The 144,179-nt window shown below is 36.2% G+C and overlaps 3 protein-coding genes across 3 annotated transcripts; 1 reads left to right on the forward strand and 2 right to left on the reverse strand.

The window, feature by feature from the left end:
* Positions 1–75,537: 75,537 nt before the first annotated feature.
* Positions 75,538–82,673, forward strand: LOC127073368 (nucleoside hydrolase 3). The gene is made up of 12 exons (XM_051014521.1): positions 75,538–75,880; positions 78,526–78,705; positions 78,904–79,014; positions 79,139–79,474; positions 79,625–79,801; positions 79,915–80,199; positions 80,332–80,454; positions 80,582–80,779; positions 80,961–81,214; positions 81,470–81,671; positions 81,795–82,100; positions 82,226–82,673. Exons 1-12 carry the CDS (start codon positions 75,707–75,709, stop codon positions 82,541–82,543), a joined length of 2,664 nt encoding a protein of 887 aa, XP_050870478.1. The 5' UTR covers positions 75,538–75,706; the 3' UTR covers positions 82,544–82,673.
* On the reverse strand, positions 82,510–86,773 carry LOC127073369 (probable prolyl 4-hydroxylase 4). Its single transcript, XM_051014522.1, has 7 exons — positions 86,494–86,773; positions 86,345–86,402; positions 86,161–86,265; positions 86,021–86,078; positions 83,583–83,758; positions 83,159–83,228; positions 82,510–83,026 (listed from the first exon to the last, which is right to left on the reverse strand). Exons 1-7 carry the CDS (start codon positions 86,625–86,627, stop codon positions 82,731–82,733), a joined length of 897 nt encoding a protein of 298 aa, XP_050870479.1. The 5' UTR covers positions 86,628–86,773; the 3' UTR covers positions 82,510–82,730.
* Positions 86,774–95,880: 9,107 nt separating this feature from the next.
* On the reverse strand, positions 95,881–99,516 carry LOC127073370 (uncharacterized protein At4g15545). The gene is made up of 9 exons (XM_051014523.1): positions 99,043–99,516; positions 98,874–98,942; positions 98,737–98,793; positions 98,549–98,618; positions 97,227–97,319; positions 96,899–97,150; positions 96,645–96,687; positions 96,323–96,401; positions 95,881–96,219 (listed from the first exon to the last, which is right to left on the reverse strand). The coding sequence occupies exons 1-9, from the start codon at positions 99,316–99,318 to the stop codon at positions 96,127–96,129; spliced, it is 1,032 nt and encodes a 343-aa protein (XP_050870480.1). The 5' UTR covers positions 99,319–99,516; the 3' UTR covers positions 95,881–96,126.
* Positions 99,517–144,179: the final 44,663 nt, after the last annotated feature.

Consider the following 144,179-nt stretch of genomic DNA (forward strand, 5'->3'; position numbering starts at 1 on the left):
GTAGGACTGCTTCCATACCATACACAAGGGAGTAGGGGGTTGCCCCGGTCGATGTACGTACTGAAGTACGGTACCCATGCAAGGCGAAAGGTAGCATCTCATGCCAATCTCTGTACGTGACGACCATCTTCTGCACAATCTTCTTTATGTTCTTATTTGCCGCCTCAACAGCGCCGTTCATCTTAGGGCGGTAAGGGGAAGAATTGTGATGCTGAATGTTGAAGTTCTGACACAACTCCTTCATCATTTTGTTGTTGAGATTAGAACCATTATCAGTAATGATTCTTTCGGGAATCCCATAGCGACAAATGATTTCTTTCTTGATGAAACGGGCAACCACATGTCTGGTGACATTCGCGAACGACGCTGCCTCGACCCACTTGGTGAAATAGTCGATGGCAACAAGGATGAAGCGATGCCCATTGGAAGCAGTCGGCCCAATCTTTCCAATCATGTCAATGCCCCACATGGCAAACGGCCACGGCGAAGACATCACATTCAGAGGATTCGGCGGTACATGCACCTTATCAGCATAAATCTGGCACTTATGACACTTCCGAGCATACTTGAAACAATCTGATTCCATGGTCATCCAATAATAACCCGCTCTCAACAATTTCTTAGCCATTGCATGTCCGCCGACATGAGTACCGAAGGAACCTTCATGAACTTCCTGCATTAACATGTCCGCCTCGTGTCTGTCCACGCATCTGAGCAAAACCATGTCGAAGTTCCTCTTATACAGCACATCGTCTTTGTTCAAGAAGAAACTGCCTGCCAATCTTCTCAAAGTCTTTCTGTCATTGTTGGATGCCCCTGCAGGGTACTCTTGATTCTTCAAAAAGCACTTGATATCGTGATACCAGGGCTTGTCATCGACTACCAGTTCAGCAGCAAACACATACGCGGCCCTGTCAAGGCGCATCACATCGATCCTGGGAGCATGGTTCCAACGAATTACCTTGATCATGGAGGATAGAGTAGCAAGTGCGTCTGCCATCTGGTTCTCATCACGAGGTATATGATACAATTTTACCGTTGTGAAGAAAGTCAAAAGTCTTCTCGTGTAATCTCTGTAGGGGACCAGAGTGGGCTGGAGAGTATTCCAATCACCATTCACTTGATTGATCACCAGAGCTGAATCTCCGAAGATGTCCAGAGTCTTGATTCTCAGATCAATGGCTTGCTCAATACCCAAGATACAGGCCTCGTACTCAGCTTCATTATTTGTGCACTCAAAAGTCAAACGAGCGGTGAAAGGCATGTGGGCACCCTTCGGAGTAGTAATGACAACGCCAATTCCACTACCTCTAGCATTGACAGCCCCATCAAACAACAAAGTCCACTTTTCGTTTGGATCAGGTCCCTCCTCAACAACTGGCTCTTCACAGTCTTTCATCTTGAGGAACATGATGTCTTCATCAGGGAATTCAAACTTCATTGGCTCATAATCATCAATCGGTTGCTCGGCAAGGTAGTCTGACAGAATACTCCCTTTGATGGCCTTCTGTGACGTGTACTGAATATCATACTCTGTTAAAATCATTTGCCAACGAGCGACCCTTCCGGTGAGAGCTGGCTTCTCGAATATGTATTTCACTGGATCCATCTTAGAAATCAACAAGGTAGTATGGTTCAACATATACTGTCTCAGTCGGCGAGCAGCCCAGGCCAAAGCACAGCAAGTTTTCTCAGGCTGCGAATATTTGATTTCACAGTCGGTAAACTTTTTGCTAAGGTAGTATATGGCATGCTCTTTTCGACCAGACTCGTCATGCTGTCCCAATACACACCCCATCGAGTTCTCGGTCACTGATAGGTACATTATCAGAGGTCTCCCAGGAACTGGAGGTATAAGGATCGGAGGTTTCTGTAGATACTCTTTTATCTTCTCGAAAGCCCTTTGACAATCTTCATTCCACCTGATAGCCTGATCCTTCCTCAGCAATTTGAAAATTGGCTCACACGTGGTTGTTAGGTGAGAGATGAACCTTGCAATGTAGTTCAACCTCCCTAAGAAACTACAGACTTGCTTCTCTGTTCTTGGCTCAGACATTTCCTGTATTGCTTTTACTTTGTCAGGATCCACCTCAATCCCTTTTCCGCTAACAATAAAACCCAGCAATTTTCCCGATCTCACCCCGAAAGTGCACTTATTCGGATTAAGTCTCAGTTTGAATTTCCTCAAACGCTCAAACAGTTTCTGCAAATTCAACAAATGTTCTTCTTCTGTCTGAGATTTGGCAATCATATCGTCCACATAAACCTCGATTTCATGATGAATCATATCATGGAACAAAGTCACCATCGCTCGCTGATATGTTGCTCCGGCATTTTTCAGACCAAACGGCATCACCTTGTAGCAGAAGGTGCCCCATGGGGTTATGAAAGTTGTCTTTTCCATGTCTTCTGGTGCCATCTTGATTTGGTTATAGCCAGAAAAGCCATCCATGAAGGAGAATACCGAGAACTGAGCTGTATTATCCACCAAAACGTCGATGTGAGGTAATGGGAAATCATCTTTAGGGCTAGCTCTGTTCAGATCCCGGTAGTCGACACACATCCGTACCTTTCCGTCCTTCTTAGGTACTGGGACGATGTTTGCAACCCATGGCGGATAATTGGTGACTGCTAGAAACCCTGCATCCAACTGCTTTTGCACTTCTTCCTTTATCTTGACAGCCATCTCTGGTCTTGTTCTTCTGAGCTTCTGCTTGACCGGAGGACAACCTTTTTTGAGAGGCAAGCGGTGCACCACGATGTCTGTGTCCAGCCCAGGCATGTCCTGATAAGACCAGGCGAAGATGTCAACGTATTCTTGCAGCAATTCAATCAGCCCTTTCTTCACATTGTCTTCTAAAGCAGCCCCTATCTTGATTTCTCTCTTGGTGTCCTCGGTGCCGAGATTAATCACTTCAACAGACTCTTGATGCGGTTGAATAACCCTTTCCTCTTGTTTTAATAACCTGGTAAGTTCTTCAGGGAGTTCACAGTCTTCATCACCCTCTTCTTCAGCTTGAAAGATTGGATTTTCAAAGTCGAAACGAGCCATAGCAGAACCGTTATCAATAGGATCCGGTGTTGTGCATCTGCATGAGTGATGGTATGTGCTTATGAGTGTGAACAAGAAGTGAAAACTAAACAAAACATTGCCATTTTTTTGTTTTGAAAAACTGCAAAAATAGAAAGACAGGGAACGAAATATTTGAATGCAAAAATACGTCCTTTATTTATGATAAAAAATGCAAGTGTCACATAGACGGGCCCTACAATGAGTCATTACGCCCTGGGCGGAACGTAAGACTTGGATATGCATGAATAAACAAAGAAAATTACTCTTCAAGAAGAGTGACTTGGATAATCTCCTCAGAAGACCAATTGTTGAGAACTTCACCCGGGATCCTCGAACGCACCCAGTTGTCAATGTCACAATCACTATCCCCATCTTCTTCGTTGACTGCAGAGACTTGACCATACTGAATGATGCCAGCACTGGAGAAAGTGATCGGCCCCTGATGAGTCTGAAGTGTTGAAGTTGTAGAAGTCAAAGCTGGCTGATATCTAATCCCGAACTTATCTTCTTTCACTGGTAATTCCAACAGACGCCCCCAACCGGGAGCAACACCTGAATCCACCACGGCTCGTGCCTGCTTAAAGAATGAGATAGAGGCACCCGCTTTAGCCTCTTTCACAGACTCTTGGACAGACAAATCTTCAACCTGGAGGATACCTTTGTCGAGCAAGGCCTGGATACCCTACTGTAGCTTCAAACAACCTCCGCCTTGAGTAGCACAATCCAAACAACCCTTCCCACAGCCGGGGAAGACATCGGCCTTCAGCAAGCATCCTTTGATATCCAACAATGGAGTCTTCAACTTCAACACATCCTTAATGGGCTTGGCTTTTCCCTCTATCATATTAACGTTCGCACCACCATGCTGGGGCATGGGATTGTTGACGACATTCGGAGCTGGTGCAAGGTCGATGGCCTTTGAATCTATGAGATCTTGAACTACGTGCTTAAAAGCTTTGCAGTTCTCAATATTGTGGCCAGGTGCCCCAGAGTGGAAGCTACACCTAGCGTTGGCGTCGTAACCCACCGGAAGTCTACCAACAGGAGGAGCCAGAGTGCGCAGCTGCACAAGTTGTAGTTGTTGAAGACTAGAAAGCAACTGGGCGTACGACATTGGAAGGGTGTCGAAACGCCGATCCATCATCCTTTGCCTCTGTTGATAAGCGGGTCTGTTACCCGGTTGTTGCTGCTGTTGATACTGAGCTGGTTGACGTTGTGATTGTTGTTGTTGTAGTGGCGCTGCAGCTGGAATGGTCACCAATGCGGCAGTACCTGTTATGCAAGACATGCTAATGAATATGCAAATGCAATGACATGTTTATCAATTCCAAAAGTATTCTACCCCCTTGATTCCAGTCTCACATTTGATAAGCAGTGTAAAAGAAAACCTCGACTAGAATCAAGAAGAAGATTTAAACCTCCTTGAAAAGGATAAGCATGTGTTAAATGATATGAATGCAAATGATGTGATGATGTGAATGCAATGCAGTGGCATGTCAATCAGGATTGCTGTATCTGCTTGAACATCTGTCAAGTTGCACTGTCTGGAGAGAAATTAAGAGCACACCAAACAAAGGTCATGGGATGGATCATGTTATCCTTAATATCAACCACCCATTTTGGCGGATTATGGTTTACACCTTGTCAACACCCGAGTTTCATTGATATTAAGGATACCTGATCGGATCAACCATGAATCAAGGGTTTGTCGCAAGTCACGAGCATGGAGTTTAGGTTAAGAACCACCCAAAAGGAGTGTACTAAGGTTTAAACCTGCCAAACATGTTCTACAAAAATGCTCCCATAGTCATAATCCCATCTTTCGGATATTATTAGAGGAACGACTACTCGTATTCCAACAATATTCTCAAGAGAGACTCTTATGAGTGTAGTAAAGTGTAACAATCGTATCAAATCTTACATTTGAATGACTTTCGCACTACGTCCTACGAATAGGCCAAGATGGGTTAGGTAAACTAAGGTCCTTGGCTTCTTAGGTCTATATTGGAACAAGTAATGTCTAACCACAACTTACTTATGTGACATTATTGATCTCAACATGACCTCCACCAAGTGAATGGGCTTGCAAGTCAACTCGCTAAGGAATACTCCACACAAGTTGACAGGACTATGCCATTCTCCTATCTTAAGTGCACTCGAGTTCGGGTATAGAACTCATCTCACAAAGACCACCAAGCAGCCATAGCCAGCCAACAGATACAACAATGATATGTACACAATGCAATAAGGTAAAGCAGGTAAATAAATAACTGTACAAAAGCATGAACACCCAATAAACAAACAAACTACAAAAGCTAGGAGGGACTCGCTTAGGGAAGATGGACCAGCAAGAGGTCAACTTCTTAAAATCCCCAGCAGAGTCGCCAGCTGTCGCAACCTGAAAAATACAGTGTGCGAAAAAAACAACCGGCGAAAGAGAATGACAGAAGAGTCGCCACCGTGCGTTATTCATCCCAAAGGAGGGAAAGGAAACGCTCGAAGTAAACCTGAAAAAGGAAAGGACAAGACGGGGTCTCGCAACCAAATCTTGGGTTCGGGAGTCGGTTATGCGAAGGGAAGGTATTAGCACCCCTACGCATCCATAGTACTCTACGGGATCCACTTTGGTAGTTTTCGTCTAAAGGGTGTGGGTTTACCTAACGTGTTTATTTACTAAAAAGGTTAAGAGAAATGACTCGCGCGGATGTCGCATCCACTGCATACGTATCTCATCTGAATATGAGAATCAGAGTCTTCGTAGCTCGGCTGACCTATGAGTTGGGGGGATGTGTGCTCGCTAAGACATCGCGTCTTATGCCTACGTATCTCATCTGGAATGAGAATCAGAGCAAGCCGTAGTTCGGCTAACTACAGGGTTATGGATTGGGTTTTGGACGAACAACGTTACTACGCAATCTACCGGATGCTCGACCTTTGGAGACTTACTCGCCTGTAGTAGAAGGAGTAAACGTGTTGCTTTGGGTTTTAGGGTTTGGGATGCTCGAGGGCAAAAAGGCAGTCCTTGACGAAGGAACCGCGCTACCTGCAGGGATATGAATACAAAACACAAAACATGTATCTCAAAGTAAAATGCCACCAAGGGGCTCAAACATTGCCTCCTATCGAGGTCTTCCAGCTAAGAAAGCGATAAAGTATGAGAAAGGGAAAAAATTACCACACGGATAAAGATCCGAAGCTATAGCAGTTAAAGGGGCAAGAAACCCTGAAATGTCTCCAGCTGGATCGTCAAAGGAAATCAGTCAACACGAATAATCAGAATAAAACTCCAAGGGGTATCCCACAAATAAAGTGGGAAACCACGCGAGTGTCTCTGCGAAAGCCATGTGAGCCCTCACAAAACTCGACAAAGGGTTAGAGCAGCAGGATGAAATCAAGAGAAAACAATGCCATGGAAACACAAGACAGGTTAGAGAAACAAAATAGGGTAACCCAGAGTTGCCCCTAAATCAAAATGTAACCACATGAATAATTCCATCAAAATTCACAAAAGGCTCACAAAAAAGGTATCAAATTCACCCATAATACCTCATACATTTAGAGCATTCAAATTAAAGGCATAAAGATGATGGATATAGGGCAAACCTGATTGGAGAGCTTGATTGAGTTGCGCCCGTGAGGTTTACAAGTTGAGTTCCTTTCAGGGTTTGGAGGCTGCTCTGAGTTCTCTGTCAGGTCTTCTCTCACTATCTTTTTCCTCAGGGTTTTGTTCCTCCTCAAAATCCCCCTTTGTTCTGTCTTCTTTCTCTCACTATCTTTTTCCAGTGAATCTCCTAGTGTAACTCCAAGTGTGTTTTCCTGTACTGAAACTTCAGTATTTATAGACTGATTTTCGTGGGTAATGGGCTCAAATGAGGGAGACCCAAGTCCAAAATAATTTGTTATATTTTATTTATTTAATTAATTAATTAATTAATTAATTAATTAATTTTTTTTTGTTTTTTTTTTCGTTTTTTTCGTTTTTTTTTTTTTTTCGTTTTTTTTTTTCGTTTTTTTTTTTTCAGGAAAAATGAAGGGTAAATTTTGGGGTATTACACCATCCCAAACATTTATTGCAAGTACAACATATGCAAATATTATCAGATATAGCCTAACGTACGGCTCATTCTGATTCAGCCTAATGCATGGCTCCTTCAATTGTTCCAATACGGTCTAGCGTACGACCCATTTGGATATTCATCCTCTCAGATACTGCCTAGCGTACGGCACATTCTGAAATGTAGTCTAGCGTATGACTACCCCTTTTTATCTCAGATACAACCTAATGGACGACTCATTCTGCTATTCAGATACGATCTAGCGCACGATCCATTCTGATCCTTACCTCTCCAGATACAGCCTAACAGACGGCTCATTCTGCTACTCAGATACGATCTAGCGTATGATCTATTCTGACCTTTATTTCTCCAGATGCAGCCTAACGGACGACTCATTCTGCGACTTTGATACGATCTAACGTATGATCCACTCTGATCTTTCATCCCCAGTGAAGATACAGCCTAACGGACGGCTCATTCTGCTACTCAGATGCTACCTAACATACGGTACATTCTGAAACGTAGTCTAGCGTACGACTACTTTTTATCGTCAGATACAGCCTAATGGACGACTCATTCTGCTATTCAGATACGATCTAGCGTACGATCTATTCTGATCTTTCTTTCTCCAGATACAGCCTAACAAGACAGCTCACTTTGCTACTCAGATACGGTCTAGCGTATGACCCATTCTGATCCTTATCTCATCAGGTTCAGCTCACCCTAATATCACTTAATGGATGACTCATTATACGGTCTAGCGTACGACTCAGTGTGACACCCATGTCTCCAGATATGGTCTAATATACGACGCACTCTGAAGCTCTCATCATTAAACTTTTTGGATGGCATCTTTAAGTCCACCTCCATCAAGACTATCTTTTAATCAACAAGTGCAAATTTTCGGGGCATTCTAAGTGTTCAATAATCTTCCACCTCCCGATCACGAATGGCGTACATACCATTCTAATTCTCTCGGTTTAAGAATATTGAATAGGGGCAACTGTCATACCCCAAAATTCGCCTGTTAATTTTTATACTTTCAACAGAGGTCTATTCATTTTTAAAAGGAACAAAGATCCGGCGCACAGGCTACCAAATCCAGAAGATGACCTGAACTGTCATACTCGCTAGGCGAGCAAAACCTTCGGTAGGCGAAGCCCACGCTTTCTCCTTCGCTCCAGCGAACCTTGTTGATTTTGCTACTGGAATGCTCGCTACCTGCTCGCCTAACGAGTAAGTACTAGCTATGCTTTTATCCAAGTCTGGGAGCATTCGCTGGAACACTCGCTGAGTGTTCGCCTAGCGAACCCTTCGCTAGCTCACTCGCCTAGCGAAGCTTGCGGATATACAAAAATTCTGGGCCTGAATTGCCTTTAGTCTGAGCCCACCAAGACACAAAAAATCAGCTATAAATTCCAGAACTTCATTTGAAAAAGGGGAGACAAGGGGGAGATCAGAAAAACAAGGGAGAAAACCCTATAAGCTAATTCAGAGAACTCATCTGCACAAAGGTTACCTCCACCAACCCTATCAGGCCTAAACCCTAAGATTGCCCTGCAAACCCAACGGTGGAAATTCAATTTCATCTGGTCCCTCCAATCAGGTTTGCCCTATTCCCACTACTCTATGCTCCCAATTTGAAATTTCTAAATGTATGAGGCATTATGGTTGAATTTGGAAAGGCGAATATCATTAGGTTTTGCATGTGGGTTTATATGTGCATAAATGTGTGAAACAATACTTTGAATATTCGATCACGTAATTTCTGTAATGAATGCCATAGGGTTTGGGGTTTCCGAAATCGTACCAGCATCAAAGAAGAACCCAGAACCCGCAGTCGTCCGCTAGCACCTCGCTAAGCGAACATGTAGCGGGGGTTCGCCAGGCCTTCGCTAGGCGAGGCAGTAGCGAACATGACAGTAGTTAATTTTTTTTTCTATTTGCATTCTGACCTGTTCTGTATTGGTTTGACATGTTTTCTATTGCATTTGCACGCTGTTTGCCTGACACTATTATTGCTATGATTCTTTTGTTCGGTGCAACTCTTGATTGCACCCCATCCCGTTATTCTAACATGTTTGCTGAGTTTTTGTAAGGGCTCCCATGATTCTGGAAGAGATAGCTCGGCATTCCACTTTATTTGTGGGATATCATCGTGGAGATTTATTCTGATTACTTGGTTAATTACATTGCCTTCGAATATGTGATCTTATCCCTCTCTTTGTTGCCTTACGATATTACGGTCATGTCCCGCGAATGTGGGGATACCCTTAGCAAAGACCCTTTCGATTAAATCATCATCGTCCCTAAACAGATAAGTCATAGTTCCTTTGATCAAAAGGTCCATGTCCCTACGAGATAAACCTTGTCCCTCGAACGTTGCCTTCGAATATATGACTTTGTCCCTCGATGACCCTTCGTTGTAGCCTACGATTAAATGATGATCGTCCCTTCGAATGCTAAGGTATCCTTACAAATGTTGCCTTCAATGGCCAATCGACGATCCCACGATGTCCCTTTACATCCAAAGGATAAGACTACTTACTTCTCAATAGTAAGGACAATTTTACCCTCCTAAGGATAGGAAATACCTATAAAGACCTTGGTTAGGTATAACTCTTAAATGCTTGCTCACAGCTTAAAATACTTTTCACACCTCACACTTTTCAAAACATCTTTTAATCACCACTTGGTATACATTCGCACCAGAATCATCGCCGAGTTATATTTTTCTAAACATCTTTCAAAATCAAACGAGATAAAAACTTTGTATACATTCGTACAAGAATCATTACAAAGTTAAACTCTCCTTTCAAAATATTTTCTAAACACACCACATTTCTCAAACACTTTCTCAAACAAGGAAAACATAAGTGAGTTAAGCAATTAAGAGCCCATGGATAACCATGGATACAAAGGGTGCTAACACCTTCCCTTTGTATAATGTACCTCCCGAACTCAAAATCTAATCAAGGTCTTTCCTGTTCTTTTCCGCCTTTCCTTATTGGATAAAAGAAAAGTCGGTGGCGACTCTTGCTATCCGCAACATTGCTTTTCAAAGCAAAAAACACAAAGTCAGTTCACCGTATCACATAGTGCCTTTAGTTGGCACATATATGTTGGAGAATGGCTTTTCCTGTGAAACAAGAAATCAATATTGTTTTGAGATATGGATTGAAGAAAGAATTGAATAACCCAATGCCATATATACTTGAAAGTTAGGGGTCGTGTCCTTCCTTTTTGTCTTTGGTATGGAAGGGATATGACTCAATTTCTTTGTTTTCTTCTTCTTTTTCTCGACTTCCTAAGAATCAGGGGAATCAACAGACAATTTATGTTTCTTGCCACGACTCGAGCATGTATTTGTTATTTTAGCAAAGGAACGAATACGAAACAACATGCCATCAACATTGTCATCAAAAGACTCGACCTCTTGAGGTAAGTCCTTCTTAGCCTTCTTGGCAGGGGCAGTACTGGAGGTAGCATTTCGAGAATTTGACCTGCATGCCACTTTCATGAAAGTTAATTCCCTAAATGCCACCTGCTCAAAAAAATTCCAACAATGCCACTTTTTTTTGTCTTTTAGTAACGATTTTTTATTAATTTATAGGACCCTCTATCATACATGGTGGACACCCCAAAAGTGCAGTTGGGTGCGCCATCTAAGATGGAGTACTTTTTTTTTTTTTCTTTTAATTTCTGAATTAATTTTAAATTATTAAAATAATTAGTTAATATTAATATTAATTAAAATATTATACTTAATATAATAAATTTTTAAAAAATATTAATAAATTAAATAATGATTTAATATTAATAAATTATATACCTTTTTATTTGTAAATTAAATAATGATTTAATATTAAAAAATTAAATAATGATTTAATAATGATTTAATATTAATAAATTATATACCTTTTTATTTAATATTTGTAATAAATATTTAATATTAACTAAAAATTAATATTAAAAATAAAATTTAATAATAAATTGTTATTTCATATAATTAATAAATTGTATTAAAAATAAATTATTATTTCATATAATTAGTAAATTGTATTAAAAATAAATTTATTAATAAATGGTTACATAATATTAAAAATATATTTATTAATAATTATTTAATATTAACAAATTATAAACCTTTTTATATAATATTTTTAATAAATATGTAAGATTAATTAAAAATTATATTAAAAATTAATATTAAAAATAAAATTTAATAATAAATTGGTATATCATTTAATTAATAAATTGTATTAAAAATAAATTGTTATTTCATATAATTAATAAATTGTATTAAAAATAAATTTAATAATAAATGGTTACATAATATTAAAAATATATTTATTAACAATTATTTAATATTAATAAATTATATACCTTTTTGATATATTATTTGTAATAAATATGTAATATTAATTAAAAATTAGTATTAAAAATAAAATTTAATATTTTTTTAACAAATTAAATAAATTGTTACATAATATTTTTAATAAATATGAAAAATTAAATAAATAAATTAATAGTATATTTCGTACATAAACGTAGAATATAATTTTTCCCGCCCAAATAATTTTTCGGTATAGATTTTTCCCGCCTAAACAATATTATAATATTATTTTTTATTTCCATTAGGTTTTCTATAAATAGAGGAAGCATATGACAGATGAATATATTAGTTGTATCAAATAATTATTCTACATACTTGTTGTTGAAAAAGAAAATACACGAAATATAACGACGATTGAATAAACTAAAATTTCAGACATAACTAAGTAGAAGGGCGTGGCCTGTTTGGACATTTTCTGCGCATATGTCCGATTTCTCGACAAATACCACACCTCCTTTTTTCTTTTTCAACGTTGTTCATTTCAGTTCTAATCCGACAACTGTTTGGACAACCTGTCTTTTTTCTCCGCATGCTGTCGTTGTGGCAAAGCGTGTCACCTTCATATTGTGGCCAACTTGTTTCTGTTGGGATCCCGAGGAAAATCTCCTCGTAGACCTTAAATACATTTACAACTTTGAACACATCGGCTATATGCACAAAATAGTCTTGTCTTATGCTTGAACACGCTGCAATAACATGTGAGCAAGGGACATGAAACGTTTGGAATCTTCCACACTCACACGTCAGATTCCGAAGGTCGACGTTGTAGTGGGTAGTCGGTCTGCCGTCATTAGATGCATAGTTTCCTGGACCAAGAAGCAGAACCTCTCACAATCAAATTGCATAACCGTGTGGCTATTTGATTTGATTACCTCCTCCTCAATTCCCTTCATGCAGTTTTCAGTGAACAGTCGGCCAGAACCCAACATTTTAGTCCAGTCATGTCCTCTTTTCCCAAACAGTGTGCCCAATCGATAATATGTTGATTTTACCAAAGCATTAATAGGTAGGTTGCAGGTGGCTTTTAAAACTGAGTTCATTGATTCAACATGGTTGGTAGTCACATGACCCCAACGTTTCCCTCCATCGAATGATCTCGTCCATTTTTCTCTTGGAATATTGTCTACCCATTGTAACGCTGCTATGTTAACTTTACGTATCTCTCCCATGTAGTATTCATATGTTGCCTCGTTTAATGCATACCCTGTGTATGAAAATGAAAAATAAATTAGTATAGAGAAGTTATTGTTAGATATGTTAACAAAGATATATTCAGAAAAATACCCATGTTAACAACTTTTTTTCGAAGTTCCTTGTCTTTGAATTCCCTCATAAAATTTTGCGCTATATGTCTGATGCAATAGACGTGTGATAAGGGAGGGTGTTTCCAGCCATTATCCGGGTTATTATAGGCACTCTTTATTGACTCATGTCGATCTGATATCAAACATAGGTTGGGTTGTGGTGTAACATGCATTCTAAGATTTCTCAAGAAAAAACTCCATGCTTCTCTAGTTTCACCCTTTACCAATGCAAAAGCTATTGGAAATATGTTCCTATTTCCGTCTTGTGCCACATCCATTAACAAAGTTCCCCTGTATTTTCCATATAACCATGTGCCATCTACTTGAATCACCGGTTTGCAGAATGCAAAACCCTTGATGCATGGTTGGAAAGCCCAAAAAAGATGGTGAAAAACTCTAGCACCACTAATTTGAGTCCCTTCGTTTGAAAATACATGAAGGGTATCTGTAGGTGCTTAATTGGCTGCATTATATGGTAAAACACTAGCTGGTTACTAATGTCTTGACTGATGTCATGACATGGTATGTATGTGTGACTACATTGTAGGTTAGAATATCTAACTGTACTCTGATGTCTTGACTGAAGTCATGACACACTTAAGTAGTTACTGTAGGATTAACTAACACAGGATTTATTGAATGTCAAACTGGATGTTGTGACATTCATACCTGTCAGCAGATACTAAGGAATAGAACAGCTGGTGTTCTGTTAGAACTTAGTATTCATTTCCAGTCTGGTTATCAAGGAAAGACCAGTCCTGGCATAAGGCCTACTGACTGAATGTCAAACTGGATGTTATAACATTCATCATTGACAGCAGCTACTGAACATTAGACAGAGTGGTGTTCTGCTATACTTCAGCATGTTACTTAGTCTGTTCTTCAAGAGAATAACAGAACTAACTTAAGGCCAAATGTGTAAATGTTAAATTGGACACTTTGACATTTATTAATGTAAGCTGTTACTGTAGTATGGTCATTTTGATCATGTACAGGTCAGCAAAATTGTACAGTCTGTTTTCTGGAAAAACAGACTCAGCATATGGACCTTGATGTCAAGCTGAATGTCGTGACATTCATTCCTGACAGCATATGCTATATTGTAGGTTGTTCAGTTTTCTGTTTCAGCTTTTTCTCAGGCTATTCTTCAGGGATTCAACAGCTGAGAGAAAATCCAGGAAATCAACAACCAAGCTACATTTAATGAACCTAACAAATAGCCTATTTGTTAGTAACATAAATGTTGAATTTATGGGAACTCGCGTGACCTTAAATTCAGGAGAATACAGGTGCAAAAGCCCAAGTACTGCAATATAAAAGGAAGGCGTTCCTTCATTCAGTTTCGGGGATTTTGAGGCGTGAAGATTTTGTGTGTCCATCATACTTCACTGCTGTATTGTTGTGAGTCTTGTATTAGACGTATCTTGTAAGCCAAGCCATTATCAAGTAGATGATTGCTGTGGCATAGGGTGTTCATTGAGTTGTAAGTGTTGTGTCGCTCAAAGCTTTTAAGCGTGAGTGCTGTGTATCTTGATTAAAGCTGTGAAGCACAATCAAGAGTTGTTTGAAGTGTGACTTCAAATTGTCTTTAATATTGATTAAAGGTAGTAATCACTGAGGTGATTGAGGGGGAGTGAGTAGGAACTCTGATCTTAGTGTAAGATTGAAATTGCATTGGGTAGGGATTAAGTGATAAGTTGTAAACGGGTGAGTTTAGCTTTGAATTGATACTACTAATAGTGGATTTCCTCCCTGGCTTGGTAGCCCCCAGATGTAGGTCATGTTGGACTGAACTGGGTAAACAATTACTTGTGTTATTTACTGCACTTACGTTTAAGTTCTGCATAATTCCTGTCTGGGCAGAATTGGATGTCATAACAACCCGTGTGACATCTAAAGTCTGATAACTAGAATTTCAATTGGCATCAGAGCAGGCACCCTGCCTGTGAAGTTCTGGGTGAGATCTAGGGAAGTTACTTTCTAGTACCATGGACAAGGACATAGGACACTCAAATAGACCACCCATGTTGGATGGCTCTAATTATGATGACTGGAAGCCTCGTATGATAGCCTTCTTAAGGCCTCTAGATAGCAAAGTCTGGAGAGCTGTCAACAAAGGATGGGAACATCCAACGAAGACAGATGAGGATGGAGGCAGTGTGCAGATTCCTGAAGAAGAGTGGGACAAGGAGCAAGAGGCACTAGCTCTTGGAAATTCCAAGGCCTTGAATGCATTGTTCAATGGAATCAGTAAGAACATCTTCAAGCTGGTGCACCACTGTGAACTAGCTAAGGAAGTTTGGGATACCCTCAAGGTAACTCATGAAGGTACTTCCAAGGTGAAGATGTCCAAACTTCAGATGTTGACCACCAAGTTTGAAAACCTGAGGATGAAAGAGGATGAGACTATTCATGACTTTCACATGAATATTCTTGAAATTGAAAACACCTCTGGTGGACTAGGTGAGAAAATGGCTGAAGAGAAACTTGTAAGAAAGATTCTCAGGTCCTTGCCTAAAAGGTTTGCTATGAAGGTCACAGCCATAGAGGAGGCACAAGACATCTGCAATATGAAGGTAGATGAGCTCATTGGTTCTCTCCAAACCTTTGAAATGGGCTTGTGTGACAATACTGAAAAGAAGAACAAAAGCGTAGCTTTTGTATCTAATGCTGAAGAAGAATCAGAAGCAGGATATACTGAAGGTGATGACAGTATATCAGAAGCCTTAGCCATGCTTGGGAGGCAGTTCAACAAGTTCGTGAAGAAGATTGATCAAAGAGGGAGACCTAATGTCAAGAACATCCCGTCTGACATCAGGAAAAGATCAACTTCTGATGAAAAGTTCAACCAAGGCAAGGGAATCCAGTGTCATGGTTGTGAAGGGTATGGACACGTCAGAGCTGAATGTCCTACTTATCTCAAGATGCAAAAGAAGGGGCTAACTATCACATGAATCTGAAGGAGAATCTGCCAAACATGTCACTGCACTAACCAGTGTTTGTGCCTCTGATGATGACTCAAGTGCAGATGAACTGACCTTTGATGAACTTGATGCAGCCTATAAGAAGCTGTGTACCACCAGTGCAGAAGTGCGTGCACAAGGAGAAAAGCAGAAGAAACTCATCAAGGAACTGGAAGATGAGAGACAGAAGCAACTGTCTGTCATAGAGGGTCTAAATGGTGAGATAGCCCTGCTGACCTCCAAGCTGAATCAGATGACTAAATCCATCAGAATGATGAATAAGGGAACTGACACCTTGGAAGAGATTCTAAAGGTGGGACAGCAGTCTGGAACCAAATCTGGCCTAGGATTTGGGAAAAGATCCTCAGCTGAACACAAACGCCCAAAGGCTAAAGTTCAGAAGTTCAAGCGGAAGTCAAAGCCAATGTCTCAACATCGAGGAACTAGGATGAATGTTCATCAGAAGAGGAAATACCAGGAGTGGAGGTGTCACCACTGTGGTAGACTTGGTCATATAAAAGCCTTCTGCTACTGGATTCATGGTTTCCCTAACCAAGCCTCTCATGTCAGGCCGAAGCATAAACCATATAAGTTCTATGTTCCCATCAAGAAGCAACAATGGTATGCTAGGATAACACACACTGCTCTAAGGGCTTCTACCAGAGAAGACTAGTACTTTGACAGTGGATGCTCAAGACATATGACTGGTATGGAAAATCTACTGGTAGATATTCAACCTCACACTACCAGCTATGTGACCTTTGGTAATGGTGCCAAAGGAAAAATAAAAGGTGTGGGTAAGCTGGACTGCTCTGGAGTTCCAAAACTGAATAATGTGCTGTTAGTAAGAGGACTAACTGCAAACCTCATCAGCATAAGTCAGCTGTGTGATCAAGGGTTTCATGTTCAGTTTACTAAGGAGCAATGCATTGTGACTAATGGTGACAATCAGGAAGTCATGAGAGGAACCAGGTCCAAAGATAACTGTTATCTGTGGGAACCTAAAGTCTCTAACTTTTTAACAATATGCTCCTCAACCAAGGGAGAACAGGAGGTGAAGCTGTGGCATAGACGTCTTGGACATCTCCACTTACGGGGAATGAAGAAGATTATATCCAAGGAAGCAGTCAGAGGAATCCCAAAGCTTCTTATTGATGAAGGAAGAGTCTGTGGAGAATGCCAGGTGGGCAAGCAAACCAAGATGTCACATCCGAAGCTGGGACATCCCACAACCTCCAGAGTTCTGGAACTGCTGCACATGGATTTAATGGGACCCATGCAGGTTGAAAGCCTTGGTGGGAAGAAATATGCTTACGTGGTGGTTGATGACCATTCCAGATACACGTGGATAAGCTTCATCAGAGAGAAGTCAGATACATTTGATGTCTTCAAAGACCTGTGCATAAGACTTCAAAGGGAAAAGGACAGTTGTGTGGTCAGGATTAGAAGTGATCATGGTACGGAGTTCAAGAATTCCAAGTTTGATGAGTTTTTCTCTTCTGAAGGAATAAGTCATGAGTTCTCCTCCCCTATAACCCCTCAGCAGAATGGAATAGTTGAAAGAAAAAATAGAACTATTCAAGAATCTGCCAGGGCAATGATTCATGCAAAGAAGCTCCCCATGCACTTTTGGGCTGAAGCAATGAATACCGCGTGCTATGTTCACAACAGAGTCACCTTGAGAAAAGGAACCTCCTCCACTCTGTATGAAATATGGAAAGGCAGAAAACCCACTGTGAAGTACTTTCATATCTTTGGAAGTAAATGCTACATTCTCACAGATCGTGAACAGAGAAGGAAGCTAGATCCCAAAAGTGATGAGGGTATATTTCTGGGATACTCCACTAACAGCAGAGCCTACAGAGTGTTCAACTACAGGACCAATGTCCTGATGGAATCCATAAATGTTATTGTGGATGATAAAGAGGAAGGAACCGATGTCATGGAGGATGTTGAAACATTCCTTGACAGTTCAACTGACATTCCAGTCAAGTCTGAAGAAGTAGAGGAACCTCCTCCTGAATGTGAAGCAGATGCTACCACCAAAGTGCCATCTATCAGAATTCAGAAAGACCACCCTAAGGATCTTATCATAGGGGATCCCAATAGTGGTGTGACTACCAGGTCACGGGGAATAAGCTCAAATTCCTGCTTCGTATCCAAGGTTGAACCAAAGAATGTGAAAGAAGCCCTGACTGACGAATACTGGATCAGTGCCATGCAAGAGGAACTTGAGCAATTCAAAAGGAATGAAGTATGGGAGCTAGTTCCAAGACCTGAAGGGACCAACATCATTGGTACCAAGTGGATCTACAAAAACAAATCTGATGAGAAAGGAGTAATTACTAGGAATAAAGCAAGACTAATAGCTCAAGGATACACTCAAGTTGAAGGGGTAGATTTTGATGAGACATTTGCTCCTGTGGGCAGGCTTGAGTCCATCAGATTGCTGTTAGGGGTAGCATGCATCCTGAAGTTTAAACTATTCCAAATGGATGTGAAGAGTGCATTCTTGAATGGCTACTTGAATGAAGAAGTCTTTGTGGAACAACCTAAAGGGTTCTGTGATCCTAACCAACCTAAGCATGTATACAAGTTGAGGAAAGCCTTGTATGGGTTGAAACAAGCACCTAGAGCATGGTATGAAAGGTTGACCGAATTTCTGACCTCAAATGGATACAGAAAAGGTGGAATAGATAAAACCTTATTTGTGAAGGATGAAGACGGCAAAATCATGATTGCTCAAATCTATGTGGATGATATAGTCTTTGGTGGAATGTCAGAACAAATGGTTCAACAATTTGTTCACCAGATGCAATCCGAGTTTGAAATGAGTCTAGTTGGAGAACTGACCTATTTTCTTGGAATGCAAGTAAACCAAATGGAGGACTCTATGTTTCTCTCCCAAAGCAAGTATGCCAAGAACATAGTTAAGAAGTTTGGTATGGATAATGCTAGGCACAAGAGGACTCTTGCGCCTACTCATCTGAAGTTAACCAAAGATGAAGGAGGGCCTGGTGTTGATCAATGCTTGTATAGAAGCATGATAGGAAGCCTACTTTACCTAACTGCAAGTAGACCTGACATTTCTTATGCAGTTGGAGTATGTGCTAGATATCAAGCAGAGCCTAAGGTGAGCCACTTGAATCAAGTCAAAAGGATTCTCAAGTACATCAATGGGACTTGTGACTATGGGATGATGTATTCACATGGGTCTGAGCCTGTCCTATCTGGGTACTGTGATGCTGACTGGGCTGGGAGTGCTGATGACAGAAAAAGTACATCAGGTGGATGTTTCTTCTTAGGAGACAATCTCATATCTTGGTTCAGCAAGAAGCAGAATTGTGTTTCTCTGTCCACTGCAGAGGCTGAATACATAGCTGCTGGAAGCAGTTGTTCCCAACTAGTTTGGATGAAACAGATGCTTACTGAGTACAATGTCACTCAAAATGTCATGACATTGTTTTGTGATAATCTCAGTGCCATCAATATCTCCAAAAATCCCATCCAACACAGCAGGACCAAACATATTGACATTAGGCACCACTTCATCAGAGATCTGGTGGAAGACAAGGTGATCACTTTGGAACATGTAGCCACGGACCTTCAACTGGCTGACATATTTACAAAGGCTCTGGATGCTACTCAGTTTGAAAACTTAAGGAGCAAACTGGGAATATGTCTCTCTGAGACCTTATAGCAACCACTGATGTTTGGGATGTATTGTTTAATATCTCTGCCTATTAAACAATTGGTACTATGATCTGATTGGTCAACAGATCATAGCTATGCTAATTGCAACGAGTGTGGCTACAAGAGGGAAAGGAGACACCCTACCGTGAGAAGGCCAATGTACCTGCAGGATTTCAAGGATGCTGTTCATGCAGGAGTGGTTCTGGATGTCAGAAACAAAATCATGGCATCTGATATGGTGGTACCTACTGTAAAGCAAAAGTGGGTGGTTACTTGATCAAAGCTGTGAAGCAAGATCAAGTGGATGCTAACTTGGTTGAAACTGTGGCGTAAAACCAAGTCTGTAACTCTGTCATTGTTCTCTGGTTTTGTTGTTGGCTTTGGCAACATTTTTGACAAAAAGGGGGAGTAATAACCACCACCCCAACAAACAGAGTGGGTCTCTACAACAGACTCTCGTGACAGATTCCCTCCCCTGCAGCTGTTGTGTGTTGAAGTTTAGATTTTAGATTTAACTTCTGTATGTGTGCTGCTCTGTGAAGTTTTTCCTTAACTTCCATGTGTGTGAGTGTGCTGCCACTCTGAGTGTATTAGCTAGGCTTAATTCCTGCTAGGTGTGTGATTCCGCTGCTATGAACTCTGTTATGGGGATCAAAGTGTTTTAGCCAAAAATTTGCCAAAGGGGGAGTTTGTAGGTGCTTAATTGGCTGCATTATATGGTAAAACACTAGCTGGTTACTAATGTCTTGACTGATGTCATGACATGGTATGTATGTGTGACTACATTGTAGGTTAGAATATCTAACTGTACTCTGATGTCTTGGCTGAAGTCATGACACACTTAAGTAGTTACTGCAGGATTAGCTAACACAGGATTTATTGAATGTCAAACTGGATGCTGTGACATTCATACCTGTCAGCAGATACTAAGGAATAGAACAGCTGGTGTTCTGTTAGAACTTAGTATTCATTTCCAGTCTGGTTATCAAGGAAAGACCAGTCCTGGCATAAGGCCTACTGACTGAATGTCAAACTGGATGTTATGACATTCATCATTGACAGCAGCTACTGAACATTAGACAGAGTGGTGTTCTGCTATACTTCAGCATGTTACTTAGTCTGTTCTTCAAGAGAATAACAGAACTAACTTAAGGCCAAATGTGTAAATGTTAAATTGGACACTTTGACATTTATTAATGTAAGTTGTTACTGTAGTATGGTCATTTTGATCATGTACAGGTCAGCAAAATTGTACAGTCTGTTTTCTGGAAAAACAGACTCAGCATATGGACCTTGATGTCAAGCTGAATGTCGTGACATTCATTCCTGACAGCATATGCTATATTGTAGGTTGTTCAGTTTTCTGTTTCAGCTTTTTCTCAGGCTATTCTTCAGGGATTCAACAGCTGAGAGAAAATCCAGGAAATCAACAACCAAGCTACATTTAATGAACCTAACAAATAGCCTATTTGTTAGTAACCTAAATGTTGAATTTATGGGAACTCGCGTGACCTTAAATTCAGGAGAATACAGGTGCAAAAGCCCAGGTACTGCAATATAAAAGGAAGGCGTTCCTTCATTCAGTTTCGGGGATTTTGAGGCGTGAAGATTTTGTGTGTCCATCATACTTCACTGCTGTATTGTTGTGAGTCTTGTATTAGACGTATCTTGTAAGCCAAGCCATTATCAAGTAGATGATTGCTGTGGCATAGGGTGTTCATTGAGTTGTAAGTGTTGTGTCGCTCAAAGCTTTTAAGCGTGAGTGCTATGTATCTTGATTAAAGCTGTGAAGCACAATCAAGAGTTGTTTGAAGTGTGACTTCAAATTGTCTTTAATATTGATTAAAGGTAGTAATCACTGAGGTGATTGAGGGGGAGTGAGTAGGAACTCTGATCTTAGTGTAAGATTGAAATTGCATTGGGTAGGGATTAAGTGATAAGTTGTAAACGGGTGAGTTTAGCTTTGAATTGATACTACTAATAGTGGATTTCCTCCCTGGCTTGGTAGCCCCCAGATGTAGGTCATGTTGGACTGAACTGGGTAAACAATTACTTGTGTTATTTACTGCACTTACGTTTAAGTTCTGCATAATTCCTGTCTGGGCAGAATTGGATGTCATAACAACCCGTGTGACATCTAAAGTCTGATAACTAGAATTTCAGTATCGAGTTCTATTATAGTACCTGGTAGAAATGTTTTCATGACCAACAACCATTGCGGCAGGTCATTGTATGAAGTCTCCCAATTTCCATAAATAGCAGCCATAACCTTATTCTTTGAAATCCATGCCTTTTTGTAAGAGATTGTGTAGTTAAATGTCTCCCGAATATGAGCGACGATGTGTTTCACTTTTAGTGAGGCATCACTGTTGATTAGAGACATTGTGGAAGACATGCATGTGTACGGACCATTAACCTTAGTGATCACCCACGTACCACTCCCTTTCCCCACATATGCTCTGCATTTGAAGGTGCATTCCTCGTTAACACACTTGATTATGAGTCATTTAGAATCAGACTTATAAATAGAATAATCAAGACAATTTCTGTTGTGAAATTGGCGAATGGCTAATACACATCCCTCTTTGCTATTAAATTCCATGCCAAGCAACCCCCCTCTATCCGAAGTGGCTTTGTGGTTTCAAATATTGATGCATCTTCGTCATGTGAGTATGTGGAATTTCTCATATGTAGTGGTGGATTGTACAGATCCTGTACTTCATCTTGATGCACCACGGGGATATCGTTGTCAGAGTTGTCACTTTCTCCACTGAAAATATTTTGCATATTTATCTACCACGCTTCTTCATAGTCAATATCATCCCCGACATCCTCATCTGGAACTGGTGTCAACGATAATATAATCTCTTGACTCATTTATTGATGATATTGAGAAGTTTGCGTCAGATATGTTACTTGAGGACCCTCATTGTGGTCTACAAAACATACGTATAATTCAATCGCACTTGACAAATTATACGTCGAGTGGTACTGGAGCATTAATCCTACGTTATTGTCGTCTTCTATTTTTGTTGTGGTATAAGTCACACTGTTATCACCGTTATTAAAACATGGATATCGATAATAAATATAAGATATTTGTTGTTGGAGCTTGTTTTCGAGTCTTTCTTTTAGACGCGTGTAATTGGATCTGGGATGTATTTTGAGTTGATGTATGTTTGTGTTTTGAAATATGACCCCGACATTGACATCTGGAAAAATACTTCCATTATAATGGACTTGAACTATGATATTGTTTTGAGCCATTGTGTGTATGATTAAATTTTAAAATTAAGGGTTCAATTATATACAAGGAATGACCAAAAGTTAATGTGGAAGCCATGCAGAAGACGTCCGCCGTTTGAGATGGAGGACCTCAAATAGCTTATGAAAAGTGAGAAGAGGTCCGCCGTTTGAGAAGGAGGGGCCATGCATGTGAAAGAAGTTGTGTTATGGTCCTCCATTTGGGACGACGTGCTCCTGCACCAATAGCCATGTAGGTGCGCCATCTTGGTTGAAGGACTAATGCACGTGAAAAGAGACCATGTTGGGATGCGCCATCCTGCATGGAGGATACTACCAAAATTCTGAAAATCTACTTTTTTAGTCCACCATCTCGGAAGTTGTATATATACTGCATGTCTGGTCTTATCAAACACAGTATAAAAGCCAGGCTTGAGCAATTCTAAACGCATAAGCTACCTACATGGCTCTCCTAATTGGTCTAGTATACATTATTAAGCCAATATCATCTGAAAAATTTATTCTTGCAATAGTATTTCTGATCCAATATCAATCAGAATAATGGAAAACTTCGGTTTTGACGACATCCAAACTCAGATACGTCATGTTACCGAATTTGACAGAGAAATCGTTGCTCTGCGCTATCGAAAACCATACATCAATTCAAATGACATGCTGCTGTATGAAGAAATTCGAATTTGTAATGACGAAGATGTACGTGAAATGTTTGACAATTATTTAAATTCATTAACTTAGGCCCATTAGAGTTGTATGTTAGTTTTCGTAGAACAGTAGATGAAATTGTATCATTATGTAAAAATCCTAACTAGAACACCTCACGAAAATATATCTATAAATAATCCACCATCAATTCATTTTTACCACAACTCACAGTTCTATCTTTTGGAACTTATCATCAATTCATTTTTACCACAACTCAAATTTCTATCATTTTTACCAAATCTCAGAATGTCTCAAACTCCTTTTTTTTATGGGTGATAAACATAGGGGAACTAATGATAACATTCAAGCATTAGTAAGTGATACTTATTGTTTTGTTTATTGTTTAACATATTCTTTGTTTTTTTTATAAATAAATATATATTATGTATTTGTTATTTTGTTTATTGTTTTCACTACATGTATCAGGTGGAACCCGAAAGAGCTTTTAGAACCCGAAACGATAAGTTAATTGATGCCCCACATATTATACGTCCTTTTTTTGGATACCTCCGGTTTTGCAAACGTCACAAAACTGAAGGATATAGTAATTGATACAAGTTTTATATATGCTCTACTTGAACGATGGAGACCCGAAACACATACTTTTCACTTTCCAACCGGTGAGTGCACTATAACTTTAGAAGACATAAGTATGCCTTTGGGTCTACGCGTCAATGGTAGATCCGTCGTAGGACCATCCGAGATTAATGCAAGTGCTTAGACCAAGTTTTTGGGCCGTCAACCACCAGAAAATCACATTAAAGGTAGACGTGTCTGTATCTCTTGGTTAAAACAAATACTAGAAGAAACTGAAATATCTGAAAATACCTCCCATGACGAACTCATTATATACACAAGAATTTATAATATATTGTGCATCTCCCTAACCTTATTCCCTGATAAATCGGCAAAAGATATACATAGGATGTGGATACCATTTGTTCAGGATTTGCGTCAATGTGGTGAATATAGTTAGGGATCAGCTGTGTTAGCATTTCTATATAGGGAGATGTGTAAAGTAGTTAACATTGATGTTGATGGTAGGGGGTGTTATTCTGCTACAAACATGGGGATTTACACGATTCCCATTTATAGCACCAATTAGTTCAGCCGTTCCAAGTCACCCATATGCATCAATGTAAGTCTTAATTTTTTCACGTAAATCTATTATTTTACATTTGTATGGTATACAATATGTTAATTTTTCAAAGTAATCTCAATTTTTTTAGATGGGCTTCGACCAACAAGAAAAAAAATTGCTCTAAAAATCCTCGTCATTACCTTGACGGTTACCATGTCATGTTCGATCACATGCCGTCAACCAACGTAATATTGGTTTCTCTAATTTTTTTATTACATGTCACTCAAACAATAAATGGTAAAGTAACGTATTTTTTTTATACAATAACAGTTTATATGGAGGCCATATCTTGGATACCCCCCCTTGGAGAATGATGATCATTTGATTTGGAGTGCAACGACACCTATCTTGTGTTTTTGGATCGTTGAAATGCATCAACCAGATATGGTAAAATTGCAATTTGGGTATTATCAAGACATACCAATCCTCCTAAATGCCTCCAAGAACAACATACCATGACTATGCAAGAGTCATGGAATTATAGCTACACAACATTGAATAGAAATGAACAATAACTTTGGGAAAACAGACACCAACTGTGTTTGACTGGGGTAACGTTTCAGGGAGAAATGAAGCCAACCGAAGAACATATTAATTGGCTTCGACATCTTCCATTACAATACGCGTCAATTGAGCAACTACTTATTGACCCCCGTCAGCACAGTTACACATCACAAATGTCGACTACACCACAACCACAATTAACAAACCCCCAAACAAGAATCCTTCCCAACCAACATTATACACAAACTTCGACTTCCACCCAATATGAACCACAAACTCAATATACACAACCCTACCAATAACATACACAATACACCCAATACCATCAACCAAACTACCAAACCCAAACACAACACACCTCATACCAACAACCAAACTACCATACACTAACACAACAAACACCAACTAATTACCCATACCAAACACCACAAAACCCTATAAACTACACTTCTCAAACCCAACAACAACCATACCTACGCCCCCACATAACTACACACCCATCGCACCACCTAACTTTGATTGTTCAACTACACATCAACAATCAACAACCACCGATGTGAGCGACTATTACATCGTAACCATAGAATCTTCAAACCCAAATTCCGTCTCATTTACACAAATATTAAATAACTTTTCTCCTAATATGGATTTCGAGAATTTTGAGGCATTCGAAATTTTTCGTGAACAACCACCTATTTTTCAAACCACTGCTTATCCGTCCACAACAACAACCCCTCCTATACCTACCTCAACACAACCATTAAGTCGTGGTCACCGGGTGCGAGTTCGTGCAAGATATATAACTGGTAGTCATTTCGTCGATGAAGATCCCAATCAACGTCGAAACTAATTTCTTTTTAATCTCTTGTAATTTGTAATTATAGTTAAATAATATTAAGAATGTAAACAATGTAAGTATCGTTTTTAATTAATATTATATGAAATAATAATTTTTTTATTTAATTTTTAAATTTTACTAAAACTAATATGTAACCATTTATTATTAAATTTATTTTTGATACAATTTATTAATTATATGAAATAACAATTTATTTTTAATACAATTCATTAATTAAATGAAATAACAATTTATTATTAAATTTTATTTTTAGGGTAATGTTAACTTGTGCCCTAGGGGCACAAGATAAGAACTAAAGAAATAATTTTGTGTTGGAAATTGTGTATTGATTTTAATAAAGATATAAAATTAATTTTATAATAAGTTTTTTCAATATAAATTTTCTACAAGTGGATGTCTTATCTTGTGCCCCTAGGACACAAGTTAACATTACCCTTATTTCTAATATTAATTTTTAATATTAATTTTTAATTAATCTTACATATTTATTACAAATATTATATAAAAAGGTATATAATTTATTAATATTAAATCATTATTAATAAATATATTTTTAATATTATGTAACCATTTATTAATAAATTTATTTTTAATACAATTTATTAATTATATGAAATAACAATTTATTTTTAATATAATTTATTAATTATATGAAATATTATTATTAAATTTTATTTTTAATATTAATTTTTAATTAATATTACATATTTATTACAAATATTAAATAAAAAGGTATATAATTTATTAATATTAAATAATTATTAAAAATATTATATAAAAAATATTTAATTTATTAATATATTTTTTAAAAAATTTATTTATATTAAATATAATATTTTAATTAATATTTAATATTAATTAATTATTTTAATCATTTAGAATTAATTCAGAAATTAAAAAAAAAGTTGTACTCCATCCTAGATGGTGCACCCCAACTGCACTTCTGGGGTGTCCGCCATCTAGGATAGAGGGTCCTATAAATTAATAAAAAATCATTACTAAAAGACAAAAAAAGGGGCATTGTTGGATTTTTTTTTGAGCATGTGGCATTTAGGGAAATTACTTTCATAGAAGTGGCATGCAGGTCAAATTCTCTAGCATTTCCCTTTTTCGACTCTGAGAAAGGACAAAAATAAATGAGAAAACCAGTTTTTGATGAAACTAAGACCATATCCGTTCGACATACCTGCTCGGGCTCTTGTATAGGATCATATTTGGAAACCTCGTTGGATGCTTCTATTTTTTTTATATTCTCGAGCAGCAAATGGGAAACTATAAGCATGTGACATGAGTAAGCAAAAGATATAAGGAAATACAAAGAGTTGCCTAAGAATCTTGTACGTCACCTGGTAAGATGGATGATAAGACTCTGACGTTTTCAACGTCTATATGAAGATGGCCCTCATAGTTATCCATGTGATATTTAATCGAGACTATTCTATGATTAGGTTTTTCCAGTGTGTTATTTAAAACCGACATGGACCACAAGGCAACCAACCTAGAAATGGGGGACGAAAGGCCAAGCCATGTTCACAGGTAGACAATAGGGGAAACTTAGAAAAATAAAAGTTTAGAGAAAAGTTATACATATCGGTTACATAAGGTGGAATTTTCAAAGTGGGAAGTTTTTTTAGTAATTTTTATGTTTTAAAGTAAAAGTTGCGTCATAGATAGTTCAACGAATAACACAAGGATTATAGACAACCTCAAAGTAATGTTGGAAAGCCTAAATTTCTTGGATATATGTACTTGTGTTCTTCTTGAATCGTTTTTGCACAATTGAAAAATCATTCGTTAAAAGTTGGATAACAATTCCAGACACCACAAAATGAGCATGGTGATATTTCGACCACCATTTTTTGAATTTTGGTGTACAGAGATAATTGACTTGAAACTTAAAGGGAGTCAAAGTAGTGGTATCTATTGTCAGAAACTTCAATTGTGCTTGGTATTCTTCATCCTTGTAAAGGGTGACGACTGAGATGTCCCTTTTGGAAGAGCAGTGAGACTGTAATTTGTTCATATGTGATGAAGACATGGGAGAAAATCTAAAAATGAAGATGGGTGCATTATGAACTCAGAGTTAGAAGTTATAGGTTATCTAAAGGTTAGTATGAAGATGCAAAAAATAAGAACAAGATTGTGAAGAATAAACTGAAATAAGAGAAATTTTATGGAACATTGAAAATGTTATGTTTTGTAATCTCATTAATATTTAATGTTTATTTTGTTTTGGAATGTAACTGTCGATGTTATATTGAAATTGTTGATGTTGTGAAACCTGTGTATTGATATTTGTTTGTTAATCAAATGTTTGGTTATGGTTAAAATGTTGTTCTGGTAAGCTGTTATGATGTATTTAATTTGTTCTCATGATAATTTGAGAATTTTTTTTTGCATAGTAACACTTAAACATTTGCATACTTACACTTAAAAATTGGCTTAACAGTTGATACCATTTTGAAGATAACATTGTAAGAATTACATAACACTTTGAAGATAACATAAAAGATAACATTGTTGACATTACAATAATTCAAGTAGTTTCATGGTCAATAGAGACACAAAAGATGACATAATACATCACAATACATAAGATAAGTATTGATGATACATAATCATCATTGTACAAACAAAAGTGCAAACTGAAATAAAATGCATAATTCATGATAGGGAATCATTGAGACATGACCTTCTGAATGTCATCCCAAGTTTTGCTTCTCTTAGAAGTGCCTACAATGTTGTTTTCTCCCTCTAGAGTCACAAGCGGATCATCTGCATGCTTCCCAGGTCCCACAATGTCACATGTTTTTAGCATCATAAGTCTATCACTCTTTCTCTTTGGAATTGAAACTTGTTTGACTTTTGTCCTTGTTGGTATATACTCTTGACATGATCACTCATACTTGGATTGTAAGAAGATGGTTTGACAAATCCTGGTTTCTTGAATTAAGTACACTTAGAAGGCTTATGAATTTTTGGTCTTGAACCAATGAAGGTTCTGACACCAGTTGACATTGGTTTGACAGAAGTGGGTTATTTGGCAGGAGGAGTGTTTTTAGCAAGACTTATATCAGTGCAAATGGGTTAAATGTCTAGTATTACATTCTCTCCAATCTCTTCATCATTCAATAATGCTGCAAATGCTTTAGGGTTTATCCCACAAAACCTTAGAATTGCATCACCAGAATCTTGAGTTACAGGTACATGTGGTTAAGTTGCAGGATGTACAAAATCTTATGTTGCAGGTTCATCAGGTGCATTTGCTTGAGTTGCAGGTGCAGTAGTTGTAGCTATTGTATGACTCTTTTTCTTTTTACTTGGACCTCCTTTTTTTACATCCACATTTGCTTTAGGCCTACCCTATAAGGAATATAAGAAAAATGTCGCAAATAATTGTCAAGAATAAGTGATAGTATATACATGAAAGTTAAGTGTCAATTACTAACCCTTTTCTTTGGTACTCCTTAACTTGCATCATATTATCTTCATGTGCCTCATAGTAGGTTACTTTGCTGCAGACATCATGAGGTCTCTAAATAATGTACCACCTTCAAACTTCTTCTTGAAGTTTTCATGTAAATTCCTTATACAAAACCTATGTTCATATCCAGGGTATTCCTCCTAAAAAACTTGCATGAGTCTCTAAACATAATAACACAATATTTCAATAAACATAAATGACACAGAACTACAATAACACAAGGATCATTGTACATACCTTTTGTTGGTCAGAAATGAAGCACCACCTACCATCACCTATATCTTAAAGAAGTAACTTAATAAACCATCTCCAGGAGTCTTTAGTTTCATTCTCTACTACACCAAAAGCAATAAGAAGATATTGATCATTGGCATCCTTCCCAACAACAATCAACAAAATTCCACCATACTTGTTCTTAAGATGACAACCATATAACCATATGAATGGTCTACATTCTAGTGTCAATGCTTTTTCGGTCCCATCAAAACACATGTAGCATCTTTCAAAGTGTGGTTCCAATCCAGGGCATGTTCTGCCAATGTTTAGCTTGAATGTGTTTCCTGGAGAAGCTTTCCTCAACTCAGTACCATATGACCATAACAAAGTGCATTGCTTGCTTAAGTCCCCTTCAACAACTTGTCTGGCAAGCTGCCTAGCCTTGAATGCCATACAACCAGTTATCTCAATAGCAAACCTCAACCTTACATCTGCTACAACTTCATTTAACCTCATCTTACTATTATTCTTTAACTTGTCAAAACAAAGTCTTAATCTTATATGTTGTAGACCTCAGCCTTGGAATTCTTGTTGAAGATCCGTATTCCACATTTGTGTTTGTGAAACAAAGTCTTAATCTTATATGTTGTAGATCTCAAAACTCTGTTGCACAACACAATGTAGTTACACAACTTTTTGTTCTTACATGAAACCCTACATCTAGTGGCATAATTTTTTGGCAAATGTTACCTCCCTACCACTCAAGACATTGTGTTCAATTATAGCCTTCTGAAATTGCTTCAGAGATGAAAATTCCATTCCAACCTTGAATGTGAAATCCTTTGAAAGTGTCTCCTCTTAAATATACCTAATGATTACATGCCTTTCATCACAACTATCTTCATCTACCCCACTACCAAGTTCATCACTCATGTAATTTTCTTTTATGATACGTTTTTTGGTGTAAGACCTAGAGGCCAATACTTTTGGTACTTGTATCGAATTATTTATTAATAATAAAAGGCTTTTTCTTTATTATGTTTGTTTAATAAAGTCCCTAGAATATCTAGTCCGTTTAATGTATCAAGTGTGACTTAATCATGAGATCCCATTTAACATAAGGACAATATTCTTAAAGTATCCGTAGTCGAGCTTTGTTGTGAAGTGGGATAACATTAAAGCGTTAAGACTATTATGTATATAGACTGATGATCACATCTCATGGATCATGGATAAGGAGTTATCAACTCTTAAACATAGGTATGAATATTAAGAGTAATATTTATACTGGATTGACCCGCTATGAGAATACTATATAGAATGTTATGTAAAGTGTCATAAGTTATTCTCATGGTGATAATGATGTATACCACCCTTCGACCTGAAACCACTATAGACCATAGATGTAGAGTCGAGTGCTTTACTGTTGATTAAACATTGTCCGTAACGGGATGACCATAAAGACGGTTGATGGGTACTCCACGAAGCATGCTGAGGGACATGAGTGACCTAGATGGAATTTGCCCATCATGCGTAACAGGATAAATGTCTACAGGCCTAATATTGAACTGGACAAGGATGACACGGTCTATGCCTTGCGTTCAATATAGACACTACGCCAAAAACTGGAATAGACAGCGCACCTTAGAGGGCGCTTTATTACAAAAGCGCCCTCTAAAGTAAACACCTACATTGTAGTTACTGCAGGACTAGCTAACACAGGATTTATTGAATGTCAAACTGGACGTTGTGACATTCATACCTGTCAACAGATACTAAGGAATAGAACATCAGGAGTTCTGTTAGAACTTAGTATTCACTTGCAGTCTGGTTATCAAGGAAGAACCAGACCTGGCATAAGGCCTACTGATTGAATGTCAAACTGGATGTTGTGACATTCATCATTGACAGCAGCTACTGAAGATTGGGCAGAGTGGTGTTCTGCTATACTTCAGCATTTTACTTAGTTGGTTCTTCAAGAGAATAAAAGAACTAACTTAAGGCCAACTGTGTAAATGTTAAGTTGGACACTTTGACATTTACTAATGTAAGCTGGTACTGTAGTATGGTCATTTTGATCATGTACAGGTCAGCAGATTTGTACAGTCTGTTTTCTGGAAAAACAGACTCAGCATATGGACCTTGATGTCAAGCTGAATGTCGTGACATTCATTCCTGACAGCATATGCTAAATTGTAGGTTGTTCAGTTTTCTGTTACAGCTTTCTCAGGCTATTCTTTAGGAAGTCAACAGCTTAGAGAAAATTCAGGAAATCAACAACCAAGCTACATTCAATGAACCTAACAAATAGCCTATTTGTTAGCAACCTAAATATTGAATTTGTGGGAACTTATGTGACCTAAAATTCAGGAAAATACAGGTGCAAAAGCCCAGGTGCTGCAATATAAAAAGGAAGGCATTCCTCCATTCAGTTTCAGGGATTTTGAGGCGTGAAGATTTAGTGTGTCCATCTTACTTCACTGCTGTATTTTTGTGAGTCTAGAATTAGACGTATCTTGTAAGCCAAGTCATTATCAAGTAGATGATTGCTTTGGCATAGGGTGTTCATTGAGTTGTAAGTGTTGTGTCACTCGAAGCTTTTAAGCGTGAGTGCTGTGTATCTTGGTTTAAGCTGTGAAGCATAACCAAGAGTTGTTTTTGAAGTGTGACTTCAAAGTGTTTTTAATATCACTGAGGTGATTGAGGGGGAGTGAGTAGGAACTCTGATCTTAGATTAAGATTGAAATTGCATTGGGTAGGGATTAAGTGATAAGTTGTAAACGGGTGAGTTTAGCTTTGAATTGATACTACTAATAGTGGATTTCCTCCCTGGCTTGGTAGCCCCCAGATGTAGGTCATGTTGGACTGAACTGGGTGAACAATTACTTGTGTTATTTACTGCACTTACTGTTAAGTTCTGCATAATCCCTGTCTGTGCAGAATTGGATGTCATAACAACCAGTGTGACATCCAAAGTCTGATAACTAGAATTTCAATTGGCATCAGAGCAGGCACCCTGCCTGTGAAGTTCTGGGTGAGATCTAGGGAAGTTACTTTCTAGTACCATGGACAAGGATTTAGGACACTCAAATAGACCACCCATGTTGGATGGCTCTAATTATGATGACTGGAAGCCTCGTATGATAGCCTTCTTAAGGTCTCTAGACAGCAAAGTCTGGAGAGCTGTCAACAAAGGATGGGAACATCCAATGAGGACAGGTGAAGATGGAGTCAGTGTGCAGATTCCTGAAGAAGAGTGGGACAAGGAGCAAGAGGCACTAGCTCTTGGAAATTCCAAGGCCTTGAATGCATTGTTCAATGGAATCAGCAAGAACATCTTCAGACTAGTGCACCATTGTGAACTAGCTAAGGAAGTTTGGGATACCCTCAAGGTAACTCATGAAGGTACTTCCAAGGTGAAGATGTCCAAACTTCAGATGTTGACAACCAAGTTTGAAAATCTGAGGATGAAAGAGGAAGAGACTATTCATGAATTTCACATGAATATTCTTGAAATTGCAAACACCTCTGGTGGACTAGGTGAGAAAATGACTGAAGAGAAACTTGTAAGAAAGATTCTCAGGTCCTTGCCTAAGAGGTTTGCTATGAAGGTCACTGCCATAGAGGAGGCTCAGGACATCAGCAATATGAAGGTAGATGAGCTCATTGGTTCTCTCCAAACCTTTGAAATGGGCTTAGGTGAGTATGCTGAGAAGAAGAAAAGCATAGCCTTTATAACAAATGCTGAAGAGGAGTCAGAAAGGATATACAGGAGGTGATGAAAGTATATCAGAAGCCTTAGCCATGCTTGGGAGGCAATTCAACAAGGTCATGAAGAAGATTGATCAAAGAGGTAGACCTAATGTCAAGAACATCCCGTCTGACATTAAGAAAAGATCAACTTATGATGAGAAGTTCAACCATGGGAAGGGAATCCAGTGTCATGGCTGTGAAGGGTATGGACACGTCAGAGCTGAATGCCCTACTTACCTCAAATTGCAAAGTAAGGGGCTAGCTATCACATGGTCTGAAGGAGATTCTGAAAGTGAATCTGAAGGAGAATCTGCCAAACATGTCACTGCACTAACCAGTGTGTGTGTCACTGAAGATGACACAAGTGCAGATGAGCTGACATTTGATGAACTTTCTGCAGCATACAAGAAGCTGTGTACCACCTGTGCAGATGTGCGTGCACAAGGAGAAAAACAGAAGAAACTCATCAAGGAACTGGAAGATGAGAGACAGAAACAAATGTCTGCCATAGAGGGGCTAAATGAGGAGATAGCCCTGCTGACCTCCAAGCTGAACCAGATGACCAAATCCATCAGAATGATGAATAAGGGAACTGACACCTTGGAAGAAATACTAAAGGTGGGACAGCAGTCTGGAACCAAATCTGGGCTAGGATTTGGAAAAAGTGCTGAACACAAACGCCCAAAGGCTAGAGTTCAGAAGTTCAAGCAGATGTCAAAGTCAATGTCTCAACATCGAGGAGCTAGGATGAATGATCTTCAGAAGAGAATATACCAGAATTGGAGGTGTCACCACTGTGGCAGGCTTGGGCATATAAAAGCCTTCTGCTACTGGATTCATGGCTTCCCTAACAGAGCCTCACATGTCAGACCTAAGCATAACACACGTAAGCGATGTGTTCCCATTAAGAAGCAACAATGGTATGCTAGGATAGCACACACTGCCCTAAGGGCCTCTTCCAGAGAAGACTGGTACTTTGACAGTGGATGCTCAAGACATATGACTGGTATGGAAAATCTACTGGTAGACATTCAACCTCACACCACCAGCTATGTGACTTTTGGTGATGGAGCCAAAGGAAAAATAAGAGGTGTGGGCAAACTGGACTGTTCTGGAGTGCCAAAACTGAACAATGTGCTGTTAGTAAGAGGACTAACTGCAAACCTTATAAGCATAAGTCAACTGTGTGATCAAGGTTTTGATGTTCAGTTTACTAAGGAGCTGTGCATTGTGACAAATGGTGACAATCAGGAAGTTATGAGAGGAACCAGGTCCAAAGACAACTGCTACCTGTGGGAACCTGATCTCTCTAACTTTTCCACAACATGCTCCTCAGCCAAGGAAGAACAGGAGGTGAAGCTGTGGCATAGAAGACTCGGACATCTCCACTTACGGGGAATGAAGAAGATTATATCCAAGGAAGCAGTCAGAGGAATGCCAAAGCTTCTGATTGATGAAGGAAGAGTCTGTGGAGAATGCCAAGTGGGCAAGCAAACCAAGATGTCACACCCAAAGCTGGGACATTCCACAACCTCCAGAGTTCTGGAACTGCTGCACATGGACCTAATGGGACCTATGCAGGTTGAAAGTCTTGGTGGGAAGAAGTATGCCTACGTGGTGGTTGATGACCATTCCAGATACACGTGGATAAGCTTCATCAGAGAGAAGTCAGATGCATTTGATGTCTTCAAAGATCTGTGCCTAAGACTTCAAAGGGAAAAGGACAGTAGTGTGGTCCGGATTAGAAGTGATCATGGTACTGAGTTCAAGAATTCCAAGTTTGATGAGTTCTGCTCGTCTGAAGGAATAAGCCATGAGTTCTCCTCACCTATAACTCCTCAGCAGAATGGAATAGTTGAAAGAAAAAATAGAACTATTCAAGAATCTGCCAGAGCAATGATTCATGCAAAGAAGCTCCCTATGCACTTTTGGGCTGAAGCAATGAATACCGCGTGCTATGTTCACAACAGAGTCACCTTGAGAAAAGGAACCTCCTCCACTCTGTATGAAATATGGAAGGGTAGAAAACCCACTGTGAAGTACTTTCATATTTTTGGAAGTAAATGCTACATCCTCACAGATCGTGAACAGAGAAGGAAGCTAGATCCCAAAAGTGATGAAGGCGTATTTCTGGGATACTCCACAAACAGCAGAGCCTATAGAGTGCTCAACTACAGGACCAATGTCCTGATGGAGTCCATAAATGTCATTGTGGATGATAAAGAGGAAGGAACCGATGTCATGGAGGATGTTGAAACATTCCTCGACAGTCAAACTGACAGTCCAGTCAAGTCTGAAGAAGTACAGGAACCTCCTCCTGAATGTGAAGTAGAGGCAACCACCAAAGTGCCATCTATCAGAATTCAGAAAGACCACCCTAAGGATCTCATCATAGGGGATCCCACCAGTGGTGTAACCACCAGGTCAAGAGGAATAAACTCAAATTCCTGCTTTGTTTCCAAGGTTGAACCAAAGAATGTGAAAGAAGCCCTGACAGATGAATACTGGATCAGTGCCATGCAAGAGGAACTCGAGCAGTTCACAAGGCATGAAGTATGGGAGCTGGTTCCAAGACCTGAAGGGTCCAACATCATTGGTACCAAGTGGATCTACAAAAACAAATCTGATGAGAAAGGAGTAATTACTAGAAATAAAGCAAGACTAGTAGCTCAAGGATACACTCAAGTTGAAGGAGTAGACTTTGATGAGACATTTGCTCCTGTGGCTAGACTTGAGTCCATCAGATTGCTGTTGGGGGTAGCTTGCATCCTAAAGTTTAAGCTATTCCAAATGGATGTGAAGAGTGCATTCTTGAATGGCTACCTGAATGAAGAAGTCTATGTGGAACAACCCAAAGGGTTCTGTGATCCTAACCAACCTGAGCATGTATACAAGTTGAAGAAAGCCTTGTATGGGTTGAAGCAAGCACCCAGAGCTTGGTATGAAAGGTTAACCGAATTTCTGACCTCAAATGGATACAGAAAGGGTGGCATAGATAAAACCTTGTTTGTGAAGGATGAAGAAGGCAAAATCATGATAGCTCAAATCTATGTTGATGATATAGTCTTTGGTGGAATGTCAGAACAAATGGTTAAAAAATTTGTTCACCAGATGCAGTCTGAGTTTGAAATGAGTCTAGTGGGAGAACTGACCTATTTCCTTGGAATGCAAGTAAACCAAATGGAGGACTCTATGTTTCTCTCCCAAAGCAAGTATGCCAAGAACATAGTCAAGAAGTTTGGTATGGATCATGCCAGGCACAAGAGGACTCCAACTCCTACTCATCTGAAGTTAACCAAAGATGATGGAGGGCCTAGTGTTGATCAATGCCTGTACAGGAGCATGATAGGTAGTCTGCTGTATCTAACTGCAAGTAGACCTGACATTTCTTATGCAGTTGGAGTATGTGCCAGATACCAAGCAGAGCCCAAGGTGAGTCACTTGAATCAAGTCAAAAGGATTCTCAAGTACATCAATGGGACATGTGACTATGGGATGCTGTACTCACATGGGTCTGAGCCTGTCCTATCTGGGTACTGTGATGCTGATTGGGCTGGAAGTGCTGACGACAGAAAAAGCACATCAGGTGGATGTTTCTTCTTAGGAGAAAACCTCATATCGTGGTTCAGCAAGAAGCAGAACTGTGTCTCTCTGTCCACTGCAGAGGCTGAATACATAGCTGCTGGAAGCAGTTGCTCCCAACTGGTTTGGATGAAACAAATGCTCACTGAGTACAATGTCACTCAAAATGTCATGACATTGTTCTGTGATAATCTCAGTGCCATCAACATCTCCAAGAATCCCATCCAACACAGCAGGACCAAACATATTGACATTAGGCACCACTTCATCAGAGATCTGGTGGAAGACAAGGTGATCACTTTGGAACATGTAGCCACGGATCTTCAACTGGCTGACATATTTACAAAGGCTCTGGATGCTACTCAGTTTGAAAACTTAAGGAGCAAACTGGGAATATGTCTCTCTGAGACCTTATAGCAACCACTGATGTTTGGGATAAATTGTTTAATATCTCTGCCTATTAAACAATTTGTACTAGGCTATGATTGGTCAACAGATCATAGCTATGCTGCTTGCAACAAGGGTGTATACAAGAGGGTAAGGAGACACCCTACAGTGAGAAGGCCACTGTACCTGCAGGAGTTCAAGGATGCTGTTCATGCAGGAGTGGTTCTGGATGTCAGAAACAAAATCATGGCATCTGATATGGTGGTACCTACTGTTAAGCAAAAGTGGGTGATCACTTGATCGAAGTTGTGAAGCAAGATCAAGTGGATGTTAACTTGGTTGAAACTGTGAAGTAAAACCAAGTCTGGGGCTCTGTCATTGTGCTCTGATAATGTTGTTGGCTTTGGCAACATTTGTGACAAAAAGGGGGAGTAATAACCATCAATCCCCTGACAAACAGAGTAAGTCTCTACAACAGACTCTCATGACAGATCTGAAGACCCCCCCCTGCAGCAGATATTGAAGTTTAGGTGCAACTTCTAATATGTGGGTGCTGCTATGTGAAGTTTTTATTTAACTTCCATGTGTGTGAGTGTGCTGCCACTCTGAGTGTTTTTAGCTAGTATTATTTCCTGCTAGGTGAGTGTTTCCGCTGCTATGAACTCTGTTATGGGGATCAAAGTGTTTTAGCCAAAAATTTGCCAAAGGGGGAGTTTGTAGGTGTTTAATTGGCTGCATTATATGGTAAAACACAAATGTCTTGACTGATGTCATGACATGCATATGTGACTACATTGTAGTTACTGCAGGACTAGCTAACACAGGATTTATTGAATGTCAAACTGGACGTTGTGACATTCATACCTGTCAACAGATACTAAGGAATAGAACATCAGGAGTTCTGTTAGAACTTAGTATTCACTTGCAGTCTGGTTATCAAGGAAGAACCAGACCTGGCATAAGGCCTACTGATTGAATGTCAAACTGGATGTTGTGACATTCATCATTGACAGCAGCTACTGAAGATTGGGCAGAGTGGTGTTCTGCTATACTTCAGCATTTTACTTAGTTGGTTCTTCAAGAGAATAAAAGAACTAACTTAAGGCCAACTGTGTAAATGTTAAGTTGGACACTTTGACATTTACTAATGTAAGCTGGTACTGTAGTATGGTCATTTTGATCATGTACAGGTCAGCAGATTTGTACAGTCTGTTTTCTGGAAAAACAGACTCAGCATATGGACCTTGATGTCAAGCTGAATGTCGTGACATTCATTCCTGACAGCATATGCTAAATTGTAGGTTGTTCAGTTTTCTGTTACAGCTTTCTCAGGCTATTCTTTAGGAAGTCAACAGCTTAGAGAAAATTCAGGAAATCAACAACCAAGCTACATTCAATGAACCTAACAAATAGCCTATTTGTTAGCAACCTAAATATTGAATTTGTGGGAACTTATGTGACCTAAAATTCAGGAAAATACAGGTGCAAAAGCCCAGGTGCTGCAATATAAAAAGGAAGGCATTCCTCCATTCAGTTTCAGGGATTTTGAGGCGTGAAGATTTAGTGTGTCCATCTTACTTCACTGCTGTATTTTTGTGAGTCTAGAATTAGACGTATCTTGTAAGCCAAGTCATTATCAAGTAGATGATTGCTTTGGCATAGGGTGTTCATTGAGTTGTAAGTGTTGTGTCACTCGAAGCTTTTAAGCGTGAGTGCTGTGTATCTTGGTTTAAGCTGTGAAGCATAACCAAGAGTTGTTTTTGAAGTGTGACTTCAAAGTGTTTTTAATATCACTGAGGTGATTGAGGGGGAGTGAGTAGGAACTCTGATCTTAGATTAAGATTGAAATTGCATTGGGTAGGGATTAAGTGATAAGTTGTAAACGGGTGAGTTTAGCTTTGAATTGATACTACTAATAGTGGATTTCCTCCCTGGCTTGGTAGCCCCCAGATGTAGGTCATGTTGGACTGAACTGGGTGAACAATTACTTGTGTTATTTACTGCACTTACTGTTAAGTTCTGCATAATCCCTGTCTGTGCAGAATTGGATGTCATAACAACCAGTGTGACATCCAAAGTCTGATAACTAGAATTTCAATTGGCATCAGAGCAGGCACCCTGCCTGTGAAGTTCTGGGTGAGATCTAGGGAAGTTACTTTCTAGTACCATGGACAAGGATTTAGGACACTCAAATAGACCACCCATGTTGGATGGCTCTAATTATGATGACTGGAAGCCTCGTATGATAGCCTTCTTAAGGTCTCTAGACAGCAAAGTCTGGAGAGCTGTCAACAAAGGATGGGAACATCCAATGAGGACAGGTGAAGATGGAGTCAGTGTGCAGATTCCTGAAGAAGAGTGGGACAAGGAGCAAGAGGCACTAGCTCTTGGAAATTCCAAGGCCTTGAATGCATTGTTCAATGGAATCAGCAAGAACATCTTCAGACTAGTGCACCATTGTGAACTAGCTAAGGAAGTTTGGGATACCCTCAAGGTAACTCATGAAGGTACTTCCAAGGTGAAGATGTCCAAACTTCAGATGTTGACAACCAAGTTTGAAAATCTGAGGATGAAAGAGGAAGAGACTATTCATGAATTTCACATGAATATTCTTGAAATTGCAAACACCTCTGGTGGACTAGGTGAGAAAATGACTGAAGAGAAACTTGTAAGAAAGATTCTCAGGTCCTTGCCTAAGAGGTTTGCTATGAAGGTCACTGCCATAGAGGAGGCTCAGGACATCAGCAATATGAAGGTAGATGAGCTCATTGGTTCTCTCCAAACCTTTGAAATGGGCTTAGGTGAGTATGCTGAGAAGAAGAAAAGCATAGCCTTTATAACAAATGCTGAAGAGGAGTCAGAAGAAGGATATACAGGAGGTGATGAAAGTATATCAGAAGCCTTAGCCATGCTTGGGAGGCAATTCAACAAGGTCATGAAGAAGATTGATCAAAGAGGTAGACCTAATGTCAAGAACATCCCGTCTGACATTAAGAAAAGATCAACTTATGATGAGAAGTTCAACCATGGGAAGGGAATCCAGTGTCATGGCTGTGAAGGGTATGGACACGTCAGAGCTGAATGCCCTACTTACCTCAAATTGCAAAGTAAGGGGCTAGCTATCACATGGTCTGAAGGAGATTCTGAAAGTGAATCTGAAGGAGAATCTGCCAAACATGTCACTGCACTAACCAGTGTGTGTGTCACTGAAGATGACACAAGTGCAGATGAGCTGACATTTGATGAACTTTCTGCAGCATACAAGAAGCTGTGTACCACCTGTGCAGATGTGCGTGCACAAGGAGAAAAACAGAAGAAACTCATCAAGGAACTGGAAGATGAGAGACAGAAACAAATGTCTGCCATAGAGGGGCTAAATGAGGAGATAGCCCTGCTGACCTCCAAGCTGAACCAGATGACCAAATCCATCAGAATGATGAATAAGGGAACTGACACCTTGGAAGAAATACTAAAGGTGGGACAGCAGTCTGGAACCAAATCTGGGCTAGGATTTGGAAAAAGAGCTGAACACAAACGCCCAAAGGCTAGAGTTCAGAAGTTCAAGCAGATGTCAAAGTCAATGTCTCAACATCGAGGAGCTAGGATGAATGATCTTCAGAAGAGAATATACCAGAATTGGAGGTGTCACCACTGTGGCAGGCTTGGGCATATAAAAGCCTTCTGCTACTGGATTCATGGCTTCCCTAACAGAGCCTCACATGTCAGACCTAAGCATAACACACGTAAGCGATGTGTTCCCATTAAGAAGCAACAATGGTATGCTAGGATAGCACACACTGCCCTAAGGGCCTCTTCCAGAGAAGACTGGTACTTTGACAGTGGATGCTCAAGACATATGACTGGTATGGAAAATCTACTGGTAGACATTCAACCTCACACCACCAGCTATGTGACTTTTGGTGATGGAGCCAAAGGAAAAATAAGAGGTGTGGGCAAACTGGACTGTTCTGGAGTGCCAAAACTGAACAATGTGCTGTTAGTAAGAGGACTAACTGCAAACCTTATAAGCATAAGTCAGCTGTGTGATCAAGGTTTTGATGTTCAGTTTACTAAGGAGCTGTGCATTGTGACAAATGGTGACAATCAGGAAGTTATGAGAGGAACCAGGTCCAAAGACAACTGCTACCTGTGGGAACCTGATCTCTCTAACTTTTCCACAACATGCTCCTCAGCCAAGGAAGAACAGGAGGTGAAGCTGTGGCATAGAAGACTCGGACATCTCCACTTACGGGGAATGAAGAAGATTATATCCAAGGAAGCAGTCAGAGGAATGCCAAAGCTTCTGATTGATGAAGGAAGAGTCTGTGGAGAATGCCAAGTGGGCAAGCAAACCAAGATGTCACACCCAAAGCTGGGACATTCCACAACCTCCAGAGTTCTGGAACTGCTGCACATGGACCTAATGGGACCTATGCAGGTTGAAAGTCTTGGTGGGAAGAAGTATGCCTACGTGGTGGTTGATGACCATTCCAGATACACGTGGATAAGCTTCATCAGAGAGAAGTCAGATGCATTTGATGTCTTCAAAGATCTGTGCCTAAGACTTCAAAGGGAAAAGGACAGTAGTGTGGTCCGGATTAGAAGTGATCATGGTACTGAGTTCAAGAATTCCAAGTTTGATGAGTTCTGCTCGTCTGAAGGAATAAGCCATGAGTTCTCCTCACCTATAACTCCTCAGCAGAATGGAATAGTTGAAAGAAAAAATAGAACTATTCAAGAATCTGCCAGAGCAATGATTCATGCAAAGAAGCTCCCTATGCACTTTTGGGCTGAAGCAATGAATACCGCGTGCTATGTTCACAACAGAGTCACCTTGAGAAAAGGAACCTCCTCCACTCTGTATGAAATATGGAAGGGTAGAAAACCCACTGTGAAGTACTTTCATATTTTTGGAAGTAAATGCTACATCCTCACAGATCGTGAACAGAGAAGGAAGCTAGATCCCAAAAGTGATGAAGGCGTATTTCTGGGATACTCCACAAACAGCAGAGCCTATAGAGTGCTCAACTACAGGACCAATGTCCTGATGGAGTCCATAAATGTCATTGTGGATGATAAAGAGGAAGGAACCGATGTCATGGAGGATGTTGAAACATTCCTCGACAGTCAAACTGACAGTCCAGTCAAGTCTGAAGAAGTACAGGAACCTCCTCCTGAATGTGAAGTAGAGGCAACCACCAAAGTGCCATCTATCAGAATTCAGAAAGACCACCCTAAGGATCTCATCATAGGGGATCCCACCAGTGGTGTAACCACCAGGTCAAGAGGAATAAACTCAAATTCCTGCTTTGTTTCCAAGGTTGAACCAAAGAATGTGAAAGAAGCCCTGACAGATGAATACTGGATCAGTGCCATGCAAGAGGAACTCGAGCAGTTCACAAGGCATGAAGTATGGGAGCTGGTTCCAAGACCTGAAGGGTCCAACATCATTGGTACCAAGTGGATCTACAAAAACAAATCTGATGAGAAAGGAGTAATTACTAGAAATAAAGCAAGACTAGTAGCTCAAGGATACACTCAAGTTGAAGGAGTAGACTTTGATGAGACATTTGCTCCTGTGGCTAGACTTGAGTCCATCAGATTGCTGTTGGGGGTAGCTTGCATCCTAAAGTTTAAGCTATTCCAAATGGATGTGAAGAGTGCATTCTTGAATGGCTACCTGAATGAAGAAGTCTATGTGGAACAACCCAAAGGGTTCTGTGATCCTAACCAACCTGAGCATGTATACAAGTTGAAGAAAGCCTTGTATGGGTTGAAGCAAGCACCCAGAGCTTGGTATGAAAGGTTAACCGAATTTCTGACCTCAAATGGATACAGAAAGGGTGGCATAGATAAAACCTTGTTTGTGAAGGATGAAGAAGGCAAAATCATGATAGCTCAAATCTATGTTGATGATATAGTCTTTGGTGGAATGTCAGAACAAATGGTTAAAAAATTTGTTCACCAGATGCAGTCTGAGTTTGAAATGAGTCTAGTGGGAGAACTGACCTATTTCCTTGGAATGCAAGTAAACCAAATGGAGGACTCTATGTTTCTCTCCCAAAGCAAGTATGCCAAGAACATAGTCAAGAAGTTTGGTATGGATCATGCCAGGCACAAGAGGACTCCAACTCCTACTCATCTGAAGTTAACCAAAGATGATGGAGGGCCTAGTGTTGATCAATGCCTGTACAGGAGCATGATAGGTAGTCTGCTGTATCTAACTGCAAGTAGACCTGACATTTCTTATGCAGTTGGAGTATGTGCCAGATACCAAGCAGAGCCCAAGGTGAGTCACTTGAATCAAGTCAAAAGGATTCTCAAGTACATCAATGGGACATGTGACTATGGGATGCTGTACTCACATGGGTCTGAGCCTGTCCTATCTGGGTACTGTGATGCTGATTGGGCTGGAAGTGCTGACGACAGAAAAAGCACATCAGGTGGATGTTTCTTCTTAGGAGAAAACCTCATATCGTGGTTCAGCAAGAAGCAGAACTGTGTCTCTCTGTCCACTGCAGAGGCTGAATACATAGCTGCTGGAAGCAGTTGCTCCCAACTGGTTTGGATGAAACAAATGCTCACTGAGTACAATGTCACTCAAAATGTCATGACATTGTTCTGTGATAATCTCAGTGCCATCAACATCTCCAAGAATCCCATCCAACACAGCAGGACCAAACATATTGACATTAGGCACCACTTCATCAGAGATCTGGTGGAAGACAAGGTGATCACTTTGGAACATGTAGCCACGGATCTTCAACTGGCTGACATATTTACAAAGGCTCTGGATGCTACTCAGTTTGAAAACTTAAGGAGCAAACTGGGAATATGTCTCTCTGAGACCTTATAGCAACCACTGATGTTTGGGATAAATTGTTTAATATCTCTGCCTATTAAACAATTTGTACTAGGCTATGATTGGTCAACAGATCATAGCTATGCTGCTTGCAACAAGGGTGTATACAAGAGGGTAAGGAGACACCCTACAGTGAGAAGGCCACTGTACCTGCAGGAGTTCAAGGATGCTGTTCATGCAGGAGTGGTTCTGGATGTCAGAAACAAAATCATGGCATCTGATATGGTGGTACCTACTGTTAAGCAAAAGTGGGTGATCACTTGATCGAAGTTGTGAAGCAAGATCAAGTGGATGTTAACTTGGTTGAAACTGTGAAGTAAAACCAAGTCTGGGGCTCTGTCATTGTGCTCTGATAATGTTGTTGGCTTTGGCAACATTTGTGACAAAAAGGGGGAGTAATAACCATCAATCCCCTGACAAACAGAGTAAGTCTCTACAACAGACTCTCATGACAGATCTGAAGACCCCCCCCCCTGCAGCAGATATTGAAGTTTAGGTGCAACTTCTAATATGTGGGTGCTGCTATGTGAAGTTTTTATTTAACTTCCATGTGTGTGAGTGTGCTGCCACTCTGAGTGTTTTTAGCTAGTATTATTTCCTGCTAGGTGAGTGTTTCCGCTGCTATGAACTCTGTTATGGGGATCAAAGTGTTTTAGCCAAAAATTTGCCAAAGGGGGAGTTTGTAGGTGTTTAATTGGCTGCATTATATGGTAAAACACAAATGTCTTGACTGATGTCATGACATGCATATGTGACTACATTGTAGTTACTGCAGGACTAGCTAACACAGGATTTATTGAATGTCAAACTGGACGTTGTGACATTCATACCTGTCAACAGATACTAAGGAATAGAACATCAGGAGTTCTGTTAGAACTTAGTATTCACTTGCAGTCTGGTTATCAAGGAAGAACCAGACCTGGCATAAGGCCTACTGATTGAATGTCAAACTGGATGTTGTGACATTCATCATTGACAGCAGCTACTGAAGATTGGGCAGAGTGGTGTTCTGCTATACTTCAGCATTTTACTTAGTTGGTTCTTCAAGAGAATAAAAGAACTAACTTAAGGCCAACTGTGTAAATGTTAAGTTGGACACTTTGACATTTACTAATGTAAGCTGGTACTGTAGTATGGTCATTTTGATCATGTACAGGTCAGCAGATTTGTACAGTCTGTTTTCTGGAAAAACAGACTCAGCATATGGACCTTGATGTCAAGCTGAATGTCGTGACATTCATTCCTGACAGCATATGCTAAATTGTAGGTTGTTCAGTTTTCTGTTACAGCTTTCTCAGGCTATTCTTTAGGAAGTCAACAGCTTAGAGAAAATTCAGGAAATCAACAACCAAGCTACATTCAATGAACCTAACAAATAGCCTATTTGTTAGCAACCTAAATATTGAATTTGTGGGAACTTATGTGACCTAAAATTCAGGAAAATACAGGTGCAAAAGCCCAGGTGCTGCAATATAAAAAGGAAGGCATTCCTCCATTCAGTTTCAGGGATTTTGAGGCGTGAAGATTTAGTGTGTCCATCTTACTTCACTGCTGTATTTTTGTGAGTCTAGAATTAGACGTATCTTGTAAGCCAAGTCATTATCAAGTAGATGATTGCTTTGGCATAGGGTGTTCATTGAGTTGTAAGTGTTGTGTCACTCGAAGCTTTTAAGCGTGAGTGCTGTGTATCTTGGTTTAAGCTGTGAAGCATAACCAAGAGTTGTTTTTGAAGTGTGACTTCAAAGTGTTTTTAATATCACTGAGGTGATTGAGGGGGAGTGAGTAGGAACTCTGATCTTAGATTAAGATTGAAATTGCATTGGGTAGGGATTAAGTGATAAGTTGTAAACGGGTGAGTTTAGCTTTGAATTGATACTACTAATAGTGGATTTCCTCCCTGGCTTGGTAGCCCCCAGATGTAGGTCATGTTGGACTGAACTGGGTGAACAATTACTTGTGTTATTTACTGCACTTACTGTTAAGTTCTGCATAATCCCTGTCTGTGCAGAATTGGATGTCATAACAACCAGTGTGACATCCAAAGTCTGATAACTAGAATTTCAATTGGCATCAGAGCAGGCACCCTGCCTGTGAAGTTCTGGGTGAGATCTAGGGAAGTTACTTTCTAGTACCATGGACAAGGATTTAGGACACTCAAATAGACCACCCATGTTGGATGGCTCTAATTATGATGACTGGAAGCCTCGTATGATAGCCTTCTTAAGGTCTCTAGACAGCAAAGTCTGGAGAGCTGTCAACAAAGGATGGGAACATCCAATGAGGACAGGTGAAGATGGAGTCAGTGTGCAGATTCCTGAAGAAGAGTGGGACAAGGAGCAAGAGGCACTAGCTCTTGGAAATTCCAAGGCCTTGAATGCATTGTTCAATGGAATCAGCAAGAACATCTTCAGACTAGTGCACCATTGTGAACTAGCTAAGGAAGTTTGGGATACCCTCAAGGTAACTCATGAAGGTACTTCCAAGGTGAAGATGTCCAAACTTCAGATGTTGACAACCAAGTTTGAAAATCTGAGGATGAAAGAGGAAGAGACTATTCATGAATTTCACATGAATATTCTTGAAATTGCAAACACCTCTGGTGGACTAGGTGAGAAAATGACTGAAGAGAAACTTGTAAGAAAGATTCTCAGGTCCTTGCCTAAGAGGTTTGCTATGAAGGTCACTGCCATAGAGGAGGCTCAGGACATCAGCAATATGAAGGTAGATGAGCTCATTGGTTCTCTCCAAACCTTTGAAATGGGCTTAGGTGAGTATGCTGAGAAGAAGAAAAGCATAGCCTTTATAACAAATGCTGAAGAGGAGTCAGAAGAAGGATATACAGGAGGTGATGAAAGTATATCAGAAGCCTTAGCCATGCTTGGGAGGCAATTCAACAAGGTCATGAAGAAGATTGATCAAAGAGGTAGACCTAATGTCAAGAACATCCCGTCTGACATTAAGAAAAGATCAACTTATGATGAGAAGTTCAACCATGGGAAGGGAATCCAGTGTCATGGCTGTGAAGGGTATGGACACGTCAGAGCTGAATGCCCTACTTACCTCAAATTGCAAAGTAAGGGGCTAGCTATCACATGGTCTGAAGGAGATTCTGAAAGTGAATCTGAAGGAGAATCTGCCAAACATGTCACTGCACTAACCAGTGTGTGTGTCACTGAAGATGACACAAGTGCAGATGAGCTGACATTTGATGAACTTTCTGCAGCATACAAGAAGCTGTGTACCACCTGTGCAGATGTGCGTGCACAAGGAGAAAAACAGAAGAAACTCATCAAGGAACTGGAAGATGAGAGACAGAAACAAATGTCTGCCATAGAGGGGCTAAATGAGGAGATAGCCCTGCTGACCTCCAAGCTGAACCAGATGACCAAATCCATCAGAATGATGAATAAGGGAACTGACACCTTGGAAGAAATACTAAAGGTGGGACAGCAGTCTGGAACCAAATCTGGGCTAGGATTTGGAAAAAGAGCTGAACACAAACGCCCAAAGGCTAGAGTTCAGAAGTTCAAGCAGATGTCAAAGTCAATGTCTCAACATCGAGGAGCTAGGATGAATGATCTTCAGAAGAGAATATACCAGAATTGGAGGTGTCACCACTGTGGCAGGCTTGGGCATATAAAAGCCTTCTGCTACTGGATTCATGGCTTCCCTAACAGAGCCTCACATGTCAGACCTAAGCATAACACACGTAAGCGATGTGTTCCCATTAAGAAGCAACAATGGTATGCTAGGATAGCACACACTGCCCTAAGGGCCTCTTCCAGAGAAGACTGGTACTTTGACAGTGGATGCTCAAGACATATGACTGGTATGGAAAATCTACTGGTAGACATTCAACCTCACACCACCAGCTATGTGACTTTTGGTGATGGAGCCAAAGGAAAAATAAGAGGTGTGGGCAAACTGGACTGTTCTGGAGTGCCAAAACTGAACAATGTGCTGTTAGTAAGAGGACTAACTGCAAACCTTATAAGCATAAGTCAGCTGTGTGATCAAGGTTTTGATGTTCAGTTTACTAAGGAGCTGTGCATTGTGACAAATGGTGACAATCAGGAAGTTATGAGAGGAACCAGGTCCAAAGACAACTGCTACCTGTGGGAACCTGATCTCTCTAACTTTTCCACAACATGCTCCTCAGCCAAGGAAGAACAGGAGGTGAAGCTGTGGCATAGAAGACTCGGACATCTCCACTTACGGGGAATGAAGAAGATTATATCCAAGGAAGCAGTCAGAGGAATGCCAAAGCTTCTGATTGATGAAGGAAGAGTCTGTGGAGAATGCCAAGTGGGCAAGCAAACCAAGATGTCACACCCAAAGCTGGGACATTCCACAACCTCCAGAGTTCTGGAACTGCTGCACATGGACCTAATGGGACCTATGCAGGTTGAAAGTCTTGGTGGTAAGAAGTATGCCTACGTGGTGGTTGATGACCATTCCAGATACACGTGGATAAGCTTCATCAGAGAGAAGTCAGATGCATTTGATGTCTTCAAAGATCTGTGCCTAAGACTTCAAAGGGAAAAGGACAGTAGTGTGGTCCGGATTAGAAGTGATCATGGTACTGAGTTCAAGAATTCCAAGTTTGATGAGTTCTGCTCGTCTGAAGGAATAAGCCATGAGTTCTCCTCACCTATAACTCCTCAGCAGAATGGAATAGTTGAAAGAAAAAATAGAACTATTCAAGAATCTGCCAGAGCAATGATTCATGCAAAGAAGCTCCCTATGCACTTTTGGGCTGAAGCAATGAATACCGCGTGCTATGTTCACAACAGAGTCACCTTGAGAAAAGGAACCTCCTCCACTCTGTATGAAATATGGAAGGGTAGAAAACCCACTGTGAAGTACTTTCATATTTTTGGAAGTAAATGCTACATCCTCACAGATCGTGAACAGAGAAGGAAGCTAGATCCCAAAAGTGATGAAGGCGTATTTCTGGGATACTCCACAAACAGCAGAGCCTATAGAGTGCTCAACTACAGGACCAATGTCCTGATGGAGTCCATAAATGTCATTGTGGATGATAAAGAGGAAGGAACCGATGTCATGGAGGATGTTGAAACATTCCTCGACAGTCAAACTGACAGTCCAGTCAAGTCTGAAGAAGTACAGGAACCTCCTCCTGAATGTGAAGTAGAGGCAACCACCAAAGTGCCATCTATCAGAATTCAGAAAGACCACCCTAAGGATCTCATCATAGGGGATCCCACCAGTGGTGTAACCACCAGGTCAAGAGGAATAAACTCAAATTCCTGCTTTGTTTCCAAGGTTGAACCAAAGAATGTGAAAGAAGCCCTGACAGATGAATACTGGATCAGTGCCATGCAAGAGGAACTCGAGCAGTTCACAAGGCATGAAGTATGGGAGCTGGTTCCAAGACCTGAAGGGTCCAACATCATTGGTACCAAGTGGATCTACAAAAACAAATCTGATGAGAAAGGAGTAATTACTAGAAATAAAGCAAGACTAGTAGCTCAAGGATACACTCAAGTTGAAGGAGTAGACTTTGATGAGACATTTGCTCCTGTGGCTAGACTTGAGTCCATCAGATTGCTGTTGGGGGTAGCTTGCATCCTAAAGTTTAAGCTATTCCAAATGGATGTGAAGAGTGCATTCTTGAATGGCTACCTGAATGAAGAAGTCTATGTGGAACAACCCAAAGGGTTCTGTGATCCTAACCAACCTGAGCATGTATACAAGTTGAAGAAAGCCTTGTATGGGTTGAAGCAAGCACCCAGAGCTTGGTATGAAAGGTTAACCGAATTTCTGACCTCAAATGGATACAGAAAGGGTGGCATAGATAAAACCTTGTTTGTGAAGGATGAAGAAGGCAAAATCATGATAGCTCAAATCTATGTTGATGATATAGTCTTTGGTGGAATGTCAGAACAAATGGTTAAAAAATTTGTTCACCAGATGCAGTCTGAGTTTGAAATGAGTCTAGTGGGAGAACTGACCTATTTCCTTGGAATGCAAGTAAACCAAATGGAGGACTCTATGTTTCTCTCCCAAAGCAAGTATGCCAAGAACATAGTCAAGAAGTTTGGTATGGATCATGCCAGGCACAAGAGGACTCCAACTCCTACTCATCTGAAGTTAACCAAAGATGATGGAGGGCCTAGTGTTGATCAATGCCTGTACAGGAGCATGATAGGTAGTCTGCTGTATCTAACTGCAAGTAGACCTGACATTTCTTATGCAGTTGGAGTATGTGCCAGATACCAAGCAGAGCCCAAGGTGAGTCACTTGAATCAAGTCAAAAGGATTCTCAAGTACATCAATGGGACATGTGACTATGGGATGCTGTACTCACATGGGTCTGAGCCTGTCCTATCTGGGTACTGTGATGCTGATTGGGCTGGAAGTGCTGACGACAGAAAAAGCACATCAGGTGGATGTTTCTTCTTAGGAGAAAACCTCATATCGTGGTTCAGCAAGAAGCAGAACTGTGTCTCTCTGTCCACTGCAGAGGCTGAATACATAGCTGCTGGAAGCAGTTGCTCCCAACTGGTTTGGATGAAACAAATGCTCACTGAGTACAATGTCACTCAAAATGTCATGACATTGTTCTGTGATAATCTCAGTGCCATCAACATCTCCAAGAATCCCATCCAACACAGCAGGACCAAACATATTGACATTAGGCACCACTTCATCAGAGATCTGGTGGAAGACAAGGTGATCACTTTGGAACATGTAGCCACGGATCTTCAACTGGCTGACATATTTACAAAGGCTCTGGATGCTACTCAGTTTGAAAACTTAAGGAGCAAACTGGGAATATGTCTCTCTGAGACCTTATAGCAACCACTGATGTTTGGGATAAATTGTTTAATATCTCTGCCTATTAAACAATTTGTACTAGGCTATGATTGGTCAACAGATCATAGCTATGCTGCTTGCAACAAGGGTGTATACAAGAGGGTAAGGAGACACCCTACAGTGAGAAGGCCACTGTACCTGCAGGAGTTCAAGGATGCTGTTCATGCAGGAGTGGTTCTGGATGTCAGAAACAAAATCATGGCATCTGATATGGTGGTACCTACTGTTAAGCAAAAGTGGGTGATCACTTGATCGAAGTTGTGAAGCAAGATCAAGTGGATGTTAACTTGGTTGAAACTGTGAAGTAAAACCAAGTCTGGGGCTCTGTCATTGTGCTCTGATAATGTTGTTGGCTTTGGCAACATTTGTGACAAAAAGGGGGAGTAATAACCATCAATCCCCTGACAAACAGAGTAAGTCTCTACAACAGACTCTCATGACAGATCTGAAGACCCCCCCCCCTGCAGCAGATATTGAAGTTTAGGTGCAACTTCTAATATGTGGGTGCTGCTATGTGAAGTTTTTATTTAACTTCCATGTGTGTGAGTGTGCTGCCACTCTGAGTGTTTTTAGCTAGTATTATTTCCTGCTAGGTGAGTGTTTCCGCTGCTATGAACTCTGTTATGGGGATCAAAGTGTTTTAGCCAAAAATTTGCCAAAGGGGGAGTTTGTAGGTGTTTAATTGGCTGCATTATATGGTAAAACACAAATGTCTTGACTGATGTCATGACATGCATATGTGACTACATTGTAGTTACTGCAGGACTAGCTAACACAGGATTTATTGAATGTCAAACTGGACGTTGTGACATTCATACCTGTCAACAGATACTAAGGAATAGAACATCAGGAGTTCTGTTAGAACTTAGTATTCACTTGCAGTCTGGTTATCAAGGAAGAACCAGACCTGGCATAAGGCCTACTGATTGAATGTCAAACTGGATGTTGTGACATTCATCATTGACAGCAGCTACTGAAGATTGGGCAGAGTGGTGTTCTGCTATACTTCAGCATTTTACTTAGTTGGTTCTTCAAGAGAATAAAAGAACTAACTTAAGGCCAACTGTGTAAATGTTAAGTTGGACACTTTGACATTTACTAATGTAAGCTGGTACTGTAGTATGGTCATTTTGATCATGTACAGGTCAGCAGATTTGTACAGTCTGTTTTCTGGAAAAACAGACTCAGCATATGGACCTTGATGTCAAGCTGAATGTCGTGACATTCATTCCTGACAGCATATGCTAAATTGTAGGTTGTTCAGTTTTCTGTTACAGCTTTCTCAGGCTATTCTTTAGGAAGTCAACAGCTTAGAGAAAATTCAGGAAATCAACAACCAAGCTACATTCAATGAACCTAACAAATAGCCTATTTGTTAGCAACCTAAATATTGAATTTGTGGGAACTTATGTGACCTAAAATTCAGGAAAATACAGGTGCAAAAGCCCAGGTGCTGCAATATAAAAAGGAAGGCATTCCTCCATTCAGTTTCAGGGATTTTGAGGCGTGAAGATTTAGTGTGTCCATCTTACTTCACTGCTGTATTTTTGTGAGTCTAGAATTAGACGTATCTTGTAAGCCAAGTCATTATCAAGTAGATGATTGCTTTGGCATAGGGTGTTCATTGAGTTGTAAGTGTTGTGTCACTCGAAGCTTTTAAGCGTGAGTGCTGTGTATCTTGGTTTAAGCTGTGAAGCATAACCAAGAGTTGTTTTTGAAGTGTGACTTCAAAGTGTTTTTAATATCACTGAGGTGATTGAGGGGGAGTGAGTAGGAACTCTGATCTTAGATTAAGATTGAAATTGCATTGGGTAGGGATTAAGTGATAAGTTGTAAACGGGTGAGTTTAGCTTTGAATTGATACTACTAATAGTGGATTTCCTCCCTGGCTTGGTAGCCCCCAGATGTAGGTCATGTTGGACTGAACTGGGTGAACAATTACTTGTGTTATTTACTGCACTTACTGTTAAGTTCTGCATAATCCCTGTCTGTGCAGAATTGGATGTCATAACAACCAGTGTGACATCCAAAGTCTGATAACTAGAATTTCAAACAATACATAGCGCTTTTTAGAAAGCGCCCTCTAAGGTTACCCTTAGAGGGCGCTTTTAATAAAGCGCTGTTATAAGTCCATGTGCATTTCCAGCTTATAAAGCGCTTCTGGAAAGTCTTAGAGAGCGCTTTCATAAGCGCCCTCTAAGGATCATATTTATTCAAAGTATTATTCAGATCCCGCTTCAATAACAGAAAGGTTGAGATGCTTAGCATATGGTCCAAATTTCCATGTTTTTTCTTATAGAGCATACGCGATTAATGGATACACATTTTATACCAAAGAACAAGATACTATGCAGAATAGTGGTGTCACCGTGGTAGCTGAAGCAATGCACATATCAAGTGTGAAGGACTTAAACCCCAAATTTGCAAATCTGTCGTATTTTGGTGTTATCGAGCGTATTTGGGTGTTTGATTATGAGAAGTTTCAGATTCCTATATTTGGTTGCAAGTGGGTTGAAAATAATAACGGGATTCGAATGGATAAGTCAGGATTTTTGCAAGTGGATCTTAATAGGGTGGGATACAAAGATGAGTCTTTTATTCTAGCCTCTCAAGCTAGACAAGTGTTCTATGTCAATGATCCGAAAAGTACGAAATGGTCTATAGTTCTTTTTTCCAACAAAGTAATTGATGAAAACACTGGAGATCAAGGTGATATTGATGTTGAGATTGAATCGTTTACCAGAAATGATCAAGATGAGAATATTATATCAAATGATTCATATATTAGAAATGATCATAATGAGGGTATTTGGATCAATCCAACCGTCCGTGTTGTTAAGAGACATGTAGAACATATTCCAACCAAGAAAAGAAAGAGAACTTAGTGAAAAAGGTACAGGTCAAATGATTTTAATTGTTTTCTTTATTACAGGTAAAATGACTTTTATGATTTTAATTGTTTTTACATTTGTCATCTGATTTTAATTGTTTTCTTTATTACAGGTAAAATGGCTATTATGAAGTCAATCATTCGTGCAAGAGACAAGGGTGTAAAATTTGAAGTACATTGGAGTGCTGAAGACCAACTAATTTTTTTCATCAGGCTTGTGTCTCAATAGAGGATGGGTATCTACCTAAAGTTACTTTTGTAGTGGGACATCACACCCGTCTCTTTCCTGTCAACCCCAAAGAGACCGATAGAAGTGGAAATATTATGCCAGGTTTTTTCAATATATTTCTCAACGCAGCTGGTATATATTATCATTTGAATTTATCACTTTTTGCTGATTTTGTTGTTCTAAATTGTCAAAGGAACCGTGGTAGACACCAGCATTTGTCACCCTAGGGAATTTGATTTTTACCTTAACAGCCATGCAGGAATTCAGGTAATATTAGCTATGTCATTTAACTTTATGCCATTGTTTACTATTTGTTGCTCAATCGCCTTTTGACAGTTCTGTGTTATTTGCATTTGGACGTGTTCTTTTTGCAGGGGACTAGTCGACCAACGCATTATCATGTGCTGTATGATGAAAATAAATTCACTGCAGACAGCTACAGAGTTTGACCAATAACTTGTGCTACACGTAATGATATGATTTGCTTTTTTAATCTTAATTAATGTTTTCTAAACTTGTACTGTTTTCATTTAATTTTAGAAGCCTTCTGATACTATTTTTTTCCATTCAGTTATGCGAGGTGTACTCGATCTGTCTCAATAGGTTTGTTACTCGATTCCCTTTGCTTGTCTTTGTTTTAGGCTATACAAAACTTTAGTTTAACAAAAATGTTATCTTGTATGCAGTTCCTCCTGCCTATTATGCACACTTGCTATTATTCATCATGGGTGGATGGGCGTTATTTTGTTTAGTATTGGTTAGAACTACTAGACAGCTTTTGGATACAGTGGTCACTGGGTGTTGGTTGCTATGGATCTTTCGAGACTAATAGTGTATATTGTTGTTGTACTTTTACTAAATCATGAATATGTTGTTGTATATTATTGATCAAAGAATCATATATTAATGTTGTATATATGGAGGATTAATGTTGTATATAAATGGATTCATGTTGTATATATCAATGGATTAATGGTGTATAACATTGGATTAAAGGATGAAATCAATATGAATTTTACACTTTTGCAGCATGCGAACAGGTTACCAATTAAATATCCACTGTTTTTCAAACAAATTTTTTTAAAATAACTAACACTTTAGAGGGCGCTTTGTCCAGAAAGCGCCCTCTAAACACTTTACATTGACAACTTTAGAGGGCGCTTTTTCCTGAAAGCGCCCTCTAAACACTTTACATTGACAACTTTAGAGGGCGCTTTTTCCTGAAAGCGCCCTCTAAACACTTTACATTGACAACTTTAGAGGGCGCTTTTTCCAGAAAGCGCCCTCTAAGGTGTCCCTTTATGGACCACTCCAGAGGGCGCTTTTTTCTGAAAGCGCACTATAATGTGGCCACTTTAGACAGCGCTTTCTCCAGGAAAACAAAGCGTTGTCTTTACCTATGCCAGCGCCACTTTAGAGGGCGCTTAAAAGCGCTGTTATAGGCCAAAATAAGCGCCCTCTTTTCCCTTATTTGGCGTAGTGAGACATGATGGAAAAAGGGTAATTGTACACATAAGTATTAGCACAAAAGGATTTGTCAGATCACATGACATTTTCGTGTCTCGGGTAGCAGTGATGTGTTGCTAGATACCGCTCCCTGTTTATTATGTTAAATACGTGATTTAATATAATTGCTAATGTCGCAAAAACCTAAAGGGTCACACACAAAAGGACAGATTGATGAGAGATAGAGTAAATAAGGAACATCGTAAGGTACGGTGCACCTGAGTAAATTGTAGAACATCATAAGATACGGTGTACTTAAGTAGAATACGAAATATGGTATATAAGGTACCACACGCTTAAGTGACTTTGGCATATCATAAGATATGGGTCACATACACTTAAGTGGGCTTTTTAGCTTACAGCCCACACAAGTGGTTCTATAAATAGAACCGTTGTGCATAAGCATTTGTGCAGTTGTAATTTCGTTTCTCTCTCTCTCTCTCTCTCTCTCTCTCTCTCTCAGTCAAAGCCTTCATTCGTAGCAGCTAGCACTGAGATTGAAGGAATCCGTTCATGTGGACTGAGTAGAGGCGTTGTCACTATTAAACGTTCGTGATCGCTCCGTAGATCTGCATCAAAGGTTTCAATCGCCACAAGAGGTAATGATTCTATCACTGATCATGCCCATTCGTAAGGATCACTAAAGGAGAATTTTTTTAAATTCCGATGCATTTTGGATCGCTCTTCTCCTTCAATGTTCCCTACACATCTCTTTTGTAAGCATATGGTTGGGTGGTTGACTTATAGCAGTAGCAACAACATTTCCCTTATAGGCTCACCTTTATCCAAACCATCACCTTCATCCACACCAAAATATTTCCCTTCAACAAATTCTTCATCAATATTATGAAATCTCTCTTCTTCATTGTCTTCAAAGTGTATATCATTCATAAATTCATCGTTTTATTCACTGTCCTTACCACTTTGATGTCCCTTTTGTTTCTCTATCAGCCTATCCATATATGTCAACTCACTTGTGGATAGTTTGTTCTCTGTATATATTTCAACATCACATTTCTTCTCCTCAACAAAAAAAGCTAACAATGATGCATCTTCATCATTTATAAATGGGTTTAGATCTCTTTCCAAACATCCATCTTCATGTTTCCACCATAACTTCATATCATCAATGCTAAACTTTGAGTTCATCCCCTTAATTATGTCACAGGCTTCAAAAAATGACCAGAAATCACTGTCTTGTCCACTGAATGTGTAAATATCCCCACCCTTCATACCTTAACTTAGGTTTTTTTTACAAAAGAACCCTTGATAAAAAATGCCACATTGAATATCCCCATTTCCTATACAAGACAAATATAATCAAGGGTAAATTTGGTTTTACATTCACATAAAGTCATCAATTTTCAGTCAACACGACAACATTTCAGGGCACAGTGGACCACACATAATATAAAATCCTAAATGTGGGACACAACAAAAAATGGAGAAACATTAACTATAAGAATCCATAAACGATTCAAAAAAACATTAATTGGGACCACAACTTCAAGGACCATATCGAAATTTCTTCAAGACAACTCGAATTAGATCTTCACCAGCAGAAATAGAAAGGAAAACGCCTGACCTACTTCAAGGAAAGTTGTGAACTTCGAAGCAAGAATGAACCTCTTTAACACTGAAGATGCATGAAAGATGGAGACGAAGCATTGATAAAGGAATTAGGTTAAATGTATTTGGGGAAAATTATTATTTATTAAGTTACAAATAAATAAGATTTTTAATCAACTTATGCCAAGTTGTAAATAAGTTGGTTAGAAATGAAGAACATATTTAAAAAATTACTCCATGTGTACAATCCAATATTCCACGTGTACTACCATGTCATATTCTGCTAGTGGGACTTAACGTCAGAGACCAAAAGTGTGGATGAAAAATATTTGGAGGACCACTCTTTGAAAAAAAAATTAGAGAGACTAAAAATAAAATTTGCTATAATTACATGGATTAAAAACATATTTAACCCATAAATCAATTATGTTAAACTCAATTAAGTTAAAATCAATTATACTAAATCCAATTGTATCAAAATCAATTCTATCTACCTCCGATCCAAACATACTATGCAAAAGTTTATTTATCATTTCATTATATATATATATATATATATATATATATATATATATATATATATATATATATATATATATATATATATATATATATATATATATATATATATATATATATATATATATATATATATATATATATATATATATATATATATATTTTTTTTTTTTTCAAATAATCATGGTGCATCTTATATATCTAGTTAATATGTTTGTTATTCTCAAAAGTTGTTGAAATTTGTATTTAGCATATGACAAGATAACTATTTTGTTATATGACATTTTACTTCAATGCTCTCTTACATTGAATAAGATTAATTTCAATTTAATGGTAAATTATGCATGATTTGGAACCAATTATTTTATAATGTTTAGAATATGAAGTGGCTATTTACCCCTCTCTTTAAATGATCGTGGATTTCAAATAAATTAATAACTTTGAAGTGTAACCAAAGTTTCAAATATGCCCATGGATAGTTTAAGCTTTAAAAAGAAGCAACCTCGTATATTTGAAATATGAGAAGCTATTAAGAGAGAGTGTATCCCCAACTTTTTGTTTCAAGTACAAGAATTTTTTAAATATTTTGATTTAACCTTCAGTACCGATAGAATCATTAATGAATTTAACTTGGAAATTATATCTATTCTTACTCTAAATTATATATGAGATGACATCGTAATAATATTAATGTGTTGCACCTTTAATCTGTTTGATTTGAGTAGATTAGTGGACACAACAACAGTTGTATAATAGAAACCAAAACACACACACATATTTGTTGCTATTTTTGTTGAGTAAGCAAAGGTGGAATAGTAAAAACTTTATGCGATAAGAAAAATGACTGCACTTAAAAACTCTATTTGAATTGCACTCACACTCCAACGTTGAATGCATTGGTTCGGATACTGATGTACAGGTTGCAGTTGCCTCTTGATCACCGAAATAACAAGAATCAATGCATATGCTCGTTATGATGATGATCAAATGGTGGTCTGTGTGATTATTTTTGCTACAGTTTCAATGGAACTTCTTGTTATCATGCACTTCACAAAAGACATCATGAATTTGTCTTGTAGGAGATATTTCAATTAGTTGTGTCTATAGAGTAATATCATTAGTGCAACACTTTGTTTATAGTATTGAGAAAATTTTGCTAATATGTGATTCAGCTCACTAGATAGATGTATGAGAAGAAATGTGAGTATAACAAAAGCTAATTTTATTATTAAATTTGATTTGAATCTAATTTTATTATTTGATTTTTGTATTTAGTTATTTTGAACTTAAATTATTTTTAGTAATGTTTTAAAAAAACTCTTGCAGTGTTTGAATGTTTCTTAAGATTGTATTCTAGAATATTATTGGAATTTCTAGAATTGAGAACTCTCTAGAATTAGTGTGTCTAGAGTTCTCCTTAGAGTATTATAAATAGAGATGTAATCCTACACTTTTGTAGCAAACAAAGATACAAAGTTCTCCATTCCATAAATAATTCTCCTATCTATCAAGTTTCTATTCAAGCTTCTAATATTCTCACATAAACTTTCTATAAATACAAAAGACCTTATTTCCAACAAAGTGGCATCAGAGCTTCACGGTCCTCAAAAGATGGCGAATGGAGATTTCCCTTTCCAAATATCGATGCTCACAAAGAACAACCATGACAATTGGAGTATCAAGATGAATGCGCTACTAGGAGCTCAAGATGTGTGAGATATCTTCAAGAAAGGTTCCAAGGAGCAAGATGAAGCCTCGCTAAGCCAAGGTGTAAAGGAGAAATTTAAGGAGTCAAGAAAGAGAGACAAGAAAGCTCTCTTCCTCATTTATCGATCGGTGGATGAAGATACATTTGAGAAGATCTTCAATGCAACGACGGTCAAAGAAGCATGAAACAAACTTCAAACTTGCAACAACGCAGTGGAGCAGGTGAAAAAGATTCGTCTTCAAACTCTTAAAGGTGACTTTGAATGTTTATTATTGGAAGTGTCTAAGTTAATTTCTGATTATTTTTATCGAGTATTGGTCGTAGTCAATCAACTTAAAAGAAATGGTGAAGATGTTGATGAGGTGAAAGTCATGGAGAAAATACTTCGCACTTTAAATCCAAGTTTTGACTTCATTGTTACCAACATTGAAGAAAACAATGATTTAAAGACCATGATCATTGAGCAACTCATGGGTTCCTTACAAGCATACGAAAAAAGAAAAAAAAATAGAAAAATTAAACAAAAGGAGGCTATGGAGCAACTACTACAACTCAACGTAAAGGAAATAAATTATGAGAATTACAAGAGTCAAAGAGGACGAGGTCGTGGCCAAGATCGTGGACGTGGACGAGGAAATAGAGGAGGAGAAGAGGCAGTTACAATAACTACTCCAACAACTTCAACAATGGAGAAAAAAGTTGGAATCCACAAGCAACAAGAGGTCGTGGAAGAGGAAATTTATGCCCGAGGTGCGACAAATCACAAATCAAGTGCTTCAACTGCAACAAGATCGGTCACTATACATCTGAGTGTAGATTCTCGAAGAAGGTTGTGGAGAAAGCTAACTTTGCAGAAGAAAAAAGAGGAGAAGAAGAAATGTTGTTGCTCACGTGCCAAAACCAAGTTGAATAGAAAAGAAATAAGTGGTACCTCGACACCGACGCAAGCAACAACATGTGCGGCGATTGAAGCATGTTCGTAGAGATCAATGAAGCGATAATTGGAAATGTCTCAAAGACACCAATCAAAGGCAAAGAGAAAGGTTACAACATCCACTTGAAAGAACATAGTCTTTTTTTAAGAGATTTTGGATATAACGTGATTGCTAAGGTGTCTATGTCAAACAATACAATGTTCCTCTTGAACATTCAAAATGATGTGGCAAAGTGTCTTAAGGCTTGCTATATCGCCTCTTCGTAGCTATGGCATCCACGATTCAGACATCTCAACTTTGATAGTCTAAAACATTTGTCAAAGAAGGAGATGGTGAGAGGCTTGCCTGGTATAAACCATTCAGACCAACTATGTGAAGGATGTCTAATTGGGAAGCAATTCTGAAAAAGCTTTCCAAAGGAATCAACGTCAAGAGCGAAAAAACCGCTAGAGCTCATACACACTGATGTCTGTGGACCAGTCAATCCAAACTCTTTTGGTAAGAGTAAATACTTTCTCCTTTTTATTGATGATTATTCAAAAAAAACACAGGTTTATTTCTTAAAGGAGAAGTCAGAAGTGTTTGAAAACTTTAAGAAGTTCAAATCCCTTATGGAGAAAGAAAGTGGTCTTTCCATTAAGGCCATGAGATCTGACCGAGGAGGAGAGTTCACTTATGAGTTCCACAAATATTGTAAAGACCATGGAATTCGCCGCCCACTAACAATGCTAAGATCGCCACAACAAAATGGAGTAGCAGAGAGAAAGAATCGGATCATACTTAACATGGTGCGAAGCATGCTTAAAAGCAAGAAGATGCCAAAAGAGTTTTGGGCCGAAGTAGTGGCATGTGCAGTTTACCTGACAAACTATTTACCAACAAGAAGCGTGCATGAGAAGACAACACACGAAGCATGGAGTGGAAGGAAGCCTGAGATCTCTCACCTCAAAGTGTTTAGAAGCATTGCCTATACCCATGTTCCAAATGAAAGGAGAACAAAGCTCGATGATAAAAGTGAGAAGTACGTATTTGTGGGTTATGACTCAAGCTCCAAAGGGTACAAGCTCTATAATCCAAATAGTGGAAAGATCGTCATAAGCCGTGACGTGGAGTTCGAAGAAGAAGATTGTTGGGATTGGAGTGTTCAATAAGGCAGGTGTAATTTGAAGGAGAATTGTCATCCAAGGCGCAGCGGAATTTAAAAATTTCTCCATTTAGTGATCCTTACGAATGGGCATGATCAGTGATAGAATCGTTATCTCTTGTGGCGATTCAAACCTTTGGTGCAGATCTCTGATAATGATCAAAACCTTTGATACAGATCCACGGGGCGATCACGAAAGTTGAACGATGACAACGTCTCTACTCAGTCCACACGAACGGATTCCTTCAATCGCAGTGCTAGCTGTTATGAATGAAGGCTTTGAGTGAGAGAAATAGGGAAACAAAATTCCAAGTCTCTACTTGAATTTCTGTCTGAGTGGATTGAAGTGACAATGCTTCTACCCAAGGGGTTCTATTTATAGAACCACTTGTGTGGGCTTCAAGCTAAAAAGTCCACTTAAGTGTATTTTGGTCCATATCTTATAATATGCCCAAAATCACTTAAGTATTTGGTACCTTACCATATTTCGTCTCCCACTTAAGTGCACCGTACCTTACGGTGTTCCTTAGTTACTCTATCTCTCATCAATCCGTCCTTTGTGTGTGACCCTATAGGTTTTCGCGGCGTTGGCAATTATATTAAATCACGCATTTAACATAATAAACAGTGAGCGGTATCTAGCAACACATCACTGCTACCCAAGTCACGAAAATGTCATGTGATCTGACAAAACCTCTTGTGATAATAATCATGTGTATAATTACCCCTTTGCCCTTATGTCTATATTGAACACAAGGTATAGACCGTGTCACCCTTGTCCAGTTCAATATTGGGCCCATAGACATTTATCCTGTTACGCAGGATTGGCAAATTCCATCTAGGACACTCATGTCCCTCAGCATGCTTCGTGGAGTACCCATCAACTGTCTTTATGGTTATCCAGTTACGGACAACGTTGGATCAGCAATAAAGCACTCGACTCTACATCTAGGATCCACAGTGGTTTCAGGTCGAAGAGTGGTATACACTATTATCACCATGAGAATAACTTATGACACTTTGCATAACTTTCTATATAGTATTCTCATAGCGGGTCAATCCGGTATAAATATTACTCCTAATATTCATACCTATGTTTAAGACTTGATAACTCTTTATCCATGATCCATGAGATGTGATCATCAGTCTACAAACATAATAGTCTTAATGCTTTAATATTATCCCACTTCACATTAAAGCTCGACTACAGATACTTTAAGAATAGTGCCCTTATGTTTAATGTGTTCTCATGATTAAGTCACACTTAATACATTAAACGGACTATCTATTCTAGGGACTTTATTAATCAACCATAATAAAGAAAATGCCTTTAAATAATTCGATACAAGTACCAAAAGTATTGGCCTCTAGGGCTTACACCAACAATCTCCCACTAGCACTAGAGCCAATCAGGCATACCCCGTATGCCCATTGATCTAGTATGGCCATCATGCTTCTGCTGCGCAAGAGGCTTTGTCAGTGGGTTAGCAACATTGTCAAGTGTAGGTACTTTACATATTTTCACACAACGTCTAAGTATGTGTTTGGATCGTTGGTGAGATCTAGGCTCCTTAGCTTGTGCGATAACACCATTGTTATCATAATAGAGACCAATGGGATCCATAATGCTAGGGACTATGCCAAGTTTATTGATCCAAACAGCTTCCTTTGTTGCACTTAAGGCAGCAATATACTCGGCCTCAATTGTAGAATCAGCAACTGCATCTTGCGTTGAACTTTTCAAGCTCACAGTGCCACCATTTAAGCAAAACACATAACCAGATTGGAATCATTCATATTAAAGCGTCTCAGCACTTTGTCTATGTACTCTGACTTAGGCCAAGCATTTCATGATCTATCTCTATAGATTCTGATAGGCTGCTTCACTCAGGTCCTTCATAGAAAAGCATTTCCCCAACCAAGACTTTACTTATTGCAGGGTAGGGATATCGATTCCAATGAGTAATATGTCATCTACATATAATACCAGGAATACGATCATGCTCCCACCAACCTTCTTGTAGACACAAGGCTCATCTTCGTTCTTGATGAATCCATACAGTTTTACTGTTTCATCAAGGCGAAGATTCCATGAGTAGGTCACAGGCTCATCTTGATCCATGAGTAATACATCACTTAGATATCCATATATCTCAGGTAGGTGATGTATCCTGCCTGACCTACGTTGGTCTTGTTCTACTTGAGCAGGTTGCTCTTACACAACTACTTGTGTTTCCTGCTCTAATTCCTCCATAGGTGTATCGATACTTTGTGATTCTTGAATTTCTTCAAGTTCTACTTTCCTCCCACTGATTCCTTTGGAAATAAAATCCCTTTCTAGGAAAACTCAAGTTCGAGCGACTAACACTTTGCCCTCAGAAGGATTGTAGAAATAATATCCTCTTGTTTCTTTAGGATACCCCACAAACAAGCATTTGTCAGATTTGGGCTCAAGCTTAGTTGAAATTTGTCGTTTCACATAAACTTCGCAACCCCAAATCTTCATGTAAGACATATGTGGTCTCTTACCACTCCATATCTCATATGGTGTCTTTTCAACCTTTTGGATGGAACACGGTTAAGTGTGTAAGCTGATGTCAATGGTGTATGTCCTCAAAAGGAGTTTGGAAGATTGGTGTGACTCATCATGGATCGGACCATGTCCAACAGGGTTCGATTTCTTCTCTCAGATACACCCTTTTGTATTAATGTTATTAATAGGCATTTCAAGATCAAGGACATATAGTCCATTGTTCATTTGTGCAGTAGCATAGAATATATCATTCAAATAAATTGAGCAACAATTGTTCTTTATTATAAATGAAAAACCAAACTTGTCCAAACAAGCAATGGAAATAATATTCCTACTAATTGCAGGTACATAATAACAGTTCTCTAACTGAATTATTAAACCACTAGGTAAAGTCAATACAAAAGTTCCTACGGCTAAAGCAGCAACCTTTGCTCCATAGCCAACTCGTAGGTCGACTTCACCTTTTGCCAAATCTCTACTCCTTTTTAGTTCCTGCGCATTTGTACAAATGTGAGAACCGCGTCCAGTATCTAATATCCATGATGCAGAAGTAGATAAATTAATAACAAAAATACCTGAAGTTGAAGTCTCTACTTCATTCTTCTTATCTTCCAGGTACTTTGGGCAGTTCCTCTTCCAGTGTTCGGTCTTACCGCAATGGAAGCAGGTGCCTTCTTTTGCTATGCCTCCACTAGGCTTCAAAGCAACAGTGGATCTGGGATTGGAAACTTCCTTGCCCTTCCCCTTATCACTCTGCCTAGTGGGCCTTTTGTTCTGTCTCTTTCCATTTCCGATCATCAGAATGGACTTCCCTTTTGACTTCAGATTCTGCTTGGCAGTTCTTAACATGGCGAGCAGTTCAGGAAGAGATTTGTCCATATCAATCATATTGAAATTTAGGACAAATTGACCAAAACTATCTGGCAACGATTGCAAGATCAAATCAGTTGCAAGTTCCTTTTCGAGGGGAAAACCCAATCTCTCAAGGTTTTCCACATACCCAATCATCTTGAGTACATGGGGACCTACAGGGGCTCCCTCAGCTAACTTGCTTTGAAAAAGGGCTTTTGAAACTTCAAACCTCTCATGCCTTGCTTGCTCTTGATAGAGCAACTTCAGGTGTTCGATCATATCGAACGCTGACATGTTCTCATGTTGCTTTTGCAATTCTGAGTTCATGGTAGCCAACATGAGACAAGCAGTTTCATTGGCATCATCGACATGCTTCTTATAAGAATCTCTTTCTGCCTTAGGTGCAGAACTAGGAGGTTCCTCTTCAGGAACAGGTGTCTCCAAGACATACAGCTTTTTATCATGTTTGAGGACAATCCTCAGGTTTCGGTGTCAATCCAGAAAATTTGTCCCAGACAATTTTTCCTTATCAAGGATTGATCGCAGGATGTTGTTAGAGGTGTTTGCTGTCATGGTAATCTACATAAGGATTAATGAAAATATAAGTATCATTGACATATTCAATTAGGCCTTTAATTAAATATGCTCCCACTATTTTACTCAAAACAAATGACCCTCATCATCTGATTCGGAAAATCCCGTTGGAAGATTTTCTAGTGGGTCGAGATCCATATTTCACTTCGTTCTAAGTCCGCGTAGGCGGATTACACAAAACTAGGTTATTTAGGTAGGAACTCCTTCCAATTGTATCTCATACAACTCTCGAAAATTTCAATTGGGTGAATAACTCCTTATTCCAATCCATCATATGGATTATTCCCAACTCTTGCTTCTAAACATATATAAGAAAATTATAATCAAGTTTGACTCATCGTTTTAGCAGTTGGATATTACAATTATCCCATCGCACCTTAACTAATACAAAACATGCACCTCGCGTAGGCGAAACCTACATTATTCGATACCAGTCTTCATGAGTGCTAAAACTTGGAAAGCAAACATATATAATATTCTCATAATTTGTTTAGTTAAGTTTGACCCATTGTTTTAACAGTTGGATATTACAATTATCCCATCGCGTAGGCGAAACCTACATTATCCATTACTAGTCTTGACGAGTGTTAAAACTTGGAAAGCATAAACTTAATATTTAATTTGAGGGAATTACAATTTTTCTGATCTCACCGGCTTGTTTATCATATAAACCGTCTCTCACATGCATCAACATACATTCACATGCATCAACATACATACATACATAATGAAACAGTTATGGCCCCTAGCGTAATTGTTCTCCCAAGCCAATGAGAGAACCTAAGCTAACCTACAATGATCTAAGCTTCTCAAAGCAAGATCTTCAAGGTTGTCCTCCTTTGGCACTGACTTCTTTGCTTTCTTCATATCATTACATTACATGAAAGAAACTCGTTTCACATACGAGGGAGTGAGATGAGAAAAGAAGTTACATTTGGGAGATTAAGAGAGAGGCACGACACGCAGGTCGTATTTTAAAAACCCAAAACAAAACAAAGGAAAACTAAGGCCATAACCGATCACCACAAGACAATAATAAACACTTTATTATTATTATTAATTCCTTTAATTAATTAAAATCAAATTAAATTTCGACGATCGATCATCACATTTTAATGAACAATTCATTTAAAATCGATGTCGCTTTTCGTATCAACACTTGACACTTTTAAAGCACTGAGTTAGCCGAACGGGTGAAAATTTCCTTGCGTTAACCGGTTAACCATATGTGTTAACCGGTTAACACTGTTTGAAATCTAAAAAAAATGTTTTCTGCCTTGCGTTAACCGGTTAACCAAATGCGTTAACCGGTTAACACTGTTTGAAAATGTCTTGGAAAACTGTTTTTCGCCTTGCGTTAACCGGTTAACCATATGCGTTAACCGGTTAACACTGTTTGAAAACTTAAAAAGTTTTAATTTCGCATTGCGTTAACCGGTTAACCATATGCGTTAACCGGTTAACACTGTTCCAAAAAGTGTTTAGAAAGCACAACTCTTGTGCAGTTAAACCCCAATCGCATAACTCTCTGACAACACAACCCTTGTGCCGTCACTAACCCTGATGCACCAATTTCAGACCGTCAAACACATCTCGATTGTTAATTCAGTATGATTGATCAACACGTCATTGCTTCACCATACTAATGTCGGATCAAGAAGCAAACGACCATTGATCGCTCAAAGGAAAACAATCATTGGGGGTTTGAATGAACGAAACAAGAACACTATATCATATATAATGTATTTTGCATCAGGGTTACATATATCACATATATGTAACTTGATCGATCTCAATTTAACCTTTGATTCATTCTGTCTTTAATCATATTATTACAGAACAAAAACAGTTATCAGATTCATGGTTTCGTAAGTGGCTTTGATACCACTGAAGGAGAATTGTCATCCAAGGCGCAGCAGAATTTAAAAATTTCTCCATTTAGTGATCCTTACGAATGGGCATGATCAGTGATAGAATCGTTACCTCTTGTGGCGATTCAAACCTTTGGTGCAGATCTCTGATAATGATCAAAACCTTTGATACAGATCCACGGGGCGATCACGAACGTTGAACGATGACAACGTCTCTACTCAGTCCACACGAACGGATTCCTTCAATCGCAGTGCTAGCTGTTATGAATGAAGGCTTTGAGTGAGAGAAAGAGGGAAACAAAATTCCAAGTCTCTACTTGAATTTCTGTCTGAGTGGATTGAAGTGACAATGCTTCTACCCAAGGGGTTCTATTTATAGAACCACTTGTGTGGGCTTCAAGCTAAAAAGCCCACTTAAGTGTATTTTGGCCCATATCTTATAATATGCCCAAAATCACTTAAGTATTTGGTACCTTACCATATTTCGTCTCCCACTTAAGTGCACCGTACCTTACGGTGTTCCTTAGTTACTCTATCTCTCATCAATCCGTCCTTTGTGTGTGACCCTATAGGTTTTCACGGCGTTGGCAATTATATTAAATCACACATTTAACATAATAAACAGTGAGCGGTATCTAGCAGCACATCACTGCTACCCAAGTCACGAAAATGTCATGTGATCTGACAAAACCTCCTGTGATAATAATCATGTGTATAATTACCCCTTTGCCCTTATATCTATATTGAACACAAGGTATAGACCGTGTCACCCTTGTCCAGTTCAATATTGGGCCCATAGACATTTATCCTGTTACGCAGGATTGGCAAATTCCATCTAGGACACTCATGCCCCTCAGCATGCTTCGTGGAGTACCCATCAACTGTCTTTATGGTTATCCAGTTACGGACAATGTTGGATCAGCAATAAAGCACTCGACTCTACATCTAGGATCCATAGTGGTTTCAGGTCGAAGAGTGGTATACACTATTATCACCATGAGAATAACTTATGACACTTTGCATAACTTTCTATATAGTATTCTCATAGCGGGTCAATCCGGTATAAATATTACTCCTAATATTCATACCTATGTTTAAGACTTGATAACTCTTTATCCATGATCCATGAGATGTGATCATCAGTCTACAAACATAATAGTCTTAATGCTTTAATATTATCCCACTTCACATTAAAGCTCGACTACGGATACTTTAAGAATAGTGCCCTTATGTTTAATGTGTTCTCATGATTAAGTCACACTTAATACATTAAACGGACTATCTATTCTAGGGACTTTATTAATCAACCATAATAAAGAAAATGCCTTTAAATAATTTGATACAAGTACCAAAAGTATTGGCCTCTAGGGCTTACACCAACATAATTTTCTTCCTTACTTTGAAGAAGAAGACGAAATGGAACAACCAATGATAGAGGAACATATTACACCACCTGCCTCACTGACACCAAGGTTGGATGAAACAAGCTCAAGTGAGAGGACACCACGACTAAGGAGCATTGAAGAGCTTTATGAGGTAACCTAAAACCAAAACGACATTAATCTCTTTTGTCTTTTCGGTGATTGCGAGCCTCTATGCTATCAAGAAGCAGTTGAAAATGTAAAGTGGAGAGATGCCATGGAAGAAGAAATTAAGTCAATCACGAAGAATGATACATGGAAACTTACTACACTTCCATGAGGACACAAAGTAATCGGAGTAAGACGGGTGTACAAGGCGAAGAAGAATGCAAAAAGAGACTTGGATAGATACAAAGTAAGATTGGTGGCGAAAAGTTATAGTCAAAGACAAAGAATTGACTATGATGAGGTATTTGCCCCCGTTGCTCGTCTTGAAACTATTAGACTGATTATTGATTTGGTAGCCCAAAATGAATGGAAGATCTATCAAATGGATTTGAAGTCGGCCTTCTTGAATAGTTTTCTCTAAGAAGAAGTTTATATCGAGCAACTACAAGGGTATGAAGTAAAAGGGAAAGAATAAAAAGTCTTGAAGTTGAAGAAGGCGTTGTACGAACTCAAGCAAGCACCGAGAGTTTGGAATGTTCGAATTGACAAGTACTTTCAAGACAAGAACTTCATTAAGTGTCCATATGAGCATGCAATCTATATTAAAGCACAAAGTGAGGATATTTTAATTGTGTGCTTATATGTCGATAACTTGATCTTCACAGGAAATAATTTAAGCATGTTCGAAGAGTTCAAGAAAGACGGAATTTGAGATGATAGATATGGGGCTCATGACATATTATCTCAGCATCTAAGTAAAGTAAGAAGACAAAGGAATTTTTATCACCCAAGAATGTTATGCCAAAGAAGTCCTTAAGAAGTTCAAGATGGATGATGCCAATCCAGCTGGCAATGTGGCAGCAAGTTGAGTAAGCATGAAAATGGAGAGATTGTGGATCCAACTCTTTACAAAAGTTTAGTTGGAAGTCTACGTTACTTGACAAGTACAAGGCCGGATACTCTCTATGATGTAAGAGTCGTAAGTCACTACATGGAAGCTCCAACAACAACTCACTTCAAGGCGGAAAAGAGAATCCTTTGATACATCAAAGGCACAACAAACGTTGGCTTGCACTATTACTCTTCTAACAATTATGAGATTGTTGATTATAGTGATAACGATTGGAGTGGAGACTTGGATGATAGAAAGAGCACTATTGGTTTTGTGTTCTTTATGGGAGATACTGATTTCACTTGGATGTCAAAGAAGCAACATATTGTCACACTGTCAACTTGTGAAGTTGAGTATGCCGCTACCACATAATGCGTTTGTCATGCAATATGGCTAAGGAACTTCTTGAAATAGTTTAAAATGCCACAAGAAGATCCTATAGAAATATGTGTTGATAATAAATCAACACTTGCTTTGGCAAAGAATTATGTATTTCATGAAAGAAGTAAGCACTTCGACATCCATTACCACTTCATAAGAGAATGCATCGAGAATAAGGAGGTGAAATTGAAGTATGTGATGTCTCGAGATCAAGCCGCCGACATTTTCACTAAGCCACTCAAGTTGGAAACTTTCGTGAACCTAAGGAGTATGCTTGGAGTCACAAATCAAGTTTAAGGGGGATGTTGAAATATTAAACTTGATTTGGGCCTAACCTTATTATTTGATTTTTGAGCTTAGTCATTTTGGACTTAAATTATTTTGGATAATGTGTCTAGAAAACTCTTGTAGTGTTTGGAGTAGGGATAACAATTTGGCTCATTCCCATTGGGTACCCACAAAAATACTCACAATAGATAAGGTAACAACCCGCAAAAATGGACGGACTCGGGTAATTACCCATTTTAATAAGCATGGATGAATGCAGGGATAGACACCTTAGCACCCACCCCGTCCCATACCCGTACAATATATATTTGTATATTTTAATGTATATTATTATATAAAAATAAATGTCTGTCAATTTTTAAAATTACATCAATTTTAAACTATTACATATTTAATATAAGTGATCATTTATTTCATAATTAAACAATAAGGGTATGTTTGAATTGATTTTCAAAAACTGTATTTTAGTTCTTAAAAATTATAAAACTAAAAATTTGTTTGATAATACTTTTCTTTCATAGAGTTTTCAAAATTAATTTTAGTATTCAGTTTTTAAAAACTAAAAAGTGGAAACATGTTTTAGATGTTTTTAAAAACTAAAAAGTGGAAACATGTTTTAAAAACTATTAGATGTTTTTCATTAATGGTATTATTGTAAATATATTAAATTTTTTATTTTTTATTTTATTTTTGCAAGTTTGTGAATTTTTTTAATACTGCATCACGATAACAATGTTCTGTGTTTTTTTAATTTTGTTTTAACATATTTGTGAGTTTTTTTTTCTGTATCATACGTTTTATCCATTTTTAATCGTAGAAAAAAAATCCACTTTAATATAGAACTCTCTCAATTGATTATTTTTAATCAAAAATAATATTTATAAAAATATATTTAAATTGGTAAAGTTTATTTTTTTTAATATAGTCCATATTTGATGACTCATGAAAATTATTATATCTTTTATTTGGCATTATTTATTTAAAGTCTTAATTATATTTAAATTTTATTTTAGATCCCTTAATTTTTATTGGTTCTATGTTGCTCTGTTATATTAAATACCAAATACTTTAGTACTTTAATTTTTATTTTGATATTTTATTTATTTTAAAAATTACTGTAGATTCTAAAATAAATTAAATAACATTGATGTGAATGTTATAAAAAAATTAAATTAATTATAAATAAATATATTATATATGAGGTTTGCTAAGATAAAGCCATTTAATTTTTAACGAGTATATATATATATATATATATATATATATATATATATATATATATATATATATATATATATATATATATATATATATATATATATATATATATATATATATATATATATATATATATATATATATATATATATTCAAATAATTAATAAAATATTAAAATAGAAAATCATAAATATTCAGATTGTTTATTAACTTATCTTATCCGATTGATAAAATTATATATAGTTTTGATTTGTATTAGAGTTATTTTACTATAAAACTTAAAAAATTAGATTTTAGGATCTTTAAGATATTTATTTTAAAAAAAAATTAGAAACCAAAAATAATTTCTCCAAACAAGTTTTAAAATTTTTAATTTTTAAAACGATTTTTAAAAACAAAGCTACCAAACAGATTTTATTCAATTAGTTTTTTTAAAAACAATTTTTTAAAATTGATTTATAAAATCATTTTTAAAAATAGAAAATCAAAACTCAATCAAACGAGCCCTAAATTTTTAAATTCTTTTTTTAATGTTTTTTAGAAACATAAAATAATACAATATTTTATACTTGAAATATTTATTTTTATTAGAAATGCGGGTAACAGGTACGGTACAGGCACTTACATACTCAAAGGGTACGTGTACCTGTGTCAATGTTGGCACCCAAGCGGGTATGAGTCCGGGTACGGGAATTTTTTCCAATTGAGGGTATGGGGACAGGTACTATAGTATCCTACCCAAATTCTGTCAATTGTCATCCCTAGTTTGGAGTGTCTAAATATTTCTTAGGGTTGTAATATTTTCTACAATACTCTTGAAATTTCTAGAATTGAGAACTCTCTAGAATTAGTGTATCTAGAGTTCTCCTTAGAATACTTTAAATAAAGATGTAATTCTACACTTTTGTATCAAACAAAAATACAAAGTTCTCTCTTCCATAAATAATTCTCCTACCTATCATGTTTCTATTCAAGTCTCTAATATTCTCACACACACTTTCTCTAAACAGAAAAGATCTTAATCCCAACACTATCTACTATATTTTATATTGTATAAAACAAATTTATTGATGAATCCGCAATAAAATTTTATGAGATTAAAAGTAATATCAATGTAAACTAATTTTACACCATCATTCAATAAAATATAATATTTTAATATTAAACTTATGATTTAGCGAGATATAATCCATGATAGATTTACACTTTATATTCTTTTAATTTAGTTAAGTTAAAAATAGAATTTGTGAAACGTGTAAAGAGTTTTTAAAATAGGACAAGAAGGACAAGTATACTGGTAGGGACGCAGACAATTATACAATGTCTGCTTTTTGTGTTTTGTCATTGGCTGGCCACAATTCTTTGGATAGAATAGTTGGGCACAACTTTCTAAGTAGAACGATTGGCCACAGCTCAGCTTTGTACTTTTCATTTTAAAACAGAACTCATATTTACTTATTTTACATGATAAAAGATTATAATTAAAATAATAAAAACAATAGTTTAACACAAAAAAATTGGTTAACGATACTCATTTCATCAATGATGCTCATAAAATTTCATTTTATCAAAAGGGTGCTTATATTATTAATTAAAATGTAGTATATTATAACTTTTTTTATAAAAAAATTTAGATAAAAAAATAGATATTTTGACGAGTTAGGATACGAAAATGTAAAAGGGTGAAAAATTAATTGAAATAAAAATATCTAACTCTGTAAATCATATAAAATATGAGATATGTAATTAAATCAATAATTTATTATTCACTCATTTATTTTTAATTTTTGTTTTAAAGTTTTTTATACAAATCATAACAGTCAATAAATTTTATTATTTTTGATATTTTTTTATAAAAAAATTAATAAATAATTTTTCTTTTCTTATTTTTTAAATGAATATTATTGACAAATTGATAATTAATATTATATAAATGTAAGACTAAGTTCATTTTATAAATGAAACAAGGCTAATGCTAACATGTGCCCAAAGGCACAAGTTAATGATACATTTATAGAAATATTTTTTTGGAACGCATGCATTTAATTTCTTAAAATTTAAAATTTTGGTAGCCTTAACTTGTGCCCCAAGAGCATAAGTTAGCAAGACCCATGAAACAATTAAAAGGAAAATAAATGCAACATTAATTTGTGTGAGAATGGGAAAATTCTAACTCAATGTAGTAATAAAATGTTCCTATATTTGCAAACAAATGTCCTTTTAATCTAAAAAGGAAATTACAAACAAATGCTTTAAAAAGTTGATTTAAAATGCATAAAATGAAATTTTGTCTTAGAAAAAATTTAAATATTTTTCAAAAGTATAAATAAATTATTTATTATGCTACATAAGAAATAACGTTGACATTGATTTTTGGAGATTTAAATGGGTTAAAGTTGCTCCATTGAAGCTGTTTTTTTCGACTTTGTTTGAACAGGTCCAACAGTACATGCCTTAGGTTGCAGACTTAGGACAATGGAGTCATGGCTGCTTTTTTCGATAAAAATGAAAGCAGATCACCAAGCTCTATTTTCTTTTTTTTAATGCACAACATGATCTTAATATATTAGAGATAATCGAATTACAATTGTATTTTTGGAAAAAAAATGTAATTGCAATACTAAAAGTTTTCATGTATAGTGATAGAGATATTCTAAGTTTATTGTTGGTTTAAATTTTTGAAGAGGAAAAATTATTTTAGAAATTTTAAATTGATTTTGATATATTAATAGAATTGATTTTATTTAAAGTTAAGATGATTTATAGCTTTATAAATTAAATATAATTTTTATTGAGACTTTTAAATTCACTTTTATTAAATGTATTCAATTCAAATATAATATCTATCCTATTTCAGTAGAATAATTATATATATTATTGTAAATAAATCATTAATATTTATAAATAACATCTATCTAAAAAAATATTTAATTAATTAAATGAGAAAACAAATTTAACTCATATTTGTTAGATCTAAATTAATTTTCCGTTAAAAAAATATAAATTAATTTAAATAAAAAAAATGTAAATTGATTTTAAAAAATCAAAAATCACAAAAAATTAAATATTATTAAATGATTTTGAATGTTATTTTTGTAAAGCTAAGTTGGCTCGAATCAAATTTGAGTAATTTTTTAAAATTCATTCAACGAATCAAGTCAAATATATATATTTTAATATTTATTTATTTTTATTAGTATGATATGTTATATTTATTATTATTCATTAATATTTATTCTCTTAATACTTTTATCAATTTAGTCTAATCAATTTATTTTTACTATTTTATTTGTTTTAACCATAATTAATCATTACTTTATATATTAACCATAATACTATTTTTATCATTTTATTCACGTTGGTCAAATCTTTATTTTTATCATTTTGCAATTTTAGTCATATATTATATCTAAATATATAACATCAAACTTATTTATTTCACTTTTTAAAATAAAATAAAATAAAATTTAATTTAATTATTCAAAGACCAATACAAATTAAAATACATAAAATTACATGAATCCACTTTTTTATAATATTTAATAATAAAAAATTAATTTAAACAATTAAAAATTAATACAAATTAAAATACATAAAATTACATAAATCAAATTTTGTTAATCTATCCTCCAAAATCAAAGCAAATAAATTTATTTTTGTGGTCAACATAATACACTTCAATAAAGAATAAAAACGAGGTAAACAACAAATAATAAAAAAAAACCCATAAAGCCGTATAATATACGGTGTTGTAGTAGTATTTAATCATAGTTTGTTTGGCATTTTCCGTATTATTTAATCAAAGTTCAAAACTTGTTAGTCTCAGTTATTTCTCTCATAGTGTCAGTGGAACTCATGTTAAATATAAATAGCTGTTATTAATAGATATCATAAAAAATTGTCAAAGCAAAAGCAACCATTTGAAGATAACAAAAAGCAGTTGAAGAACCGCCGCGGTTGTGGGAGGAGAATGTTGCTGCTGAGAGAAGCTGCAGCAGTGTTGCTGTTGATAACATTAACCGGAACATTGATCGGAGCAGAAGGAAAACCTCGTCGGATTGTTGTCGACACAGATGTTGATACTGATGATTTATTTGCTATGCTTTATCTTTTGAAAGTCAATACTTCACGGTTTCAGTTCGAGGTATGTATATGAAATTATGAATCATCAATCAAATCTTACCTACTCCTTTTTTTCTCTTTTCATTTTGCTATTCTTTGACTAATCTAAAACGTTACTGCTCCTCTTTTATTATATGTCATTTTTTCTTTGATTTTGTACTTATTTTTTATATGTCGTTTTCCAAGATTTTAGATCTTATTCATTTATCTGAGAATAAATTATCTATTTACAGATGTTAAAAATATATATAAAAAAATAGATAATAATACTTTAAAATAGTCTTTTTAATCAAACATTAACCACTACTATAAATACAAGTAGAATATGTTACTTTAAAAATAATATAATTAAAATAAAATAATTAATATTTATTGAAAATTGAAAAGTGGATGATTGATATTAATTAAGTAATTTATTTAAATAAAAAATAATAACTTTTTAAGTTTTTTAAACTAGAAAATAATTAAAGAGGTTTCTAGAATATAATGATTTAAAAATATTATAAATAATATTAATTGAATAATATAGTATTAAAAATTGAAAAGATGGATGAATGGTATTAATTCAAAAGTATTTTATAAATTGGTGATTTTTTAAATAATTTATTTAAATTAAGAACAATCATAACTTTTTTAAATTTCTTAAATTTGTAAATAATTAAAGAGGTTTTTTATTAAGGTTATAGTGGTCTGCATAAGATGGAAAGAGATTTTTTTTAAACTTAAGATTCTGGTTTGAACTTGAACAGAAGTGTTAAATTTTTCTTAAGAAAGTATTGTGATCTTCTTTGCTAATTCCGGTTGTTTAATTTAAAAAAAAACTAATGATGATTCTAAAAGAAAAGTTTAGAATCAAATCTTTGAACTTTAAAATAAGTTTGATACTCTCCGTATTTGGCGGAAATCATAATAGATATTATTAAGTGTTGATATTGGTCGATTAAACTATTTGGTCCTTTTAATTTTATTAATGTTAATTTTGTCCTCTATTATGGACACTTGTTTTGCACATGGTGAGTCCACGTATTAAAAGAAAAAAAAAACTTATAACATCTCATTTGTTGTTTTTCAGTATAAATAAAAGATAAGAAAAATTATTTCCGTTAAAGGGGCTGACTGACATTGTTGGGGTTGGGGGCTCTTTGCCCCCACAATAATCATAGCCACTTATTTAATTTTATATATTTTTCTATTTTCTAAATTTTTTTTTACTAATTACAAATAAAAAGTTGCACCCATGTACATATGCCCCACTATTATCCACTCATGTTTATGCTAATATATAATATTCACTTAACATATAGTTAATTATATTTTTATGATAAAATAATATTTAACTATGGATTCTTGTTGAAACCGTTATATATTAATATTTTAATAAATTATCTTTATTTATTTATAATTTATAAATTATAAATTATAATATTTATTCTATCCATAAAATTTTCATATTAGTGTTTTAAAGTTTAGTTAAATTAATAGATGATAAATATTAATATTTTTAATCAATTTTGAACATGAGATCTCATAATTATGTATTTTTTACAAACTAAAATTATTTTTTGGTCCAAGTAAGTTAATCAGTCTTTTATTTCGGTCTCTGTAATTTTTTTTTTGTCTGAGTCACTATATTTTATGTTTTGTGTTGGTTTTAATTTCTAAAGTCAAAATTTACCGCTGATTTTATCTTTACGGACTAAAACTAACACAAAAGTAAAATATAAAGATTCAGACAAAAAAAATATAATAATCAAAATCAAAAACTCGATAATTTATCGGGACCAAAAGATTATTTAAATATTTTTATAATAATTTTTACTTATTTTAAAAAATAAAATATGTTATATTAATGATATTAATTTTTTAATTAATACATACTTTACCTATCAAAATAATAAAAAATAATTAAATATATAAACAATTTATTTTTATGAGTCAAAATATATATATATATATATATATATATATATATATATATATATATATATATATATATATATATATATATATATATATATCTTAAATTTTCTAGCTACAATCTATCACACTTTTTTAAAACTCCATTTTACCATATTCTTCTATAAAACTATTGTATTTAAAAAACAAATAAAGAGTCTTTTTATAAACATTTGTTTTTTAAAAAATTTATTCTACTACTTATTTTATATTTTGTTTTTAGATAGTTTATTAATTTTATATTTTTCTAATATGGTAATTTTAAATGTATTATATTATGAACTTATATTAATTGGTAAAATTGATCAATGTCATTTTTAAAATTATTCATGCAATAAAGTCTTTTTATGTTTTTTATTTGTGTGAGGTGATTTATGTTTTTTATGCAATAAAGTCTTTTTATGAACTTATGTTTTTTATTGGTAACCCCATCATAATATTTTATTTAATTTCTTTTCTTCTGTTTTTCCATCGGTTAACATGTACATGTCTGATTTCTTATATTTTTTATTTTATTTTTAAAATTGTAATGTGATTACCAATTCATAATATTTTATTTAAAAAACAATTCTGTCTTTTTCATATGTATGTAGTCGTGTTAAAATTTAATCTCATGATCCTCAAACTTTCTTATGACTTAACAAGGGTTTTAGAGTCAAACTTTTTTGTTGTGTTTTATATTAATTTAGTGGAAATTGTGTATTAATCCAGGCAGTGACCATTAGTGCAAATAGCTGGACTAGTGGTGGGCATGCTGTGAATCAAGTTTATGACTTGCTTTACATGATGGGAAGAGATGATGTTGCTGTTGGTGTAGGAGGTGAGGGTGGAATACTCCCAAATGGGACCATACTCCCAAATGTTGGTGGATACCTTTCAATTATTGATCAGGTCATAACTTAATCACCAATAAATTTCATTTTCATTTATAAGTTTCAACATCTGTAAATGTTTACATTAGTACATTACGAGAAAATACAAACAAAAAAAATACTGTTGACACAGCGATTGAACTCTGAACCAACAACTTGCATCTATTTAGTCCAACTATCAGATATCCTAACATGCCATTTGATTGAATTGAATCAGGGAATAACAACAACAGGAAGTTGCAGATACAGGCAAGCCATTCCAGTCGGACTTGGAGGACGGTTAGATATCGATTCAAATTACGGTATCAGGAAAGCTTTTCTACCGCAGGTGTATAATAACCTATAACCTTATTTTTTTTCACTGAATATGATCCTTTCATAATGCAGTTCAAGTGTTGATTAAACATTAATTATATAGTACATCCTAGTTACTAATTTGATCATGGTATCAGGGAGAAAGGAAATATACACCATTAGAGCAACCAACTGCTCAACAAGTGTTGATAGAAAAAATATCTGCAGGTCCAACAACTCTTCTTATGATGGGAGCTCATACAAATATTGGAATTTTCCTAATGAATAATCCACACTTGAAGAAAAATGTGGAACATATTTATATAATGGGTGGAGGTGTAAGGTCAAGTAATCCAACTGGTTGTTGCCCTAAGAATGCTTCGTCTTCATGCGTGCCTCGACAGTGTGGCGATCATGGAAATATGTTTACAGATTATAATACTAACTCTTACGCAGAATTCAATATCTTTGGAGATCCGTTTGCAGCTTACCAGGTAATAATTTCGAACCTGACACTTTAAGAGAAACACACTCTCAGAACCCAAGCTTTAACTACTAGACCAACCTCTGAGGGTTAATACAATGCACATTCTTTGTTAATAATTACTTCATTGCGCTAAAGTTTGTTTATTGTTTTATTATAGGTGATTCATTCTGGAATTCCTATCACTCTTGTTCCTCTTGATGCATCAAACACAATTCCAATCACCGAACAATTCTTTGATGCATTTGAAAAGAGTCAAGACACGTATGAGGCGCAATACTGTTTCAAATCCTTGAAAATATCTCGCGATACTTGGTTCGACGACCAATTCTATACGGTAATTCTCTTAATGAGTTTATACGTATCCATTAAACACGAAACTCTTACACGTGTTTCGTGTTTGACGGAATACAAAGGGACTGATGTTTGAAAGTGACTGATTGTTAACAGAGCTATTTCATGTGGGACTCTTTCATGGCTGGAGTGGCCATCTCAATCATGAGTAAACCCAATAACTATAATGGAGAAAATGAATTTGCTGAAATGGAATATATGAACATAACAGTAGTCACTTCTAACAAACCATATGGAGTTTCTGATGGATCCAATCCACTCATTGATGGCCTAAAAGTTCCCAAGTTCAATATTCAAAAAGACGGTGTTCATAGCGGTCATATTCAACAAGGACTCAGAGATCCTCTTTGCTTTGTCAAGAATGGCAAAGGAAAATGTCAGGTAGCTGTTTTTTTCTTTATAAGTTGTCAATTTCATTTGCCGAAAACATAAAATATGTCTCTAATTACTTCGCTAAATTTAATAATCTAGTAATGAATGTTAACATGTTATGTAATGCAACATGTTTTATAGGATGGTTATACAAAAGAGGAAAATGGTCCAGACTCAGTAAGAGTACTTGTTGCTACAAAGGCAAAGCCTAACCGAGATGTTAAGAGTTCACTTGACAGAGAATATTTCATAAACTTCTTAAATGTAAGAAAAATTGCTTTTTGGGTATATATTTCAATGCTTTTAAATTAATCACTTTTAGTATTTTAGAAGGGAAAACACATACTCATAATGGATTTTGACTTGTTTTTTTTTTTGGGGTGGATCAAAGGTTCTTAAGCAGCCAAAACAAGCAGGGAGATACAACTTCACTACACAGTTTCCCTACTACAAAGAAGTAACTTACAAGCCAGATTTTAGTAACATAACATTGGGAAAACCAGTTGTTTTTGACATGGACATGAGTGCAGGAGATTTTCTAGCTCTTTTTTATCTCCTTAAAGTTCCTGTTCAAGTAATCGACCTTAAGGTATTCTGATTTTTCTTTCGGTTACCTGTTTTACATAAAATCAAATATTTTTGTCCATTAGTTGTTAGTTCAGTGGTAATAAACTGACCTTATAACCTTAAAGGAATGGGGTTCAAATTCCCTCATAGACGTACTAATATAGTAACCTTTGATTTCGGTTACGTTGTAACTTTGGTTTCAGGCAATCATTGTGAGTCCTACTGGATGGGCGAATGCAGCTACCATAGACATAGTTTATGACATACTTCACATGATGGGTCGTGATGATATACCGGTTGGTCGAGGAGATGTTTTCGCAGCGAATCAGACAGATCCGGTAATCTCAGCCGTTGGAGAATGCAAGTATGTTAAAGCCATTCCTCATGGGAGTGGGGGGTATTTGGATTCCGACACTCTCTATGGTCTTGCTCGTTATCTTCCACACAGCCCAAGAAGGTGCTTTTTAGTAACTTCCATGTCTTAGCATTGCTCTTCAACTAGCATTATGATGATCATAAGTTATTCAAATGAAATTAGCAACGGAATATGATTCTCTGCAGCCACTTTACATGAAAGCGACTATAGGAACAACAGTCACTGCAATGTTTAGTGGCCGTAGGGTCTTTATATGTAACTTTGAAACACCGTGTTTGCATGAAAACTTCACAATTTGTTACCAGCAAAGGACTAATAGACTAAGAACTATTTCAGGTATACAGGAGAAAACTCGGTGAAGTTTGGAGCCCCGCGCGATACAGATCACCCTGAACTTAGACAACCCCTAGCTATGGAAGTTTGGGAGTCTGTTTTGCAAACATTGAAACCAGGGACCAATGTTACAGTATTAACCAATGGACCCTTGACTAATTTGGCAAAGGTTGTTTCAGTAAAAAACATAAGCTCTAGAATTCAGGTAAGCATTAGTATAATATTTGTTATCATCCATCATTCTATCTAAATATAGTTCTGTGTTAAGTTTTTTTTTCAGGTGTAAAAGCAGAAACATAGTTGCTTAAAAATTTTGAAAATGTTGCAGGAGGTGTATGTAATGGGGGGACACATAAGCAGTAATGCAGAAGACAAAGGAAATGTGTTTTCAGTTCCTTCAAACCAATATGCCGAATTCAACATGTACTTAGATCCTTATGCGGCCAAAGCAGTGTTCGAATCAGAAGTTAACATCACACTCATTCCACTGAGTACTCAGCGCAGAGTGAGTTCGTTTGCAACGGTGAGAAGTAAGTTGAGTGGCACAAGAAGAACACCAGAGGCTGTGTTTACCAATCATCTATTGTCAAGCCTACACCGTTTGAAGAAAATCAATCACAGATATCGTCATATGGTATAAGTTTCTATCCATAACTATTTTTTCTGGCGCAATATTAGGAGATTAACCAAAACCTAAAGTTTAAGTTGTTTATAGATTTTCTACACTGTTTCTGTTATTTAAGCCCTTTGTGTTTGCAGGACACATTCCTCGGAGAAATTCTAGGTGCGGTTGTCTTGGCTGATAAGGCTTCAACATTGAAGACAAAATTTGAAGTGAAGTCCATTAAAGTCTTAGCTAGTGGCAATGAATCCACAGATGGAAAAATAGTGGTGGATGAGAAAAAAGGAAAGTTGGTCAAAATTTTAAGCAATGTGGAGGAAAATGCTTATTATAATTTGTATGCAAACAAGCTTGGTGATCAATACCAGACAGCTAAGGTGGCAAGCTTTAAAGAACAGAAAAGACAGTGGAGTCATCCTCATAGCAAAGAAAATGGTGCTCAACTCCATGGTTAACAATGGCTACAACCAGCACAAGACTCGGCTATATGTATTTATCAACAATAATAAAATATGAATACATATTCTATTTAAACAATAATTATAAAATTGTTGAGTAATTTATGAAAAATATCATATTGAATTACACCATTCATACAACTCTTTGATACGGGTAGAATCCAGAGAGCATTCGATAGAAATTCTAGCATGCGTTGCAGCTCTTCCTACAGTATCCAGGAAGGTCTGAAGATCCAACCATATACACAGGATTGTTTGTGCATTCTCCAAGGGAAGCCCATCTCACACAGCTATCGTGCTGATCGGAGCATCCCCCTCCAGCGCCTACAATCTTATCAAATGAGTCTACATGAATCCATTTTGTCGCTGACCATTTCTCCCCTTCGAGCACTGGGCATCCGGCGTGGAGACTGTTAGTGTCCGGGGTAGCATGTGTGTCAAGACTGAAGAAAAGAAGTGCATCCCCTCGACGTGGTTTCACTATGCAATGTCGGGTAATAATAAGAGGAAAACAGCAATCATTTAGCATAAGATGACCAGCAAAAACTTTACATGAAAGTATAAGAACAGAGGAAACACATAACAAAAGTAATTTTTTATCGAATTGCCCACCTGCTATTCCTTTTTTGGCACACTCAGAGAGATCATTACTTTTTTCAGAACCCCTGCGACGTCGAGGTTCCTGTAAGCCAAATATAAATTCATAAGCTATCAAAATAAAGCTATTGGTAATAAAAGTCCAAACAATTTCCTCTCTGAATCTATCAAAAACCCAGAGAAGAGGATACTGAGAATACATATGAACGTAAGACTATCCTCCTCTAAGACTATAAGCAGACAAATGATTAGATATCAGGCAATAAATTTTAGCTCAATGCAATATAGAATTATTATTTTTAAATAGATTGAAACAGCACAAGATAACAGTACAACGTGAATCCTGCAAGACACCAACCAAGGTCATTTAATCAAGAAAACTACAACGCTTTTTCAATTCTCATGATAAATACATGAATTTCTAGTTTACTATACCAACCTCAGCCTCTGGGAATACAGTTTCACCACCTTTGGTCACATTAGTAAGATACATGAGAACAGTGGCGAGACGATGTCCTCCCTGAACTATATTAACTTTATCAGTAAAGTAATCGTAATGTGGGTCATATTTCTGTCCATGCTCATATCTCAATACTTGTATGTCTTCCCCGTTTTCTGAAATTCAACCATAAAAATTACATGGAGACTGATTAGAGCCTGACAGCTTAATCATAGGTAGGAATATTTTTCATTTTTTCATACTTGTATATCATTCAGGTACATATTCCTTCTTTTCTACAATCATGACTGTAATTTATACAATATGATGCATGTAGATAATTTGCGCAAAGAAACTACATATTCAGAAATGGGTGGATTACCTTTTTGATCGTTGAGCAGTGCATCACTAATTAATGAGAGTAGCTTTTAATTTTCTCAATTAAACTCGTCGCATAATTTTACATTTTTAGTGTGTTCACTTACTGTTTGGATATTGCTAGTATTCCCATTCCAACTGACAACTGAACATCTTCATGATTATATGACCATTACTATAGAGAAACCTACCTTTCATCTTTATCTGACTTTGATTATATGATCATTACTACAGAAAAACCTACCTTTCATCTTTATCTGCCTTCTATTAATATGTTAGAGTTAGTTGTATTAGTTGTTATATTTGGTTATAGGTAATTATTAGTTAGTTCGTTCTGCTACAAAATAATTAAGATTGGTTAGTTGTTCATGATCACTATATAAAGTATCATGTATTCATTGTAATGTAGATTTTATCATTGAATTAATACAAAACAATTCAATCATCTCTTATTTTATTTCTCTCTTTTTTTTTTACTCAATGATGTTTCTCAACATAGTTTCAGAGCCATGGTTGCTGCCATGAATGAAAAATGATTCTACTTATGACATGAAATAATCTTCAATCAACTCCTTTCTTTCCATTTTTTTCTTCTCATTCCACTATATTCTTCTTTTTTGATCATCAACCCTTTATTGACTTCCACACAATTTTAATCAAATAATTTGTGAAATTATATACTTGTTGAAGTTTCTCACACCTCAATTATTTTGATGGTAAAATTCTTTAATTCTTGTTTAGCCATTCATGGTTTTCTTTAATGTTTTCTATCCAGTAGTAGTTAAAAGTTTTCTTCTCTATATGCTTCTACAATAAACTAATACTTAAACATCTTTTATTCTCTTTATACTTCTACCTTATACCTTATGGTAGCAATTTTCATTCTCTATATGTTACATCATACTGTAGTTAGTATTTTCTATTCTCTTTGGACTTCCATCGTATGGTGGTTAAACTTTGTTGATCAAACTTTGGCATTTGAAGATGCAAGATTGAGTTTATTGGTTTTATTGGAATGAGCACCGAGGAGACTCCGGAAAATTTTCAAAGACCTCAAAGTAGGTCAAAAACTTCTTTCTATGAATTAGACACCTCCATCACTATACTTATTTGTTGTAATTTTTTTTAGTGAGTTACATTATATATATTTTTTAAATGTATTGTTCTTTTCAAGTTGAAAATGTTAATCTATATTCTAAATTGAATAGGGTGTCAGAGTTATTAATTGCAGTATATTTGATTATCGGTAGTTATTAATTACTTAGTTAATTTTGTTACAAGTTACTTAAAGTTTATTAGTTGTTCATGATAACTATACAAAGTAATCATGTTCATTATAATGTAGTTCTTATTATTGAATTAATACAAAACAATTCAATTTTTTATTTATTTATCTTTTTTCTTGTGTTTAACCATGCTTCTCAACATAATATAATCTTCCTACAGCAAGTAAGTGATGAATAAAACCTCAATCCTTTTCCATATTTTGAGATAAGAAACAAACCTTCGTATACAGAGAAAAAAATAGAAAAATTAACAAATTGGCTGCCCAGAAACATTGAACATCGACAAAAACTTATCTTCCGTAATAGAAAATAAAGTAAAAGTCCAAAAAAATTGACAGGTATTCTTCAGTTTTTATGTCAAACCTAACTAATGCTAATAAAATAGGTTTCAAAGCTTAAGAATTTGTTTGAATGGATGGAATCGGATGGAACGGAGCGGAATGAAATGATATTTCATTGTTTGAATGATTTAAAATTAGATGGAATTGAACAGAATGAAGTCTTATGAATTTCATTTCATTCTATCACTCACCACCATATAGATTTCTCACTAATTTAGTTCAGAATGAACAACTTGCCTTGTTCTTGCCTTGTTCTGTCTTAAAATTTCCAAACAATAGAATGGTATCTTCATTCCGCTCCGCTTTATTTCACTCCGTTCATTTTTATGATATCCAAATATAACCTAAAATCATGACTATTTATAAAATGTTTTTAGACCTTATCTTTTTTCCCAATTAAAATCGTATGAATATTTTGAAGATGATAGAGTACCTTTAGGAAGAAAGGTCCAAGCAGAAATCTTGTCCTCAATACCAGAAATAATAGGATCCTATAAATAAATATATAAAGTAAAGAAAAAGTAAGAGAATTACTTAAAACTGAATGAAATAAACAGAGGAAGAAAAAGGAACCTTGTTTTTGGAAATGAACATGCCAGAGCTTGTTCGAACATCACTTAACTGACTATCTCCGGAAAGGTTATCCGCAACAGCAGATCTCTTGAGCTCCGATTTCGCCTAAACAAACAAGCAACTCTAGATTATTGGATAATTAAGAGTTATGGATTTTGCATAAGAGATTCAATTCAATACTCACTAAAGAAATCAAGTGATCGCATTCCAAGTCCGTGAGAAAACCTTCATAAACAAAAGCTCTGCAAAATACATACAGATATCGATTTGAGTATGAGAAAGTTAGTTGGAAGATATGGAGAATTTTTAATTGAAGTGAAGAAAGAAAGAAACCTTGGATTCCATGAAATCTGTTTGACTTTAGAAGGATTGATGATGGAACTAGCGGAACCAGCGTAAGAGCTTTGAACTTGAGCTGTTTGAGAGATCAGAAACAAGAAGAGCGAAAACAAAATGACCCTACTCATTTCAGATTTAGATTCCCACTTCAATTTCTCAGGAATTTGTATGTTTGCCCAGGAACTTGACTTTAACTCAACTTTAATTGAACTTCTTTTTTCTCTCTCTCACTCATCTATTGTTTTTATTCTACATCATAATTATAATAATAATGAAAAAAGATAGTTACAGAATTTATTTTTTTAAAATATATTTAGCGTGAAAGTACAAAACCACAAAAATGGCAATTATTTGTTTGATATGATAATCAAAATAAATGCACGAGGACTTTTGCAAAAATAACAAACCATTCAGTTATATAAAACTGAATGATTTTATCTTTTTTTTTTTATATTTTACAACTAGGCTCATTTTATGTATTCTTTCTCGACACCGTTTAAATCACTTCATGGAAAAATATATCTGCTGCAGAGAGCAACTTCGCTAAATAAAAAGATCCCATTCTTATAAATGTATTTAATTTAAATTGTATATTTGTTCTTTTTATAGGGTCTGTTTGAAACTGTTTTAAAAAACTGTTTTATAATTTTTAAAAATTAAAAAACAAAAAACTTATTTGCTACATTTATTTCTTAAAATTATTTCTAAAAATACTTTTAGAATTTAGTGTTTTAAAATTTCTTTAAAATTTCTTAAAAGTGAGTAGCTTTTAGATTTTATTTTTTACACAATTATTCAATAATTTTTATAGTTAATTAATTATTTAAAATTTCTATAAAAATAATAATTTAAAATAATTTCATTATTCTATCAAAATATAAATAATTTAAAAATCTATTATTATTTGTATTTTATTTTTAAATTTAATAATTCATTTATTATTAATTAATATTATAAAAATAAAATTCAAAGACTTCAATACCCTAATAAGCAAATAAGCAAGCCAATAAATGGTATTCATACCCAGCTTGAAAAACTAGAGCTAAGTTGAAAGAGGCCAAACAACAGCTGACACAAGACAAAATGGACATTCAACCGATTGAGAAAACCAAAATTTGCATAAAGGAAGTCTTCAAATGGAGAAGCGGATTTTAAAGCTGAGATCAAAAATTGATTGGTTGAATTTAGGAGATGGAAATAATTCTTATTTACATACTTCTTTAAAGGAGAAACATAGACAAACTCAAATGCACACCCTTGAGAATGATAATGGAATTGTACTACCGATCAAAGTGATATTGAGGAGGAGGTTCTTAACTTCTATGGAAATATTATGGGAACTGCTGCAAATAACATTCAAGGCATATATATTGTTGCTATGAGAGAAGGTGCGCAGTTGACAAGGGAGCAGAGAGTACCTGGTTGAGCAAGTGATTGAGGAGGAAATATTAAAAGCTTTAGAGGGTATCAATGACATTAAAGCACCTTGAATTGATGGCTATGGGGCAAGTTTTTTTAAATCTATTTAGAGTATCACAAAGAAGGATGTAATTAAGGCAGTTCGGGAGTTCTTTGAAGAAGGAAAAATGTATAATGCAGTTAATAGCATCTTGGTTACCTTAATTTCAAAAGCAAACTTGGAAAAGACTATTAAGCAGTATAGACCTATATCTTGTTGCACAACTATATATAAAACCATTTCTAAAAACATGACTTATAGGTTGGGAGGGGTTCTCAAAAGCATCATCCATCAGAGTCAGGCGGCTTTTGTTCGAGGCCAACATATACAAGACCACATCTTGCTTGCCTATGAACTCATAAAAGATTACACTGTTAAAGGAGGGATGCTAAGATGTATGCTCCAAATGGACTTGCAAAAAGCCTATGATACTATTGATTGGAGAGAGCTTTGGAGGACATCTTGAAAGAGCTAGATTTCCCAAACAAGTTCAAAAAGTGAATTATGCTGACAGTTACAACCGTGTCTTATAAATTCATAGTCAATGGAGAATACACAAGGATCTTGAAGGCTAAGAGAGGCTTGAGGCAGCCCATATTCCCCTTACTCTTTGTCATTGTCATGGAATACCTTCATAGGGTGCTGCAATTGAGAAACATACCAGACTTCAACTTCCATTCAAAATGTGAAAAGCTGAATATCAATAATTTGAGTTTTGTTGATGATCTTCTTTTGTTTGCTCAAGGAGATACAAAGTCCATCCACCTTGTCATGTGAGCTTTTGATAATTTTTCGAAGACTACAAGACTGACTATTAACCACACCAAGTACAAAGGTTATTTTGGTAATGTGGATGACCAAACCAAACAAGCCATCCTGAACCTTACTGACTTCAAGGAAGGCCTACTCCCTTTCAGATATCTAGGAGTGCCCATCACAAGCAGAAAATTCTCTACATGTCAGTGCATAATATTGGTTGATAAAATAATGGCAAGGGTGAAGCACTAGAGTACTAGACTGCTAAGTTTTGCTGGAAGAGTTCAACTTATTAAAAGTGTCATTTTTCTTGTGACCAACTTTTGGATGTAATGCATCTCTCTCCCCAACAAGATAATCAATATAATTGATGGTATTTACAAGTCTTTTCTTTGGAGGGGTACAAAGGAAGTTACAAGAAAATTCCATATGACGTGGCATAAAGTGTGTTCCCTCAAAAAGCATGGAGGCTTGAACATCATCTCCCTTAGAGAATGGAATCAAACAACCATGATAAAGCTTATGTGAAACCTCTGTAGCAAGGTTGATAGCTTGTGGATAAAATGGATCCATAGCTATTATATCAAAAATATAACATATGGTTTGTTACCATAAGGAGTAACTGTTCTTGGATTATGAAAGCAGTGTTTAATGCAAAGGATTAACCTGCAGCAAAACCAGACATGACAAAGGATGTTGCAAGATCCAAATTTCTATACAAGGAAGATATACCATAATTTGAAGATGCCTCAACAAACTGTTCCTTGAAGGAAGATGGTAAGTAATAGTATTGCTAGACCTATAGCTATTTTTATTGTTTGACTGGCTTGCCAGGATCGATTGAGCACAAAGGAAAGACTTCATAGGTTTGGGTTTATAGACAATGATAGTTGTATTTTTTGTGACCAACAAGAGAATCTGCAACATTTATTTTTCCAATGTTTAAAGATGAAAAATATTTGGAAGAAGGTTCTTGATTGGCTGTAGATCTCGTACACACCAAAAGGGTGGAAAGAAGAAATGCAATGGATCTTCAATGGTTGTAAGGGAAAGGGCTAGAGGGCTCAAATTCTCAAGTGTGCCTTCACATAAATCGTCTACGAAAATTGGAAGTATATGAATGTAATTTATTTTAAAAATTCTTATGACAAAACAAATATATGTAATCATATTATTAATGTTATTGTATATAGAAGTTGGAATAGGCCTAAGCTTAGAAGTAAAATTGCTCAGTTTATGATGTCATGGCTATAGGTTCTAGTTTAATGCACATGAATTTTTTAATGGATCTTTGATCCCTTGGGTTGTATTGTGTTTTGGAAAGCTTTCAATATATTATATTCGTTTACAAAATTATATTATAAAAATAATTTTATTTTTTATAATGTGGTGCCACATAGGCTCTTCCAAATCGTTGTCATGTCATAAATTGAAGTATCATCTATATTAATTTGACGGAGGGACAAAAACAAATTCAAGAAATATTTAATAGAATGACCAAAATGATGATTTTTTTAAAGAGAATTAAACTATTAAAAAATAAAATCAAAAAATCAAAAGTTCATATAAGCCTTTTTTTTAATTTAAATAGTTTATTCACAAAAAAATATTACAACATTATAACATTCATCATAAATATTATAACTTATATGCATTTCTACCCTTAAAACATTATAACATTCATCCTAAATAAAATAAAACAAAGTGATATTCACAACAACAACAAAAAAAGAAAATTGTCAATTCATAAATAATATAGATAATTAAACACAATATTTAATATTTTAAATACTGTGAAATATATTAAATTACAAATAAAATATTAATATCATTTTCTCATCTTGATGATCTATCTAATTCTATAAAATATTTATAAAATTAAATTCTGAATAATATATAACTCATATACTACAATTATATGTAAATATATAACTTAACACAACAGTTTATATAACAATTAAGTTCTTACAAATAAAATAATAAATAAAAATAAACAAAATAAAACACATGAGAAAGAAAGAAAGTTAATATGAACAAATGCACATACCAACCACCCTTGAATTACAAATCACGACTTGCAATTTTCGTCCCCTTATTTATATGATTTTAACGTTATAACCCCCTTTGAAAATATTTTGCCTTTTGATCCCTCTATTAGACTTTTGGTGGTTTGTTTAGTCTCCATCATATTTTATGTGGGTGACCCTGAAAGTAGTTGTTGGACTTGAAACTTCACACATAGGAGGGCGATAAATTATGTGGTTTGAAAAATGTTGTTTTAAAAATATTTTGGAAATAAAATCAGATTTTAAAAGCATTTTTGAAAAATTTAGCAGCGGAAAATAAAAGACAAAAACTAAAACGCAGAAATTAAAGAGATAAGGGAAAGAGATACACACCACGATATATAGAGGTTCGGTCAAATAATAAAATGACATACCTCTCAATCCAAGAATTGATCTTGAGAGTATCCAAATTTTTAGTATGAAAGTCTCACGAACCCCCTTATACAAGGAAATTATGGTTAATCTACAATCAAATAAGACAAGACGATGGATTTGAATGTTCGCGCCTTTTCTTCTACATAAACTTAGGAGTGAAATGACCCGTCTTCTTTCTCAATGGTGGATTGAAGCAGTTAGTCATCTTTCCACAAACAAGGAGCTTTGAACGGTTAGTCTTCAAGTTCTTAAATCTTTTAAGCTTTTACACAAGTTGAGCTCACGAATCTTAAACCTTGATTTTACAAGGGATAACCAATAACCAGTCAGATTTTAACACTGGACTAATCTCACGAAATTATGATCTAGAACCTATGAAGCTTTTAACACTGGGATGATATAGAACCTATGAAGCTTTTAATATCGGGTTGAGGTTTAACCTACCTTGGTTTTAATATCGGACTAATTAAGAACCTATGAAATTTTATCACGGGCTGATCTCCAACCTAAACTAGGATTGAATCACACAATTCCAAACCAAAGTTTTTTACGGGTTTAGCTTCTAACCCAAAAAAATCCCTAAATGGATAATATTCAACCAAGGTGTATACAAAAGATTCCCTTGATGATTTTACAATTCTACCATTTCTAAAATTACAATTATATCCTCACTAACAAATGGACTTTTCTCAAAAAAACACTTAGGCTAAAACGTTAGTGAGAGAATGTTAAATAAAACTTTATATATATATATATATATATATATATATATATATATATATATATATATATATATATATATATATATATATATATAGAGAGAGAGAGAGAGAGAGAGAGAGAGAGAGAGAGAGAGAGAGAGAGAGAGAGAGAGAGAGAGAGAGAGAGAGAGAGAGAGAGAGAGAGAGAGAGAGAGAGAGAGAGAGAGAGAGAGAGAGAGAGAGAGAGAGAGAGAGAGAGAGAGAGAGAGAGAGAGAGAGAGATGTCAAAACACGTTTCTGGATGAAAAGTAATAAGAAAATGGGCCTCTATTTATAGGCTAGAGGTTGACTCAAAAAGGAAATTCCAATAAATATTTTTTATGACTTTCTAATCGATTACCACATATTCAAATTCGATTAGAAGTTTGAAATACAGTTGATTGTAAGTTTATAAAGGGAAGAAAAAGATATCTAGCTGTTGCACATCATTAAAGCGCTGTCTCAATCGCTTTTGACTCAATTTTGAATTGAGCTAATCGATAAGACAAATGTCCCAATTGATTAGATAAGTCAAACTTTCGCCTATAACTAGTTTAACAGTTCCTAATTCATATAGCACAACTTCAAGAAATTTTTGAAGGTATTTTATTTGGTAAAAACATTTTAGTGTGTATGTGAGCGCTTTAGCCATGCGCCTTTACGACAATGTCCTTATATTTTACAAAAGATTCACTCACTACTGATATAGGAGATTCTTCACTAAGTCAAGTTCATCAAACACTAAGGATAAGGTTTGCATATTTGTCCTCTTGACCGTTCATCTTTGACTTATCATAAAACATTAGTTGTCATCATCAAAATTTGATGTCCTTGTTAAAAGCATATAAGCTGCAAAATAAGGTTTCACATTCTTCCCATTTTTGATGATGACAAAACATCTCTCGGACTAGGTGGTAAAAGAAACGATACAAATATATTTTGAGTGTTTAAACTCCCCATGGATTAGATATATAGTATACCCTACTCCCCATGAGAGTATACTTCTCCCCCTTTGTCAAAATAAAAAAGGCGGGTAAAGATGCATTGCGATAAGTAAATATACATACAAGGGCAACTTAGACATTCACACTCATATTATTAAAAAATTCATATTACAAAATGAAAATTTGTTGAATGAAGGAAAAATACTGAATTTAAAGCTTGTAATGCAGAAAGTAGGAAAAAAACATAAGTGAGTTCATATATTTATCATAAGCATCATCATCCTCTTGATATTATTTACTTAATATATTTCACTTATCTTGCTATGTTTTGGAAATTTTCCCAAATTTTCTTTATGTATATGTCTTCGATCTCTTCTGCTTCTTCTTCTTCATCTTCCCAGTCGTCCATCGGTTCTTTATATTTTATGTTGATATTCATGTTTCTAAGACTGGTATAATCAATTTTATTGCTAGATGAGATAGATTTTTCTACTAGATTATCAATGTTAAAGGTTCTTAGTATTTTTATAATCATTGCCCCATATGGAAGATTTGCTAAATATTTTTCTCTTGAGTGGGACGTGTGATGAAACACCCCATCCACCCAATTTGTTGGAATGTTTTGGGCGAGGTACCGAAGAGGTACAATATTGTCCTTGATAACATAGTCGATATTGATATTTCTTGGGAGTAATATTCTTGTAAGGAGATAGTGAAGTATTCGAACTTTAGGTTTTAACGGGGTTGTTCTGAAAGGAAATCCTTTTTTCTCCATGGGATTGGCTATAAGAGAGTTTAGAGGTATGTTTCGTTTGAATTTTTTGAGTTCAAAGGGTTTTTCAGGCTTATAGGTTTTTCTAGGAAGGGTATTTCAAACATTCTTTCAAATCGTTCACTATGAATTGTTATCTTCACTGATGATATTAGAGTTTTTCCAAGAAAGCTTAGGTTGGTGTAGAGTTCTTGTACTAGATCTGGAAAGATTCTACCAGGTACTTTGTGAAGAATGCTTTTAGTGAGGTTTGAAAGATGTGAGAATATATTTTATATCCTCTCATGAAGGTTCCATCCATAAACCATGGCTTTATGATATTTTCTCCAAGATCATCTTCTTTTCTTCTTCATGTTTATTCATCATTCCAGCTATAATGGCATATGTTTTTGTGTGGCGATATTATGAGTTTCTAACTTGAGGAGTTCATGGTGATACTTATGACAAGAGGAAGAACGCACAAAAGAAAGGATGAAAGCAAGTATGATATACAATAAAATGTGAAGAGATGCATACCTATTTATAACGTGCCTCTCAGATTTGAGTGTGTATTTCTGGCAAGTATTAAATGTAGATCGTGCTGATCGAAAATAAAATCAAAATCTTTCATGTTTAAGTCTCCTAATTAATTAGCTAAGGGATCCAATCGACTAGATCTTCAGTTTTCTCAAGATTATGTGCAATATTCATAAATGTAGGGATTTGATTTTCTTGAGGTGCAAGGTGAGCTTGGATTTGATTTTGAAATCTTTGTATCAAACTTTTCCAATCGGTTGTCAGTATGTGCCAATCGGTTGAGTTTGCGTAGTTTAGCCACCTAGGTGCATGTTGAATCTTATGTTGGATTTTTTTATCTTTTCAGCACCCCCATTTATCATTTTTGCACCCTTTTTTGGTAGAGAATACTAAAATACTCATATTTGTGGGTTAGAAAATAATTTAATTTGACGAGTAAAATATTTAGAAATATTATTTTAAGGTATTAATCTGATTTTCTTGATTATTTCAATCTTAGAATAATTTTACCTCTTTTATTAAGAAGTCTTGATAAATATTTTCCAAAAGGGAATACACCAAAATGTTGTATCCTCCTCCATACATCGTTGGATGTGAGAGTCGATAAAACCACAAAATGAATAAGTCCATCATAAACATATTCATTCAATTGACCACTAAGGATCTTAAATTTTGAGATAGTCTCAAATATTTTGCTTTGATCACAACGATTGACACTTCCTATCATCGTTTTATCCTAGGATTAAAAACTTCATAAATATTGTATACTTAGGAAGTATACCATGTTCTGCACAACTTTATTGATAATCATTAAACCTCCAAGTTATAAGTGATGCCTACAAAATACTAGGGTTTCACCTTTGATGCCCATATCTTCTTGGGCCCAGGTACATTTGTCGCAGAAGGTCTAAGATTGTGTTATCTTTATATCCTTTCAATTTATCAAAACAAAAAGGTTCTAAATGTCCTCTTCTCTTACAATGTGTGTATTTATAAACCAGACGCATATTGTCTTTTTTTATCTACACCTTTCCTAGGTTTTCCATCCCTTTTAAACCCTATTCCATTTCTATTTAGGGAAGACCTCTGACTAGATAGAACTAGGTCAAGCTTTTTGTTTCTTTGGATAAGCTTTTCTAAGGTTTCAAGAAGCCTAGTTACTTCTTTATAAAGAAATCATGTTCTTATTATAGTTGTTTTCTCATATGTGACCTAAGAATTTGTGATTATTGTGTGGTATAGAATTTTTAGGTTGTTTGAATGATCTTTTACCTTTCCTAGAGATCTTTATTGGCTTTTTAAAACTTTTACATTGTTGGGGGATCTATCTAAGATTAGAGGTGGTCTAAATGGTGTGGTCAATCTGAAAATCATATAACCGAGTGATTTTATCATGAACGTCTATAAACATATAGGATTTGGAAAATAAGAGTATTTTAACATTTTGAAAATGGTATCTTGGTGAATCATATACTCACCTTGAATTGAGCTAGGAATTTGGACCCCTTACTTGAACCCTTACTTGGAGAGGAGTGTTCTTGTTGCCTTTTGGAAGATTCATTTCCGTTGAGGATGGTTTATGGTATCGAATGCTAGTCGATTGTCTTTTGATGTGGTGGTAGGGATTTGTTTTCATTATTTATTGGAGCTGTCATTGGGTGGCATCAAAAGTTCAAACATAATAGCTACAAAGAATCTCACAATAGACACCAGAGGCGCAAGGTACCAAAAAACTGAAACAAGTAAAGAACAATACCAACAAAAACAACCATATAGCATAAGGATGAACAAAAAATGGAGTATGCATTCCATCTCTACTACAAGGAAACCAATAGCAACCCTATCAAGAAATGGCATTCGCTAACTCGAATTTACAGGCTTGTTTTATTACACAACAATAACCATTTAAATTACAGTGAGAAAAAAATGGGATTGCTATAAGTCAGACAAAAAATATCCGTTATTATTAACTTAGAATAGGAATCCACCAAACACATCGTCAATGGACATTGCGAGTGATCAATCCCTCAAATGTAGTGAATAGGTCCTTGTTTTCAGGCCCGAAAATTTCATCTGCTTTCTGTAAAGTCACCTGCAATTATGCACACACAGTGCCAAGTGTCTATTAACTGAAAAAAAAGGCATGGTTGGTGGTAAAGAACCAGTGGTAGTAAGGCAGAGACAAGATGAATTACCTCTCTTGTTTGTTTATGGGAATTTAGCTCCTTAACATTTGCCAAGAATGCACCAAACTGCTCGTACGACAGACGGTTCCTAATGATAACAACCATGAGATAAGATAAAGGATAATGTCCTAACCGAACTAATTTGAGAGAAAAAATGAGCAATTCACTAAAGTATGTAAAATATGAGACTATTTTGATTTTGAGGAGCTAAGCTAATTGTATCCGCTTTGTAAATCATGTCATCTACCCATGCTTCTCTGATAGTGAAATATCAAGTTTTTGAACTTGATTTAATAGTTTTAAAAGTTTGAAGACAAGAAAGAGCACTCACCTCACTTGGCGAAAGAATTCCTTCCCATCCACCCGTGCTCGTCCTGTGACATAAGTTAAGAAAAAAAACAAGGGCAGATAATCAAACCAAATGAGAACATTCTTTATATGGCTGCAATGTTGGATATATTATGCCCCTCATTCTTCATAAGGATGTGAGATCCAACAAATAATCCATTCAGAGTGACCAAATGAAAGCATTTCTAGATGCAATCTTTTACACAGCGCAAAGGTAGCAAAGTTGGATGTACTCACCCGCTTGGGGTCCTGTTACTGGATCAGAGCTTGATATTGAACCGTGGCCTATGGAGGAAAGCGCTGAAGACCTATCATCATGGATGCCTCTTGTTGAAAAGGAAATGGAATGTCGCCTTGGAGAAATGGGTCTAGATGTTCTCGTTGGAGATACTGATGCAGAAAAACTAGGAGGGGAACCAGTGGGAGTAATCCGGGGGGTGGTACTTTGGGAAGCCATGAGGAGATTATAGGGCACTCTAGGTCTTATAACTGCAATATTGTAATGGAAAAAGCAAGAAAGATCAAGATTTACATTCAAAATTATAATTAGTACATTAGTACATACCATCAGAATCTTGATCCTCGGCGAAAGAATTTCCACTATTAGAAACACGAGGCATCGAAGAAGATATAGACAGTGGCAATGAAGAGTCATTATCTGCAATAAAATTAGAACTTCTCAGAACTAAAAATAAAAAAGTGCAGCTGAAGGAGCTCAACTTTAATGACCCATTTGCATGAGCAAGAAAGAGTGGAATATGGAGAGGAAAACTTGGTTAAATAGAAAGGTTTCCCTCCATGGCTCCATTCACCTCTTCATCACTCTTTCCTCCCCCTCTACCAAACAGAATCTAAAATGCTTTTTTTTGAAGAACCTAAAATGCTTATACGGCTCTATCTCCATCAAATTGAAGTAGTAGCTTAATATTGCCAGATTTTCTTAAATAGTTACCCATATGCATAGGTACGGATACAGTACCCGGTGCGGGTATTGGTACCGGTACGGGATACGTCATTTTAAAAAAAAATCAAGGTACGGGTTAATAAGAAATAAGAATTTTCTATAAAATGTATGAGTAAAGAACATAAATTGTTAGATTCATAGCAAAAGACCACTATAAAATATTGAAAAAACCAAAAATAATGTTAAGATACAGTAACGAAAAAAATTAAAATACATAAATATACTATATTGATATTTGAGAAAACCACAAATTCCATTCAAAACCAAATAATGAGAAAAAATGAAGTACCACAAATACGGTACGAGTACCCGGTACGGATGCGTACCCGATACCGGTACTTCACCATTTTAGAAGTACTCATGCTTCAGAGATAGTTACATTGATTTACAACAGCTTATACATCACATTGTCAGCCAACATTAATCTCAGAACTAGACTGGTAGTTCAAAGAACCTATATAAAGAAATTAAGCTACTTTCACTATTATTCCCTATTTACTCATTTTCTGTCAAAAACGCTATAATGTTCGATCAAAAACCACATTCCTGTCCAATTCATTAATCTCAAGATCTTTCTTAACAATTTATCTTATAATTTTTCTAGGTCTTCCTCTACCTCTAGCGGCATGGCCGCCCTCCATCTGATCTACTCTCCTTACTACATGATCCACGAGTCTTTTCTCTTCATACTCAAACCACCTAAGCCTAGTTTCCACCATCTTTTCTACCATAGGTGTTCCACAAAAACTCTGTAATATTGTCATTTTTAATCTTATCTTATTTAACCTTACTACACATCCAACGTAACATCTGCAAAGCGCCTAAATGAGAGAGCAATTTACAGACTGCACCAAAACTTAAACAGAAATGCAATGTTGTGATTTGTGAGCGAGGAAGGATGGCATATAACATGTTGAAAGTACCTCCAAACTGAGACGTAAAAGTCAAACTCGACTGACTCTGTATTCTAGCAACAATGTCCGGAGCTCCTCCCTATGTCAAACACCCATTAACAGCCAAAAGTTAAATAAGAAAATTCCTTTAAACAAATAGTATTAGCTAGTACAATTAAAACCAGCATTAAACAACAATAAAATTAATAGTAACTTACTGAATTATCATCATCCTCCTGAAGTGATTGCATAAGCGTCTTTCTGAAAACCTCTAGCTGCAAAAATGGTTTATTATAATGAAAATTGAGTAGTACTAGCATCCTAATCACAATAAATAAATCCTAGTAAAACGGACCTTGGAGACATCTCGATTAAGCTTTCTGACAGTGTTTGAAAGCGAATCATTCTCCTTAAGCAAATTCTCCTAAAGTATCAAGCTCAACCACCGAAAACAAATAAACAAATAAATAAATAAATACGAAACAGAAAGGGTTAAATTGAACCCGGTTCGGGTTGGTTGGGACCTTATCCTGTTCGGCTCGAACGAGTTTATCCGCGGTTTCAGAAAGGGAGGCGTCGAGGGACTCAGCCTGAGACTGAAGTTCGGCGATGAGACTATCCTTCTCGGCGATCTTGACACGAAGTTCCGATAACTCGAATTCCAATGCGTTGACACGTGTCGATAAAGCAATGGATGTGATCTTGCGCGCTACATCGAGTTGCTCAAACGGATCTGACGGTAGAACTTGCACGACATCCTCGGGAAGATCGAAGTTCGAACTACCCGATTCTGCCGTCATGTTTGTTCCTCCCACTTTCTTCTCCTTTTCTCTTCTATTTCTTATTCTATTTTTACTTTAAAAAATAAGTACAGCTGTAAGTATTACCATTTCATGTTATTTCCGTTTGTACAAGTTTATCTTTGGTTTTCTGAGATGTGAAATGTGAATGCTAGAGAGTTGTTCTGTTCTTGATTTGTTCGGGTCAAAGTAGACACAAGAGTAGGGTATAGGAATAAATTTGTACACTATTTGAACACACAATTGATACTCCCCATTGTCACAAGAAAAAATCTGAAAAGTCATTTTAAAGTTCAAAATAGTACAAGTACTCGTTTTCTTTTGTTAAATTTGTCTCTAATTATTTTTAAAGGAAAAAAATCAAATAAGTTCATAAAAAATTAAGAATAAAAAAAAAATTGTTTAAAAAATATTTCATTCGTCTTAAAAAGTGTTTCATCTATAATTTTTTTCGGTTTTAAAATAATTTTTCGTATTTATTATTATTTTTTCACTATTATATAAGGTAATTTTCACTTTATCAATTTTTTTTATTTTAATTAATAGGGATATTTTAATAAATGATATTAGTTTTATCATTAAAACTAATTCATCTTTATTTCTTTAAAAAACGTAAATTATTTAAATATGATATTTTTTATGAGACATAAGAAATAGAAAATGTAATTATTAACTTTCTAAAAAATTAAAAAATAATATTTAAAGAAAATTATAAGAATAGTATATAGATAATTGAATCAATATGAAAGATGAAGCATTCAAGAAGAAGAAAAAAATCCAAAAATTCTAGCTCAACAAAATAAGTGTCTTTTGCTTTAACTTTTAAAAAAATATTTTTTTTAATATTTTTCTAATTTCATTAAAAGTTAAAGCAAAAAATAGTAAAATTTGGAATATCTAAAAATTATAATATTTATTGCAAGATGAAACTTACTAATGTCATTTTCTTAGCAGTGTAAAATCACACTCCATATTTCTAGTTTGGGTCAAACTTAAATAAATGATCAAATTTAAATATTGTATTTTACTTTAAATTAAATTACATATCCAATAAAAAAACACGATTTTTATTCATGCAGCCACATAGCATAACATCAAAGTCACTTCATATCTTCAAATTCATTATACCTAAAATGTTGGTTTATAAGGGGTCAACTTCAATAATTCACCACCATATAAAACTAAATTAAAAAAGGATTTAAAAATCAAAAAATATAAATATCCTATTATTTTACCAAAAAATAATTCAATTGTCACTTACCAAATTTCTTATAATACCCATTAGTCATATATCTATAATACTTGTAACTAATGACTAATTGTATTAATATGGTACTACATACATCAATGTAAGTATATGGAAATGGACTAGATTAAAAATTTAGAATAAAACATTAAAATAAGCAATACATCATCTATCAGATCAATCTTTCAACGCAGTAGAAAGACGGTCCATTGAGTATTTAGTGTCAAGTTTGAAGCTTCAAGTACAATCTGAATGCCTAGTTACCTAAAAATATTATAACAACACGGAGTGAGATACTAATCTCAAAGGATTCTTGATCTAAATCATTAAATAACTCTCTACCCTTCTACCCAGTTAAGACATACTTGAACATTCCATTGGGGTATCTTACACTCGTCTCATACATAAGTATTGAGTCATCAAGTAACTCAAATTCAACATGGAGTCTAACATAAGACAAGTGAGGATCCTTATAACTATGTCACCTTCCTTTTACTTTCACATTCATCCTTATTTTGCCCATCTTATAATGTCCATAAGAGAAAGATAGGACTATGTCTCAATAAAATCTAGTAGGCTAACATTCTGGCTTTTAAGGAACTAATATGGACACTCTAATCCTATATCTCATAAGTTAGTTTATCATATGTTTATCTCTTGTGATTATAAGTCTTCCAATGCTATAAAATAGTCACTCGTGACTATTTACATAATGACCCGACACCTAGCATAGTTCTACAGTCTTACTCATACTCAAGGTTAGATGAATAATAACTAGCCTAGAATAAGATCTACTATACATCATATATTCATTCACCTCAACTACCTCCTAGCATAGTTCTAGGACTTAGGCAGGATAGAACGAATAAAGAGATATACTAGCCTACCCCGTTTTATTCCTATTTATAACATATATGTGATGACATGTTATCGTTGCATGTCATATGGCAAGAAAAATCGGACAAATATGACAAAATGAGCAAGTTAGAAGCAAAATAGGGGAAAAAGCTTAAAAATCACTTTTGGATGAAGAAAAGCACTAAGTGATGATATTTGTGAAAATAAGAGAAAAAATACGCTACCTTGCTTCTGGAAAAAAACACGGTTGCGCTACCCCAGTATGCCCCCGTGTTGAACTCATTATTACGCAACATGCCTGCGTTGCAGCTTTTTGCTGACACTCTTTTTTACTGCTTTATAAGGAAAAAAGAGGAGGATAAAAGAGGGGTTGACTACCAAGACAGAAAAAGTAACATTTATGGGTGATTTTGGAGCTTTTGGAGGCCATTGAATCCATTGGAAAGCTATTTCTTCGGTGATTCTTCATGTTCTTCGAATCTACACTTATGATATTGAATTATTTCAACATGAGTAGCTAGACTCCTCTTATGTTAGGTCTTATTTAATGATGAACTTGTTTTTATTTGATTGGGATATATGATCAGATGATGTTAATGTAATTGTTCAAACTCGTTGTTATTATTCAGTTATTGATTGTTCTCATTTTCTTTTGTTCGTTATATCATTCAAATTGATTTTGATAAGTATTGACTACTAACCCTAGGGTTATTTATCTGACATATTTTAACTGTTGAATTAGCTAATTGACAAGGGATATTATAATTAGGAATTGTGACTTATGGATTAACGCGTTGTGTTGCCTGGGTTGACGGTATAATTAACCCGAGGGATTGGGGAATTAACGCTTAAGCCAGTGAGCTACACACCAAGGGATTGGGTGTAGTGGTAGAGTTAATATCTTGTGTAACTCTATATTTATTTCATGTTTATTAATGCATATTCCATCAATCAAGTATAAATAATGGATTCTGACAATAAGACCTCACTGTTTTTCTCATTATTGTTATAACAACTCTTTCTTGCATTTTCAACCAAAACAATCTACCCCCCCCCCCCTCCCCCGATTTAATGTTTTTAATTACATCACAGAACATACCTTGTTTTAACTTCACAATCCATGTGGAGATAAATTTATTTTTATTACTTCGATAACAATACTAGTACACTCTCTAGTAAATTGTCCATTAATTTTTTTCCACCGTTGTCGGGGATTGTTGATATTTTCAACAAGGCATAGTGTGCGACTTGTTTTGTTTTTATTTTAATTTCTGGTATTTTTTTTATTTCTATTTTTACTCTGTTTTGTATTGAACAATGCTACTAAGGTATTGCTTTCTATGTTTATGTGAGGTTCGAATCTGACGCTTTTACCGTTGGATTTAGAGATCAAGAGAACTGCATGAGCACTTTGTAAAGAAAAGATTGAAGTATTGTTAGCTGAGCAATAGAAAAAAGAGGAACTTGAAATGACAGACCCATCTCATCAGACATTTGGGGATTACTGTAGGCGTACCGACACTGATCAAATTTCATGGGGATTCCGACCAGTGAACCCATTGAATTTTTATATTAAGAATTATGTGTTATAGGGTCTGCGTGATAACCTGTTCAACGATCAGGGCATTCGTGACCTTTGGGAACATCTTGCCAAGTTTTATGAGACATGCTCCATGTGTAAACCATAAAGAGCATATATAACTGATAGCCAAGTGAAATTGTGCGTATTCGAATTTTCATTAATTGCTATAGTTAAATACTAGTTGTAATGTATTCCCAATGGGATGATACAAACATCGAAAGAATTAGAAGATAAGTTCTTGGAAAGATACTATTCGAATGTGCAGTTTGTCGAAATAAAAGTTGCAATTACAAATTTTAGCCAGGACGATAGTGAGTCTTTGTCAGATGTGTGGGAAAGGTATAAGTTGTTACTCTGCAAGTGCCGAATCACAACATGAGTTCAATGGAGGGAATGTATGGTATTTATTAAAAAATAAAATAAAACACGGAGATCCTCTGATTGTACCTCGGTTTTTGGTTGGGTGAGGTGAAAGTTTTGTCATTAAATATATTATTTGTAGTAGTGCCTTAAGTCTTAAAGAATATTCTTGTATTGTATTTTATCTACACCTCTGATTGTATATCAAGTGTATTACCCCAAAAAATATTTTATCTATTAGGTAGATTATTAGAAGTCTCTTACTTAGTGTTTGAGCATTAGAAGTCTCTTGCTTGTGTGCTTAAGCAACTAAAGTATTTTGCTTGTATGCTTGAGCATTTTAAGTCTCTTGCTTGTGTGCTTAAGAATTAGAAGTTTATTGCTTTGTGTTTGAGCATTAGAGGTCTCTTGATTGTGTGCTTGATAAAATTGTAATCTTGTGTGATTATACTGAAATCCCTTTGAAGTGCAAGGGGACTGGACTACTCTCGGTTTGTGAGAGTAACCAGGATAACTTTGTGTGTCTCCTTCTTTCGTTCATTCCTTATTTGCTACTTATCACTAACCTCTGATTCAGACTCTATACTTTGCATTTATAATCTGACTAAAGTTTTTAAAAAGAAAGAAAAAGTACAACATAATTCAACCCCCTATTCTTGTGTTTTTCTCACCTTCAATCCCTTAATAGGCGAGTTATCTCTGACTTCTCTCCTGGGGATAAGGAAATTCCCAGTTGGGTTGTCTAGTGCTTTTCGAGGCCAATTTGGACAATATTTAACTCTTTGACCGGATTTAAACTAACTTCTGGTCGGTCACCCCGTGGGTCGAGATCCATGAAATTAACATCATGAGGGTTCACAATGGGATTACTCTTATCAAACCTTTGCATTTTCAAACTATCCTGGTAACATTATCTGGCTTGCCCCTTATTACCCTTGACTACCCCTACTCGACCATCATTCAGTGGATACTTCATGGTCAATCATAAGGTTGATAACACTGTCTCTAAAGAGTTAAACGTTGGTCGCCCAATTATTATGTTGTAAGGTGAAGAGGAATTGTGTTGGAACAAGATTTGTTCACGCCCTTAAAAAGTTTTGATGATAACAATGTATTTAAATAACAATAGGGTTTGCTAATAGTTGTTCAAGTGTATAGGTTCTAAAGTCAAACTATATCAAGGTTTAAAGCCTATCAAAAGACTCAGTTCCACAAAGAAGTGATTCAGATTCTGATTGATCATAATTTGTAGTTGTTCATGAGCATCTGAAGGCTTCAAACTCTGATCTCGACCTAACCTCTGATGACAACTCAGCTTCTGAAAGACTATAGAGCATCTGATTCGTACACTGTACCAAAGAAGTCTTGTCTTATCAAAGACCCAAAATTATGGACAAAGTCTATTAGGGTTTCATTTTGCAAGGCTCAAGAAGTAAAGATGTGACATCTTCAGTTTGCTCCACTTGTTGGTAGATATTTAGTACCTTGAAAGGTACTGAGAGCATTTATATTATTCGATGGACAAAGCTTCATACCAGATGCTAATCTCCAATGGCTCTCTTGGTATACTTCTCCAAGAAGCCTGTTCGTTATGTTCAAATCCTCCAACGGATATTTTCCTAGTCATATAAAAGGAAGTTCAAGGATATGAAGAATGTGTTAAAGATGATTAGTCAAGTTGATCAATATAGGTTCGTTGACTTTGGTTGAAAACTCTGAATGTGCTAAAGATTCAAATACCATGGAAGTATTTGAATAAGATGTCAACAAGAACCACACAACACAAAGAGGATCTGATACAAGCAATAACACTTTTGTATATCTATTAGCTTATACAATAGAGTCTTAATATTTCTTATCATTGTTAATCTTAGAAATCTAAAAGACATCGGAATCAATGTTGTAACTATGCAATACTGATAAGAGTGTCAATTGCATATGTAATTACTATTCTAAACTATTAATTAGAATATGTAAGAAGTTTCTTGCTGAGCGCTTAAGCAAAGAATTCTCTTGTTGAGTGCTTGAGCAAAGAAGTCTCATGCTTGATAGCAGAGCAAATAAGTCTCTTCCTGGATAGATTAAGCATTGAAGTGTTGTGCTTGCGGGTAGAGAAAATAAGTCTCTTTCTGGATAGATTGAGCATTGAAGTATCATGTTTGCGAGCAGAGTAAGAAGTCTCTTTCTGAATAGATTGATCATTGAAGTCTCATACTTGAGGATAGAGCAAGAAGTCTCTTTTAGGGTTTGATTGAGCAGAAGTCTCTTTTCGCGAGATTGAGCAGGAAGTCCTGAACAGGTTGTTCATGCAATAAAGCATCTTGCTTGAGGGCTTGATAAGAAGTATCTTTCTAGTTTAATTGAGAAAATTGTAATTTGTTGATTATAGTGAAAATATCTTGTGCTGCAAAGGGGTTGGACTACTTTCGGTTTGAGAGGAACCAAGATATATTGTGTGTCTCTTTATTTACTTCTACATTTATATTCCACTGTGCAACAAATTGTGAAGTCAGACTCTAATCTGATTCAGACTCTTACTTGGATAAGAATCTGAACTTGACATCTCAGGTTTACAAAAAAGAAGTAAATTTCCCTATACACAATTCAGCCCCTCATTCTTGTGTATATTTTTCTCACCTTCAACTGATATCATAGACTGGTTGTGCTTATTTCACTTAACAATGAAACATAAAAGATTCTATGAGAAAAACTATTCAATCAATGCTTCATCTTTCAATAAATTTTCCTTCACCAGTCACATAATGGAAACTATAGAAGGAAAAGAAAGATAAGCTGAAGAAATCAAGAAACTTGTTTCTACTCTAGATCATTTGTTTTGTGAGTATGAAACGATTTTCAATCTTTAAGAATGACTCATGGGACAAGTGTGCTAATTAAATAAATCAAGAAACCTTTTCTACTTTAAGCCATTTGCTTTGTGAGTGTGAAAGGATTTTGTAATCCTTAAGACAGACTCGTGATGCAAATGTGTTTGCTGCAAGAATCAAGGTTTAATCTTGATCTACTTGGTTAAAAGGAAAAGTGACTAAACTTCTATATCCCCAAGAGTCAGAAAACTAGAAGAAGCTTTTGATGAAGAAGATTATAATAGGGACTTTGATGATGAGGAAACAACTTCATGAGGCATTGTCAAGATTAGGAAAGGAACGTGAAGGTTATTAAGAAACAATTTGAGTTTCTTAAAGAAGAATTGAAATATTGTAAAGAAACTGTATAGACATTGGAAAGAAATTTAGTTTCTCAAACTAAAAAGGATTCTAAGGAACCTTTAAATGATCAAGATATGTCTCTTCAGGATTTCTTGATAATAGGTCTCAACAAAACTAAGCTTGCATCTATGACCTACGGAGTAAGCAAGAGAAAAGGAAAAGGTATTGACTTTCATGAAAAATGTTTTGTTTCCAAAACCTTGACATGAAAGAAAAATTCAGACATGTCTTCTTCAAGTTATGTTGATAAAAGACTTAATGATTAATTTGTGTTTGATGTTGAAGAGATCAAAGTTTTGAACTTATCAGAGTCAATAACAGAGAAGTAAAAGGTTATGATTGATATAGAACTAGAGACCTCAAGGTCAAAAGTTATGCCGAAGACATAATCTCCAATCTCAAAGTTAGTGATTTTGAAAAAACCATACAATATGATCTAAAGGTCAAAAGGTCAAAAGAATTTAGAACCTAAGACCTTCAAGTCAAAGGTTTTAAGAAAACTTGTACCTAAGACTTTTATATCTAAGCTTCTGAAAAGTTCAGAAACTAATGTCAAAGCTTATCCAAGGCATAATTTCTATAAAAGGAAAGTATGGAATGAGCCTAGACATTACCTTAAGGGAAAGGCACATAATAAGAAAAAGCCTAGAATAACTGACACAAAAGGACCCATAATTTTGCTGGTACCAAAATATGAAATTGTGTTTGCAGATATGGTAAAAGGAAAATATAGTGCATCTGTCTTAATGTTTGAATAGTGGATGACTACATCCTACAACAAGAGGAAAGCATATGCTCCAAATCCTAACTCTGAAAGTGGAAGGAAAGTTGGGGTCTGGAGATAAGCAGAATAAGAGTATTATGGTTACTAGTATTACTCCAAGACTGTGTTGAATGATGACCAGGTTCAACAACAAGAGTGTTTAAGACTGATTCTCATAAGTAAGTACATTGTTGGAACCAAAAGTTGTTCATAAGCCACACTAAGGTATGTCTAAACTCCTTCCTTTTACCTAGACAACTTTTTTGAATGAGATATTATTTACTTTAGTCTATGTATCTATCTCCTTGATACATAACGATCTTAGATAATATGTTTGTGTGAGAATTTTTAGAGCAAGTGGAAAATATTCTTTTATATCCTTGTTCTTATTATTTATTCAGAGCCAAGTATTGTGGGCTCAAAAGTTTTGATTATAAAAGTGTTGTTGTTAAAGTCAATTCTTTAATGAGTTATTTTTCCTGTCTTACCCTTTGTCTTTTAAAGACTTAATTCTTCTCTAAGAAAGGGTTTATGATCCTATTTAAAAGATTGATTATGAATATGGAGTATCAAAGACTAATACTAATCAGAAGTAGCTTCATCAAAGTCTTGAATAGTATTTGATGACACATGACCTCTGAAAAGCATCAGGTTTTGAGACCTAGAAAAAGAATAAGAATTAATTGTAACTTTTTAAATGATTTTTTTTTATATTTGTTTTTATATTTGTTTTATAAAAATCCATGTGTCTGAAAATTTCTATGCTAGCTATGAAGCTATTTGGGCAGAATGTGTAGAGTAGTAATGCTTTACTCCTTGGATTCTCTGTGTCCTATCTCTATTGTCATTTCTTACTTTTTCTTTGTACTTGTTTATCTTACTTGTTGGTTTTCCAAAAGATTTTATGTGTATTTTCTTTTCAAAATCTAGTTGTGTTAAATCTTTTTCTCTCTCGGTTTTGCCTTCTCATTCCTTATTTAAATCGATCTCTCTTAGTCTAAGTTTTTCATTCTGGTTTTACAACCTTCTCTCAAACCTGGTTGACACAGTTGTGAAACCTTGCTCTAATTTTCAAAATCTCCTATCTCTCGCTCATGTCCTAACCTGAGATGACCTCTAGCTCAAACTTTTGCGTAAAAAACCAACTAGACAGCATCAATGAAAGAGTAGTCCTTCTTGAAGAATTAAGAGTCTCTAACAATGAACTTTTTCTTCCTCTTAATTCAGGGGTAAGAATGAAACTTCCTTAAGAAATCTTCAACCTTCTGAAGATAACGTTGCCTCTCCTTGAGAGAAAGTTACTCTTCATTCCTTCTGAAAAATTTATGGGTGAACTCTTCTCTCTGCAAGGAAATGTTGTAAGTTTGAATGAAGTTTCATTTAACCCAGGGATGAAAAGTTATCGGTGAGGATCATGCTGGTTCTTAAGGAAAGTCCAACTTCATCTCCTTCTTCTTCCATTAGACTTCGACAGTCTTTCTAAGCTGCCTTTGTTTGATTTTTAAAAAAAAATTGTAGTCATTTCTTTTTCTTTTCCATTTTTGTAACTTCCTTTTAGAGCATTTTTATTTTCTCTTTTGTGCATAGTTTTCCTTTTGTTTAGATTATGAGATTTAATGTTTATGATATTATTCTTGATTTTGGCTTGTATGAATTGTAAAGCATTTTCAATCAATGAATGTATATTGTAACATATGTCATAGAATTTCTTTTGTAATTTTATTTTTACTTAAGACTTGTATATTCAGATTCTTAGTTTTATTTGATGTATTCTTTCTTAGCATATGATTGTATAAACAAATAAATTTATATGGTTAGTTGGATGTATCAAATAAATCGAATGGAAAAGAAATATCAAGTTAAAAGCATTGTGTTTTTCTTTTTGAACTATAAACTTCTTAAACCAGTTTACATTAAAGGAAATAATTGTGACTAAAAGATGATATGCAAATTAAAAAGGGGAAATAACTTCATTGAACTAAAGGAATTATTACAAGAAGATGTTTACAACATTAATCCTAATCACTCCTAGGTCTCCAAGGGTAGAAAAAGTTCCCCCAATCTAAATCCAATTCTTTTTTTTCATCTGAATTGAAATGAATCACCTCTCTTATTTTTCTTCTTCTCTTGGACTTCTTAGTCTTATTCTTTCTAATCATCTTCTGTGGATTTAGTCTTTGATAAAAATATGTTGAAGGAATTTCTTCAGAAGGTTTGACCTTCTCATCAGAAGTTTCCTCAGAGACCACATGAGCCTTTGAAACAATGGGAGTAAAACTGTTCAGAAGTTGTATTCATCTTGAACCAGATGTATCTTGAGTGAATAAGGGCTTGTGTTGAAATGCATCTTAAAAACTCTTTTTTAGTTTTTGAAAATTTTAAATTTAAAAATTTGTTTGAATATAATGTTTTGCCAAAGTGTTTTTAAAAACTCTTTTCTATTTTTCAGTTTTTAAAAGGAAAAAAGTGAAACAGTTTAGTTGTGTTTTGCTTCTTGCTTTTTAGTTTTTAGTATTATAAAACTTGAAAAAAAAACATAAAAATTTATAGTTTTCATTAATAGCATTAATGTAATTTTAATAATTTTTATATTTTAAAAATAAAATAGAAAAACGTATTTTATATAAGTTTTTTCATTTTTATATTTTCAAAACAGTTTTTAAAAATTAGTTTATCAAACAAATTTTTTTGTTAATTTTCTTCTTAAAAATAGTTTTTTAAAATAGATTTGAAAAACAAATTTTAAGAACTAAAATTGAAAAGTGTTTCAAACATGTCCTAAGTATTTGTGTTTTGGCTTGAACATGTGATTTTATAACGAAAATTTTGGAAGATCAAACACTTTGCGTGTTTAAGTTTCTGATCTTTGAAATTCTCAAGGCAAAACACTAATTAAGCATGTCATATTGGATCATAATTACTCCTTAGAAACTGAAACGGTGGTGATTTACCATAAGAAGTAAAAATTCTGTGCATTTAAACTGTTTTAAATTTCATTTTATTTTTCTCAGTTTTATTGTTCTTCTCTTTCTTTTCAAATATTTTTGATAATGACAAAAAAAGGAGAAAATGCATAGAGTATTTAAGAAGAGATTAAAGCATCAGAACCTGAACAAAGCAGTTTCTGCCAAAACAACTTCTGACTTATAAGCTTTAGGTTGTTTTTTTGAGTAATTTATCTTATTGAGCTTAAATGACTAATTTTATTAACAAATATAGAACTTAAGGAAAGCTTACAAACCTTACCTTAATGAACTTTTAGACTAAAAGAATAGCTTACAAACATCAATCTAAGGTCTGTTAAACTCAAGGGGAACTTACAAACCCCAGACCCTAATGTTAGAATTTGTTGATTAAAATTATAGGATTCAATTAACATAGATAAGGACTTAAGGGGAGATTACAAACCTTCACTTAATGAACTATCAGACTTAGGGGGAGCTTACAAACCTCACCTTAATGGATTGTCTAACTTAGGAGGAGCTTACAAACCTCAGACTCTAATGTTAGAATGTGTTAATTAAAATCATCAACCATTGTTCTTAAATACATTTGTTTGTCATCATAAAAAAGGGGAAGATTGTTGGAGCAAGATTTGTTCATGCACTTAAAAGGTTCTAATGTTAACAATGTATTTAAAGAGCAATAGGGTTTGCTAATGGTTGTTCAAGTGTTCCGATTTTAAAGTCAAACTATATCAAGGTTTCAAGCCTATAAAAAGACTAAGTTCCATAAAAAGTGATTCATATTCTAATTGATCATAATCTATAGTTGTTCATCAGCATATGAAGGCTTTAGACTCTGGTCTTGACCCAACCTCTGATGACAACTCAACTTCTAAAAGACCGAACAACATATAATTAGTACTAAAGCAATCTTGTCTTATCAAAGCCCCATAATTATGGACAAGGTCAACTAGGGTTTCATTTTGCAAGGCTTGAGAAATTAAGATGTAACATCTTCAGCCTGCTCTACTTGTTAGTAGATATCTAGTACCTTGAAAGGTACCGAGAGAGTTGTTATTATTCAATGGAAAAAGCTTCATACCATATGCTAATCTCCAAAGAATCTCTTGGCATACTTCTTTAACAAGCTTGTCCGTTATGTTCAAATCTTCCAAAGTTTAAGGATATGAAGAAGGTGATGAAGATGATTGGTTAAGTTGATCAATATAAGTTCACTGGCTTTGGTTGAAAACTCTGAATATGCTAAAGATTCAAATACTATAGAAGTATTTGAATAAGTAGTCAACAAGAACCACACAACATAAGAAGGACCTGATACAAGCAAGAACACTTTTGTTTACCTGTTAGCTTGTATAATATAGTATTAAGATTTCTTATCATTGTTAATTTTAGAAATCTTAAAGACATCAAAATTCGTGTTGTAACTATGCACCACTGATAAGAGTGCCAAATGCATATGTAGTTACTATTATAAAGTGATGATTAGAATATGTAAGAAGTCTCTTGTTGAGTGCTTGAGCAAAGAAGTCTCTTGTTGAGTGCTTGAGCAAAGAAGTCTCTTTCTGGATAGATTGAGCATTAAAGTCTCATGCTTGCGAGCAGAGCAAAGAAGTCTCTTTCTAGATAGATTGAGAATTAAAGTCTCATGCTTAAGGGCAGAGCAAGAAGTCTATTTCTAGATAGATTGAGCATTAAAGTCCCATGCTTGAGGGCAAAGCAAGAAGTCTCTTTCAGGGTTTGATTGAGCAAAAGTCTTTTTTGTGGGTTTGACCAGGAAGTCCTGAACGAGTTGTTGAGGCAATAAAGTGTCTTGCTCGAGGGCTTGAGCATAAGTATCTTTCTAGTTTGATTGAGCAAATTGTAATATATTGATTATAGTGAAAATCTCTTGTGTTACAAGGGGACTGGACTACTCAAAGTTTGAGAGGAACCAAGATATATTGTGTGTCTCTTTATTTACTTATGCATTTATATTATGTTATGCAACAAACTCTGAAGTCAGACTCTGGTCTGATTCAGACTCTTACTTGGATCAGAATCTGAGCATGAAATCTCAGGTTCTGAACATGTTTAAGAAAAAGAAGTAAATTTCCATATAGACAATTTAATCCCCCTTATTGTGTATACTTTTATCACCATTTACCTGACCTTTGTTGCTTTCATGTTACTCCCACTACCAAAAATGGTGCTTAAATTGATGTAGCCTAACACTTATACTTGCTCTACTGAGATTCTGACCAAAGACCCTTTGAAAGGTTGTAAAGAATCTGGCTTCAGCCCCAAACCTCAGAAAGCTTCCTAGTAGAGTATATTTGTCGAACTTCTCGGGTCGATCAAAACTCTTTTCACATGCCAACTACCAATCTGGAGGTTGATCACTACCAGATCCTCTTCATGGAGAATTATGTCCTTTATGTCCCGCTTAGAGAAGTTGATTTGGTGGTCGAGGGAATGAGACTCGGGATGAGGGGCATGAGAGATATGTATCACCTGCCTTGTGTAGTTTTTGCGTGACCTGCTAGACTCTCTACCATGAGCAAATCCCCCGACAATAGTATTAAGGGTATGGCGTTGAACACTTCTTTCACGACCATCTTGCTTAGCTCGTTTTATCAGTGATGTCCTCTCTCAGGCGCGATCTAGGGAAGATAGTCCTTCTTCTTGTACATATTTTTGTAGGTGTCCCTTATGTAGGAGTTTCTCAATATCCTACTTTAGGTGGTGGCAATTCTCAATATGATGTCCTCGTATCTTATGGTATTTGCACAAACTATTAACGCTCGTGCCTATTATGTTTCCTTTATGGGTTTGCCTCCAGGATGATACGATCTGTGTAGGTCTCTTATAAAATCTTTTCCCCATTAGCATTCAAGGGGGTCAGTTATTCAAAAGGTCTCTGGTCTATCCTCTCTAGACGCGGCGACTTATCTCGGTTGTACACTTGGTATCTGGATTTTTTGTACCCCAATTCCTTCGATCTTGGCGGTCCCTTCTCTTTTACGTATCTTGATCTCTTTTTGCATTACTTTCTTCTCATTTAATGTAGCGTTCAACTTGGGTCATGATTGAAGCTAGCAGAAATACAGCCGAACGCATCGCACGCTCGAACATACAATAAAGTCGCCATCAAAATTTATTTATTCCCGAAGGAAAGGGAAAACATCGATAAAACACGGGGGAAGAGAAAAAGGTAAGGAAGTCAGTTATGCAAGGGGAAGGTATTAGCATCCCTCACATCTGTTGTACTCAACGAAACCGTTTTGATTGTTCTAAGCTCAAATGGGTATCTAAAGATTACTCAAAAAAGGGTAAAGGACAAAATGGAATAGATAGAGTGCTAAGAGAGGATTAGGGCCCGTATGCCTACGTATCCTTATAGTGCAATAAGAGAGCTTCGTAGTTCAGGGAACTAAAGAAGAGTGATAACAAATATGGTTTGAACCCATGAAGGGATGAAATCTGAACCAGAGAGTAAATGTGGCATGAACCAATATGGGGGGGGGGGGGCATAAGGCATGGTACGACTATAAATGGTTAGGTCGAAAACAAAGAGAATTAAGTGTTTACCGACGAGACAAACAACTCTTGGTTCACAAGGTGGGTACTGATAAATTGCCTTAAAAGGATATGTATGGGACTCAAAGGAACATGATATTTTGTCCAAGGAAATCATTGTAAGGGAACAAACAATTGAAACAAAGGAGAATGGTATATTGAATCCATGAAGGAATAAACTCTGAACCGAATAGTAAATAGACATATTGGCCAAAAAAGAAAGGAATGAGATGTTTGTCGACGAGACAAACAACTGTTGATTCAAATGTGGGCATTAGAATTACCCTGAAAGGATATGCATGAAATCCAAAGGGATAAGGTATTGAGCTTCAAAGAGAAGACAATATAATATTGCCAAGGGATGGTAATGAATTGATGAACGGGAAAGAATAAATAAATGAGCCCGCGGAGGATCTGAATCCTCCTACCTACATATTCTCACTGTGCAATGAAATTGTTAGAGCTCCGTAGTTCAGAAAACTAATGCGGAACAAGGACAACAAGAGATTGCCAGGGTATACAACCCTACGGGGCAAAAAGAGGAATGCCAAGGTCTATAACCTTATACAAAAGGTATAAGATTTCCAGGGTATACAACCCTACGGGCAAGAAGGGTTTTCCAAGGTTTATAACCTTACGGGGAAAAGAAAATGGATGATAGAGTCTACAACTCTATAAGCAAAGAACTGAACTACTAAGGTCTATAACCTTAAAGGCAAAGGAAGGCACTGTCAAGGTCTATAACCTAATAGGAAATAACACAAATGCCAAGAGTCTATAATTCTACAAGGCTGATTAAAGGGATTGTTAAGGTCTATAATCAATTGCCAAAGTCTATAACTCCATGGACACATAAAGAGCTTGCCAAGGTCCATCACCTTGAAGGCAAAGGAGTGAATTGATTGAAGGAGGGTGTACAACCAAAGGGTCTTCAAACCACATGATTTGGATATCAAAGAGAATGTGACCCAAAGAGAGGGTGTGATTAGCTTGCTTGAAGAAGACTTGTCAATTATATGATTCGAATTGCATTAAAGTCTATGAACGAAGGCGAATACCTTGAGCAGTTGGGTCATTCGTCCTGTACCCAAAGATATTATAGATAAGGATATGAATGTTCCACTCTCTTCATTCTTCGTTACTTAAGGCTCATGGCACACACTTTGAATCAGGATTTACAAGTGTTTATACTTTTACTATGCTTGAGAAGTAGTCCACTCTATTTTGATTTGTCTGGGATGCCTTGATTGGAAGTCTGAACCTAAGGCCTTGAGATCTACAGTATTTCTCGTCTTACCAAGTGACCAAGGGACTTTTATCACTTGAATAGACTATGTATTATACACAATCAAAGGATTTAATTGATCACATAAAACTTTGATTAACTTAATCAAAATAGGATGAAATCAATGGAAAATTATGTACAAGGCATCAGGGATCTAAAACCCTAAGGAGTAGTCAACGTTCCACCATCCCCAACTGCTCTATACTATGGGAACATGCTTGATTCATTTGATTAGAAAATTAACTAGGGAATTAATCCTATCAAAATGGTAATTAAACCTAACTAGGAACCTTTCCTCATTCCATGAATTAATACAACAATAAAAAGAAAAATAACACGCCATTCTATGGTTAATCACATCTTATTTTCCAAAGATCATTAGAAAAACAATTAAAACCTAGAGCATTGTTCTATTTGATTTGCCAAAATAATTAGAACAAAAAATCAATTAAAGTTTCATTAAAGTTCCAATTAAATCTCAATTATAATCTTATCTAAAATCTCAATCAAAATTCAATTAAAAATATGACTATAAAAAATGTAAAAAAAACGAGTAAAAATCAAGAGGAATTATAATGAGATAAATAAAAATAGAATAAAAAAAACAATACAAGGGGTGCAGGCTGGTGCAGGGTGTGAGTAGCAGTTCTGGCTTGGGCCTGGAAGACCAAGCCCACCATTGAGATCCACTCAGAAAGAGGGTGTGGGTGTGATAATTGGGTGTAGTGAGTGAGAAAACTTGGGTTGTGTGTAAGCCTAAGTCCACCACGTGAGGAAGGAAGAAAAAAACATTCCTCATTTCACGTGCTTAGGAAAGAACGAAAATCATATCTCATCTTCGTGGCCGGAAACCTCCACCGCCTCCGGCGGCGGTGGTGAGCCAAAGCACCCACAACCCACATCTCCGAAATTGAATCACTACCATCTACATGAATTCACCATTAATCTCATATAATTCTAAACCTAAATCCTCAACTGAAGCTAAACCTCGATGAACCCTAAACCAAAATTTCAGAAATTAAATGCAAGGGAGATGAAATTGAGGCCAACGTACTTAGGGCTTCAACTCCAAAGGCAAAGGACTACATTCTGGCAATAAATTGAAGAAGAAAAGAAGAAGAAGCGCAATGAAGCTTACCGGCCGGAGCAGTTCCGACGACTCTTCCAGGTAAATTCTTCAAACCTTATTCACTTTTCCTTCTTCCCGCTCCTTGCTTCCCTTTCCTTCTTCTTCTTCTTCTTCTTCTTTTTCTTCTTACTTATGCGTTCTTCTAAACTCTTTTGAGCTTGTGTGACTCCCCGTGAGTGATTCTTGTTGTATGGTGATATGAGGGAGAGCGTGAGAGATGATTGAGAGCTTAGCACAAGTCAATTGAAGCTCAGATGATGAGCTTCAATGGCTTCTAGGGAGTGCTTGTAGTGAGGTTGAGAGAGTGACAGAGAGAGCGGTTCTGAGAGGTTGAGAGAGTGATTGAGTGGAGAATCGAGAGAGAGTAAGGGTGAGATTGAGATGAACTCAGAGTGATGACGAATTCGGGATGAACTCAGAGTGATGGAATTGATTTCTGAAGTATGAATTTGTGATTGAAGAAGATGCTTGGTGAGAAATTAGGAAATGATTGGTTCTCCCTGATGAATGATGATGATTGGGTATAAATAGAAGCTGGATTTAGCAGAGAATAACTCTATTAAATCGTGTTAGCTCAACTCATTTAGAAGTTAAGTTTGTTATGAAATATTATATTAGAATCAGTTAATCGGTTAGTTGAGGTTAAAACTTCTGTTAATTCCATTACAGTTAGTTGATTATGTATTAAAAGTTAATTAATTGAAATTGTTAGATGTTAGATTGAAAGTTGAATTTTCCATTAATGTGCAATTATATGAAATGCTAGTTAGTGTTAGGGTGGAGTTTGTTGACTGAAGTTTTCTGTTATGAAACTGTCAATTATAGGTTTGAAGTTTGTGAGTGGATGTTGGATTAAGTGGTGACCTACTAGTGCATCTATGCTCTCCACATGTTTTTGCAGGTTTTGTTAGGATTATAGGCTACTATGGTTAATCATGTTGAACTGTAATCATGATAATTAAATTAGGTTAATCATTTTTGTAAAAAACTATTAGTCATAGCTGGTGTTTTAGGATTCAAAGCAATTTAGAAAAACAACACAGATTAGTCTATTGCAGGTCTGAAATGGTAAAAAAACCTGCTGATGATGAACTGCTAACTACAAATTTCCATGCCTGTTAATTCTGTTAGTGATTTCAAAATGCCCTGTTGCAATGGTTGCTTTATGGATAAAAGCCATGTTAGATTCAGCTTTAATAAAAATGCTTGTTAAATGAACTTTGTGCAATGCTAATTCTATTGATACATCTACTGATATGTTGTTAGTTGATTTAAAAAGTATGCTAGATGGAAATGCTCTATTGCTATGCTTGTTTGGATGAAATGGTTATGGACTTTATGGTTTGTTATGATACTGATTTGTTATGAATGTTTGATGGTGGACTGTTAGTTATGCTTTTATTGTTATGCATGTATTTTGAATTGATATTAATGATGATCAGTGAATACATGGAATTGGTATGCAATTCTAAATTGTTTGAATGAATGCATTGTTGCTAGGTAGTGACTGTCATGCATGTATGCCATGGATGTATGCTTGTTAGAACATGTATACTTATTTGCATATGTCTTGGATCATGATGAATATTGAAGCGCCGCGAAAAATACAGAGTCGCCACCGGATTTTATTTATTCCAAAGGAAAGGGAAAATAGCGATAAAACCCCAAATGAGAGAAACGGTCTCGCAACCAAGAGTGGATTCGGAAGTCGGTTATGCAAGGAGAAGGTATTAGCACCCCTCACATCCATGGTATTCCATGGGAACCACTTGATCGTATCAAATGCGTATGGATGTTTATTTATCTGTAAGTTGCTTGTTATTGGAAATGAGATGAAAGAATAATATGAGAGAGAAAATAAGTTTTAATTTAGTGTGCTCGCCAAGGATTTGGGCCCTTGTGCCTACGTATCCCCATACATGCAATAGGGAAGTCAGAGATTCGTAGTTCGGCTCAAAAATGGCGTATTTGTTTGGTTGTTTTTACTGAACAGTATTGACATTCGCGCGCTACTGTTCACTTGCTTGTATACTCTGTCATGAGAGCGGAAAGTATTTGCTTGTTTGCGGTAAAGTGGAGACGCTTGGTTCACACTCTAGCAGTTAAACATTACTTGCTCGCACATGGAGGCTTAAGCTTCGTTCACGGTAGAACGGAAGTAACACATCCTTATTGAAAGGTTTTGATGAGAAAGCCCTAAGGAAAAATGATTTGATTTGTTGGGGTCGATTTTATGCATGGAGACAAGCATTAGACCATTGGCTAGACACAGTCAACGGTCCAATAACTCGGGAGTTGAGAGGAAAATGTTGTCCTAACTACTCTTTTTCGTCCAAAAAAGAGTTTTCAATTGTGAAAGGAGTTTATCAAGTCTAATTGTTGGAACTTATAGGGTGACAAGTATTCGACCCTTGACTAAGTACGGTCAACGATAAAAGTACTTGGGAATTGAGAGAACAATAAAGTCCTAACTACTCTTTTTCATCCTCATAGCACCTAGATCTAACTTGTTTGAATCATTATATTTTTTAAGGGGGAAAGTCAAGTGTCGGGTCCTCAGGCTAGGTACGGCCGACAACCCAATTACTTGAATGTTGTGTATAAACACGTACACCGCATTTGCATTCCAATTTGTTATGAAAATGGTTTTGAAAAAGGAACTTGACGTTGAATCAAGTGTTTGAATTTATTATGAAAATAATGAGTGAAGAATGGAGGTGAGAGATAGAATAAGGTTGAGAAGAGAATGGAGAAGAGATGTGAATAGTGGATCTTGGAGTGAATGGAGAATGCTTGATGTTGGATCAAACATTTACGTTGCAATGATGTGAGTTTTATTCGGAAAAACAACTTGACGTTGGATCAAGTTTCTTTTGTTTCTTTTGAAATGCTTTGTTTATCATTTTGTATTTTATCTTGGTTGTTAACATGCATAGTGAGCTAACTAGAAAGCAATAAAGCTAAGCTATTACATGACTGAGGGAGGGGGGACATTTAACCCACAATGGGGGGAACCCACACAATACAACACAAAGACATGAGAAGAAAACTACACTTTACAAATTATTGAATAAAATAAAAGGAATAACTTGGAGGATGTTTGGATCTCTCATTCACATGTCACCACAAGAAAACAACAAGTGGTTAGTATGCGTTAATAAAATGGAATTAAAATTTAATTCAAGTGATTGAGATGGTATGATGATGGAATGATATGATATAGTGATCATGGTGAATATAATAGACATGCTAACACATCATACCAAATTGAAATATCATTTTCAATTTGGATCTAATAACCACAATCACGGAAATTGCACAATTAAAATGGAATTAAAGTCAAGACATGAATATGGAAGAATTAATCAATTTTTGTTCCTAAGCATGAATTAAAAGTCAAGAATTATGAGGAAATTCTAATAAAAAGTTAATATGGCTAATCGAGTATTTTTTAGGGAGTTTTTTTTTGTTAACAAATGGATTAATAAACAAACAAACCCTAATCATGCTAAAATCTAAATCTACTTAAATTCCTAACATAAAAAAATGGATAATTAAATGGCTCTCATTATCAATTCTGACAATCAACAATTAAATTATAAACAAAATCATTAACAATTAATCAAAATAATATTCTAAACTATATTCCAACATGATCAAACAATTATCAAAAATCAAGATCAAATGGAGTTTTATAATTCAAAACAATTATCAACATCTAAATCAAGATAAACTTCCTAAAGTCAACAATATCAAAGGTGATTGTCTAATTAATCCTAAAGCAATTATCACAATTAAATTCTAGACTATACCTAATTGACATTCCAAGATCCTACAATTAACTCTAATCCTAAAATTAAACTAGGTTAATTAGGCTTGATGTTAATAATAGCAGATTGGGCCTGGAATTAGCAAGCCAGCATAGGCCTGAGGTTTAGGAATCCAAATGCAGAGGGGTGCATTTGGACCATGGGAGGTGTGGGAAATAATCAGCAACAGTAAATTTGGGCCAGAAGCCCAAAGCATCAACAACAAGGTCACTAGTCTCAAGGTTACCATGGATCCTACCTTGACGTCGTGCAAACGACGCTGAAAGGCTTCTCTACCAGACGACGACACCACCTCGTGCGAGCATCACCAGAACCCCCTCCGACTTCAACGCGATCAATGACGAATCGACAGATGATTCAACTTAACATCCGCGAGGGTTCGAACGACTCGTGTCCGATTCAAAGTACAAGTGAAGTCGAAGCCGAAAATCCAATTCGCAACCTATTCACGCCCACGAAACGGAAGAGCAGCTGAATGAAAGAATAGCTACCTGATAACTTCGACGTGGTGGCTAAGGTTACGCTTTTGTCGTTATTCAACCGTCGCGTTCTTCCGTGGTCGCTAACTCCTTGATTCATGTTGTCGATGATGAGGAGGTCATGATGATCTATGAGGATTAGCGATGAAGCATTTCGTCGAGTTACCGATGAGTTCGTGATGATGATGAATCAGAGAGTGAAGGTATCGATCTATCTTTGCGGCTAGTTATTCTCTTTCGATTCCCTTCTCCCTTTCTGTTATGTGACTATGAAAAAAATCGAAAGGTCTTTTCCAAATGCAGATTTGTGATGCTATATCATAAATATTGCGTTGTTGAACTTTCTTTACCGAATTATTGTGGCGGTTATGCGGATGGAACGGTGAAGATGAAGATTCAGGGAACTCAGTGAGAAAAACACAATAAGAGTGAGGGCGAATTGAAGGGATTGAAAGGTAATTTCTATGAGATGTTTCAGGAGGCAATCGAAGAGAAGATTGGAGGAGAGGGTGAGAAATTTCTGTAGTTATCTTCTGCTCTGAAATTGCAGTTAGGATTTTGTAGTGTGATTTGCGGGAAGAAGACGACGGTGAGAGTTTGTTAGAGATTTTTCTGGAGAGAGCTTTTGGTGCGATGGCCGATGAATTTATAGAGTGATTGAGTTCATTTACAGTGCGGGAATTCTGGTAGATTTGAATTCCATTACAGGTTCACATGAGCTGGCAATCCTCTCTCAAAACGAAGTCCAAATACTCAGTGAAATGTTATTCATTTTAAGTGAGTTTCATTTTCGGTTACATCTTGTCGTTAAATGTTGCAGCTTGTCGTCGTTTGGCTTGTGATGCTGCCGTTTCGATTTCGCATTCGGTTTGTTTTTTTTTAAATTCGTTTTGGTCTGCATTTGTGTTTTGGATTCAGTTTGTAGCTGCTTTACACTGCAACAGCTTTTGGCAGCTTTTTTTTCTAAATTGCATTTTGCCCTGTTTCTTTCTCTTTTTCTCTTATTTCATGTAACGCAGCTTTTCCGTTATTTTTCTGGTGTAGCAACTGGTATAAAGCTCTTTCCATATGCATTTTGGAAACTTGGATGCATTGTCTCACATTCTGTACTTTATTAAACTACTTAAAAAGGCTATGTGAAAAAAAAGTGGATTATGGATCTAGATGGTTATCTGGATTTTAAAATGGATTGGATAAAGATGGATATATACAAAATGGATTTCAATCTTTGGATAATGGATAATGACATTAACTAAATGGATATGGGTAATTGGTCTTAATGGATTTTAATCCGAAAATGAATTTAGATGAATGAAATGGATAAAAACGGTTATATGGATTAAACTTGGAAAATGTGGATTACATGGATTTGACATGGTTTGGAAATTGGATTTAATGCTTTTTTAGAAATTGTTTTGGTTTAATGTGGTGGATTGGATTGTGGATATGGGTTGGATTAATAGAAGTTGATTAAATGGTTTAATTGGTTTGGTTACAAAATGGTTCATGGGTTATGGTTTGGACTAGAGAGTGGATTAAAAAATTCAAATTGGATTAGTAATGGATTTTATTGGAATCAGATAAAATTGGACTTGAAAATTTTATGGGCTTTGGATAATCAAAATGGAATCGGATATGAAAAATGGATTTTGAACTTGGATTCCGATTAATGAAAAATGGATAAGAAAATTGGTTAGTGGCACATAACAAAATGGAATTGAATATGAATCGAAATGGATAGTGCATGGATATGGAATTAAATTTGGAAGTTTGTCAAACGGAAAAAGGATTGGATATTGCAAATGAAATGGTCATTAGAGGGAATTTGAAATGGGTCGAAATGTGATCATGAATGGTTTTACAAACATGATGATTAAAAAAATGGACTAAAAATATGAAAATGATTAAGAAATGGTTTTTGGTTAAAAGGTTGACTTTGGTCAACTAGTTGACCAAAAAGTCAACAGTTGACCAAAAGTCAACTTAGGTAAAAATGTTTGTTTTCTTGTGGAATGGATGTGGATACGATCGAAAAGTCCAATGTTCTTAAACCAAATAAAACAGTTCAATCCAGGATTCGAAACCCGATCAATCCAAGCCAACCAAATGATATTCGACCAAGCAACAAATTGTGACATCTTGAATGCATCTTAGTCGACGAATCGGAACCCTGGATCTTAAACAAACAACCGAAAATCGTTTAATGAACCAATGACTTAGATGCAACCTCCCTGAATTAGGCTTTCCACTATGCTCCCTGGTGAACACCCTTGAACCCATGATTTTATGCCTTTTTCAAATGCAAGTGGAATGTGTTATGATACGATGGATATGTAGATGAGATGAATTCTTATCAGGATATGCGAATGCTCAGGGTTAGTGACCTAGATGAACTTGTGAAAGGTATGGTAAATTTTGGGGTATGACAAATATGTATGCATGTTTAAATGGATTAGCATGCTAAGTGATACATTGGTTCATTTTGAATGCATGGTTAATGTAGCTTGGCATTTGGTCATGACTTCAAGGCATGGAAACTTGGATGACCAAACATGGCTTGGAGCAAAAAATGGTTTACTTGTGAATGAAGAAACTTGGTCATGGAGGTCCAATGAGGAGATGTGAAAGATGAAGAAACCATGTAGAAACTAGGGTTAGGTCATTGGAATCAGTCAATTGACTTTGGTCAACTGGTTGACCGAAACGTCAATAGTTGACTAAAAGTTAACTATAGGTCAAACTTTCATTTTTGTAAAAATTGTGTATGAAATTTTGTAAATGGTAATTGTATGATTGAATGAACAATCTTTGAATGAAATATTTCTTTTATGATTCAAATAAACATGCTTTAGTTTCAAAATAACACTTTCCCTCCAAAATCCATGTTTGAAACATCCTTTGAAATGTGATCTTTGAATGAATCATGGACATAAACAAATGGATTAGGAATGAGAACTATGAAAATGGACTAGGAATAAGAACTAGAACACTTGGACCAATAGACTATGAATGTATGATGACACATGAACCAATGAACTAAGAATAAGTACTATGAATCACTGGCCAATGAATGAAGCATGAATTAGTGGACTTGAAATATGAATGAAACGTGAATGAAACCAAACATGAAAGCTTGAACAAGACCTTGGATCAAATGACTCATGAAGCATGTAGGCATGTAAATCCAATGGTCAACTTGATGGATGATTCCATGAACACAAGCACACTTGATGACTGATAATACATGATATAGTGGTAAAGAACCACACTCTAATGATTTGGGGTTTGAAACAACTTAAAGGAAAAAGAGTCAAGCCCACAAGAACCAAGGCTTCCTGACTAGGGTTTCATGGTGCGCACTGTTGGTGTAAGCCCTAAAGGCCAATACTTTTGATACTTGTATCGAATTATTTATTAATAATAAAAGGCTTTTTATTTATTATGTTTGTTTAATAAAGTCCCTAGAATAGCTGGTCCGTTTAATGTATCAAGTGTGACTTAATCATGAGATCCCATTAAACATAAGGACATTATTCTTAAAGTATCCGTAGTCGAGCTTTGTTGTGAAGTGGGATAACATTAAAACATTAAGACTATTATGTATATAGACTGATGATCACATCTCATGGATCATGGATAAGGAGTTATCAAGTCTTAAACATAAGTATGAATATTGAGAGTAATATTTATAATGGATTGACCCGCTATGAGAATACTATATAGAATGTTATACTAAGTGTCATAAGTCATTCTCATGGTGATAATGGTGTGTACCACCCTTTGACCTGAAACCACTATGTACCATAGATGTAGAGTTGAGTGCCTTATTGTTGATCAAACATTGTCCGTAACTGGACGAACATAAAGACAATTGATGGGTACTCCACGAAGCATGCTGAGGGACATGAGTGACCTAGATGGAATTTGCCCATCCTGTGTAACAAGATAAATGTTTACGGGCCCAATATTGAACTAGACAGGGATGACACAGTTTATGCCTTGTGTTCAATATAGACATAAGGGCAAAAGGGTAATTGTACATATAAGTATTATCACAAAAGGATTTGTCAGATCACATGACATTTTCGTGTCTTGGGTAGCAGTGATGTCTTGCTAGATACTGCTCATTGTTTATTATGTTAAATACGTGATTTAATATAATTGTCAATGCCGCGAAAACCTACAGGGTCACACACAAAAGGACGAATTGATGAGAGATAGAGTAACTAAGGAACACCATAAGGTACGGTACACTTAAGTGAATTGGAGAACATTGTAAGGTACAGTGTACTTAAGTAGAATATGAAATATGGTAAGGTACCACGCGCTTAAGTGATTTTGGCATATTATAAGATATGAGCCACATACACTTAAGTGGGATTTTTAGGTTGCAGTCCACACAAGTGGTTCTATAAATAGAACCCCTGTGCAGAAGCATTTGTGCAGTTGCAATTTCGTCTCTCTCTCTCTCTCTCTCTCTCTCTCTCTCTCTCACTCACTCACTCACTCACTCAAAGCCTTCATTCGTAGCAGCTAGCACTGAGATTGAAGGAGTCCGTTCGTGTGGACTGAGTAGAGGCGTTGTCACCATTCAACGTTTGTGATCGCTCCGTAGATTTGCATCAAAGGTTTCAATCGCCACAAGAGGTAACGATTCTATCACTGATCATGCATATTCATAAGGATCACTAAAGGAGTTTTTTTTAAATTCCATTGCGTTTTGGATCGCTATTCTCCTTCAGTGGTATCCGAGCCTGGTTACGAAACCATGCATCTGATAACTGTGTATTTTCTGTATTAATACGATTAAAAGACATAATGAATCAAAGAATAAAAGAGTAATTAAATTTGGCATCATGTGTGTATGATTTGGATGATTGATGTTAACTATGCTTCGGAATCCGACGTTAGTATGGTGAAGCAGCGATACATCGATCGTTCATAGGTTACGCAATTGAGATCGATCATGTTATACATATAATATAAGTAATCCTGATGCAAAATATAGTATATATGATATACTGTTTCTGTTTCGTCCATTCAAACATTTAATGGTTGTTTTCCTTTGAGCAATAAATGGTCATTTGCTTCTTGATCTGATATTAGTATGATGAAGCAATGACGTGTTGATCAATCATACTGAATTAACAATCGAGGTGTGTTTGGCGGTCTGGAATTGTTGTATTAGGATTCATGACGGCACAAGGGTTCTGCTATCAAAGAGTTATGCGATTAGGGTTGTGACTGCGCAAGAGTTATGCTTTAAAGTATCAAGTGTTGATGTGAAAAACGACGTCGATTTCAAATGAATTGTTCATTAAAATTTTGCGTCGGGGCGCTGCCCCTGCAACCCCACAGCGGAACCCCCGGCTAACTCTGCGTAGTGTGATCGGTCACCGAAATTTAATTTGGTTTTAATTAATTAACATAATTTAAATTAATAATAATAATGTGTTTATTATTATTGTCTTGTGGTGATCGGCTATGGCCTTAGTTTTTCTTTATTTTGTTTTGGGATTTTAAAATACGACTTGTGTGTCGTGCCTCTCTTTTAATCTCTTAATGTAACTTCTTTTCTCATCTTACTCCCTCGTATGTAAAACGAGTTTCTTTTATCTAATATAATGCTATGAAGAAATAGAAGAATACAATATCAAAGGAGGACAACCTTGAAGGTCTTGCTTGGAGAAGCTTAGATCGTTATTAGGTTAGCTTAGGTTCTCTAATTGGCTTGGGAGAACAATTGCGCTAGGGGTCATAACCGTTTCATTATGTATGTTGATGCATGTGAATGTATGCTGATGCATGTGAGAGACGATTTATATGATAAATAAGCCGGTGAGATCATAATAATTGCAAATTCCCTCAAATTAAATATTAAGTTTATGCTTTCCAAGTTTTAGCACTCATCAAGACTAGTATCGAATAATGTAGGTTTCGCCTATGCGAGGTGCATATTCTATATTAGTAAGGTGCGATGGGATAATTGTAATATCCAATTGCTAAAACAATGGATCAAACTTAACTAAACAAATTATAATAAGATTATACATGTTTAGAAGCAAGAGTTGGAAATGATCCATGTGATGGATTGGAATAAGGAGTTATTCACCCAACTAAAATATTCGAGAGTTATATTAGATACAATTGGAAGGAGTTCCTACCTAAATAACCTAGTTTTGTGTAATCCTACGTGGACTTAAAACAAAGTAAAATGTGGATCTCAACCCACTAGAAAATCTTCCAATGGGATTTTCCGAATCAAATGGTGAGGGTCATTTGTTTTGAGTAAAATAGTGGGAGCATATTTAATTAAAGGCCTAATTAAATATGTTATTGATACTTATATTTTCATTATTTTCATGTAGATTACCATGACAATAAACACCTCTAACAACATTTTGCGATCAATCCTTGACAAGGAAAAATTGTCTGGGACAAATTTTTTGGATTGACATCGAAATCTGAGGATTGTCCTCAAACATGATAGAAAGTTGTATGTCTTGGAGAAACCTGTTCCTGAAGAGGAACCTCCTAGTTCTGCACCTAAGGCAAAAAGAGATGCTTATAAGAAGCATGTCGATGATGCCAATGAAACTGCTTGCCTCATGCTAGCTACCATGAACTCAGAGTTGCAAAAGCAACATGAGAACATGGCAGCGTTTGATATGATCGAACACCTGAAGATGCTCTATCAAGAGCAAGCAAGGCATGAAAGGTTTGAAGTTTCAAAAGCCTCTTTTCAAGGCAAGTTAGCTGAGGAGCCCCTGTAGGTCCCCATGTGCTTAAGATGATTGGGTATGTGGAGAACCTTGAGAGGTTGGATTTTCCCCTCGGAAAGGAACTTGCGGCTGATTTGATCTTGCAATCGTTGCCAGATAGATTCAGTCAATTTGTCCTTAAATTCAATATGAATGATATGGACAAATCTCTTCCTGAACTGCTAGCCATGTTAAGAACTGTTGAGTAGAATCTGAAGTCAAAAGGGAAGTCCATTCTGATGATCGAAAATGGAAAGAGACAGAACAAAAGACCCACCAAGCAGGGTGATAAAGGGAAAGGCAAGGAAGTTGCCAACCCCAAACCCATTGTTCCTGCTTTGAAGCCTAGTGGATGCATAACAAAGGAAGACACCTGCTTCAATTGCGGTAAGACCGAACACTGGAAGAGAAACTGCCCAAAGTACCTGGAAGATAAGAAGAATGGAGTAGAGACTTCAACTTCAGATATTTTTGTTATTGAAATTAATTTATCTACTTCTGCATCATGGGTATTAGATATTGGATGCGGTTCTCACATTTGTACCAATGTGCAGGGGCCAAAAAGGAGGAGAGATTTGGAAAAAGGTGAAGTTGACCTACGAGTTGGCAATGGAGCAAAGGTTGTTGCTTTAGCTGTAGGAACTTATGTATTGACTTTACCTAGTGGTTTAATAATTCAGTTAGAAAACAATTATTATGTACCTGCAATTCGCAGAAATATTATTTCCGTTTCTTGTTTAGACAAGTTTGGTTTTTCATTTATAATAAAGAACAATTGTTGCTCCATTTATTTGAATGATATATTCTATGCTACTGCACAAATGAACAATGGACTATATGTCCTTGATCTTGAAATGCCTATTTATAACATTAATACTAAAATGATGAAACTTAATGAGTTAAATCTAACTTACCTTTGGCATTGTCGATTAGGCCACATAAATGAGAAACACATTTCCAAACTCCATAAAGATGGACTCTTGGACTCTTTTAATTATGAATCATATAAGACATGCAGATCTTGTTTAATTGGAAAGATGAAAAAGTCTTCATTCACAGGAAAAGGTGAAAGAGCTAATGATATTTTGGCTCTCATACATACTGATGTATGTGGACCACTGGACATACCAGCTAGAGGAGGTTTTCAGTACTTCATCACATTTACTGATGATTTCAGTAGATATGTGTCGCTTCCGCGAAAAACAACCGACGGGCTAAAACAAAAACAAACACAGAGCCGCCACCGTGCGTTATTTAGGAAATGCTCGAAGTAAACCTGGAAAAGACATGGTCTCGCGACCAAAGAGAATGGGATCGGGAGTCGGTTATGCGAAGGGAAGGTATTAGCACCCCTACGCATCCGTCGTACTCGACGGGATCCACGCTCAGAAGATAGGATAAGGTTGCTAAAACAAACATCACACACACACACACTGAAAACAACACAGGTGGAGAAGAGGGGAAAGGGCTCGATAGGATATCGCATCCTATGCCTATGTATCTCGTCTGGAACGAGAATCAGAGCTACCGTAGTTCGGCTCACGCACGCCGAAGCAAAACACACGCACAAGCAGGCAAACATGGAACCCGAATGCCAATCGCTGGACTTACATTAGCTTCCGAACCAAACAAACCCACACTGGAAACCAGACGCCACTTGATGGACTTATACCAGACTCCAAGCACACAACAATAGAATACGGACTGCCAATCGCTGGGCTTATGTCCATCTGCTAACACACACAAGAAGAAACAAACAACAAGTTACTAAGGAGTCTGGCACTCGAGCCTAGCAACTGTCAAGCAAACACACACAAAAAAAGAAAAAGGGTGAACACACAGACTAACAGGGAGTCGGGAACTCGAGCCTGATAGCTGTCAAGCACAACACACTCAAAAAAAGAAAAGGGTGCCCGGAGAGATCTCACACGACCTCCTGCCTACGTACCTCATCTGGTATGAGGATCAGGGCAACGTAGTTCCCCTTAACAGGGGAGAAACTTTCTCCTAACCAGAGATTGGGAAATGACCAACTAGAAGGGAGACTGACTCGAGCCTAATAGTTATCATGTATTCCACAATGGTCCTAGGTTGAGTTTTCTATCTACTTGCACAACAGCAAGCTAATCCTAAACAGGCAAAGCAAAGCATGCAAGCATAATCAAAACAAAGCAAACATTCACAATTAGCACACACTATATACAGACAAAGTGGGCTCACACAAGGGTTAGGCTGCAAAAGCAAACCAACTGTATCAGGGTGATGTTAGCTCTTAACCCTAACATTGAGAGTTAGGGTGAAGCAGATGAAATAGGAAGCGAGGGGTGTGCCTCACAGCTCTTATCCCTGGCCTGGGAGAGCTTTAGACAAAGGAAGTGTGGGTTCAGAAAGTGGGAACCCTTCTACACTTATGACACTGACTCAACTGTACAACTGTACAAGGATCTTGGGTTATTATCCACAATGCATCAACACAGTGGTGTGAGCAGAGGGATGACTCAACTGAATAGCAGGAGATGGGTTGCACATCTCTTTTATCTGCCAATTGCCTTAACAAAGGTCTTTTCCTGCTTGGGGACAAAGATAAACAATCACAAGCATTGCCTCTTAAGGAGGACTTCAGACAGGTGCCTGACCAAATAATAGGCCAGGTCTTCCAGACTACATGGAGTTAGTGAGTTCTACCTCAATTGGTTAAGCAACCAAGCAACAGCAAAAGCAAGTTCAAAAGAACTATAGCAACTAATGTACTTGAAATCAATCTAACATAATCAGTACACAACTCAAACAGTCAAACAGACAAGCTAAAAGTCAACAGTTAACTGTACACAAGCAATGCATCAAGCAAAGCATAAGCCAATGCTCAACACAAATGACTTAGAAGCCACCTACAAAACAAACTTAATGTTAATTAACATCAATCAAACAAGCAACTCAAGCCAAGTGAATTAATTCCTCCATGCCATATGCTTTTTGTCCTGAAAACACAACTCAAACATTAAGCACTAACCACTAGGACATGGCCTAGGGTCAAAATGGGAGCAATAATTCAAAACAGAACATGAAAATTGTCACAAATCAAGTTCAATCAATCTAGAACAATGTCCAATTGGTCCCATATTCATATCATTCACCAATTTCATTTCATGAAGGCAAAGAGTGCAAAGCATGCAATTTCAAAGCTCATTGGACCAAACAGAATGAATCAATCCAAATCCAATCAAAAATAATTCAATAAATCCCAAGAAAAATCATGGCTAAACAGAATTCATCAAAGGATCATCACGCCAAATTTCAATTCATTTGGACAAGTGGAAGCAAGTCAATTAAAATCCCTAAGTCAAGGCATGTTCAAACAAGCTCATACAAGGCACAAAATCATGCATCAACTTCAAGCAAGAATAAAACAGAGTAGGAACATGATAAATGCACCAAACCAAAACCATGGTAAACCTCAATGTGTCTAGAATCACTCCACAAAATTTCAAGTCCATCCAATACATATCAAGAATTTCACAAATCATTTGAGATCATGACTCACAAAAAGTCCACAATTGGTCAAACAGAAAGGAAATTCTCAAACAAATTGGAAATGCATCCAAAAAATCCACAAAACTTCATGAGTGATCCTAACATACAGAAGTATCAACATGAAAAAATTCACATCAATTCAAGTTCATTTGGCATGGTAATGAAAATCCACAAGTTGGACAAGAAATGGTGTGACACAAATTGTCACACCTAGATTGATCAGCTCATATCTCACAAACCAAGAAAGCAAAAATCACAAACTCTATACCAAAATGTTCATTGAGATGTCTATTTTATACATGCAAAATTTCAAGAATTTTGGATCAAGCATCATCATTTCACAACCAAAATAGTAACCAATGTGCAAGCAATCACATGTATGAACATTCTCTAGGCAAAATGAAAATCCAGGCGTGCACAATTTTTGCAAAAATCATCATAAAATGATAGACATGGCAAGGATCATGGCACAAAAAATCTCACATCAATTGGACAAATATTTTGTGAGTTATGAATTTTCTAATGAGAAGAAAAAATGAAAAAATGATGAACAAGGCATGTGAAACATAGAAGCATACAAGAGAAAATGCCAAAATCCAAAAATGAGAAACCTCCATCGCACAGAATCGAACCATGTTACTTTTTAAAACTAGCGCTACTTAAGTGAAATGCCGCGTTTCACTTAAGTACATGGTGCGATCTAATTGGACGCATGGCTCACAAACAAGGAAATTCATGCAAACCAAGGCCAGGCGGATCAAAATGGTTCTGGAAACGCGTTCATCATCATCTTCATACAGTTCATCACAAACCCTAAGCTCAAGAACAATTTCTCACAGAAATTAACAAACCGTATATCATTAGAATCCTATCTCAATGTACATCATGAATCACAAATCAATTTGACTTAATTCTACCTAGATCAAGAGATTCGAAGAGAAACATTTTTGCACATGAATCTTCTAATCCACATAACTTCCTTGTTTCTCAACCAAATTCAATGAAACAAAGCGCAAAATTACCTCCTAAGAAATATCTACAAGAAGCATGCATTAATTTTATGAATTGTGTTGCTCGAAAACTAACCTTCAAGAATTTGCAGAAGTGAAATAGGTTGTTTCAAGGCTTGGCAATGCAAAACAGAAGTCCTTTGATGCTTGTATGAGTGAATGAAGCAAGGCTTTGATGTTAATTGTGCACGATCTTGTTCAATTCCATATTTGCCATTGATGAAGCTCACTTTGACAGCTCCAAATTCAGCTTGAAAACCTTGTGATCTTGCTTCCAACAGCCTCAATAATGCACATGGATGAAGGATTGATGAAGATCTTGGCAAGGTTTGTGAAGAAAATTGCAGAAAAAGTGAGAGAGAAAAGATGAAAAGTTTTGGATCTAGATCTCAATTTCCAAATTCTGTTATGATTAGCAATGAAACAGTTATGATTTAGCTTTTATATGTGATGTTAAGCATGTTGCTAATCATGATTAGTGTAATTGCAAAGGTTTAAGTGAAAACCAAGTTTTAGTGCAAATTGGAAAATTGGCCAATTCACCCTTCACATGTGCAAACCAATGTAACAGTGCATTTTTCTGTTTCAATTTAATTGGAAATGTGATGCAGAAGCAAATGCAAGTGGAATTGATTGAATACAATGAATATTTTTCAAAATGCCTTTTTTCCCTCCAAAATCAAATTAAGTCAAGTGAAAAATGCACTTTTTGTGTGATGAGTTTTAATGAAATGTGATGCATGATTTGGATAGAGCACATCAAAAGAAAATTGCTCCAAAAAGTCTCACTCCATTTGGCCTTGTGATGCAAAAGTTATCCAACTTTGAAATTCAACTTTTCTTGACAATGATTTGATCATAACTTGCCAACCACACATTAGAAATTCATGTTCTTGGACTTTTTGGAAAGGTGAGAGCAAGATATACAACTTTCATGTTGAACAAAATTTCATTTGAAGCATTTTTGGACATGTAATTTTGAGGAGAAAACCTTTCCATTTTTGGCAGTTTTGAATTACAAGTCACTTTCTATTTTTGGAAAGTTTCCATCTGACTTTATTTTCTTCATTCTTGATGTTTGAAATGTCAAATGAAACTTGTTTAGACATGAATGAAGTGTCTCTAACCCTCTCCCACATCCAAATCCATCAGTTGACCTTTGGTTGACTTTTGTTGACTGATAGATGAATTTCAGCTTGACTGTTGAACTTGAGCCTCAATCTCTTGATGAAATGGCTCAAACATGAAGCCCTAGCTTCCATAAGCTCAATATGACTATATGATGATCTCTCATATCAATGAAGACCTCATCCCCTTAACAAGCTCTGATTGGCACAATGCAGATGATTAGGGTTGACCAGAGGTCAAAACCCTAATCTCAAGGAATCTGATCAAGCATAAGGAATCTCCTGGTGATGACAAGACCATGATGATGATGATGTACCATTTCAACCAAGATGAAGCTCAATCTCCTTGAGGAATCAAGAAACCCTAATTTGAAGCACAAACCTTCAGATGATTAGTAATCAGTTCAATGAAACCCTCAGCTTGAATATCTCAACCTCCTTATCTTCTGATCAAGACCTAGGAGGATGACTTGCTTAATGTTGCCACATGATATGCAAATATGCAATGACTAATGACCTAAAAATGAAATGCAATATGCTAGGCTAGTCCCAAGAGAGGAGGGCAAAATTTTGAGGTGTTACAATATGGTTATGTGTATTTAATGAAACACAAATCAGAGTCCTTTGAAAAGTTCAAGGAATTCAAGAATGAAGTACAAAACCAACTAGGTAAGAATATTAAAACTCTTCTACCAGATTGAGGTGGTGAGTATTTAAGCCTAGAGTTTGATGACCATCTGAAAGAGTGTGGGATCCTATCCCAACTTACTCCTCCTGGAACACCCCAATGGAACGGTGTATCTGAGAGAAGAAATTGAACCTTGTTAGACATGGTTCGATCCATGATGAGTCACGCCGATCTTCCAAACTCCTTCTGGGGACATGCACTATTAACAACAGCTTACACACTTAACCGTGTTCCATCCAAAAAGGTTGAGAAGACACCATATGAGATATGGAGTGGTAAGAAACCACATATGTCTTACTGTAAGACCCCAATTTTTTCCCTAAGATCCCTCATGGCCTCAAGGCATCATATCATATCATATCATTGCCTCAAGGATCATTGTGCATCTTTGCTTGCCTCCTAGTGGATGGGTACCTTGTGAGTGTGATTCTTGATCACCAAGCATGTATTGCATTTGTATATCATTGCTTTTCATTTGTTTACTAACCAAAAGTACAAAAATATTGTCATCTAACCTTGTTTCTTGCAGCTGAAGCAATCATCAGTCAATCAGTCAGGCAAGCCATTGAGCCATGGATGGTGACCATTCTTGAAGAATTTGGGCACCATGATCACTCATTAAGAGATTCATTTAAGTTGTGATATCATTTTGGATCAAGATCTCATGTGGTAAAGGCTTGAAATTCATCAGAACTTGGCTCAGTCAACCAAAACCCTAGAAAAGTCAACTGTGGTCAACTGTGGTCAATTGTGCATTTAATCAGGATTTGGAAGGTGTGAGATGGTTGGAAAGGTCTCATTCATGTCCATATAAGCTTCATTTGGCATTTTAAACACCCACAGTGAAGGATTTGAGGTCAGACAAGAAGTTTCCCAAAATGGAAATGACCTGTAATTTTCACCTGCCCAAAATGGAAAGTCATGCTCCTCAAAATTACATCATGAACCAAGCTTCAAATCAAAATTTGTCCAACATGAAAGTTGAAGATCTTGATCTCACCTTTCTAAAAAGTACAAGAACACTCATTTCTCATTTATGGTTGGCAAGTTATGATCAAATCATTTTCAGAAAATGCCTAAATTCAAAGTGGCATAACTTTCACATGGAATGGCCAAATTGGATGATTCTTTTTTGAGCAAATCCCATTTGATGTGTACTATCCAAATACATCATTACATTTCATCAAAAACCTTCACATAAAAAGGTCATTTTTCAAGTGGACCATTTAAAAATTGGTGGGAAAAAAGTCCAAATTTCAAAATACAAGGAATTTTCACATGGGACCAATTCCAATAGCTTCCAAATGCATTTTATGATTTGCTCAAAGTGAAAAACTACTGTTCCATTGGTTCAAGGTGCATAAGGGCAAAAAGGCCATTTGACATAACAAGCTCATTTTGCTAATCATCCAATTTTGCTTAATCATGATTAAAGGGTGGATTAACATGAAGTATAAAAGGTTAATTCTAACAGAATTGGAAGGGGGAATAATCACTTTTTCAGATCCAATCCAAAATCTCACAAATTCTCTCACTTTTCTCCATTTTCACATAAACTCTTTTTCATCAATTCATCAAGAATTCACCAATTTCTTTGCTAGTGCTTTGTTGATTCTTCATCTGCAGGTGCATTTAGAGTTCTGTTTAAAGGAAATTGGAGAGGAAATCGATCAAAACACCAACTGTTGCAAGCTCGAGTTTCCATGGCAGTCGCGATTTTCCACTGATCCAAACACTTCTGAGCTAAACGATCATCGCCAATCACCTTCATAACCAACATACGCCATCTGTTTCACGTAATTGAGGCCAAAAAACGCACGGATTCGAGCTGCACTTCAAGAAGGTAAAAAATTCGAACTCTTTAATTCACGCAATTGCCATGTGGTTTAGATAGATCCTTGGACATAGAGTAATTTGGTGTTTGAATCATGCGTTTTCATCCATTATTCATCAAGATATCTCGAATTGAAGTTTGCATGTCATAACTATTCTTGATTGGATCTTTGTGTATATTAACTTCTGGACAATTTCGTGGCCATATTTGTGATCTACATCGAATGCCAGTTCCAACGGTATATGATTTGTGCGTTTTGGTTGAGGAATGTACATAACGATTTCTGGATTGATGAACAATGAAGAACACTTCAATTTCTGGAAATTTCGCGTGTTTGATCCTTCAGCATGGCCTTTCCATTCAAATTTCTGTTTACCGCTCAAACGAGCCAATCACGCCACGCCAAGTAATTTAATGAGACGCTGCGTTTTAGTCCCTGGCCGTGATATTTACAATATTGCCACGCAGCATAATTAAATCATTTAATTCATTTAAATGGTTATTTCAATTTCAAACAAGACTTCTAAAAATCACAATTAATTCATCCCTAATCCAAATTGAGTGGGAATTTTTTTGTTGAGCTCCAAATTTTGTCTAGTTTTTTTTAGGCATAGTAATTCAAGTTGTGCCTGGTGTATTTTTTGATTTGCCTAGTGATCTTGATCATGTATGCTATGTACATATGTTTTGCCATATTGATCATGAAATCTTGATGCATTATCCAAAATGAATGAAATTTTACATGCCTATTCTTGACTCTTTCCTGGTGATTTTGATGTATAGTTTGCTAATTTTGAGTCCCTGGTTAGAGAGATATGATGTGATATTCATGAGTGTGACAATGTGTGTCACACTATGTTATGCCATGTTCATGATTTTATTTTTTATGCTTACACTGTGCCAATTTCCCTGAATTTTTGCATGTGATATCATATGTATGTCTAGTTTCACCATGATTTTTTGTAGGAATTGTTGATACATTTCCTATTTAATTGGTATTTTTGTTTTTCTGTTTACCATTTTGTGAATCTTGTTTGAGTGATTGACTTCCATAGCTTGTAAAATTCTCATACCTTATCACATGAAGATGAAATTTGGTGGAGTGTTTCTTAACATGTTTGACTTCATTTTGGCTTTGGTCCCATTCATTTCCAATGTTTGATTTCTGTTTTACACTTGCTTGAAGTTGGTGTACACTTTGTGACCTAGTTTAGGTTGGTTTTTGCATACCATGATTTCCTGATTTAATTCCCCTACTTCCACTTGTCCAAATAGCATGAAATTTGATATGTAGCTCATTGAATATGTTCTGTTAAAAATGGAATTTTGGTGGAATTTATTGAGCTGTTTTGGTATTTGTTTGATTGTAATCATTCTGTTTACTCATATGTGGTTCACACTTGCTTACTTTGACCTAAATTGTGCATGAAATGAAATTGGTGTATTGTTTTGATATGAGACCAATTAGACTTTCTTATTAATTGAATTATCTTGGTTTTGATCATGTTTCACTTGCTGTTTTAAGATTTTTCTCTCCTTTTGACCCTAGGCTAGTCCTAGTGGTCTTACTGCTCATGTTTGAGTTTGACTTTGACTTTTCAGGTTAAGAAGCAAAGTGCTTTAAAGGAATTAATGCAAGTTGATTGAGTTGTTGTGAACTAAATTGTTTGTTTTGTAGGATGCTAACTCATTTCATTTGAGTTTGTGCTTTGCACACATGTTTGATTGTACATTATCTGTTGGGTCATTACCTTGCTTGTTTTGATTTTGTGACTTGGATACTGATTATATTTGATTGATTTCAGGTACCATAGTCGCTTTAGTTCCTTGAGAACTTGTATTGCTTTGCTTTGCTTAAGCATTGAGGTAGACTCTCTTGTCTCCATGTAGTCTGGAAGACCTGGCTTGTTATTTAGCCAGGCAACTGTCTGAAGTCCTCCTTAAGAGGCAATGTTTGTGATTGTTTAACTTTGTCCCCAAGCAGGTAAAGACCTCATATGAGGCAATTGGTAGACAAAAGAGATATGTAGCCTATCTCCTACTATTCTGTGAGTCACTCACATTGCTCACACTACTTGTGTTTGATGCATGTTGAGTAAAGCCCAAGATCATAGAGTCTATACCTTGGGGAGAGAGTTCCATCTTTCTGAACTCCCCCACCTTCTTATATTCAATACTCTCCCTGACCAGGGATAAGAGTGATGAGGCACACCCCTCATATCCTTTCATCTGCTTCACCTTGGCTCTCAATGTCAAGGTTAAGAGCGCCTTTCATCCTATTCCAGTTGACTTTTAAGTCAAACCCTTTGATTGAGCCTAATTGTTTGGTTATAGTGGGTGCTAAATGACTTTGTTTGCTTGATTGATTGTTGCATTTGTACATGCTTGCTTGCCTTTGTGCATTTATCATCATGAGTTTGTTCATTATTGCATGATCATCATTGCATACCTTTTGTGATCCATGTTTGGTTTAACCATTGAGGACAATTGTAAGACCATGTTCTTTGGCCATTGTTCCTATGATTTGGAAGGGACAGAGTGTAAGACCATTTCACTTGGTCACTCATGTCCATTGCTTTATGCATTGTTTGTTTGTTGTCTGTGAGGATGCAAGCGTAAGACCATGTTGTTGGCTCTTGTATTCCCATGATCATCCTTTGGAGGTTGGTATAAGTCCAGATAGATTGGCATCCGACATCCAAGTTTTGTTTACTTTAGGAGATTGGTGTAAACCCATTTATTGGTATCCGATATCCGTTTTTTGCTTTTGTGAGATTGGAGTAAGACCATTGATGGCATCCGGTATCATTGTTTTGTTTTAGGAGATTGGTGTAAACCCATTTATTGGTATCCGATATCCGCTTCTGTTTGTGAGATTGGTATAAGACCATTGATGGCATCCGGTATCACCTTGCTTTGATGTTATTTACTTGCTTTGTTGCCTCATTCCTAAGGACACACTTGAATCATCTTCTATATGATTTCAAGAGGTGAACCTTTCTAAGAAGTTTTACATTCCATCATCCATACCCTCTTTGCCCTAAACCTTTTCACACTTTGATTTCAAAAACTTTGGCTTGTTGTGCAAACATTCTCATCCTCTTTTCAAATTAGAAACTTGGACCTTAAGTCCTTGATTTTCACACTTCAATTTTGTTAACACTTCTTTGAATCAATCTTAATCATACCTTAACCATACTTTGTGAATAATCATAATCAATTAACTTCACCCATTCAATTGTTTTGGCTTTGTCCATTGTTAACATGTTTTCATACATTAGCCGTAGGTTTTAATTACCATAGTGGTTGATGTAATTCTTACCTTATCCTTAGTGAGTTGATTGTAAGTCTTCCATACTTATTATAGGGTTAACCCCTCACTAGTATGTTGAAGCCGTCCTCGCATGGTGGATTGTTGATTCGGGTTGAGTTTTCTCCCATTGGTAATGAAGAGCCTTAGTGCTTGTGTTTTAAAATTGAACTCAATAATTTTTGGAAATCTTTTAGCCGAACTACGGCGTTTTGATCCTTACCTTTGATGGAAGGTACGTAGGCAACGGGTTCATCCGTTCGAACACAAAAATAACTAACTTGTACATTCTTTTCTCATCATCCCATTCATGTTTGCACAATATGTCAAAACAAATAAACATTTTCTTATACAACAAGTGTGAAAAGGGCTCCCTAGGAGTACCTAGGACGTGATGGGTGCCTAACACCTTCCCATTGCGTAATTTACCCCTTATCCAGATTCTCTGATCTTTTCATTAGTTTTCTACGTGTAAAATTTCTTAGGTTTTTGTTCGCTTTTTAACCAGTCCTTAGGATAAATAAAAGTGCGGTGGCGACTCGATTCATTGTATGCTTTGCTTATGGTTTAATCAATAAATCATATAGCGACTGTCACACGGTGAACTGACTTGGGGTATTTTGCTTTTTATCGCAATGTCGCGGATAGCAAGAGTCGCCACCGACTTTTCTTTTATCCAATAAGGAAAGGTGGAAAAGAACAGGAAAGACCTCAATAGATTTTGGGTTCGGGAGGTACATTATACAAAGGGAAGGTATTAGCACCCTTTGTATCCATGGTTATCCATGGGCTCTTAATTGCTGGATCACTTATATTTTTGTCTGAAAAAAGTGTTCGTGAATTGTTAAAAAATGTTTCGAAAAGAGAGTTAACTTTGTAATGATTCTCGTATGAATGTATACAAAGTATTTATCTCGTTTGATTTTGAAAACGGTTTAGAAAAATATAACTCGGTAATGATGCTAGTATGAATGTATACCAAGTGGTGATTTTCCAAAAGAGGTTTTGAAAGGTGTGAGGTGTTGAAAATATTTTAGGTTATGATCCAGTAATTGAGAGTTATACCTTCCTAAGGTCGTTATGAACGTTTCCTATCCTTATGAGGGTAAAACTGTCCTTACTATTGAGAAGTAAGTAATTCTACCCTTTGGATGTTTAAGGGTCATCGTAGGGTCATCGATAGGTCATTGAAGGCAACAGTTGTAAGGATACCTTAGCATTCGAAGGGGCGATCATCATTTAACCGTAGGCTACACCAAAGGGTCATCGAGGGACAAAAATCATATATTCGAGGTAACATCCGAGGGACTATGATTTATTTTATGATGATTTAATCGAAGGGTCTTTGCTAAGTGTATCCCTACATTCGCGGGACATGACCGTAATACCGTAATATCGTAAGGCAAAAGAGAGGTCCAAGATCACCTATTTAAAGGCCACATTTTGAAGTTAATTAGGTGATTATGATGAATCTCCACATTAAAAATAATACATTAAAAATACATTAAAATTAATACATTAAAATTAATTATTAAAATTAACACATTAAAATTAATTATTAAAATTAACACATTAAAATTAATTAAGCAATTTAGGGTGAGCCTCCACAAGGGTATCCCACAAATAAAGTGGAAGACCTAACAGCGGTCTTTTTTCTGAGACATATGAACCTTTGCAAAATTCAACAAACGGGTTAGCATACCAAATCAGGGTGCAATCGAGGATTACACCGCAAAAGAAATCACAACAGTAATAGGATCAAATAAACAATGCCTGGCTATGATAAAACATGAATGAAAAGTCAGAACAGAAAAGTTGGCTACTGTCAGGTTCGCGCCTGCCTCGCCTAGCGAAGGCTTAGCGAATACTCGCTGCGTGCTCGCTTAGCGATGTGCTAGCGAGCGGCTGCGGATTCCGGTTTTAATAACGATATAATGGCAGCAAGCTTCACACTTTATAGCATTCATTACAGAGATTATGTGGTTAGACATTCAAGTGTTCATGCATACTTAAGTTCATATGTAAAACTTAAGATAGTTTCATAAATTCAATCATGATATCATATGCAAATTAAGAACATAAGGTAGTAATAGCAATGCCAACCTGTTTGTAATCGAATTGTAACCTTGAGTTGGCCGATCGGATCGAATTGAGCGGAAGTGACCTTGCTGCCGCCGGCTTTTCCTTCAGGGCTTCCTTTAGGGTTTTCCGTCTGTAAGCGCTAGGGTTTGCTTGCTAGAGTTCTCCTCTCTCCTTTTTTCGTTCTCCTTTTCATTACTGAAGTGCTGGTATTTATAATGCCCTTTTTCATGACCTAATGGGCTCAGAACGAAGCCCGAAATTTTTTGTTGTTTGTCAGCCTCGCTAGGCGAGCTGGTAGCGAACGTTTGCTTCGCTAGGCGAGCGTGTAGCGAACGTTCGCTAGGCGAGCGTGTAGCGAACGTAACGTTCGCTAGGCGAGCGTGTAGCGAACAGGCCAGTTTGGGCCATTTTCTGGATTGGGCCATTCGTGAGCTGGGCCTTTGTCCCTTTAAGATCAGTGCCATAAAATGAGTCGGAATGCCCCTGAAAAATGTCTTGAACTATTGATGGGCAAATTTTGGGGTATGACAGCGACGAATACACTGCTACACTTACATGAAGATTTGGGGTTGCGAAGTTTATGTGAAACGAAAAATTTCAACTAAGCTTGAGCTCAAATCTGACAAATGCTTATTTATGGGGTATCCTAAAGAAACAAGAGGGTATTACTTCTACAATCCTTCTGAGGGCAAAGTGTTTGTCGCTCGAACTGGAGTTTTCCTAGAAAAGGATTTTATTTCCAAAAGAATAAGTGGGAGGAAAGTAGAGCTTGAAGAAATTCAAGAATCACAAAGCATTAATACACCTATGGAGGAATTAGAGCAGGAAACACAAGTAGTTATGGAAGAGCAACCCGCTCAAGTAGAACAAGACCAACGTAGGTCAACCAGGATACGTCACCTACCTGAGAGATATAGATATCTCATAACTGATCAAGGTGATGTATTACTCATGGATCAAGATGAGCTTGTGACCTACCAAGAGGCCATAACTGGTCCCGAGTATGATAAGTGGCTAGAAGCCATGAAATCTGAAATGGATTCCATGTACACAAACCAAGTTTGGACCTTGGTAGAGCCTCCTGTAGGAGTTAACCCTATAGGATGCAAGTGGGTCTTCGAAAAGAAGACTGACATGGATGGTAAGGTATATACCTATAAGGCAAGACTGATTGCAAAAGGATATAAGCAAATTCATGGGGTTTAGTATGATGAAACATTTTCACCAGTTGCAATGCTTAAATCTGTTCGGATTTTACTTGCTATCGCTGCATATCATGATTATGAAATATGGCAGATGTATGTCAAAACTGCTTTCCTTAATGGGAATCTTCTTGAGGATGTGTACATGATATAGCCTGAAGGATTTGACATACCAGAAGAAGCCCAAAAGATATGTAAGTTACAAAGATCAATCTATGGATTGAAGCAAGCTTCCAGAAGCTGGAATCTTCGTTTTGATGAAACACTAAAACAATATGGATTCATCAAGAACGAAGATGAGCCTTGTGTCTACAAGAAGGTTAGTGGGAGCATGATCATTTTCCTGGTATTATATCTAGATGACATATTACTCATTGGAAGTGATGTCCCTACCTTGCAACAAATAAAGTCTTGGTTGGGGAAATGCTTTTCTATGAAGGACCTAGGTGAAGCAACCTATTTATTAGGAATCAGGATCTATAGAGATAAATCACAAAAACTGCTTGGCCTAAGTCAGAGTACATACATAGACAAAGTGCTGAGACGCTTTAATATGCATGATTCTAAGAAAGGATTCATACCTATGAAACATGGCTTGTGTCTATCAAAAATACAATCCCATTTAACTAAGGAAGAAAGGGATCGCATGAATAAGATCCCATATGCATCTGCAATAGGATCTATCATGTATGCCATGTCATGTACTCGACCAGATGTCTCGTATGCTTTAAGTGCAACGAGTAGGTACCAATTTGATCCCGGTGATGCTCATTGGGTAGCTGTCAAGAATATCCTTAAGTATTTGAGAAGGACTAAGGACTCATTCTTGATATATGGAGGTCAGGAAGAGCTTGGTGTAATTGGATACACCGATGCTAGCTTCCAGACATATAAGGATCACATTAGATCACAATCTGGTTATATGTTTTGCTTAAATGGTGGCGATGTGAGCTGGAAAAGTTTGAAGCAAGATACAATTGTTGATTCTACAACTGAGGCCGAGTATATTGCTCCCTCAAGTGCAGCAAAGGAAGTTGTTTGGATCAAAAAGTTCATTAGTGAACTTGGCATAGTTCCTAGCATTGTGGATCCCATTGGTCGCTATTGTGATAACAATGGTGCTATCGTACAAGCTAAGGAGCCTAGATCTCACTAACGATCCAAACACATACTTAGGCGTTATCACCTCATTCGAGAGATAATAGATAGAGGAGATGTGAAAATATACAGAGTACCTACACTTGACAATATTGTTGACCCACTGACAAAGCCTCTTGCACAGCAGAAACATGATGGCCATACTAGATCTATGGGCATTAGGGGTATGCCTGATTGGCTCTAGTGCTAGTGGGAGATTGTTGGTGTAAGCCCTAGAGGCCAATACTTTTGGTATTTGTATCGAATTATTTATTAATAATAAAAGACTTTTTCTTTATTATGTTTGTTTAAGAAAGTTCCTAGAATAGTTAGTCCGTTTAATGTATCAAGTGTGACTTAATCATGAGATCCCATTAAACATAAGGACACTATTCTTAAAGTATACATAGCCGAGCTTTGTTATGAAGTGGGATAACATTAAAGCATTAAGACTATTATGTATATAGACTGATGATCACATCTCATGGATCATTGATAAGGAGTTATCAAGTCTTAAACATAAGTATGAATATTGAGAGTAATATTTATAATGGATTGACCCGCTATAAGAATACTATATAGAATGTTATGCTAAGTGTCATAAGTTATTTTCATGGTGATAATGGTGTATGTGATACGGTGAACTGACTTTGTGTTTTTGCTTTGAAAAGCAATGTTGCGGATAGCAAGAGTCGCCACCGACTTTTCTTTTATCCAATAAGGAAAGGCGGAAAAGAACAGGAAAGACCTTAATTAGATTTTGAATTCGGGAGGTACATTATACAAAGGGAAGGTGTTAGCACCCTTTGTATCCATGGTTATCCATGGGCTCTTAATTGCTTAACTCACTTATGTTTTCCTTGTTTGAGAAAGTGTTTGAGAAATATGGTGTGTTT

The sequence above is a fragment of the Lathyrus oleraceus genome, chromosome 4 (genome assembly GCF_024323335.1).
Source record: "Lathyrus oleraceus cultivar Zhongwan6 chromosome 4, CAAS_Psat_ZW6_1.0, whole genome shotgun sequence".
NCBI classification, from domain to species: Eukaryota; Viridiplantae; Streptophyta; class Magnoliopsida; order Fabales; family Fabaceae; genus Lathyrus; species Lathyrus oleraceus.

Coding starts and splice junctions, on each gene's coding strand:
- LOC127073369 (XM_051014522.1), bottom strand. CDS start 86,627: ATGAGTAGGGTCATTTTGTTTTCGCTCTTCTTGTTTCTGATCTCTCAA. Junction 86,403..86,493: donor CAGATTTCATGGAATCCAAG/GTTTCTTTCTTT, acceptor TGTATTTTGCAG/AGCTTTTGTTTATGAAGGTT. Junction 83,229..83,582: donor CTGTATTCCCAGAGGCTGAG/GTTGGTATAGTA, acceptor TTTGGCTTACAG/GAACCTCGACGTCGCAGGGG.
- LOC127073370 (XM_051014523.1), bottom strand. CDS start 99,318: ATGACGGCAGAATCGGGTAGTTCGAACTTCGATCTTCCCGAGGATGTC. Junction 98,619..98,736: donor AGGAGGATGATGATAATTCA/GTAAGTTACTAT, acceptor TGTTTGACATAG/GGAGGAGCTCCGGACATTGT. Junction 97,151..97,226: donor CGAGGATCAAGATTCTGATG/GTATGTACTAAT, acceptor ACAATATTGCAG/TTATAAGACCTAGAGTGCCC.
- LOC127073368 (XM_051014521.1), top strand. CDS start 75,707: ATGTTGCTGCTGAGAGAAGCTGCAGCAGTGTTGCTGTTGATAACATTA. Junction 79,475..79,624: donor ATCCGTTTGCAGCTTACCAG/GTAATAATTTCG, acceptor GTTTTATTATAG/GTGATTCATTCTGGAATTCC. Junction 80,200..80,331: donor ATGGCAAAGGAAAATGTCAG/GTAGCTGTTTTT, acceptor CATGTTTTATAG/GATGGTTATACAAAAGAGGA.